This window comes from Diadema antillarum, unplaced genomic scaffold, assembly GCF_040938485.1.
Source record: "Diadema antillarum isolate AM-2024a unplaced genomic scaffold, OU_Dant_1.0 seq00001792_RagTag, whole genome shotgun sequence".
In the NCBI taxonomy this organism is placed as follows: domain Eukaryota; kingdom Metazoa; phylum Echinodermata; class Echinoidea; order Diadematoida; family Diadematidae; genus Diadema; species Diadema antillarum.
The window spans coordinates 7,888-152,066 of NW_027272470.1; the positions used below are offsets into that span (position 1 = coordinate 7,888).

The following is a 144,179-nucleotide window of genomic DNA, read 5'->3' on the forward strand; positions in this document are numbered from 1 at the left end:
ATAATGTATAATATACATATGTTCATATATTCATATATATTCACATGTATGTATATATATATATATATATATGTACTCATATGTATATATATATATATATATATATATATATGTACTCATATATATATATATATATATATATATATTCATATATGTATTCATATGAATAGAGTAAAGTCACACGAAGGTGTTAGACATTACATGAAAATGGAAAAATGGCATTTTACAGTTCAAATACAATGTACACACAAATTGGAACTTCGAAGATGGGCGATGGTATCACTTCATCCTATATAGTAATTGTTCCAGCAATGCTAAATACACAAAAGCTTAATCAAAATATGTTTTGATCGATATCTTAACAACAGTTACTGTAACCTCTTTACCCCAGAAAGTCAACGTGCTGGGTTAGTGCAAAGCTACATTGATTTGATTGGGATACATCTTATCCTTATTCAGTTCATGTGATTTAAAAAAGATCAATAAAAATAAAGACCGTCTTATAGATAGGTCAGTCTGACACGTGTCGTGTGATGACTTCATTACCTCTGCGAGGACATGGAAATGTAATTGTGACCAATTTCACTGATTCACGAAAACCAATGAACTTGAAAAATTCCATACATAAAGGTAATACTAGTTATAATATCTGTCTGATATTATTGTTTATAGCAGTCAAATTAAACATGTGGAATCGCAGTTTGATGCCGATAATAACAATAATTATTTTGACAGAAAATAATTCAAAACATATTACTGTAACCAATCGAAATAGCTGCGTATCATTTTTTTTTTTTTTCTGATCCGGTCTCATCAAATCTTTCCTGGTTCAGTTCAAATTGCTATAAAAATTTGATTCCCGTATTCAAATCTTTTGATTGATAATGTAGGCCTACATTTACCAGACGTCTATCTCCTTCGTTCCTTTCTTTGACATAATTCCTACAAACAATACAATCAGCATAATTCAGAATGGATTTGACAAGTTTCATTTTCTGTTGCCTATATCATATTTGAAAATGACTTTTTTATGAATGACAAATACAAGAAATAATCCAAATGAACATGAGACTACTTTCAAGGACAATTTGATTTTTTTTTTTGCGTGTCAAACACAAAGGAAAATACTTATAATTTCTTTAAAGTTACGAAAATTACATATATTTTGATTCAGAATTCTCCATTGAAACAAATTATCATACCTGGGTGATATTAAATGCAAACCCTTAAACTTAGATTGTCATATTTTGTCATTAATTTGGTAACATTTACACTGTAGCATTTTGTGCCAGTTGAGGTTAATCTCTGATATATTGCCAAGAATACAAACAAATGGATTCTTGTTTGCTTCTATCCAAAAACAATATTTGGAAGTGATTATACCTGTGGTTTTCTCAACACTGATTTAATCACTTGTTGAAAACTATTAGATTCTTCTGTTTGTATCGGTGATGAGATCTGTGTGCTATTACCTATATTTTGTGGTCAGAGGTTAGGGAATGCATTTTTAATGCTTGGATAATTAAAGTGAAGCAAGCAGTTGTTTGATTCGACACTTATGCATCTAATATCTTTCCGCTTTCCATTTTCCGTAACCTGCTTCACTACAAAAGACCCTTTCTGTAGTCAAGTCGAAAAAATACTTTATTTCTATACTGGAATATTGCTGTTGTACCAAACAATTTCATATCTTACATCATATAAGTTAAACATTGTTACTATGTGCCCTACTTCAAACCATAAGAAAATGAGGTCAATATTAAACGCACATTTTCTTTTTCTTTTGCATATTTTTTATACATCATTTTTTCTGTACAATTTAATCTCAAACACATCAGCGCACCACCATTTTTTTTTTCAATCTGATTATGTTGAAGGTTAAGGGACTACTGTAGCTGTATACATTGTACAGTACTTCTCAATTTGACTAATGATAGTTACATTTCCTTACATAGCCGATTTTCTAATTTTCCGTCAATCAAAACTTTTTTCCGCACTTTATTTTCCGAGCTAAGGATTTCTACCACTTTATAACATTTTCAAACATAAGCGCCAAGACATTTTGTGGCATCCTCTATGAGACATGAAACACTGTGTTCCGGGCATCGATATTTAATATCTAATCTAAAAAATTTGGACTTCGACCGATTAATTTTGGGACCTGTATTTTCGCCTAAAATTTCTACTTCCTTCATGACTTGTTTTACAGAATTAACAAAATCAGCGAAATATGTATTATCATCGGCATACTGAGTTTTCTATGAGTAACCTTAAACTCTAAAATATTTAATTCAGTTTGATGTACTTGAATACCTTTAATTATCGTATTTTGTTTAATTTTGTCTGCTAAAATTTCTGCTACGATGATAAAGAAAGGGTAGGTAGTGGGTAACTTTTGCATTAATTTTGCATCCTCCTTGGTCAGTACATTGAATTGTAATGTGCCCATGCAGTCTTTGCTACGAGAGTTGATATCATGTTTTGAGTAGAATTTGCTATAAAAATCATATATTTTTTTCCAAAATGTTTTCATAGTCTTTAAGAATCTTACTATTGATATCAAGACAATCTATTTTTCTATTGCCTTTGGCATGTTCAAATTGAAAAAAAAAAATAGTAAAAAGCTACTCTCCATGATCAAGCCACCGCGCTCTTGATCTGACATGATATGCAAATTTACATTGATATCAATACCATCTGTCTTTTTTCGTGTTTCAAACGATGATCTTATCTATATTTTCAGTGCGTTTATCTTTGTTTCATCTCTTACATAGCTTTCTTAATCAATACTCTCAATATATATTTTTTCGTTTATTAGAAATCAAATATGTATTTAATGCTGAACTCTTTTATATACACTAACCATGCTCACCATTTCTCACTTGCATTGATTACCAAGATTGTTGTATTCTGTTTTAACCTTTTGATAATGTCCTTATGCCATGTTTATTTTTTCATCTTTAAGAAAGGAATAGTTCAGTTTCCAAAAGCCTTTGCCCTCCCCCCTCTCTCTTTGTCGCATGAAACTTAACATTGTCACCGCAGTATGATTGCATGTTAAAAATGGTTTGATATCTATATGTAGAGTTTGTGTCACAGAAACCAACCAGTAATCCAGTCGTGAGCATATCATATTGCGTGACATGTGCCTCAAGGTTAATTGCTTGATCTCTCGAAATTTGTTTTCTACATACTAGCTATGTTGTTAGAGTACAGAAATTTAACAAAAAGTGGGTTTTTAAAGTTTGGTACGTATGAATGTTACGTTTAATTTGTGTCCATCTTTGCATTTTCTACACAACTCCAATCTCCCCCTATCTGCCTATCCGATATCATTAATTAACAGTCAAAAGTTAATTGATAAACAAGATAACTGCTACAAAATCTTAGTGCAATGGATCCACTGACGCCTTCGGAATATGTATCAGTGACATCAATAAGAAATTCTGAATAACTGAAATAGTTACTGTTGAGCATTTCGTTCCATGATAGTACAAGTATACTCCAAAACTTTTCCATTCATTTGAAAATACCTTTTCCCTGTCTCGTGACAAAAAGATGTTTTTGTAAGAAAGATAATGTCTTTTTTTTAACAATCATGCATTAAAATACTTTTTTTATAGTTTGAATGTATCACATATCCCCTCCTTACGTCACAATTACGTTCAAATCATATGAGTGTCTCATATTTTCTAGCTTCTATATAAAATGATTTATCTCACTTCTTCTTCAATGATTTTATTTTCTTTCTCTTAGATTACATGTATTTTGCTTTCCCTGCAGCTTTAAAAGGAGGAGTCTCCGGTAATGTTAACGTGGAATCATCGTCGTTGCTGTTAGTGTATACAGACACTATGTTTCGTCACCATATTCTCCATCTGTTTGCTACGCTCCATTCTCATCATCGTGGACATGGTGGAGCATGGTTCCACTCACATTTTGTCAGTGACGGCATGCAATATACTGTGTCATATGAAGCGCTCGATGCTCCTGCGCTGTACAAGGCTGACCACGTTCTCGTATAGGCGATCGTAGATCGAAGGCCTCGGACCTTCCATGATCACTGGACTACAATACTTGTTGCCCTAGCTTCTTGATGAAATCCATGAGACGAGTTTTCCTTATGTTTGGAGACGCTGTTTCCACGTATATGACTGTCTACAGGGCCTTCAGATGTCGCATAGATTGTCGTGATGGTGAGGCGTCGGCGTTGCAACATTATCACGACATGCTAGGTAATGCTGGCGTTTGTTCATTTTGTGCCTATAGTGTATTTACAAATTTGGCATTTTACATCGATGGATACGCGATGTCTCGATTTACTCAAATAATATAGCAAAAACACATCAAAGCATATATATATATATATATATATATATATATACATATATATATATATATATATATATATATATATATATAAATATATATACCATAAGAATAATGAAGAATATCGGGAGTCTATGTTAAGGGCAAAAACGAAGAGAAAAATATGTGAAATGAATAGTATTGAAAGAGGTGTTAAAAACACTTGACTTCATTTATCGTAAGGGAACAGGGCATAACATAGGTCACAACATGATACATTCATAATGGTTGGCAAACCGAGGAAAGAATATCTTCGGTGGCGATGGTGGTTTTGAAATTGCTGTGTGGTCGAGGGTACAAATGAAATAAAAGAAAGAATGACACCTCCTTGTTGAGCACCTTTGACAGTGTGTTGACAGTAATCATTGTAACCGCCTTTTTAGTGGCCTTGCGAACAACTTAAGTACAATTATATATGTTTATTTCTTACAGGAATGCATACATACTCCTAGAAATATTTGGCCCATGGTAGCCATGGGTCTGGGCTCCAGTATATAAGGAATCTCTAGCAACTCTATTACCTTCATAAATTTACCATTCTCAAATGCCTCAACAGAAGACAACATGGTTTTGTTATGATTTTTATTTAATTCTCCTTAAAATTCAAGCTGTTTTTGTTTTACTTACGCTCTCTGTCTATGGCTTCCTGATGGCTATCTTGACAATCTAAACCATTTAATATTCCTAGCCTCTGAGATTGACTCTGGTCAAGTTAGTCCACATGCGAGCATTATTTTTTTTTTAAACTGACTTCAAAGAGAAAAGCCCAAACAAACCCCTAAACAGATGAAGACTGTATCGTCAACAGCGTGGAGATGAATGGTGAGGTCTTCCTCCTTGTCCCGGTCTCTTTGATGAAATGACTTTTGACATATCACATGAATATTAAAGTTCATTCATTGACAAAAGGGTAAATCAACAACGCTAATAACTTTGGACGGCCCTTAAAGGACAATATATTGATGCTTTCGTGGAATGAAAACTTTTTGTCCGAAGTGACTACTGCATTTGCATGATAAATGCAAAAATTAGTCACACGTCTCTATTTGATCATTCGAACCTGCGTCCAACTTACAAATGACGTCTATTACGGCTATATATACACAAATACCAGTAAGAATTCATCCTCTATTAATATATCTATTTGTGAAGACAGATCAAATGAGATCGGAATAAAACCTTTAAAGAAGGAAGTTAAATTCAGGGTGTACTGTGTAATAGTCGTTCATTTTTAGTTTCTCCCCACATCTCACAACATAGAAATTCTTCATCAGTAGAATTGATCTCAAGAAATGGAGGCTTATATCATTTACGATTAATGGCGTTCGTCCTCATGATCATTCCTTAATTCTCATGATAAGCCAATATCACAGTCAGCACAATTACCTCTTCACTGTTCATGCATGTCGTGTTTGAAATTGCCTTACCGCAAAATACAATCGCCATGATTTGGCATAATGTTCATTTGATTTAGGAGAGCTATCAGGGCATTGACTTATTGATTGTATTCACATTCAATATGTATATCAAGCATTAATCAATAATTTAACTGATACCATTATTGCGTACTAGAATGGAAAAAGGAAGTGATTTTCTTATACTCTTTCTATTGATTGGAGAATCCATTGTACTTTCGCTTCACGAAATACAAACGTACACTTCGTAATGAAAGTGGGCGTTTAGTATATGAGTATGAGACGAAACAGTTTTACATGTTCACATGATATGACACTTCAACCTTAAAGGAATGCATTTGTGTTTCTCACTCTATAACAGCCATTTTGTTAAAACTGTAAAACCCCTTTCATAGCTAACTCATTGCGTGTGTACCATTAGTAATGGCACGTCAAAACATCCATTAGGCCTATCAATGCATAGAACTTTCCCCTCGAGGAAGAAAGTAATAAATGCATTTTCTCGATCAAAATTTCGCCTTGAGAGTTATCTCGCATATCTAGCAGCGTTACATCGACTGAAATGCTACAAAGCGAGAAATATAAAATGGATTCAGTCAACTATGAAAGACGGGAATACATTTCATTTGAATTTCATTGAATCATCCCTCTGACCTGCAAGCGCTCATTGCGAAAGGAAATTTAAAGGAATTCACTGCTCAGATACTCACTATGTATTTTTATCAAGTTAATCGTGAAATTATCTCCCTGATTATGTGTATTGATATGTCTGCGTTTTCGTGCCTGACTGCACAGCGGGGTCTCTTACTTGGACCTGGATTTTTGACCGTAAAAACGCGACTCTCCGAAATGTGGAGGGGCCTTGAAAAATGTCGTTGTTTGAAACGAAATGACGATCTCTGATGCGTGAATAAGGCGTATCATTCTTTATGAAAGGTAAATTACTGCTTTCTGTAGTCATAATTGTATCACTGCAATGTATAACTCCTACACAGCCCATGCATTCACTTTATACTGGACGAACTTCACACGCGAACAACACTTGCATCCGTGTATAAATTTCATTTGATTATACATCACATAATTAACCTCCATCTTGAAATTTATAATTCAGTTTCCGAAAATATCTGATATAACGTATTTCAGGATACTGAAACATCTTTCTCATTTTCCTTTAAATTCTTGAAATTTTTCAATGTAGACGTATATCAACCTCCATCCAGAAATGTGTGATTCTGGTCCCGAAAGTAACTGAAATTAGTGCATTCCAGAATAATATCTGTCTTATTTTCCTTTAAATTCTTCATATCATTTTATAGACAGAGCATACCTTGTCTTCTTTGATGCGACTTGCTCAATTTTTATAGAGCCAGTTACTATAGCTCGGCTACATAAACCTTTTACTTCTCTCCTCGTTCATAATATATATATGTATATATATATATATATATATATATATATATATATATGTATATATATATATATATGTATATATATATATATATATATATATATATATCATATACATATTCATAAAAGAAATGGCTCTAATGTTGGTCGCTGGACATTCTTTTACCAAAGAACACGCCATTAGTGGCTACAAATTGCATTTTGATATATTCGTACGATTTCTTCGATATTCGTAGGATGATCTACAACTGACAGACAACATGGACGACAGCAAGACGTCAAAGTACAATCAAACAAAACAAGACAAGTTAAACAGACAAAAACACAAAGCGCGTTAAACACCGCATCGTTTCTAGAGATCGAACAATTTGTCTGTGCTTTATCTTCTGTTTCTCCCTCACCATCTTTTTTTCTCTTCGCGTCCCCGCAGTTTGCTGCAGGATCTAATTATGGTTCAGCTTTCCTGATTTATTAAATCTCTGAGAGTTTCCCGGGGGAAATACAGGACGGTTGCTTTCACAACGCCGTGAACCAAAGACAGACAATTTTGATAGCGTCACAGAGAGGCTTGGGGATATCAAACAATAAAAAAGGCTAACAAACGGGATGTCTTCTTCTTGTAAAAGCATGTTGAATAAGTAGCAACATATACACATAACACTGCCTTGAAAGAACTTTATACGAAATGTCCTAGTGCCATGTCTACGTTTTGATTGCGATGAAATACAATGAATTCATGGTAAAAGTAAACAAAGTGAGCATGTTTGATCAAATCCATGATATTCCATCCTCCTAACATTTACAATGTCTTTGACGGTCAAAACATTGTTCATTTTCGTAATATCATTCATGAAATAACAGGCCCTTGCCACTTTCACCTTTTCTCTCCGCCCGTTACAAAAGATTTCAGATTCCGCTTTCAATTAGGTTGACAAAGTTGTGGCTTCCACGATCAATTGCAAATATTTTGCCTTGTTTTGTTTTCTTATTCTTCAGTTTCTTACTACTTCAAAACTTTCGCTCAATTTTCTGTTTCCCTTTTTATTCTAAGAACAAACTAGCCTGTTAAGAAATGATCTGAATTCTATGACATTATCGGTAAATGGATCATTCTCCTGTGCAATTATTCTGAAATTTTAAACGATTCCCCCGGTGAGAATACTTGGCCGTATTGATAATGTCAGTATCACATGCTACTATTTATAACAGGCAAAGTTTCTTGTTTGGCAAAGTGCTACCATCTTTTTTTTATATTGGGAAAAGGAAGCGGGTGCATATGGGTCAGAAAAGACATTTGTTTTCTGGAGTCGTTTCGTTCGAAATCACTCGTCTCCAGCGGAAAACACGCATGGGACACAACTGGTGGTAATTCACATTGCAGGGTGTAGCGAGTAAAAAACGTGCATGTCGTGCCTATGAACACCACCGAAAAGCTATGTTACATGCAGAAGAAAGGCATTGTGTTTGCTCATATGGTATATGTTTCTCCTTTAAAAGTTAGATCATATATGTCCGTCGGGCATCTGGCTACTTTAGTTACAAGTGAAACTGCCCTATATCAGTATGCAGCGAGAAACAACTCTCCCTTAATGGGGTCTGTGTGGTTAATGGACACAGGGCCTATGACAAGTTTGATGCAGGTTGCTGTGTAGTAGGAAATGTATGAGCGTTAGGGCAGACATTTACTTTCTTGCCTTTCTCGATGGTCTATTTCAATACTTTCAGTAATGGAGATGACAAAGCCGGCTTATAGCTACGCAAAACAAAACGGAAAGAAAAAAGGGCAAGTAACGCACAGCTTAACGTATTAAACATTCGTAATGTTTCCAATGGATGAATAATGATGATGATAATGATATAATGATAATGATGATGATGATAATAATAATAATAATAATAATAATAATAATAATAATGATGATGATGATAATAATAAACAGCTATGGGGTATTTGTGATGCCCCTTACCATTCTGTTTTAGTGCTCAAAGATCACGAGAAATTCCTCACACAGCATAATGTAATTAAAAACAGAAAAGAGACAGGAAAGAAAGAAAGAGAAAAAGAAAATATAAGTTTTTTTTCGTGCCCTATATCTCGCTTTCGATTAAAGATCTAACAGAATGGAAATAAGAAAAAGTCATGGATGTCAAAACACGTATAGCCTACAAAATAGTGTTGTTCCAAGAGACATAATCAAAGAATTATGAAATTGATTTTGTGAAAGGAGAGTAGGATAATGGATCAAGGGATTATCATGCATCGTACACCAGTGACAGAAGACAGATATTGGCTAATGTTGAGCCAATGTTAGCTCACCGACTGCCACCATTGTTAACCATTGCCAACGTTGGCCAAACTGAGTCTGTCTGTATTGGTCAGAAATTAATTGCAACCACCCCGAGCATTGCCAACGCTGTCAACCAGGGACTTTGGTCTTTAAATCTTATATTTGCGGTGATATAAGACATGTTGTTAGCCAGTCAGGCATTACGGTACCTACTCGTAACCTTATACATGCCTCATTTTGACGTCTGAATTAAAGAACTGTTGCATGACCGCATCCTATATCTGATTTCTAGTTTCTTGTCCGTCTACCTCTTCTTCATTTTGTAAGATAGAAAACAAGAAAGGAAGGAAGAAATTTCTAAATGTTTTTCCTAAAGAGAATACAATAAACTCAAATCTAATATTCCCTGTGGCTTCTTAACTCCTGTTAAAATGAATGAAAGGTAAATGGGTAACTGTATAACTTGCACGCTGTATCAACTCACACATGTTATACAGTACCAAATATAAGAGATACAATACATATATCACCTCGCATTATACAAGTGTATATATATATATATATCATAATGTGAGAGATCGATCCTGACCGAAACGTACGCGGTGTCTCATTGTGAAGCAAGTAATTATGTGGTAGATATCATCTTGTTTAAAGAGAAAAGTATAGAGCAACATTCGCCTTAAACTTGACTTCTTACACACACACACACACACAGACACACACATGCACACATGCACACATATTATCATTATTTTTTCGTCTCGTGCAAAAAAAAAAAAAAAAAAAGAAGAAGAAAGAAATGGGCTCTTTATTAGTACGGAAGATGCCATCACCGTTTCCTCTTTTTTTTTTTTCAAAGGCGAAACAGGCCCTAAGATAAATTGCAGCTTCATTTCGTACAAGAAGAAATCTCATTTCGTCTAACATTCGTTGTTTTTACCACAAAATGCTATCTCGCCTTCAGTACTTCCGAATATAGAATAATATAATTATTTTTTCTCTATAAGGCTCAGCAAATTCATACTTGGGTTCAAAGGACGGGGGACAGGAAATGCTTCATGAATATCATGCCTCCCATTCTTGCTATAATTTCTACGAAGGGCATGCAAATTACACTAGGTACTCTACCTTTTTCACGTAAAAGAGGGAATACAAACTTTAAAAAACTCGCTCACTCTGTACCTTCGCAATTACAGACTAAAACAAGTATCTCATACATGAATCATAAACGCTCAACGACACTTACGTATGCATAGCGTACTCGAATTTTGTGTGCATTTGCGTGCGAATAATGTGACGTCTTAATGTTAAGTGTACGTCCGTCTTTTAGCCTCTACTGGCAACGCCGAAGCACGACAACGTGCCCACATTACGCCGATTATCACATTTCTATAGTAGGCCTACATGCACAAATAATTTGACGATGTCGTACTACTTAAAAATAACTGCCGAGTGTTACTAATTGATCAAGAAGGGGGATAGCCCTAACCATGTTCCGACCTCCCCTTGGTCGCTTCCCTGTCCCATGGAATCGATACCAATCGTCTCCCTGATAATAATATCTTTTTTTAATCCCACAGAAAAGAAAAGCATCCATCCATAAAAGTCAGTCATAAATAATTCCTCCCGACACAATTATGCTGTGCTATGACTGACAAAGAGTAGCAAAATCAAGCCAACAAGAATTCACATGATCAACGGATACTGAACAGTAACGTTGGTTTGTATACTAGGGTTGCTCAGACAATAAACTTTAAGTAACCGTATAGGGCCTATACCCTTTCTCATGTGCATGGTTTGTGTCATATTACCTTGGTAATGACTGTGCGGTACATTCAATCATCCCGAACTTACACCTGCGCTTCAAAACTATCAACTTCTCCCAACCATCCGACAAGAATGATCTTCAACATCAATTCATACAGAAAAATACACTCATAAACATGCGTTGTTGCATAATATAAAGTAAACCCACGCGCGCGCGCACGCACACACACACACACACAAACACACACAAACACACACAAACACACACACACACACACACACACACACACACACACAAATATAGACATTACATACAAAGCCATAACACTCTGCGTCACTGTCACCTTCCCCACGTGTCAAAAAAAAAATGATGATAAAATAAAATTACGCCACTGGTGAATGCCGCTTCTTATTGGGTTACATGACAAGCACGATAAGGCCAAAGCGCATTACAATTATTCCAATTACAGGGTACGGCGACAGAGTAGCCGAGTCCGGTGTAATACCAATGCTATAAACAAATTATTTTCGACCTTCAGGTAACCTAATCGGTGTACTTTGCAGTGGCGTCGGAACGTTTATACTGACTGGAAGGGGGTGCTAGTGGTTTGGTCAAAGGGAATCCCCCCTCCCCCCCCCCCCCCCCCCAATTCCATGGGGAAATTCTCGGGGTGGAAAGTCGATCGTGTGTTTTTTTTTTCAATCTCGAATACTTTTTCTTGTTTTACCGTACAATTTCTTTACGGGCCAAAAGTTGGTGGTGCAGTTACCTCAAGCCCCCCAACTCCCGTTCCGCGCGCGGCCCCTGCGTTACCTTGCTACTCCTGGATATTTAAAGGACCTATGCGATGCAAATGCATGTCAAATTGTGTTGTTTTATGATTCCCTGACCATCAGTTACGTCACCAAAAGAGTAACTAATAATTATGTGCCTTGCATTTTGTATTTTTTCTTACTACTCTTCAGATTGGCCGGATCCGAAAAATCGATGACAATATCATCTGTCAATCACTGTTGTATTGCTAATTTGATTAACAAGACATTGGAATGCACCTCCCTAAACTGAGCATAACTTGCGTGTTTCGTTACTCCTCATAATATTATTATGATTAACAAATGACACTATGCGTTTGCATTGTAATAGGCCCTTACAAAGATCTTCACTGTATGATCATCCATGCCATAGTAGCAGAATGACGGAACACGTCATTTGTGTGCTGTTCATGAAATCCCGAAATTATACTGGATAATACGCATCGAAAAGTGATATGCCATCCAGAATTTGTATAGAAGAAAAAAAAAATGCCCGTTTGGTTGTTTTGTTTTGTTTTGTTTGTTCTTGACGTTGATTTGGGGATCATTTAGGTTGATGTGTGTAGATCAGAACCACTCTCTGGATAATTTTCAACCAACATCAGGTTAAACTTAAGGCCCATATTGCAGTCTAAGTCGTAGCAAATTAGGCCTAAATCAATTACTTCAAAGCACTATATTTCTGTAAAACTTCACCAGCGGCCATAGCTAAGAGTCATCAGCTACATGGGCAAAATTGGCCATCAACTATAGTCGCATAATCGACATGAAGACATTGAAGCGGCTGCACCAAGAATCATTTGCCTTCACTCCACACACCAAAGGACCCGAGACCTACGAATACATAGTCAGGAGGAGTCGGGAGGCTATGGATACCTTGGAAATACCAAGGAGGTTCGAGAGATGGAGTTACAACTGACTATAATTATTCAATCAGCTGTCAGTTTTCTATGGATGGACAAAAGAATTCCACAGGCGCATTTGTGCCTTTGATGTTCGATGCTTGAAGCCTCCATCTTTCTGAGCAATCTGAAGATTCATTTTTAACGCAAACATGATATCGGATATATGCTGCTCGTTTATATATCAAATGCAATGAAATTTCACCTAATGATAAAGCATATAAAACAAAAGTCAATTCCGTTCGAAAATATGTGCAAAAGTGTAAATCTTAGCTGTATTTTGTGAGTGTTTGAAATTTTACCCTCATGGAAAGCCGGTTTTATCACTTTTCTCCATATTTCCGCCAAATGAAACTAATATGGTATCATCTTCAAGTATAGTTCTTTATAGATTAATGTCAGATTAGCGTACAGACACGTACAGTCGAGTAATTTTGATATCTATTTCAGCAATATTTGAGCAATTTCTATTCGCGCACCCCCGTGCCTTTACCATTGTCTACCGCCCATCGTTTGTAAATAGGGATAGCGAAAAGTAATTACCATCACAAAGACATGTCCTCCATAGAAAGTGGCTGGTGATTATGCAATGAGACACGAGTCAATTGTCTTCGCATCTGAGCGGCAGATCCAGTTTGACACATACTTCAAATATTTTTGAGTGGCGGCTTCGAGCATGAGATCAAAGCAAATAAGACTGTTGTGACTCCATTTCTCGAACCTCCTTGGTAGTACAGTCAACATCGGGAAAGAAGAGAGGAGATTCACCATCACACTGACGACACACAAAACCTTCGTTTGGGAGAAAGGGCTGCTCAGCCATTGTCAAGTATGCACAATAACATGATGGAACAGAAAATCACTTGGAATACATGCATTCCAGGGCTGTACAGTTGCACAGCAGCATACTTGCAGAGTTGTAAAGTGGTACAATTTTGTGCGTTCTGATTGGTTAAACTCTTACACCAATCCCATGGCTGTATAATTACACAGCTGTACTCGTTTATGGCTCCGACGGCCCGCCATAACCTTATCACATCCATCACAATGACATACCAGACAGGTTCCTGAAGTCTGCACAGCATCTGGCAGCTTATATTCCATGACCACATCTAGCTCAATCAGCATTTTACCGGTCATATCAACACGTATACATGCTTCACGTACATCAACAATCAAAACACACAAACGCGCGCGCGCACACACACACACACACACACACATATATTATATTACAGTGTTTATATACACAGTATATATACATACTGTTATACACCTACAAACACCTACATCTCTTTGACAATACAATGTTTGATAAACTCTGACTTTGGACACAAGGTACTGCAAATAGTGTTAACTGTACTAAGAAATACAGAGAGTGTAGATTTGTATGCATTTATTCAAATGATCTTGTATGGAAGTACGTAAATGAGACTTTCCTTTGGTGTGTGCATACTACCAAATTTACATGTAATATTGTCAACATGAATGAATTATTCATCTGATGATGTATCTGAGATCTTACCAAAGGATTACAAGCATCTACTAAATTGTAGTAGGTAAGTCATATTCTTGCATTACCAATGAATATACTTAGAATAGAACCAGTACAATTTCACGATAGAAAAAGAAGAGCCCCATGTAATTTGTCCAATACATCTGATGCATATTCTTATAGTTTTCATATAGATGCATAGCTTCAATGAATTAGAAATGAATAAAATACATTTCTTTCAATATTGCACTTCCATTCAATTTCTCCTTTTTCATTTTTCTCAACATAAAAAATATATTTGAATTTGTTGCTATATTCTTATAATATCATCTCAGTTTTCCTTATTACATCATTTCCTTGTCATCAGTTCGCTTTATCAAGAATGAGGCAAGTGATATTTCTCTCTTTGTTATCATGTTAGTTTTATAAAATGATTAATTTCAAGTAGGCTCACATTCAACTACCAAATAAGCATGTTGGTAAAATTCTATTGCATTTTTGGCACACCACACAAACTGGTTTCCTTGAAATGTGAAACAAACTCGTCATATTTCTACAAAGAATAATAAACTTCAAAAAACAAGCGACTTGTTTTTATACCATGATGTGACTTAGAAGATAAATCAATTAATGACATGTATGATAGGCAATAAAATGTTAACTTTCTGAACAAATTAAACAAGCTCACATATCAGATAACAATCTATAATTATTTGCTTTGGTTACCACCACGTGCAATATTTTCATCAGGAAACCTACTCTTGAATGATCACATACATTGTATATCTTAATTGCTTATGGAGTTTGATATGCAAATAATCACAGATGTTAAGGGTAACATTTCTTACATAATCTTAATCCCCACATACGATAGCTTGCAGCTTTTCAAATTCAGGTATAATTTAAGGATATGCAAAAGGTATCAGGATATTTATTAATTGGACAAATTACAGGCACATAGGCTTCTAGAACAATTATTGTTCTAGAAGCCTACGTACCTGTAATTTGTCCAATTAATACTATTACTCCCTGGACAATCACCTCAGACCCTTCCCGTAACCCTAATCCTAATCCTAATCCTGAAACTAATCCTGACCTAACCTAAAGTCTAACCCTAAACCTAACCCTAATCTTTACTCTAACCATATCACTAACCAGTATTTAGCTGTGGGTAATTGTCCTAATGCAGGCACAGAATGTAATATTAAGTTCATATGAGACAAATAATTTTTTGTTTTTACTTTGAATTCACATGTATATGATATACATGTATTTGAAATGATCAAGCATCATTTGTTCCACTCATGAAATGCAGTGCAAAGACTGCCAGAAGACTTGTTGCAGCAACAACAAATCTACTCTCCACTGCCAAAACACAAATAAAGGTAAAAAATGAACAAAAACATTCAAAGGTAAAAGACATATTTGCCTGGAACCTTGTAAGGAAGTTATTGGCTTATTTCAATCAGTACTGCTAAAGATAGACAATAACACAAAGTGAAAATTAGTACACAATCATGAACACAAAAATGCAACAGTTTTATCAGTCCACGTAATGTATGTTTCACACTAAGTCTTGAAATTGTATAAAAAGCTGTGTTCAACAGAATCTAAGGGCTGTTATTATCTTTTCTATTTAGTAAAAAGCCATTCAGTTGCAAAACAACAAATTTTCATTGAACATTAATGATTTGACCTTCATGTTGGTACATAGATGTCAGTCCAGTGTAACATACCTTCACTCAAAAAATTTCATTTCGGCAAAAAAAAACAAACAAAAACCCAAACAACAACAACAACAAACAAGAATTATGCCAAAATAAAATTTTGGCATAAATTCTAACATATTGCTTGTTTAGAGCAATTTTGGGCAAAAAGTAATCTCTCAATCAAGTGTTCTCAAAGATCATATTGTACCTGGTGGTAATGCACACTGAATACAGAAATAACCGAGCATCCCTGAAATGTACCCTTTTACCTTGAATATACCCGTATGTATGACATCTGTAACAAATGCAATGGAGACTCCAATGTTCCTTCAAATTTTGTGTTTTTGTATACATGCATATCTATGCCCATACGATGTACAGTACAATAAAACTGATAGCATGCATGACATATAGGCAAATAGTGTAAATAATTGATCAAGCATTGAATAGTGAGTGCGCCTGCATCATGTTACAAAGTTTTGAAGTTGTGTAAGTAGTAAATGAATAGGAAAATGCTGACAAGCTTGAAATGCATCGCCTGCCTGATCCAAGCCAATCCTTAGCCAGTAGGGCAAATGTATGGTACAAAGCTACAGCTGCCCAAGCCTTAGCACACATATACTATGCACAAAGATGTACACAAAAATATGGAAACTGGTGCGATGGACGGCTATCAATCTAAGTAGAAGACGCTTAAACTATTTGGTGCAGATTGGAATATTCCTTTTATCATTATTTCTAGTTGTAAGGAACTTCACACTCTCATACTTTCAGAAAACATTCACAGAACAATGCTCTACCAAGTCACAAAAAGTTGATTATCAGGGTACTGATATATTTAAAGTTATTTTTTCCCATTTTCACACAGGCATGTCTTTTCTGTCTCAAGTTGGTTTTCATTGTTTCCAAAAGACATTTTATGAAAGTGAATATGTAAACCCTAAGAAACTTTTAAACAGTCACCATTGACACTTTGGCATAATCATGCATTGAATATTGTGAGTGAGTGGTTTAAGTTTCAGGTTAATCTGATAATCCCTTCAAAGTGAATGCCTTCAACTTTTAAATCCTGTTTATGTTCCACAAACAATAAATGGCGACTTGATGCACCTGACTAAGCCCCTACCTTCAAAGCCAGTTTTCTCAAAAGTGGCATTCCTACAAGTTGGACATTTCATAATTTATTGCATGTTAGGGACATCCAACATGGAAAAATCATATATCATTTGAAAGATTAACACAAATTGAACATGAAGAGTGCGCACTCATACACAGAATTGGTTGCTATGAGAGTGCGCACCCTTTACAATGGTGTTGCCATGTAGACGCAATGTAGTCAAAGCACGCATAAGGAGGAGAGTATTGACAAGTTTATTACATAACAATGACGTTCAATTACTATGTATTCATGTTCAATTTGTGTTATGGTACCCTTCATTCCCTGTCGAGACTCCTGAAGAAGGTGGAGGCCACCGAAAATTTGAAAACAATAAACTCATTCTTATTGGCGAAATAATGCATTACTAGTTTATTTCTTGATTCTTCATTTTATTGGAGGCAATGCGTGAATTCTCAACATGTTTGGATACCAATGAAATAAAGAAATGATTTCGGTCTTTTATTTTGCCACTAAACACACAGACCTAGACTTGAAGCCCACCTTTTTTTTTTCTTTTTTTTTTCTTTTTTTTTTTGTCAGACAGTTGTTTGACTTATAGTCAAACCACTGAAGTGGCAATTCGTCTATACTGTAGTAGCCACTGCTTTATGTGGTCACAACCAATTTCCTCCTGAGATATATGATAAGACTTTGCACATAATGGCCACCACCTAAATACATACATGTGTACTGTGGCTCTGGGCAGTATTCAACAATACATAGCAGCTATCAACTCTAGACTGAACACCTCATTTACATGTGGGGACCAATTCATTCATTGACAGTAAAATCAAAGAGATATGTCACGCTATCTTTTGGCAGTCATCTGTACCTGAGATACACCAATGAGTAGTATCTTATCATGTCCCTTTGTATCTACCAGAGGTATACATGTACAATGAGGGAGGTATGAATGTAAGGCATATCACATACATTACATGATAACATCAAGTGGCTGCCCACTGGTATATAGCATCAACACTTTTCATTGAGATGCTGCTTGGTAAAAGTTTGACAGAGTACACAGATAGACAGATAGAGATTCAAAATATATAATTTTAGGGAATCCAATACTGCATGATCTAAATCCATTGGGCAGGCAAGTAAAGAGCTAAACTCTGAGCAATTTCCATTACTGTTTGACCTGATTTTCATTCAGTGCTCTGCTACAAGTGCATTTGCACCTTTTTATTTTGAAATGCCCTGGCTCCAAGTCAGAGAAAACAAGGAAAAGTAGAAATTACGCGGTGCGTAACATATGTCCCCGCCGGAAGTAGCATTTTGTAACAAAATGTGCAATATAGGTAAAAAATCAAGGTCAAAGGTCAAAGAAGACAAAGGTCAAAATTCTGTGTAGAAGTTTTGAAGCCCTCACCTAGTGCTATCACATAAAGCAAACGGAATCGAAATCGGGTTAGAAATGGCGAAGGAGTAGCATTCTGTAGCAAAATGCACAATATAGGTCAAAAATCAAGGTCGAAGGTCAAAGAAGTCAAAGGTCAAAATTCTGTGTAGAAGTTTTGAAGCCCTCAACTAGTGCCATCATATAAAGCAAACGGAATCGAAATCGGGTTAAAAATGGCGAAGGAGTAGCATTTCGTAGCAAAATGTACAATATAGGTCAAAAATCAAGGTCAAAGGTCAAAGAAGTCAAAGGTCAAAATTCTGTGTACAAGTTTTGAAGCCCTCACCTAGTGCCATCACATAAAGCAAACGGAATCGAAATCGGGTTAGAAATGGCGAAGGAGTAGCATTTTGTAGCAAAATGTACAATATAGGTAAAAAAATCAAGGTCAAAGGTCAAAGAAGTCAAAGGTCAAAAGTCTGTGTAGAAGTTTTGAAGCCCTCACCTAGTGCCATCACATAAAGCAAACGGAATCGAAATCGGGTTAGAAATGGCGAAGGAGTAGCATTTTGTAGCAAAATGTACAATATAGGTCAAAGGTCAAGGTCAAAGGTCACGACTGAAATTCTGTGTAGAAGTTTCAAACCTCCCATGTAGTGCTATTATATAAAGCAAACAGAATCAAAATTGGCTCATAAATGACAGAGAAGTAGCAAATTGAAGATTTTGATCACACACGGACGCACACACGGACACACGGACGGACGGACGGACGGACGGACGGACGGACACACGGACGGACACACGGACACACACACGTACGGAGCCCGTTTCATAGTCCCCTGCTCGAACTCGTTCGGCGGGGACAAAAAAAAGAAACGCATAAGCAAAACACTGTGCATTAATATCCTCACGCTCTCCTTAGGAAGACCTATGTTTCATTAACCACAGATGTTAGCTTTTTGATAGTTCCGCTGGTTCCATCCAGCTCCACAAGGTCACCTGGTATAGATCAGTAAAAAAGATGACAATAAATCCCCAACTTCAGGTTGGCTAAAAATGTTCAGGTTATTACTGTCACATTTTTCAAACCACAAGCCACCATCACACAGGCTGCTTCCATTTGAAAGTACTCTCAGTAACAATGACAGATCTATAGCATATCAATTCAAATTTCAACTGCACTAAATGCAGAGGTTAGGATGACTTCCAGCAAATTATTCTTTGAAAGTTTGAAATTTTTTGGGGGGCTTCTACCTCTGTTCCATTTAACACAAGACCATCAGAATGCCTTACTATCACTTTTAGAATAAAATAAGGTAACAGTTCTTGCTTGAATCCATTGCGAATAGAATGTGCCCTAGACTGCATTTGTGCATAAATTTTGTCTCGTTGGTAGCCTCACTTTGCTGTGAACAATCATGAATGCACATAGGATCAATAATTAGTTGAATCAAGAAACTGGAAAACAAACTCTTTGTTGCGACGTTTCGCCAAATATCAATTGGCTTCTTCGGGTGAATATTTCGCCTGAAGAAGCCAATTGATAATTGGCGAAACGTCGCAACAGTGAGTTTGTTTTCCAGTTTCTTGATTCAACTAATTATTGATCTTGTACTTCGACTGGATGAATGAGAAGAATTTACATCAGTTTATGAATGCACATACTACATACAAGTCTGTAGAAATAAGTGATTCAGTCATTAAAAGTTAGCAACAATTGGCTCCACACTAAGTAGTGCTACCTAGATATAATTTGATGTTGCTACACAAAGCTGTAATTTTTGTTATGATGGAGGGTAAAAGAAAAGAGAACAGATAATTTGTTACCAAAAAATGATAATCTTATCATAATGATAACTTCTAATCTTTTATCATATGTATAAATATCAAGTAATTCTAAACAGATTAAACAGGCAACATTGAGAAAGTGCATTTTGAGCACCTAGTGTAGCTGCTGTCGCTACTAGATGATAGTGCTGTGTGTACATGAATGTGTGACATGATTTTAACCAGGCATGCATGTAATCTGGATCTGAGAACATTTAATTTACATTTCTAAGAAATTCAAATTTTATTGAATGATCAAAAGGAGTACATTATTTGTGTGAATTTGAACATAAAAAATGGCGGGAAAAAGGAGGCTTTGACCTTGCATTTTCAATGCTAAAAAATGGAGTGAAATTGAAACTGGACACTCTCATGTATTTGACTCCACACTCCTAGTATCATTGGACGTAGATCTACCCCTGAACACTGCTGGCAGTGCTGCTACTACGATAGCAACCAATGCTTACATACAGTTACAGTTGACTATAGCAGACCACAGACAAGTTAACAATGAATAGAAAGTAACAGTGATTTTTAAAATTTGATCACAAATCATACTGAGGGATTATTTTTTAAACAAATAGGTTATGTTAAATGTTTAATTTATATGTAGATTCTTGTGAATTCAGTTAAACATCATCTGAACCTCTCTTTAGAGATATAAATCATATCCAAACCCATTTAAAATGAATACCATGATAATGTTAAGCAAAATAATATCTAATCCATGTTTACAGTGTTTGCAAATCAGAAATACAAACAGAATGAATTACCTTCTATATCACCCCTGCTAAAATTGCTAAACTTGCGTCTTTAAGTAAATGCTGCTGTAGTGCAAAGAATTGTGACATTACATGTGAATGTACCTCTTAAAGGGAAATTTACCTCAAATACATATGTATATACAGTGAATGCAAAAATATCAGTAGTACACATTAATGAAGTCCAGTGGCAGATCCAGGGGGTGCACTGCGTTTAATTTTCGACTGCAGTGGCACCAGAAAATTCTGTGCCCCCCCCCCCTTTCTCCTTGGATCTGCCCCTAAAGTTTGTTCTAAATTTTGGTTTAAAAAAATAATAATAAGTAAAACAAGGAAAAGTAGAAATTACGCGGAGCGTAAAATATGTCCCCGCCAGAAGTAGCATTTAGTAGCAAAATGTACAATATCGGTAAAAAATCAAGGTCAAAGGTCAAAGAAGTCAAAGGTCAATATTCTGAGTAGAAGTTTTGAAGCCCTCACCTAGTGCCATCACAAAAAACAAACGGAATCGAAATTGGGTTAGAAATGGCGAAGGAGTAGCATTTTGTAGCCAATGTACAATATAGGTCAAAAATCAAGGTCAAAGGTCAAAGAAGTCAAAGGTCAAAATTCTGTGCAGAAGTTTTGAAGCCCTCACCTAGTGCCATCACAAAAAGCAAACGGAATCGAAATCGGGTTAGAAATGGCGAAGGAGTAGCATTTTGTAGCCAACGTAAAATATAGGTAAAAAATCAAGGTCAAAGGTCAAAGAAGTCAAAGGTCAAAATTCTGTGTGGAAGTTTTGAAGCCCTCACCTAGTGCCATCACATAAAGAAAACGGAATCGAAATCAGGTTAGAAATGGCAAAGGAGGAGCATTTTGTAGCCAATGTGCAATATAGGTCAAAAATCAAGGTCAAAGGTCAAAGAAGTCAAGGGTCAAAATTCTGTGTAGAAGTTTTGAAGCCCTCACCTACAGACTGTAGTGCCCTCACATAAAGCAAACGGAAATAAAATTGGGTTAGAAATGGCAAAGGAGTAGCATTTTGTAGCAAAATGTACAATGCAGGTCAAAAATCAAGGTCAAAGTTCAAAGAAGTCAAAGGTCAAAATTCTGTGTAGGAGTTTTGAAGCCCTTACCTAGTGCCATCACATAAAGCAAACGGAATCGAAATCGGGTTAGAAATGGCGAAGGAGTAGCATTTTGTAGCAAAATGTACAATATAGGTCAAAAATCAAGGTCAAGGGTCAAAGAAGTCAAAGGTCAAAATTCTGTGTACAAGTTTTGAAGCCCTCACCTAGTGCCATCACATAAAGCAAACGGAATTGAAATCGGGTTAGAAATGGCGAAGGAGTAGCATTTTGTAGCCAATGTACAATATAGGTCAAAAATCAAGGTCAAAGGTCAAAGAAGTCAAAGGTCAAAATTCTGTGTAGAAGTTTTGAAGCCCTCACCTAGTGCCATCACATAAAGCAAACGGAATCGAAATCGGGTCAGAAATGGCGAAGGAGCAGCATTTTGAAGCAAAATGTACAATATAGGTCAAAGGTCAAGGTCAAAGGTCACAACTGAAATTCTGTGTAGAAGTTTCAAAGCTCCCATGTAGTGCTATCATATAAAGTAAACAGAATCAAAATTGGCTCATAAATGACAGAGAAGTAGCAAATTGAACATTTTGATCACACACGGACGCACAGACAGACAGACGGACGGACAGACAGACGGACGGACGGACACACGGACACACACACGTACGGAGCCCGTTTCATAGTCCCCTGCTCGAACTCGTTCGGCGGGGACAAATATCCATATTGACCTATTACTGGCATAAGTTAAGTATGGTCAGCATCAAGGTTTCAAAAGTGTGTGTGTGTGGGGGGGGGGGGCACTTTTGGGTTTCAAGAGCTAACAAGAAAAAAAAAGGCCTTCAGCACAACTGCTGGTGCCACTTCTGGGTTTCTTCAGATGACAAGTAAAAAAAAAAAAAGTCTTCAGCCCAAAAACAAAGGCCTTACCACACTCGAAGGTTTCATTCTTTTATTTTCTACTGCTACTTCCGGGGTAAAAAAGTGGTTAGAGGGGAGCCAAAGTGGTAACACCCTATGTAGTCCTTTGTATAGGTGTGAAAAAGTTGATAGTATGAAGGACAAAATAAGACGAAAACAAATGTGTATAGAATATTCACACCATCTAAACCATTCAAATTACACCTTACACCATTTACCTGTTTGAATGAATCAACACAACTACCATTATATTGTACGAGTCAGAACAAAAATGTAGCATGTATCGTCTTTCTGACAGATGATATGGAAAATTGTTGACTCCAAATGCATTCAATCTTACCTGACTGGAATGAAGAAGTAGCACCTTTTGCATTGACAACGCATGGTATACCATACTCTCTTGCAACCACAGCACCTTTAAAAAAGAGGAAAAAGTTCTGAGTCTCGGATGTTTTCTGTGACAAATTGATTGTGAGATGAAATGATAAATGTCAGGAAGGGATCATCACCAAAACACAACTGAAAAGCTAGAAATGTTCTCGGCATTAATTTTTTTTTTTTTTTTCATATTGGCGCAGACGCCCATTTTCTTTCACAAACACTTTCACAAACAGTCACTAGCATTCAATGTATAGTGTAGACATGAATATTTGTGTGCCTTTTAATTTTCACGAATTTAGGCTCTCCCAAAATTAAAATACACATGAATATTTCTGGTTTTACAGTATCACATATATCACTGTTGGCATTGACATTAAAAAAATAATCAATCTGGGCATGAGCTGAGCCAAGGTTTCTTGCTAAATCATCAAATATTTCTTTTATGGTTGCCTGATACATACAAGTAAGTCGCCAGATTATGTTTCATCCACTTGAAGTAAAGAGAATGGACATTGTAATAAATGTACAATGGAGGAAGGGAGTGTACAGGCCACTATGATGCTTGGTAATTTTAGAAACTTATTTTGCTGAATGGCTCGTAGAAAACAGTTACCTCACAGCCATGAGAGGTCTTTGCAAATATTGCTACATGACCTTATGGGTGAATGCTTTCTGAGTGACAAGAGAGCAGCCATTTGTTGATCATTTTCATAGACCCCCATCCCAAGAGATTTTTATGACAGAAACACAAATCTTAGCAGGTATCTCATGAGCATGGCTTGAGCTGTGTGTTTCCTGTCTGTACCATGTGGAATGAGAGCTTCTGCTGAGTGTGTGGGTGCAAAAGTTTGCAATTAATGTGTTCACACCCAGTCACAAGAAAGTTGTATGCTGTGCATGATGGACGACACACGAAGTCGCCAGATGATGAATCATCGCAATAGCTCGTTTGGGCCTTTAGCTTAGGTGAGCTAAAAAAAAAAAAGCATTTTGTCAAGTGCATTTCAGACCCAAGTTTGATCTCAATTGGAGAGGCAGTTGGAAAGATATTTCTGTCACGTAAATCTTTCAGGGAAACCCATGATGGGTAGTGGAGATATACTGAATGGGCAAAAGATGAGGGACAGATGCCAGGGGGATCTGCTAGTCCCACCTATATATGCCTTTGTCAGGTGATAACCCCCCCCCCCCCTAAAAAAAAAAAAAAAAAACCATTTGAACTTTTTAAGGAATTTTTCAAGCATGTGACAAAGATACTTAAAAACTAGGCAAACAAGGAAAAGTAGAAATTACGTGGTGCGTAATATATGTCCCCGCCGGAAGTAGCATTTTGTAGCAAAATGTACAATACAGGTCAAAAATCAAGGTCAAAGGTCAAAGAAGTCAAAGGTCAAAATTCTGTGTACAAGTTTTGAAGCCCTCACCTAGTGCCATCACATAGAGCAAACAGAATCGAAATCGGGTTAGAAATGGCGAAGGAGCAGCATTTTGTAGCCATGCCATGTACAATATAGGTCAAAAATCAAGGTCAAAGGTCAAAGAAGTTAAAGGTCAAAATTCTGTGTACAAGTTTTGAAGCCCTCACCTAGTGCCATCACATAAAGCAAACGGAATCGAAATCGGGTTAGAAATGGCGAAGGAGTAGCATTTTGTAACAAAATGTACAATACAGGTCAAAAATCAAGGTCAAGGGTCAAAGAAGTCAAAGGTCAAAATTCTGTGTACAAGTTTTGAAGCCCTCACCTAGTGCCATCACATAAAGCAAACGGAATCAAAATCGGGTTAGAAATGGCGAAGGAGTAGCATTTTGTAGCCATGCCATGTACAATATAGGTCAAAAATCAAGGTCAAAGGTCAAAGAAGTCAAAGATCACAATTCTGTGTAGTAGTTTTGAAGCCCTCACCTAGTGCCATCACATAAAGCAAACGGAATCGAAATCGGGTTAGAAATGGCGAAGGAGTAGCATTTTGTAGCAAAATGTACAATACAGGTCAAAAATCAAGGTCAAAGGTCAAAGAAGTCAAAGGTCAAAATTCTGTGTACAAGTTTTGAAGCCCTCACCTAGTGCCATCACATAAAGCAAACGGAATCGAAATCGGGTTAGAAATGGCGAAGGAGTAGCATTTTGTAGCAAAATGTACAATACAGGTCAAAAATCAAGGTCAAAGGTCAAAGAAGTCAAAGGTCAAAATTCTGTGTACAAGTTTTGAAGCCCTCACCTAGTGCCATCACATAAAGCAAACGGAATCAAAATCGGGTTAGAAATGGCGAAGGAGTAGCATTTTGTAGCCATGCAATGTACAATATAGGTCAAAAATCAAGGTCAAAGGTCAAAGAAGTCAAAGGTCAAAATTCTGTGTAGTAGTTTTGAAGCCCTCACCTAGTGCCATCACATAAAGCAAACAGAATCAAAATCGGCTCATAAATGACAGAGAAGTAGCAAATTGAACATTTTGATCACACACGGACGCACACACGGACACACGGACGGACACACGGACACACACACGTACGGAGCCCGTTTCATAGTCCCCTGCTCGAACTCGTACGGCGGGGACAAAAAATCAAATTTGTCCTTACCATGGGAAATGAGACCTCCACGTTCCGTCACCAATCCCCTTATAAGGGGGAAGTAAGGACTCCAGCCAACATCAGTGAACACCACAATCAGGATGTCTCCTGTCTACAGAAAATATTGGACTACAATTAAACCTCATGCTATGCAGGAGATCATGCTATTCATAGTCATTTCATGTTTGAATAACTGTATTACCTAACACTATGGATGACTCCTGTCAATTCAGAACAGAACAATTTTAATGACAGGGTTAATTTCATATATGGTTCCAAGCAAAACTCCATGAAAACTGTTACCTTTTTCCTATATATCTACAAACAATACCACAAGGGTGCCTCACTTTATCTGGAGAAGATATTAACCCGTTGAGGACGGTTTGATTTTGCTACTACATGAATTTCCCATAGACACTTGCCTGAGTATACTCAGGACTCGTCCTCAACTGGTTAACAATCAAAACCTTTGGATCTTTGGGGCATTGCCTCGTGGCTCTGCTTCTTGGTTAAAATCTAAATAAGTTTGTATATATTCTATTACCTAAAGACGAGCCATTTTAAATATCAATCACTTAATCTTTCTCTTCTTTTTTAAGATGAACATGCACATATTATATTTTTTGTTTTTTTATTTGCCCTCTCCCCACCACACTACCAGCACCACTGTAATAATACACTAGTGTACATCTTATTTTTTTATATCAGTACACAAACAACAAGTTTGGGTCCTACAGTTGTATGTAAAAAAAAAACCCAACAACAAACAAACAAACAAAATTGGATATGCAGGCTTGCAAGAGATGTTGAAATGATTATGTGGATAATATTTAGCAAAAAAAAAAATAAAGAAACAAACAAATAGATACTGTGAATACAATACCTGGATCAGACCAGCATCCTCTAGCTTGGTGACAACCTTGGCAGTCCCTTGCACTTTCCCCTGGCACACTGGAAGACCTGAGTTTAGATAAAGAAATGGATTAATAGGGGATATGGTGTCTTAAGGGTAGAAGGAATAAATGTTAGTTTTAAATGAAATGTACTTCTCCCGCAACCTGTTGATGAGATGTGCACAAAGGCATATAATTCTTCATGCTTTCTAAAGGAAGTAGATCAAGTGTGCCTTCAATATCAAAGAAGAATTAACCTTTTCTTTTTAATTCTGTTATATTTTCAGATTTTCAGAGTGTTTTACAAATCTTTTTGCATCATTAAATCAACATGTATCTTGAAAAAATAAGAACTTGCTAATAGTATGTGTTCTTCTCCATAAGGATAATACAATCCACAGCATCAACAACAACAAAATCAACATCGTATTTGTGTTAAAAATGAACATCACCGAGGAGCAAGTCTCCTTCATCTTAGGGAACAAACACTAACCTGTCAGTGTCACAAGGGCCGATGTCTTTGCTTGTACTTCAATCTAAAATGGAAACAATACAAAACCTGAGTTTTGACAAAATTTGCATGCTACTAATGAAACATGCTGCATACCTAAATTAGACTACAATCTGAAAGATCAGAGATAGCTATGATAATCAAAATCAGGGGCGGATCCAGGAATTCCGAAAAGGGGGGCCTTTACAAAATAAAAGGGGGCGCATGTGCCCCCCCACCATTTTTTCTTTTCATTTGTTTTGTTTTAACAAAAAATAAAGGGGGCGCACGCCCGGTGCGCTCCCGCCTGGATCCGCCACTGAAAATGTAGAAGTTCTGCAAACTCATGCCGTGTACTTTGACTGCAGTACATTCCCTTCTTTATCCTGCAAATGGATTTTAAATGACTGTATAAACACTGACCTATTACTCTTGCTGTCAAAGTGTAACTATCATAATTCATTAGTTTTGAGTAATGTATTATTCTTTCATGCATACCCAACCAAATAAAAATAATCTATTGTCTTACATTCAAATTGAATGCATAGCAGAAATTTTACAAGGCAGAGTTGCATAGATGTTATATTAGGAGTAAGTTGTCATGGCTCAAGTAGTGTAACACATGCAAATGTATGACACACATCTTGTTTAGCCTATTGAGGTGTGTGTATGCATCAGTTTTCACTGAGATAATGACTGTGTATTCTTCACACTCAACAAAGTGCAACACAAACTGAAAAAAAGACTAGATATATCGCTACGGCGACTGATATGCCTCCCCCATAATGCATGGTTCTCCTAACAGGTCTATAGTACAGTGTCTTGACAATGTATGACAGTTTCACACAACTGGTAAAATATTAAAATGACAGGTTTGACACAAATGTGCTGAATGTTCACTTTCCTAGAACTAGGTTCAATTGGATGAATGATTAAAATGTCAGAGTGCAGGTATTTGGGGAACTGATGATTTTTACTTGACTTTTGACCCTTTTATAAGTCTATGCATTGAGTAATTTTCAAGGTATTGAGAAAAAGTATAATTTCAGTATCAAATGGGAAAATAGCATTATCTAAACCTGGCCTTTGACCTTTGACCTCACAGTTCCAAAGAGAATCACTGTTAGGTTGAACATGCATAAATATGTAAGTTTCATGATGATACCTTGAGTTACTTTTGAGATACGGAGGAAAAAGTGCAATTCAGCACTTTCACTTGACCTTTGACCTTTTGATCTTTGACCTTTTGGCAAGAAACTTCCCACAGAATATATATTGGGTAATACATGTATACATCAAGTTTAAAAAAAAAAAAAAAAAACTTCAGGCATTGCATAAATATAAGGAAAGTAGTGATATTTTGAGGAGTTGACCGTGACCTTTGACCCCCTGACCTTTGAACCATGACCCCCAACTTCATTAGATAATCACTGCCCATTGGAACAAGCATATATACTAAGTTCCATGCAGATACCTTGAACCATTTGCGAGATATGGAGAAAAACATGAATTTTCAACCTGTTTTTTCACAAAATAACCTGTGACCTTTGACCTTTGACCCAGTGACCCTAAAATCCAAACAAAGTATTATCCCCCCAGGTTATACCCTCATTCCAAGTTTGATGTAAAACCACCACACAGTTCTTGAGATATCGACAAAAACAAAACGGGACGGACGTACGGACGGACGTACGGACAACCCGAAAACATAATGCCTCCGGCCACTTCGTTGGCGGAGGCATAAAAAGTATACAACACTGTTAGCACTAACACAGCATTTAAAAGAATTACATATCAGTACTTTCTGGGAAAATCATAAAAGGTATTTTTAGACGTGTCTGCATTCAAGACCAAAGATGTGGAAGTGAATAGCAGGCACAGGTGAGACAGATTTGAATGAGGATGAAGAGAGTGTAACTCACTGGCTGTGGACTTCCTTTGAAGATCTCTGGGAAATTGATGGCATTCTGGGATGGGAGAAGTTTCCTACGACGTATCGCTCTGTTCATGGCAGAATAAGTGGGATAACATTGAGTATCAACTTCCTTTTCTATTTCAATTCTCCTGATCAGATATCCGGGTATTAAATTTCTCTGTCAGGGAACCTTTGTTAATGTGCAACAATTTGCCTAATTTCACTACCACCATCACTTCTTACTGGTATACTGTTAAACCACAAACTTTTGCAAACGGAGCCAACAGCCTTTGTCACATCATGAAACTTTCCTAAATTGCCACACGCAATCAATGCATTGTGTAGATAAAAAATCTTGCATGCATTTCATTTTTCAAGAATTTTGACTCCTCATGAAAGTCACAAAAGTTTCATGCATGCTAATATTGGGGTTAACTGGGATAGGCCCTAATTGGGGAGATGTATACAATTTTGCAATCTAAGAATCAGAACTTAGATTTTAAAGAAGATAAGTATGTTGATTTTAAAGGACAAGTTCACCTTCATAGGCATGTGGGTTGAGTAAATGCAGCAATATTAGTAGAACACATCAGTGAGAGTTGGAGCAAAATCGGACAATCCGCTCAAAAGTTACGAATTTTTGAAGTTTCTGCTCACTCACGGCTGGATGAAAAGACTACTATAGCTTGTGATGTCACATGAGTACAACGATATAAAGGAAGAATAAAGAAAATTCAACATATTTCCATTTTTCTCGCATAACAAAAGAACACTCGACTTCTCTCTTTCAGAAGGCAGGGGGAATGATATTACCCTTAACATACGTCAGTAGGAAGTCGAAGAAATGTGCACTTTATTCAGAAAGTAAAGTTTTGTGAAATTCTTGTTTATTTTCCTTATACAGTTGTACGCATGTGACATCATACACTGTAGTAGTCTTCTCATCCAGCAGTGACTGCGCAGATACTTAAAATATTCATAACTTTTGAACGGATTATCCAATTTTCCTCAAACTTTCACTGATGTGTTTTACTAATATTGCTGCATTCTCTCAATCCTTACGTATATGAAGGTGGACTTGTCCTTTAACTACTGGTATTAGGTCATAACCACAACAATCCATCTCCTTTGCTGCCATCTCTGCAACTGTAATGAACAATTATATTCTTCACCTCAGTAAGTATTCAAAGGCAATAAATTTCTAAATATTGCAATTATAGGAAAGGCTGCAAACACTAATAAATACATTTGACCCCCTCCCCCCCCCCAAAAAAAAAAAACACACATATTCAAATCAATATATTTACGTACAAGTGTACATATACAGTACTATACAGTAATGGGCCAGCATTTGTACTTTAAAACTTCACCTTTTAATAATGATATAAGTGACCCTTTCAGAGCTGTGATATTCACTCTCTTCATTCTACTCACTTTGAAACCAATAGTGGAGATCTATGCTTCAGAAGTAGGCCTATCTCTCGATGGGTCAAAAAGAAGATTAGGTCCTTGTCTGGCAGTCTTCCCTGGAAATAAAAGCATACGAGTTTTTTTTTTTTTTAATCAATAAATACAATAAACGCAAAATAAAAAGGGAACCTAAATCACTGCATCACGGGAAATTAACTTTTAATCATTATTGAGCATGTTTGTGTAAGCATATCTACAGTATTATCATATATTGATAATAACATTATATTACGCTGTTGTCAAACAATTGGTATATCACATTAATTACTTGCAGTGTCTTTGCAAACAGTTTGGTAGTTCCTATACATATAATGAGATTTAATGATTATTTCTTGACAGAAATATATCATTCATATCAAGTGACATTATCAGTACTTAAAACCTCTGCAAAAAACAAAAAACAAAAACAAAAACAAAAACAAAAAAGACAACATACTAACATACAACATCTAATGGACACTGTCAGTGAGAGATATGATATGGGCGATGGTTTGGTTGAAAATTGGAAAATAGTACATACTAAGCACACTGAATCAAATTTTAATAAAATCACATTTTTCACCTGAAAGACACAATATTGTAACAGACAGCAGCCGGCAGTTCTGGATAAAACTAGTATCAGTCCCATGCAGTAACAATTTATCTCTTTGTTGAAATTAAGGACTGAAAACCTGCTTAAATTTCTTTCATCTGTTGTGTGCTTTCTATAGATTATGGCTTATCACAAATATAACACTTCATCTTTTTTCTAGATACATGAAGAATAAGTATGATATTACAGGTGGTATTCCTATTTCTGCAAAATAATGACAAATCTTATTTTTGAATTCTTTTCATGTGATAAGAGAAATCAAATTACAATTACCTCCTCCAGCATCAAGTGGCCAAGCTTCCAGTAACCTTCTTTCAGGTGATTGTGCATCTTGACTGCCAGAGACTGACATAAAAGACACAAATATTAGGCAAACTGATGACTGTCTGAGCATGTTGATTTCCACACATCACTCTCTACTAAGAGATAACATGTTGTATTATAGAATGGGTAGCGAGAATCCTGCGATCTGATTGGTCGAGAGCTATGCGTTGATTTTTACTGGCCGCACGCTGAGTCACAGTGGTAAACATGTTATCGTGCACTTTTCAAGAGTACGCGTACTTGTAACAAAGGTTCGCGGCACTAAGCAAGCGTTCGCGCACTCAGGTTGGCCATGCGTCCAGTAAAAACTAATTGCACGGCGGGCCGTGCGTCCAGTAAAAACTGATGCATGCTCGTTTACGGCAAGCCAAAAGTAAATGCATCCAGTCATTTTGTCATCAGGTAACATGATAGAAAAATGGGTTTTTGGCAAGAAAATTACCCATTCTATAAATCAGATGACGCACATGTCTTTTTGTGCGTCAGTCGGAATATAGTGTGCATGCGGTAACTATGGAATTAAGCCTAAATCCACTCGGCTTCGCCTCGTGGGTTAAGCATTCCATAGTTACCTTATGCACACAATTCCGACTGACGCACTCAGACCTGTGCGTCATTTGTATACTATACAACTGTTTGCTTCTGTCAGTCCTTTCCTTGCAAAGTTATCACAAAACACTTTTAACAAGGACAGCAAATTCTGTGCTCAGAAACAAGAAATAGAATTATTGCAAGTAGTTATGCAGCATCCAACATTTTGTAGCAATTTTTCCAGAGCCTATGGATTTTGCCTTTCTCTGTCTACATAGCCTTTCTCTAAAGTCCCCTTTATAGGTTTCTTCCAGCCTGTGAAACAGCAATGTGGTGGAAGTGACAGAGCTACAGTATATTCCTCTGATCAACCAAATTAAAGTTAGGCCAATTAGCATTTTTATGACAAAATGTAATCATTACACGGAAATGAGTTAATTCAAACTTGTGGTTTGCACTTTTGCTGACAAGTAATTTACATCAAGATGTCAAAGTTTTATCTTGGCAATTATCGACATATTTCTGTCCATATAAGAGTGAGTAATAGAATGGAGAAATAAAGAAGAGCTCTCTACCTTTCCCCACTCTCTGTGTCCAACAGCTTCACGTGTCTTGGGTATGAAGTACCGAAGAATCATTCTATACACACACACATAATGCATAGTACAATTATAAACTTATACCCTAAAATACATTTTCTTTGTGTCCCCCCCCCCCCCATAAGGTATGGAACATCGAGATACCCAATAAAATATACTTGTATATATTACAATTTTCATGATATCTGGTAATATATAATAAGTTATCACTCTGCCTGACAGTTGGTCAAGATTGTGAAAATGATTCTGACTGCTCACAATAATCTTTGCCAGTTGAAATTTACACACTGTCAGATCTTAGCATGATGCAAGTCAGAGAATATGAGACATCTTCCTCCACAGACCACACACTAAGTAGATATCGCAGTTTCTTCACTGGTAATATTTCAGTGCTCTCCTCTGATTTGATCGCTTTCATTGAAGGGCTCTGTGCATAGGTGGGTTACTGTAAAACCAGAAATGTTTGCACACAAGAAACTTTTATGAATTTCACAAGGACCCAAGATTTGTGAAAGTAAATTGAATGTGAAAGTGTGTATCTACACAATGTATTGAATGCAAGGGTCGAATCGCAAAAGTTCCATACCGCAAAAAACAATATCAGCTCCAATTTGCAAAAGTTTCACGACACTAATGTTACTGGTCTTACAGTACACTGGCCATTACAAAAGATGCTTAACTCCTGGAAATTGAAAAAAGTCTTCTGTGCTACCTATGCAATTTGAAACTACATAATTATTTCAATCAGGTTTATAGATAGAGTGATAAATAGATTCATCATGCTTTTCTGGTGTGACATGCTCTATCAACTTGTATCTTTCTAACTGATGAAACCATATTCTGGCCCCCACTCATGTCCAGGTCAAGTTTTAGGGTATTATAGTAAGTTAATATGGAAATGGCATTAATATTAATGGAAGCGAGAGAATATTAAGAAGAGGGTTGAAGGTTGAGGTGTGAGTTTCTTCAATTTGTCTCCTATAAATCGCACGACCATAATTACCTCTCCATCATGGTAACTGGCACCTTGAGCTGCTTCAGGGTATCCCCCACACTCAGTTCTTTCTTGGTTCGACCAACATCTCTACCTCTGAGCAGGGACTGTAGACAGGGGAGTCAAAAAATGTAGATGAAAGTGGGAATGAACACTAGCATTCATACATGACATGCACATGAATTAACACAATTTTAATTCAATTCAATTCGCGTTTATTTCATTCAAACAGATAAAAAACATTCAGACAAGGTATATAAATAAACTAAAATTGACAATACAAGTGTAACAGAATGTGGAGACAGCAAGAAAAACAAAGTTTTATGAGCAGCTGCCACCATAACAAAAGCATTTATAATAAAAGTCATATTAAGTCGAACAAATAAATGTGCACAGAAATTAAAACCAAAGTAATTAAAAATACATGTTTTACAACAGACACATAAAAAGACAAAAAACAAACAATCAACAAACAAACACAGAGTAATACTAATATCCGAATGCGTAGATTACTTTTCTTTTTCCAATAACAATAATTTAAATCTTTGTTTAAAAACATTTAAAGATGGACTCATTTTAATTGCCTGTGGCAAATTATTCCAAATTAAAGGTCCTCTATACAAAACAGAATATAAACCAACATTTGTTTTATTAAGAGGTAAATGATAATTCAGAGGATTTTTCAAACAATACGAGTCAATAACACTATTTAACTGAAACAAGGACGAAAGACTCGGGGGAATGCAATTTTTAAAACATAAATACATAAATACACAATAATATTATGATTATTCAATTCAAAAATATCTAAAACATTACATTTCATAAAAAGAGGTTTAGTGGAGGCAAGATAATTGGCGTGACATACAATTCTTACTGCTTTCTTCTGCAGACAGAAAAGTCTGACCATAGAATAATTTGATGTATTTGCCCAAGCAATGTTACCATATTGAAGTTTACTTAATATAATAGCATTATAAATCATACATAAAATATTGTGAGGAAAATATCTTAATTTGTATAAGATACCGATACATTTAGAAATCTTATTACAGACTGAATCAATATGTTTATGCCAAGATAATTCATTATCAATAATGACGCCAAGAAATGACAATGAACTCGTAATTCTTGTAAGATTGTTATTCATATAAATTGCTGAATTCTGTATATTAATTTTCTTATTAGTAAAAATCATACATTGAGTTTTCTTCACATTCAAAACTAATTTATTCATAAGAAGCCAATCATGAATTTTTTGAATCTCTTCATTAAAACGTAACAATAAAATATTAGTATCATCATCAGACATAAGCATACTGGTATCATCTGCATACAAAATGAACTGTATTTTAATCTTTAACTAATTTTGACAAATTCTTATATGATATCTCAACACTGATGATATACTGGGATTCCTGTTAAAGTGAGGTCACATACAATGAGAATCCTCTTTTCATGAGGGAAGTTGTCTCATACCTAGTAACTTCTCATGTTATCCCATCAGAATTCAAAGTTTCTTTTATTGCGAGATAAATTTCAGGCAAAAAAAAACACCAAACCACCCAAAACAAACACAAAGATTAGTGCAGATATGAGGAACATTTTTGGTGCCGAACCAAAATCAGCGAAAGCCAGATAACCTTGTCTGCACTATCTTTGCATGTTGCAGTGACTACCGCCAGCGTCAAGTGCCACATACTAGTGTGCTTCGTATTATCTGAGTTCCGATTGGCGTAGTAGATAACGATGTAACAAAAGGCACCTACGTCCCGTTGTCACATGATTATTGTCAAATCTGAAACATTTGACAAGGAATAAATTTGTTTTTTTCTCAAATTAATGATTCTTGCATTTTTCATGTATAATTTTCAGTTATACTAAAAGGCTTTTTTTTCTCTTGCTGATAATACTCCAAGCACTTTCCTGTTGTATTTCCTGTTTTCCTGTTCATTCCTGCTTTTTTGTTCATCAATATTGCGTTGTACTTTACATGCAAATCTATAACAGCAGATGTTGATACAGTGTACATTTGAAACAACATCAATATTCTGTAGTAAAATTTTGGCCTCATGTATTATCTTTTAGTGATCGTGAATTCTGTAATCTCATTGGTCAATCAACCATTGAATATATCCCGTATTCCGTGATAAGGTCATATTGTGCGCATGCGCTAAATCCACCACTGAATATATTCCGTATTACATGATATGACGTCATGATATTACACAGCTAGCTGCACGTGTACCAAAGACGCTTAGGGAAGTGCGTGCTAATCCTGTACAAAACAAATGGACAGCGTGCGGTCCTCAAGTGTATTACGCACATAACCTGAGACCACTAGACGCTTGATAAACGACAACAGCAACCTCAAAGACAGCGTGTCTCAGGTGATGTGCGTCTTTGCCTGAGCGAGCTAGCTAGACGCGCTGTCTTTGCCTTTATATCTGGATACTGCAGTATATTATGGCGTCTACGTATTTGTATGCACGCATACAATAATCAGCTCGCGAGACGTAGGCCTAAGTCAACATGGTCATGGCTGACAGCCGGCGATTTCAACATCATTCACGAGGGGAAATCAGCGAGACGAAGGTTAGCACTTACACTTAAAAAGATGAAATCGTTACCACCTGCTTGTTCTTACGAAAAACAGGAAATATCTACGGTCTGATGCCATATTCCATTCGGCCTCCGGCCTCATGGAATATGGCACCAGACCGTAGATATTTGCCCGTATTTTGTGAACAAGCAGGGGGTAACTTATAGTATTACATGATGTGAGTCATACTGCCATACTGCCATATATGCCATACTGTCATATGAGAACAAACCAAAAATGCTTTCTTATATGTGCCTTGCTTGGAAAGGGATATTCTCTTGTACCACAAATTACCACTGACCTGGATAACTGGAATGACTGTCAGAGGCTGCATCTTCCATGATGGCTCCCTAAACTCTGACTGTAGAGGGAGACAATGACAGATAATAGGAGAAATATAGACAAACACACAGACAGATAGAGAGAGAGAGAGAGAGAGAGATGGATATACACAAGACAAGCAATGAGAAAATAGTCTTTGAGGAACTGAGAGTACACTAGTATTGAAAATTATATTTCAGTTGATTTGTCCAAAATTTTGCTTGTGGCATCCCTTTTAATGTCCATTGAAGTAGTGGTATTCTCCCTGAGTTCTGAAAAAAAACCCACAATATTTCACATAATGTAAATGTTGAGTATTTCATAATGATAAGACTTTAGCAAATTTTCACTTTGAACTGGCTTGAATAATCCAAACCAGTTTCAGATCAAATCTATGAAATTGAGAAGTAAAAGTACAGTCACTTATTTCCAATGAGCAAGATAACAAAATGTGTAACTAAACATAGATATATTTGCAAAATAATATGTCTACATATGTTAACATATATCTTAGTGTGTTTACTCTCATCTGTGAAATTAGACAAGGAAGGTTCTCAAAAATTTGTCCAGTAAAAACAACTGTGATGTTTCTTTTGTACAATTCCTTGCAGCTATGCAGATGCTTTATCTTTATTCCACCCATTCATATCAGCTTCATCTTTTGCTATAAACTACTGCTTGGGAGTTAACTATCCATTTTTATCATGACGTGTTCCCTAATTATTATTTTGAACAATCTTTTCAACAAAACCACATCTAAGAAGGTGATTCTTATGCTCCATGAAGCAAGTTAAAAGATGATTGTTCCAAATAATTGTAAATATAACTGTGACTGTAATACACATACACACACACCACATACACACACACCACATACATACACACCTCCATGGACTAGCAGAACAGTTAAATTTTTACATCAACCACCTATGATCAGGAATGCCTATGGCTTGGAGGGACTATCTGGTGATTTACTGCAGCCACAAGCAACATACTGATGGATGAGCAGACTTCATATTTGTGGGTCAACAGGTTTTACCCATATATGCTGATGAAGTTGTTGTTGTTTGTTTTTTTTAACCACATGATATGTATTAGTTTGACAAGGAAACTCTCTCACCTCACGGATGCACCTGTGTCCCTGCTGCTGAATGAACTGTTTGAAGACAGCACCAGCTGTTTGACTCTCTGGTGACATGAGCCATTCTAGCGCTGACTGTGGCTCCCATGCTGGAAAGGAGTCTGCCTTTCCCTCACTGATAACTGCCTTGGCTATGTTCTGATCAAATCACAGGAATAGAAGAATGACACAGGTATAAGCTCTAAAATTTCACTCATGGAGTTTTTGTGATGAGTATTTCCTTACAAGAAAAAGAAATCTCTCTGAATAGCATTGTATTCAGAATAGCATTTTTCCCACTGTGAATGATTAAGCCGTAAAAATAGCATTTAAAAGGTTTGTTACATTGAATTTTGTTGCACAAAGTGGTTCCCAATTATTGGGTGAGCACTGTACTAAGCACACGCCAAGAGCAAGACAGTACAAGACAAGGTGCCTACGCTAATGTAAACTTGAAAACACATACACACACAAAAAAAAAAATAAATGAATAAATGTATCTGACTGAGGACTTCAAAATGTGTGATACATGATGATATGCCAGAAATAATGTGCGAGGCAAGTGAGTAAAACCCATTTTTTCTTGAATTCACCAAAATGCCTGTGATTTATGTACATGCATGAATGCACCACAATGTGTAGTCAAACCTCTTGTCTTTGCAAGCAGATGTCTCATTGGAACAGCTGTGGAGTAGGGAGTGCCCTTCAGGTGGGCATTCCAGGAGGTGTTTTGTCCAACAACTTGGTCAGATAAATTTGCTCTCAGCCAATCAGATGCAAGGATTTCAGTAGCTTTTAACAGTTTGTCAGACAAAATATCTGATAAAACGCTTCATGAAATGCCCCCCTGGAGGTACCGTAAGTTCATGAAAACACCAGTTTGTCATAATGTAATGTATTTCTATTCTTTTTCATTCTCCAATCAGGCTCCAATATGGCTTCATTCACCAGACATTTAAAACACCCTCCCTTTTTTCTATTACATGTACCTTTAGTATCAAACACATAAACAGCATAATCTCTGTTGGTCTTACCTCCAGAGCCACAGGAACATCAGCACTTTTGACATTGGGACAGCTGGAAAGCATCATAGCCACCTCTGAGTAATGCACTGTCTGCCACTCTAAAGGAAGAACACAGAATTGTCTGTATAATATATTATACAAATATACTTTGCCTTGAGAGTTTCTGGTTAAAACTATGGGTAGAGGTGACTGAAAAAAAAAAAAAAATATATATATACATATATATATATATATTTCCAAAGGAAATAGTATCATTGGAGGCACATAGACCCATAGTTTTAACTGGCAATGCAAAACAGGCAGATTATATATTTTTTATATTTGAGCAAAAAAAAATTATACAAAAGAAGGGGAAAAGTGAAGCAAGAAGTCTAGTGGTGGATGCAATGCTGTGGAGGAATCCTACAATGACAGTATGAAGCAGGGCACAATGTTACAATTGCTTAGGATTCAAATCGGACCATCCTTGTTACTGTCATGAAGAACGTATATCTTTTTTTAACCTTCAAAAGTATCTAATAAAATGTAATACCACAAGGGGGTGCTGCTTGTGAATCTGGAGACAATCTTGTTCACTAGCTTGTACCTAACTTGGGATAGCACATTGATTAGAGTTACAATATTGTGGTATTCATGTTTCAAGCAGTAATATCAAAGGAGTAAACTCATCTGACAAACAAATCTGGGACTTGGTATGTCAAGTAGAATTCTAAAGAATCCTAGTAAAATTTACCACTGTGCAAATATCAGTTTGCATGGTAACTATTTGTCAAATGTTATTACAGTAACATAGGATGTTTAATGACTTCACTGTAAGGAAGTTACTGGATATATATTCACAACAGCACCTGTGATGATCAGAAATTGTGTTATAGCATTGGCCACATACCTGACACTGTTGTATTGTCCTGTCATAAGCATTTTATGAAATGCGTTATGTATCTATTATGGTATACACTCACTATTATGTTATCTCAGTTCTTTTTTTTTTAATTATCATTGAGGCTGTTTGTTTGGTTATCAATAAAACAGTGCATGCAACCTAACTCCAGCTTCCAGTCTGATATGTGGAGAGTAAATCCTATACATTACTATGCTAATATCACACCTATTGACATACATACTTGTCAAAGGAGCTCCTGCTTTATCCTACCCCGATGAGCCAAAGAGCAAAGTGCTGCATCATTTCCTTTCGATAATTCGGTACAGATGTATGCATCAAGTATGACTTTACACAATATGGTGCGTGCGTACAGGTAATAGTATCGGTTTTCTGAAAGTAAAACACATGCACATAGAAACTCACGGGCAGACCCTTTCGTCAATACTGCCATGAGAATGTTGCTGTAGGAACCAGAGATTGAACTGAGAAACATGGATGCCCTCCAAGCCTGAAAAAAAAATTATCAATGACAAATCATCAACGGCATAACCAGGATTTGATCTTGGGGGGGGGGGGGGGGGGGGGGGGGGGGGGTGGTGGTGGTGTTAGTATGCGAGGGAGCGAAGCGACCAAGCCTGAGCGAGTGAAGCAAGCAGGGGGGGGGGGGGGAAGGGTGTGGGAGGGGGGTGTCCCCTTCCACGGAGAGAACTTTTTGCATTTTTTTTTTCCACCTTCCAAATCCCCGGTCCAAATCTTGGGGGGTGGGGGGCGACCGCCCCCATCGCCCCCCCTTGGCTATGCCAGTGCAAATCATTATATTTACTAAATACATACACATACATATGTACATAACATGTACACACTGGTCCCCAGTTTAGCATTGACAGGAATAGCTGAGAATCATAATATCTTGATCAAAATGTATATAACGGAATTTGCTTATGCTTGTCATAGCATATATGTACTGGCAATTTAAAAAATAAGCGCAACAACCAACCTTATTTAGCCTTAATTCCAGCTATCTTGCATTTAGAATGTACATATGAGTCATATCATAATTTCTCTTCTACTTTGATTTCCAAGAAGAAATGTAAATAAAATTTTACTTAGCATAGTCCAGCTATGACTACCAAAAAAAAAAAAGTGAATTAAACATTATCTTACAGTTACCTCATAGACATCTGGTATTGTGCTGGATATTTCCTGGTACATCTCAGAGGCTGTGTTGTAGTCTTTCAGCTGGTAGGTCTCCAGCTTCTTCTCCAGGCGATCCACATCTCCCTTTGCTGTCCATATGATCTGGACAAGAGATTTGGCATCAGGTTCATGTGAAAAAACCTTTAGCACTCCTTGAACATTCCATGTAGCTTCTTCATTACTTTAATTTACTGCTCATGTTGCATATAAATTGAGGTCTATATTGGTTTTGGTCAAACACAGACATACACATTGTACTACATTTTAACCAATGCATAAATGGATTCTAGTATTGTTGGGTCTTTTTCTTAGCATCAGTTTCTTTCACATTATCATACAGTCAGGCAGCTTCATTTCAATTTTAAAGAATAGCATAGTGACTGCATCACATGGCTCCACACCTTTGGATCTTTGAAGTTCCTCATATTTGAAAATAACTTCCTTACATAATGATGTCTTTTCAAACACTGCAGTCCTACCCATATTTTTGATACTTGTTTGTAACAATATTATTCTAAGCACAATCCTATATCACTGCCTATCTGCCCCATTCCACATTACAAAGAAGTGGACACTTTCGTGTCATTGAGGCTTTATTGGCATAGGGCTAGGCCTGCTTTAGTTATTGAACTTCACTCGTGTGAAGGATAGCATTAATTGTGTACATATCTGAATGCCTCCAAAAAGATATTTTTGCTATAACACAGATGTCACATAGACATCTGCCCCAATATACTTGGGGCTAGTCTTCAACAGGTTAAGAATTAAATCTTTACCTTTGACTTGAAGCTTGTGCACCTTATAGTTGGTAACAGCTTCTCCTACTCATGCATACATACAAAGTGTATGCCAAGTTTCATTTGGATACCTCAAATGGTTCTTAAGTTACGCTGTCCACAAAGTCAATTACAGACAGAAGGACGGACCGACAAACCAAAAACATAATGCCTCCAGTGGCACTTTGTGGCAGAGCCATAAAAATCTACTATCATCTGTCATTCATTACTGCTTTCTTACTAGCAAGATGGATTGCACCTAAACCAATAATACATAAAAAGATATGCAACTGCACAAACAAAATCATATATCTAGATATATACAACATAAAATTGACTGGGTTATTGGATGGAAGAGGGCATACTCCACACTTCTGAGAAATGTCACATTTAATGATTTCTACATGGTTTATTTCACATGTGTGACTTTTTTATGTTTGTTACTAGTATATTTTACTTAATTATATAACTAGAATTTGGTACATTTCCTAGTCAGACTCAGACCAAACCATACCAATACTACAACATCTTTCACAATATTTGGTTTGCAGACAGGAAAACAAGGCTGTTTATTGTGTGTGTTTCATTTTGCTAATAAGGTTTATGTGAAGAAAAAATAGAACGTAAACTTGAATATGCTTGTCCATCTTTATATCAGCAATGTATCTAGATATCAACTACCACCTGGACAAATACCCCTGCACAACCCTTTCCTGCGGTAACTGTCCTGGGGTAATTGTCTAAGGGTTGTCCGCAGGGCAATTGTCCATGGAGTAGTTGTCCAAGAAACGCAAGGTACACAGACAACGGCACTAAAAATAACTTGGCAGCTTGCACATATCTGGCATCTAAAAGCATAATTCTTAAAACATGCAAGTAGGTACAAATGTTTAGTCACCAGAATAATTGAAAAGCTGGTCAAAATATTGCTTAAGTATGCATAAATAAGCTCTTTTTACTACAACTATAATCACAGAATAATGTATCAAATTTTGACTTTGTGTACAGGATAGCAGCTGCAACACAGAGTGACTTCAACCGACTGAAAAAGTAGGAGAGGGAGAGAAAGAAGATGCAGACGTTGACAGAGCATGAAGAAAATAGATAACAGTGTGGGAGAAAGAGCATGTCATATAACAAGTAAATAATGTATGAGGTGTGCACTTACATATCATAACAAGCTACCCTTCAGGTTGGCTATGGAAACTGTATAAGATTTAGTCTACGAGATCTTTTAACAAGACTGATACATATACATATATCCATGGATGAGTATACTTGCAAACTGAAGTATTAAGTCTTGTTTAATTTTGTAGCATATCCTAAACGTTTAAAATCCATCATCCCCTGAATATGAAGACCTTCATGTCTTGATAGGGAATTCCATCCATCTCCAGGGATGCAGCGGGAAAGGTAAGTCTTTAAGTCAAAAGTCTAGTTCTAAAAACAGCATTAGTACACATGTGTATTTATAAATCATACAACATTCAGCAACAGCACTTTCATAAATGAATACTTCAACTTACAAACATTTACTCACCCGTAACATCTTCAGTGTGTCAATAATCTGCTGGGTCACTCCTTTCCACTGCCCATGGTAGGACTCAATGTCTGCTGTTGTAAATTCTTCCAGAGTCTGAAAATGAATGTGATGTCTCCAGCTACTAAGCACAATATGGCAATATGCAGAAAGAACAAATGAAACTTTTTTTTACGATAAAAGATCATTAATCTATATTCCATATGCAACAAAAATTCATAAATATAAATTTTTACAGAAAATAGGTGCATATTCAACAGTACAATATACCATACACCAACTTTTATGCAAGTAATAGGAAACATTAAAAAAAAAAAATCAAAAAAAAAAAATTTAGTAGATGAAAATATCATGACAATGGACTGAAGTGATCATAAAATTACCTTTTAGCATCACATACTACATCACCATCAACACATTGTGAAATGAGCACTAAACAAATCACTGGCACAGACTAATAGTGACTTCCAAAGAGAATTGGCTTGATCTGTATTGATTAGCTAGGAATATGTATGAAAGCTGTGAATACAAAGTTAGTTCCCAGTCAGCACGTCTCAACGTTTTAAAACATATTCTGAAAGGGGATACAAAACTCTTCTCTTTGTTCCTGATAGCAGGACGTAGCTACCACTAACCTGACCAAGAAGGGCAATCTCCATCATATCCTTCTGCCCAACCGTCATTCCAGCAACTTTCTGTAAACATGGGAAATGATATGAGTGATAAACATATACTTCAAGTCTAAATGAATAATTGAGATGTGTTATATACAGACATTAACATTTCAAAAAGGGTTAGGGTTAGGGCAAGGCTTGACATTAGCAATGACACAGTGGACAGAGTCACATGAAATAGAAACGAAGCCACCACTTTCTAAAAGTAACGCATTGGTGGCCTTATCAAGCCAAAATGTGTGAGAGTGTACATGCTTCTTTACTGGTATGTGTTCTTCTTATCCAGACAAGGGGAGAATAACTTGTGATTCAGGGCTTGATAACTACATACATTCAGCTAGCAGCCGTGACCAAGGTTGCCATATTGCTGCTAATTTTTGTGGCCAAATTCAGCCAAGTTATTTTTTTCTATACGTCAGATAAAGATTTCATGGCTAAATGTAAAAATATAAGTAGGGAAACCCCTTCAGTGTGTTATGCGATCATTTATTAATATATAGTGCTACGAGAGAGAAAAAAAAATATAAATATGTATATCATTATTATTTTTATTATTATTATTATTATTATTATTATTATTATTATTATGCCTCAATTCAATGTTGTTCAGTATTGAAAATGTTGGACTTAGTGAACTTCATCAAACTGTATGGTACCTAAAGGCCTTTATCATACTTGCCAATTTTCAAATATACTTCTAATCATCATGGTTTAACATTTGGAAGTTTTACTAAATCACCTTAATTTCTTAATGATTTTCTTTTTTACTTCTCAGTCAAAGTACATGGTATTTCAAGCACTTTATTATACCTGCTAACTTTCACATTGATAATTACAATGTACTTTGGTTTATTGTATTACTTCAATGTTTCATTAATTCTTCATGTGCAACAGTGTAAACCCCTGAGTGCCAAATTATTCTAAAACTGCAATGTACGCATGGTTGGGAAAACATTCTGCTTTTTAGATCCATGTATTGTAACTCCTTATGAATTTCTGTTACACTGGATAAGCAATTAGCAAAGTTGTACAGAAAATGCAAAGTTGTGCAGTATGATGTATGTTTTGTGATAAATGTCTGATTATTTTTCTTTCAAATGGCCAGTAGCTTAAAATAATGGCGTGAACTTCTGCACAAAAACAGTGAGGGGAAACTTTGAATTTAATTGCAAATCAAATAGGGGCCACCACTTGGCTTTCACTCAGCATAATGCAAGCTATGTGTGACTGGAATGAAATCGCCACTGAAACTTTCACTATACTGCAGTATTTGGTGATTGATAAATCGGTTTTGGCGGGTTTAAGCGTCTGACTAAAATATGGGAACTTTGCCTGCCGGTGACTGAGTCCAGCATGCAAACATGGCACATAAGGTTAAATAATTTTTTATGTTTTTTGTTATCTTTTAATGCCACTAACACAGAAAAGTTAATGTGAGGGCCTTGGTTTGGGTGTGGGTTAGGATTAATTAGGGATAGTAGAGCCCAATCACCAAGCTCACACTGGCACAAATACTAATACTGGAAAAGCAAAATGACAGAAGAAGGCCCAAGACTCGAATAAAGGATGAATGAATGCTTGAAAGATCTGACAGCATGTATGACATAATGCATCATCTAGCATCACAAACAAGTATTGATGTACAAGATTCCTTTATTTTCTGTTCATGTCGTGAATCAGGCAAATTACACGACTTCCACATGAAGGAGGTGGGAAGCAACCTACTGCATTTAGATTCTACAGACCATACACCAAACAGTTGATGGATCTATAAAGTTGTTCTAGCATGGACTTGCAACACATACCAATTCACAACCCTGAAACGAATAAGCGTTTAGTTCAACCTCTACAAATCAAAAACATACTGATGCACACGATGGTAGATAAGTAAATGAATAAATAGATATATAATAGATGAATAATTGCTTTGATGACAAAAATTATTTTTTGTTCAAATTTAGGAAGTCTGCACATACTAAGCATACAACATCATTTTTATGGAAAAAAAAAGGTAGTTTTCATTTTTGAGTATTTATTTGACTAATGATAAATACAAAACAGGGCAAATATTGTACACAACAAAATCATAAAATGAAAGCAAGATATCATTCAGAGGGGTGAAGGTTCAGGTGTGAGTTTCTTCAATTTGTCTCCCTCTACAAATGAAATTTGCTAAGATCACAACTGCTGATCTGTAAATTAACAAACATGTTGTGTCACTGCCGGCAACCAGGGACAGCCTGGTGGTAGTGTCGCTGCCCGGAAAGCAGTAGATGACAGGTTTGAGTCCCACTGCTTCCTTTTTTTCTCACATGTTTGTTAATTTACAGATCAGCAGTTGTGATCTTAGCAAATTTCATTTGTAGAGGGAGACAAATTGAAGAAACTCACACTTGAACAAAATCACTATTGGTAACTCTGCATGAAATAATCCAGATTACCTATGGTAATTGGTTGTTGTTGTTTTTTTATCAGCTTATCATTTTGATATGTGGGAGCAAACGCAAGGGTTAATTTACTATGTCCAACACCATAAATATCACTAGTGATTAGTAATTAGCATATATGCAGATCATATCAAAATTTTAAAGCACAAAAAGGACATAAAAAGTTAGAGGTGTTTTTTTTTTCCAAATACAAGAAATCAAATAAAAATTTTGACCATAGCAAACAAACTGTCAAGAAGTAATTCAATGCAGTGTCGGTGTTATAGGATTGTGTATGATGCTTCCAGGTCCCAGTAGGCTGTGGAAGAATATCAGGACAATAGCACAGTAACAAGTGAAGTGGGAGGGAAAGGAAAATGTGAATTTACACAACACAAAATTGGAAAAAGAAGTAGTCATAGCGCAAAGGTAACTCAATAGAAAAAAATACAAGTGTATACTTCCTACTTCAGAAAACAAAATATTACATAATCTAGTATGTGATAATGGCATGACATGAGAAAAACAAGGACAACAGCTGCACATCTTCAGGTCACAAAATGTGCATTCATATGCTGATTTATCATCCAGAGGGCACTTCTAAAATTGGGATCAGAAATATTTTTGTAAAGAAGTGTTTCCAGAAAGTCATTACTGCAAAATTCAAACCACATCAAATGAATGTCTTACAAAAATTGGTGTTTCATGCATGCAGCAATGCTTCAAGCCACTGCTGATACAAGTGACTGGTGCCTTTCAGCTCAGCAAACAGCAAAAGAATTGTAAAAAGAGCAGCGCTGCAAAACACACACACACACACACACACACACACACACACACACACACACACACACACACACACACATTTAAAAAAAACACACACACTTTGTAATCATTGTTATGGGGGACTCACCGTAAGGCTAATGAAGATCTTTCCACAGCATGTTGCCAAGGATTTGAAGCAAGGAAACACTGAGGGTGGGCCACCAGCCCTTTGTAGAAACAACTACCAAACAAAAAGATAAGAGAAGAAATGCATATTGTGTGTGGGAATATAAGAAATCCCTTGTTATTGTAAACCACTTTGATTTGTAAGCAGAGTGTGGACAGGTAGGCCTCATTCTTGATTCAACTCCATTACTCAAACAATGTATGCCCACATGCACTTCAATACAGGTTGAAATGCTGCAGATAACAGGCAGACACACCCCTAGCTCACTCTCCACTGTTGCTCTACCCTTTTCCTTTGTTTTGCAATTTGGCATCCTCAGCACAATGTGGTGTTGCCTCTCTTTCCTCCTTCCACTATTGCTAGTTTTGCTCTTGTTTTCCATCTTGCTGCTATTTTTGCAAATTGCAAGCCCCAGGTCATTGAAGCTTGACACATGACTAAGGCCAGACAATTTTTTTTTTTTTAAATCTTTTGACAGTTAGGGTCAATGAACTTGGGAGTTCAACCTGCACATATTTGAGGTTTGCCTATGCGCTCTAAAGCACATGCTCTGCTCTGGCAGGCACCGCGTAGCTGGAAGCTGATGATTTATATAAAAACAAAAGGCTTCTATATTAGGACATTGAGCGATTTTCAGCATGAGTGTATCATGGGTGGAAATGAGCTGATTGGTGGAGGTATGCGCTCTACCAGTTCCATTCTACTTAAACATATTTGCTCCTGTCTGGTGTTTTCATGTGAATACAAGTGCTTCTCACTGGCTGATAGCCAGTAACATCTGATTCTTGGGATCAATTTAGGTTTGAGGGGAAGACAGGAATATCGATCAGCTCCTGACTGGTGTTTGAGTATGAAAATTAGTGATTCTCACAGGCTGAATGCCAGCGACACACAATGCTTGGGATCAATTTAGGTATCAATGCAATGTGGCTGTGGATAAGATATTCTCACTGGCTCACCTGTAGACTCCAGTCGATAGCTGAGGTGAAGACACTGTTTGTCAATGGAGTCACTGAACCTGGCATCATTTCTCTGGAGAAGATAACATAAGAGAACACACTTTGATATCATCAGTGCTTGGTGAAAGTCCCCCCCCCCCCCCGCCCCAACCACCACCTACATGTCAGAAGTACAATATGTCACATTTACACTTGTAAGTAAACGCCCACTAGTCTAATATCATCTTCCCTTGACATTATTATTTATCAAAATTCTCAGGTTTACCAACAACAAAAAAGTAAAAAGGGAGAGACAAATAATTGTTACTCTTTTTAATTACCAGAAGGGCTTTCAGTGTTCAGAATGGGCCTTTCAGTATGGCAATTCATCTAGACACATCTGCAGACACATGACAATGGGCCCGGCCTTCACACACACAGACGAATGTATGTATGTATGTACGTATGTATGTATTAAATATATGAGGGCGTGAGCTAATGATAGTCAAAAAAAAATGTTTGACTTCAGTACTGCCAAAGTGGAAATTTTCACACAATTTGTACTTGTAACATGAAACTAGTGCCAAAATAAAAACTTGTCATACGTAATACAAACTTGATTCCTCAAAAAGAGAATCAAGTGAAATTCATCTTATAGGGGCAAGTGCAGAAGTTACTCGCACTAAAATTTCTGCTTCTACAGTAAGTCATCTCTGCAGTTTAACAAGCAGTGGTTGATAATTGAATGAATACTAACAGAACTCAGAGCACATATCATGACATTTTTCATGCCACTGTATCAAAATACACTCCAACCTGTCTTCAGTACTAACTACAGGGGAATATGAAATGTGCTTTTTGAAAATAGGTTTCTCGACAGAGATTTGATGCAGGAACCAGTTTTGATACATATTTTTAATATCCCATAAGATTACATGCACTCAACAATAAACACACCTACAAATCATTTACACAGGTCATCATCTACAGGTCATTTACATCGAAAGAAAAAACAACATCAAAAGATATGTAACAACCACTGTGACTTTTTGTACTGTCCTTACCAGATATCATAATATCACATTTAAATCTCAAGTATTTTCCTACCAAAGAACTCCAATATTTCATTCAACAAAAACTGCTGTACCTTCATATACCAACTGTAAGCTAGTAACTTGCTTTTTGTCATTTTTAGCTTTCATGTGGTTTACATATTGTGTGAGTGTGGGCTTTCATGTTAACTATTTTCCTTTTTGGCTGCAAGAGAGAACAAGCTACATTAGACCAATGCATTTTAATACAGGCTCCCTGGCATGATGTTATGTGGTGGAAGCCAGTATTTTGTCTTGTTTAATCATAATTTATTTTCAAATTCTTAAAAAAAAAACAAAGCACAATCTCTATCAAGCACATAATAAATACAAAATAATACGAGATTTCAGTGAAAGAGTTCACACAAAACTATTTAAAGAACAGACCAATCATGAAACAAAGATGGTATAATGTATAATGAACATACTTGCTTGGAAGCCTGTACATGTGTATACCAAAGGATTGAGATTTGAATGATGTGTACTACTAACTGAAGGAGCCCCTGCAATAACAGCAAGTCAGAAATGTGTTATTTAAATGAATGAGTGTTTCATTGATGGGGGTATCAAGAGAGATGTCTTGATGGAAGAATATCATCCTACTGACACATGTACTGAAGATTGAACTATTTGGTTAATAGACTCACTGGATGTTGCAGCTTGTTAACCATTCATTCTCAGTTGAGAGACCGGTATCAAACTCATGCATGAGGTCATAGTCAGTGAGCATATCAACAGTTGTGATTGGACGAGCCTGCACAAAGACCATGGAACACAAAGGAGCAATGATGGTTGAACTTGTTTTGGATGAGAACTTTTTCATGTTCCCGACTGCTTTATGTTCAAACACTGTATACATACCTCCACTCACGGAGTCAATACTTCTGCTTAGCAAAAAAAAATTGGCGGATTTGAAATTTGCCACGATATCACTGTGGCACTGAAACAAACCAAGTTACTTTGTGCTTGAGGCATAAAATGCAGCACTCCTGTTCACTGTGTAGCTCACACAGGTAAGGATTACAAACATGACGGATCAAATATACCTGAACATTCAACTTCACTCTTTGTTTCATACTGACATAGGCAGAGCATTTTTCTTACAGCCATAATTACTGCAAGTGATTGATACTCCAAACTGCAGTATTTCCCTCAAGTCTAGTTTTACATTCGGATAGTTTAAAAACCAAAGAAGCATTGTCGTGTACACTTTGCCCTGATTCTTTCCTGTCATAGTATATGCCATTACCATGCCAAGGAGAATCAAAGCCATAGTTCATCTACAACTAAAAGGATGGTATAGTTTTGGTTGAGATGGAGCCTCAGGTTTCTGACTTTTCTTTTTTTGAGATAATGAGAAACCTCTAATGAAATATGAAAGAGTACATAATTTTAAGAGGGATTCAAAGCTTATTTGATGAAAAATGGTTTTGAAATGGCTAAGATATCCAAAACAAAGGTATCCTATGAGATGGAGCCCACCTTATATTGTATATCAGGATCACTTTGTTTTACTTTGTTTTTGGATATCTCACCCATATCAAAACTGATTTTCATCAAATAAATTTTGAATTCCTCTTACAATGGAATGCTCTCTAACATTTCATAGAGTGGTTGGTTGCTTAGTATCTCGAATTAAGTGAAAAGCGCAATACTCATCTCAACCAATGCTATGCCAGCCCTTATTGAATAAGACAGGCTGTGAATAAATAACACATGATCAATAATTATTTGACTTCAGCAAAAACACTTAGACTTTCGAGGCATTTACCTGCAACAAGTAGATGATTCCCTTGCAGTAAGCCCACTCAATGTCCCGAGAGTCACCAAACTTCTCTTCCAGCTAGCAAGAATTTCATAGACACAGGTCAAGGGATACTGGTAAATACATGTTAAACCTTTTTGCAACATACAAGAAAGAAAGAGAGCTCCAATAGCTTTTAAGTTTAATGTATCATTTTCTCGTCAGAATCATTATCAAATACAGCAGGACATAAAACAAAGAAAATGCAAAATGGCTTCAGTTGTATTTTAATGCTATCAAAAAGAACAAGAGCTTGGGGCTTTGACCCTCATCTGAGCTCTGTGACAAATTCAAACTTGATGCAACTGCCCTGTTCTATGGAGGGAATGAGACCCATGCACTGGTATGTAATTTGATAGTGGGGTTGGGCTGGTGCCTTTTTGCCATGACTGCAAGAAGACTTGCTGGGTCACACAATGCAAGGGAGTTTTATGAGAAAATTAGCTCATGCCATCAGGATTGAATGGACAGGGCAAAAACATATAGAGGACACTGAACTTGTTTAAAAGGCAGGGCTTACCCAAATCGTCACCTGTTGTAAGTTCCCTTGTATAATTCATATTTTGTTGAATCAAATTAAATTTTAAAATTCACCCACACACAAATATATCTATTCTCGGTACTTTTTTCTTTCTTCCTTTCTTTCTTTGTTTTGTTTTGTTTTGTTTTGTTTTGTTTTGTTTTGTTTTGTTGTGTGTTTTTTTTTTTTGGGGGGGGGGGGGATTGGAGCTCCAGGGTCAATCAAATTTAGTTGTGGCAGGATCAATTTTCATTATCTCTCTATCACAGGGTGGAAGTTCTTGAGTGGAAATAACCCTCTGTGTTGGCAATGCTGTGAAATTTTCTGGCAACCCTGGTGGACTGTAATGTTAAACATTGTCATTTGGATTGTAGCAGATATCAAAGTCACTGGCATAATTTCATGACTGAAGGTACGGGGCAATAATTCACTTTAATCCTTTTTAGCCAGTGTATGTTTCTACCCATTTGTACAAATATACTATATTCAAATAAGTCCGCTACATTTTCTTGTGACCATGAAGGGACCATGATATCAAATGTCGTCACTAGGATTGTAAGTCAATACTGCTACACAATTTGTTGTGATGTTTTATAAAGTTTTAGAACAAGGTAAGAGGTGATAAATCAATTTCCTCCTTTAGTTTGTGTATACGTATCTTCTTATAAGAACTGGTTCATTGTTTTGGGTTCCCGCAATCTTGCCCTCACAATACCATTCATTTGTAGCTGGAGTATAGTGCAGATATCTTGCAAGAAAGAACATATCAAAAAGTATGTGGACCATTGTTAATGTCACTGACATACTATATATCAACCAGGAAATGTGTACAAATGTACCAAATGCTAGATCTCATGTTGTACTTTCCAACAGGACGAACCAGAAGCAACCCAGTGGACATGCTTGCCTCTGGCAAATGGTGCACCCAGTCTTCCACACACTCAAGGCGTTGACAAAGTAAACACTTCCCGACATCGAACCAATGACTTGTTGCCCGACATTGAACCAATGACTTGTTGTTTCTATCCTTACCTTCAGGGCTATTTCAGCCAGATCCAGAGCAACTTGGTCAGAGATACAAGCCTTCTTTGATTCAGGTGAAGTAATATCCGTTGTGACAGTTCCACCTGCATCTAATGAGGATCGTCAATATTAATGAAGTAGAATTGCATTGTATTACAATGACTCTTCTGCTACAATTCTGAATATGACTGCAATTAATCTCAAACAATGATCAACCTCTCAGAAGCCAAACACTTGGCCTTAATAAGTCATAGTCAAAGGCTTATTTCAACTCAACCATTACGTCAAGAAGTATAAATATCATTAAACGGAAATATATATACAATTCAATAAAATTGATACATTACCAAATAAGAAACAACAATGATCCCACATTACACAACATATATTTGTACACAACGTACACTGTTAAATCTTTATAATCTGAAGGTGATGTGTAATTTACGAAAACAATAGGAGAAGCCTCTTACAAGCTTCTAAATGTGAACTATACAGCTTTTCAACTAAGCAATGACTTCGTAAAATTACAAATCAAAGTAGAACTGGCACTGATTTTTTTTTTTTTTAATCAATTTTTAAGGTTGATAGTAATTCTATGGTAATAGAAGTGCAGAATTAGCATTCTGATTCATGTGCATATGTGCACTTTCTGCTTATATTGTTAAATAAGCGTTACTTTAAAAAAAAAAAAAAAAACTTTCTTTCTCCCTACAGCTTTCAGCCTTGTAAAAGGCCTCTTTTCATATATCATTCTTTATCACATAAATAAATTATGTGTACATACTTCCTACCAAGACATTATTTTTCAAAGCTTTTGTTTGTTTCTTTTGTCTAACACAACTCCATTCAGTGACTCAAGTAAACTACTAACCTTCCATCAGGATTGCTTTCTGCTTAGATCCAACTTCTATCTTCTCTATGGCAAAGATGTTGTCTTTCCTGCGCAGCACGATGGTGTCCGGATCAGCCATACCAGACACAACAGACTGAATCAAGTCACAAGTTTGGTACGAGTTGAAGTTTGTTGCAGTAGTAGAAGACGGAACAATAACAACAAAGTGATTGTGACAGAGAAGCAAACACATTACATTTTCGTATGAACATCATCACTGTAATGACCCAGCTACAGAGCAAACAGTGATACCCATACACACTTTGTGTGGGACAGGGTAATAGTTAATGTTTACCTAACTAACACTCAACTAACTCTGACTGTAATGAAAGAATAATTGTCAGATGTAATTGGAGGTGTCATGGTTGTCAACATAATTTCTGCTGCCCCCCCCCCCCCCCCCTCCAACAGACCAGACCTTGAGGGTACATTCTTGGTGCAAGTAAAACACTGAAACTGATAAACATAAGGTCAGCATCACATTAAGAGTTTTCCACGGTCAATGTTAGACCTACCTCTCCAAGACCATAGTTCGCATTGATGAGAACAATAGCTGGATTCCCATCCACTGGGTCTTGTCCAAAGAGTACACCTATTTTGTTTGAAAGAAGAATACATCATTTTACAATTTCACATTTTAACTGCTTCTCTCTAATTCTCATGCCGGAAGCACACACAAGGAAATAATGCAAGACTTAAACGATTGTGAGTCATTTTTGCGAATACTCTGTTTCTCTATGTTTATTCATCCATTCTTCTTTACCTGTCTAGATTCTTAATCTTCATTTCTTATCACCCTCCGTAATTTCTAAAGAGTCCAAACATTCTATGAGGTTGATAATTCTTACTAATGCTATGTAATGTGCATTATATATGTACACAATATCAGGTCTTCTTCAAAATCAACATTGCAGCAAGATGATGCAAAAACAAACAAACAAACAAACATGTAAATGAGATACAGAATAGGATGTAAGAACATCCCATTCGGACCTCCCAACCTTTCTGACTGAAAAATAGGGATGACTTCATAGCTCAAACATAGGAAAGAAAGAACAGTTTCCATAGGAGTGTGTAGTGACATCATCAATAAAAATAGGAAATTCCTTTTGAAACGAGAGCTGGGAATGGTCAAAATTCAGATTCTTTCCTCAAAATTCAGAATGGTTGGGACATTTGTCCCATTGATAGATAACAGTCTCTTTCTCTGTCATAACAATGAAATCCTGCTTCAGGGCATTTTCAGCCAACAAAAATCAGCACAGTAGTGGTTCAATGACTACAAGTCACTTAGAGGGCTCTTTTCATACCTGATGCCTCTGAGGGAACCATCTCCATGACAACAACACCCATGGTTGACTCCACCATCTGACCTCTCTGCCTGATGGAGGAAAGTATTAGAGATCTTCACATGAGGTAAACTACATCCAGAAAGCACAAATACAGAATACAAGTGTTCACCTTGTCATCCTGCAACACATGGAATGAATTTTCTTTACCATAGAATAATGTAAAACATATTGTATTAATGAAATCCTCACAAACAAATGAATCACATCAAAACATTATTACTTCTTTCATCACTGTCAAGTCCAGCAAAATAAAACAGGGGGTATGATGCTATACACCAAACCTTTTTATCTGTGCAATAGAAAACAGAAGCATTACGATCACAAGATATATATAGCATAGTTTACAAGTAAAGTTACATCACAGCGCAGTAGAGTACATTTACATAGTAGCTGCGCTATACAAATTTGTCAAATAATTATTATTATTAAAGATACTAATGTTCTGTAACTAACTGTAAGTATGGTTAAACTACTGTTTACATAACAACAATTAACAAACCAAGTGTTTAATGAGGCTTGTAGCTGGCTTACCTGCGATACTGTACAGCTTGAAAAGAAAACTGAGATGCCCAGCACTGTTGTACTGCTTCAATTATCTGCAGTGTAAATTACCAAAGTCAAAACACTTGGTTTTGTCAAATCTTTTTTTACATATTACAAATATAGATTCTACAAAGTAAACGTGGATTAAACAGAATTGTCTACATGCGACATCTTTGAAACAAGCCAAGATGTTGTCCAGCGATTGGCACATAGTCAGTGTCACCTTGATATACATGTATATCCTGTCACTCAGGACTTGGATGCACACAGCAGGCATTTGTATTGAATACCAAATTATCAAATACTTGGTCGTTATTCTAATGACAAGTTATTACATACATGATCGTAGTTTGATTGCCCTACTTCCAATTCAGCGCATAATTTAGTGTAGGACAGTGACCCATACAGAATGTTCTTCATTTGTACTTCCTATATCTGTGTTAATATAGTAAAAAAAGTCTTTTCTTCTTCTTTTTCAGGTACAAGAAAATCATAGAGGTTGTACAGAATGGCCCATATTCACGAAGGTGGTATAAATGAAACCATGGTTTAAACCATGGACAAAAACCATGGAGCGCCAAGTGTCACACGGAATATTTCATTACGAAATTGGTCATTTTGTCAACAAAATGACCGTTTTTTTACTGAAATTATCATTTCGTGGACGAAATGTTAATTTAGTTACAAAATGTTGTCATTTCGTTAAAAATAATCATTTCATCGATGAAATGACTGATTTCGTAATGCAATATTCCATGCGACACTTGGCGCTCCATAATTTTTGTCCATGGTTTAAACCATGGTTTCATTTGTACCACTTTCGTGAATTCGGGCCAATGTGGCAAGTAGGGAATTCTCAGGCCAACTAATGCAAGTGTGGTCACTGCTCCAAAGACAACTAGAAATGTCGCTACAGCGACTGGTTATACCCCCGCGAAACAACATTTCATAAGCTTTGGTCAAAAAACTGAGGAAGTAGTTAAATCCGCAAGATCTCTCCTTGATCTTCTGCCATTAATATGCCGTTACCATGGCAACGTACTTTCGGGTACTGTCGAAAAATGCGTCTTGCACATCTACAACCAAAGGCACACATCTGTACCAAGTTTCATGGAAATTGGGCAAAAACTGAGGAAGTAGTTTGCAACACAAAATTTTCCATCATTTTGGCTCATAATATGTGAGCTGTTACCATGGCAACATACTTTTTGTCACTGTCAAGAAATGTGTCATGCTGACCTATATCCTAAGACAAACATTCAATATGAATTCCATGAGAATTGGAAGAACACTGATGAAGCAGTTTTGCCATGAAGCATTTTGCCCTATATTTTACCAATAACATGCCGTTACCATGGCAACGCACTTTTTGCCACTGCGGAAATATGTGTCTTGCACATTAACATATTCAGATGAACATCTGTACCTAATTTCATAAAAATTGATCAAAAACTGTGGGAGGAGTTCGCGACGCAAGATTTGTACCCATTTTTTCCCATAATATGCCGTTACCATGGCAACGTACTTTTGGGTACTGTCAAAAAATACGTCTTGCACATCTACAACCCAAGGCACACATCTGTGCCAAGTTTTATGGGAATCGGTTGAAAACTGAGGAAGTAGTTCGCGACGCAAGATTTGCAACGGACCGACCGCCCGACCGACCGCCCGACCGACCGCCCGACCGACCGCCCGACCGACCGCCCGACCGACCGTCCGCTGATTCCTATATACCCCCTTCAAACTTCATTTGGCGGGGGTATAAAAAGGTGGATTGAGGCATGGCACACAAAGCAATCTCTACAGGATAGCAGGGTATTAAAAACCAAGGGCAGTTAACTTCCAGCCTTGCAGAGAGGAAGCATGCTGCTGATGAACTCTATACAGCACTAGCAGAGCTACAAGAGAGAGAGAGGGAGTGAGAAGTAGGTGAAGGAGGCACCAGATGTTTAGGAACACCAGCAACCTGGCTGTTCAGCAGCAGGCACAACATTACAGGCAGTGGAACTCAGGCCTGGATACCCCCAAAGAAGCTTCTACCACTGCCCTTGTGACCCAAGTAATAACATCTGAGCTGAAGAAGCTGGGTTTCAAACCCAAGCTAGCAGAGGTGAATGGTGATTACCCTGGGCACAAATGAATGTGCTAATGATGGCAGCAAGAATGCTCTGATGCCAGCCTAATCCCTGAATTCAGTGGTCCTATAAGGTCGGTTGGATGACTGTGCAAATAAAAAGGATAAAGATTGTCATCTATCACAGGATGGTCTGTAGACATCTTATTCTCAAGTGTCCATGATCTAGCACTGAACATGAAAAATGAGTGTACAAGGTGTACCTATTTTGGATAATGAACCAGCAAGTTTCCCTTAATAAACATGTATGCCTTTCCAGATTCTAATCAAATGCTCCATACCTTGTCATAACCTTTGACCCCAAGGATGGTGGTCAGCTGACCAGCTGCAGACATCTCAGAAGTGTCTTCACCTGGACAAGCAAGGAAGAACATCCATCTTACCGTTTCTTTGAATTCCATCACGTATATATGTGACCATGCATCACAACACCAACAAAGTCGAGCATCCTGATTGTACATGAGGATTCAAATAGCTGAAATGGGTTAACCTAGTCAATCTTTAGTTTTGTCTTGTTTTCTAAAAGAGCAATTCCTCTTCTCAAAAATTCTTAAGTTTGGGATCATGAAATGAATCAGAAATTGTACTTTTTGCAGTTTTTCTGGAACACTTTTAGTAGAATAGTGTGATTAGGTATGTCTTAGAGGCCCCTTCTTTTCATTTGTTTAAAAAAAAAAAAAAAATTCACACTCCTGCATTGAAAGTTGGCATCAGCCACGAATAGAATAATAAGTTTGGAAAATTTCTGCTCAATCTGATAATCCCTTCATTGTGGTTGGTACAGAGTTTTAAACCCTGTTTTTGTCCCATTCTTGCACAGAGTACAGCAAATTTGAATAGACCCATAACTTCAAAGCCTCTTCCAGAAAGTGCACACTATTTTCACTATTTAGATAGATTGGGAAAGTCCACTTGTGTGAGTTATACATCATTCTAAAGCTTAGAGTCTGCTTTTTCAGAATCTGCCCCTTGAATAAAAATACATATCTGGCAACTTTTTAGGTGGTTTTGTGATGATCTAAGGGACACATATATCGTGTATACGTCATTGTTATGTTGGGACATTCCTGACTATGGTGATGACTTCAAAGAAATTTTGCCATTTACGATTAAGTTTATCTCAGAGTTTTCTATTTCTGTTAAATGTTCAATTCATCATGGGAAGCGGGGCAGCTGTAGGCTTCCCCACCCTCATCCCCTCCCATCCACAACCAACCCATACACTCTTTTGTCTGGGAAAACCCAACAATTAGTATATGAACAAACAAACAAAATCTAATCAAATTCATGAAATTCTTCCGTCGAGAACATCTCGACGGAAGAATTTCATGAATTTGAATAACAAAGCAGTACCCGCTGCATGCTGTAAGGATTAGAACCAACACTTGCTGTCGGGCTAAAGCTCGGTGGTCTAGTGGAGATGACGCCTGTCCGGTAATCAGGTCGTAGGTTTGAATCCTGCTCGAGTATGTACGCCCATGATATTTTTATCATGGCTACTACTAAAACACTGATCAATTCAGTGCTTATTTACGTCGATGTAGGGCAACTTGTCAATCAGTTGCAATGAAAATCTAATCAATCATAGGTCTACTAAAAATTATGAGCTGATTTGAATTAAAAAGTCATTTTTCATTGGCTGTATGTAAAAAGCAATGCACTTAGGCAGAAGTTTGATAAATGAATATAACTTTCATGAATATTGGTGTAGTCATCGGTGACACAACATTTGCTCCTGCAACAATTGATCTGGTCTTACTTTGATGTGAGGATTAAGATTAGGGGTAGGGTTATGTTTGTGGGTAGAATTTACGTTTGGCTTATCGTGCACATATTTCATGAGAGCAATTGTCAACGGAGCAAATGTCACGGAACTGTATTCATCAACCTTCAATACAGAAAGACTTTGTATTATATTATCTGTTTTGTGTAAGCATATTTTCTCCTTTAAGTCATGAAAATGATGAATGCCATTAGGCTTTCTGAGGACCATGGAAACTACAGATTGCAGTAGTAATAAACACATCACAGAAGCATGTCTTATCACCTTTACAGAGTGACAAGTATTTTCTTTTTTCAATCTAACTGACTGACCTGTAGCAGAGGACCTGACTGCAAATCTTCGCTGCCCAACAGTCTGACCAAAGAGTCTGTCCAGCTCCAGCCTCAGGGCACGTCTTACCTCAGCGCATAGCGGTGTCCTCTCAAACAAATCACATACCCTAAATGAAGACGAAAAACACACCCTGAATAAAGGCAGCCACGGAAACATGCTATGCTTACTTTATATGTCTCCAAAAATTAGATGGTATGAATATACGAAATTATGAATTACAGTAGGTTTGTTTAGACAATGATAAGGATATAATACAAATGCTATATGGAGGATGAGTTACTGGATTAAAACATAAAATCTTTGCTGACGGATGGGCTTTCTCATTTGGAGCTTTGAGAAAGCAGAAACTCAATGAAAATAGCGTATTCATTGATACACATGTAATGTTTCAAGCCTTCCTTCACAGTCACCAGCTTAAAAGACCAAAGAGGCACAAAATTTAAAATAACTGTGATTGTTCACTCATTTTTGGGAAGTCATTCTAACAGACATTTAACCCTAACTGCACTGTGTGGGGGGGGGGCCTCGGAGGCCCCCCCCTCGACATTTCGCACGATTACTCTGCAACACGCAATGCTCTCGCCGCGATGCTCCATGACTTTTTTCTTTTGAGTTTCCCGCACATTTTGACACAAAATTTGTGACGCCTGGGGGTACGGTTCTGAAGTTACATGACTTTTTGTACATGCACGTGAGGCCAAAAATGGCTAAAAAATGTGATTTTCACATGGTTCATATAAATATGCTTATTTTTACTCTCAATGGCTAAAATCAGTTTGTTTTAGGAGTATTATGCTTCAAAAAGTGTCTGTGACAAATTTTGTTACAAAAAACAATAAAACAAAAGGTCAAAAAAACAAAGAAATACATAAGAAATTCATGAAACAATAAAATAAATAAGAAATAAATTGATACCGAATTTTTTTTCAAGTACATTTGCTAAGAATGCCACAAAGAATAACTATACCAAAAATGAGCACTTTTGGAGCTTTATCTACTGATTTAGATGAAAGATTCTGATTTCTCGCATAAATTATCATAATTAATAAAAATAAAATAAAAGAAGACTATTTTGGAAAATTTAAAAACACGATCTTGTAGATTACATCGCACACTACCATTGTGCAAAGTTCCACGGCGATCGCGCGATCCACGGCCGAGATCTTAAGGGGGGCCCTTGAGGCCCCCCCCCCCCCCCCCCCCCCCCCCCCCCCCCCCCCCCCGTCTTTCGAGCTACCAAAATAGCCCAGTCTTTTTAGGGTTAAGGAAACAAAATTTGCTGGTTTCATTTAAAATAGTGAGTCTAATCTTACAAATAATATTTTTTTTAAAGTAAATTCCACAGGGCATTAGTAAGAATCATTCACCTGACAGTAGCTTTTTAGTAGTTCAGTAATGTGTTTTGCACTGTGCAAGAGTTACAGCAGGCAGATAATTTTTCTAGCACCTAACCAAGTAATGTGCATTACTTGATTTTATAAAATGGTGACATGATATAAATTCTGTGGCAGACATTTTTACAAGATTCCTAGGTCCACATCAGCTTCAAGCTGTCTGAACCACACACATAAATAATCGCAACGCATTTTTAATTCACAGGCAATGCAGCTGAAAGTGGATGAGTGATCATTAGTGTAGGCGCAAACTAATGCCTGGTGAAATGTTAAGTAGGGCTTTCATATCACAGAAAAGATGATATCTCTAAACCAATCATTTGATTAGGATCTTTATCACTATTTTATGATGTGCATTATTTACCTCATTTTATGAATCCTCAATTCTGATTGGTTGAATTTGGGGTCATAAATTCAATAATTACAAAATAGTATCCAAACGGCCCAATAGTACTAGACTACCCCATAGTGCTAAACCACCCTCTCCTGGTTCAATTGCCACATGTAGTTCATATATTCTAAACACTTGGTTTCCACAGCACAAGAAGTCACCTTTGTCCATGCAATCTCAGTGCAAATTTCCATGACAACATAGCCAAAAATTTATTTAAAGTATTATCGTGTGTAAATAGGCTGACATGATCGCGATCGACGGAGTAAAATGTAATTCAAGTGTATTTTATTACCTCTGCCATGGGAGGAGGTTATGTTTTCATTACCGCTGGTTTCTTTGTTTGTTTGTCCATGTGCAAAATAACTCAAAAAGTTGTAAACGGATTTGGATGAAACTTGCAGGAAAGGTTGAGAATAACATAAGGAACAGATGTATAAATTTTGGCAGTGATCAAGAAATTTTCATGGATCTTATGAAGGATTTGAAATATTTGGGCAGGTAGATTCAATGAACTTGGGAAATTAAGCTGCACATTTTTTAGGGTTTCAAACGTGCACTGAAGTGCATGCTATAGTTTCTGCTAGGGCGAGACGTGCCGTGCAGCTAAGGGTTGATGATGTAACAAAAGGCTATATATTGGGAAATCGGGCGATTTTAAGCATGCACGTATGGGTGGAAATCACTGATCTCTATGGAAGAACAAGGTCATTGGTGAAAAGTAGCTGCTTGGTGGAGGTCTGCATTCTCAGAGTGCTTCTCTAGTTATTTTATAAAACAAATATTATATTCTATTTCAGGATCATAGCATGGAGTTGATATCACTTGGGGAAATAATATCAAACAATATCAAATTAAATTCTCGCTAAAATTGCAAATTTTATTAAAGGTAGTTAAAAACCCAGCTCTGTATCAACACTGTTACCTGTTACATGTGTCTTCTAGGTAGGCAGATTGAACTAAACTGGAGACCTCAGTCAGATCACTTATAGCCTCTTCGAGTTGAGGGTGTGACTACAAGACATAAATTTCCAGGAAAGTAAAACATCAAAATATGTCAAGAATTTGGTTATAATAAGTATACATGCAAAGCCTATTGCTTCCTTTTACATTCCTGCAATTTACAATTTTAAGGGAAAAGGAATGCACTTTAATACATTTCTAAAGAAGATTTAGATAGACTGTATAAGTCAGTTGCCCTTTACAGACATAACATATCCATGAATCACATGAGATCAAATAAAGTCAGATCTTTCTGAAGAACTGGTAATTTCACAAACACTATAACTTTGCAAAGTGGTAATGATTGCACTTGTTCCGAGTTGAATTTTCTTAAAATTACTGTAATCTGTGCAATGGCCTGTTATTCATGTACCAAGTGGTGAAATTCCTGAAAATCTTTAAAGTTCATCTGTAAACCAGGACTTTCATTACCTTTTTTATTTTTTTCCAGTTATCCCTCTACAGTGAATTGTTCTGTCATATTTCCACTCCATAAGATGCTAACTTTGTGGAGAATGAATAACTGCACAAAATACTACTAAGTATCTGGTGTATGCTCTATGTACATATCATAGACTGCAGTAAAATGGACCAAGCATTGAGCTAAGCATTCAAAGCATAATAATAAGTAGGTATTTTGACCCACACTCTCTGGGCAATAGAAAAAAAAAAAAAGAAGCTTCACAGTTGCAATTACCTTTAACTGGAGCTGGAATGCAGCACTTGTGAGACAGAATCCTGGAGGCACAACATACTCCAATAAAGAATGACAAAAACGGAAAAAAATCACAACAGAAAACAAAGAAAATTAGTGTGGTATAATTATGAATACATGAATTAACAGCTAGTTAAATCATCAAGACTAATGAGGGCATATCAATCTTTAGATTTCTTTTTTATCATGCATGGCCGTATCTACAAATGCAAAATTAGTAATAACACTCCGTCTCCCTTTTTATATGCCTGAAAAGTAGAATCTGCCACAAATCTGCATTACTACTTACAAAGCCACCTGTCTGCAGTGTAGCTCTACAGCCTTAGACCTACTGTATGTTTAAGACATAGTATAGATTAGTGGGCTATGATACTCCACATATATGTGAAATATATATACCATATTAAAGAACTCTGACAGTCACAGGGATGGTAGGAAATTACAATTAATTAGCTGCTGCAATGGCAGTCACTATTAGTGTTATCTAGGAAGTTATTTATTATCATACCAAGTCTTCCATTCATGCAAGAGGGGTCCAGTTAATCCAAAATAAGATAAAAATCTCTGTAATGTCTATAATTGTATATTGCGTTGTCGAATTAACGCTTGCATCTGTCCATATTCTCAGTGATTCCTTCTTCTTCTTTCTTTCTTTTTTCAAATTCTGTAAACCTCCCTTGCTCATCATTGCAAATGTTCTCAAAAAGAAAACCATAATAGGTAGATTAGAAAATTGCCCAATTGTCATACCAGGTAGTTGTGGTCTCAATTTAAATTTGGCTTTTATTTTTCCAACTGATGTACACTGTCATCCTACCTTGGGCTGTGAGCTCTCACTCAGGTGGGTGAGTATAGCTAGCTGACTCCCTTTGCCCCCTACAAGTTTGGGGGACTGGCAGCCAACTGAGTCAAATGGAAGCACCAACTGATCTGCGTCTTCCTTGCTAGGTTCTGATATTACGCAGACAACAAGAAGAGTGCAAGAAAAAAAGACGAGAGAATTAAAGCAAACATGCAGTCTGTAAAAAACAGTATATATATCACATGAATTTTTCTCACTCATTTTGGACACAGATAGGTAAAGATGACATGATGTAAGTTATATGAGAGATAAGGTTTGGAATAAAATGAAATAGTTTCAACCCATTGTGGGAAGTTTAACAGCCAAATGCTATTTAACGGTTGAAGACTAGTCCCGAGTATACTCAGGCGGGTGTCTGTGGGAAACGTTTGTTAGGAAAAATCAGCTTGTATTCAACAGGTTAATACCAGACTGACTTTTTCATGGACAATTTATTGCTTTTAATTGGTTATAGGCATTAAAAACCAGTTAATTACAAATAAAATAACCCTTCCACGATTTAAGTTTTTGTGGAATTTAATCTCACATTTTTCCAAATGGCACCTGCATGCACACAAACACATGCTACACTGTTCACCCACATGCCAGGATGGCTGTAGGCACAGTGATTTCAAGAGGGGCAGCTGCATGCAGTTTCTATATTAGGGGCCAAGGGACAGATATGAGAACATATGAAATTTCTTTGAATATTCATACCACATGCTATGGTGCAAATTCTAAATAGTTCTACCAAACACTTTGGCCAGTAAAGGGAGGACCATTTTTTGAATGGTAAGAATAATGGAAAAAAAAAGGAAAATGATGAAATTTGAAATTAAACTAGCAGTGCAGGATTTGATGCATCCAGGTCGAGTTCTCTGCCTTTGTATATCATATCAGGCTCCATAATATGAGTGACTGTACACATAAATTATTGAACCCGTAGTGTCAGGATTCGAAACCTCCTAGCCAAAATTATTTTCACTACATTTTGGCAAACATACACATGTATTGTTCTGTAAAACAACAATAACACATCAACTTTGATGAAATTAAATTAAAATATATTCACTTTTCCTCATTTCATTTTATGATTTCCAATATCAAATTATTATTTTTTTAATGAAAGACCCAGTAGGAATATATTTAGATTTGCTTGTAATATCTCTATCAATGTTGAAATTTTAGATTTGATCAGTATCACCTGACTGCTTCATAAAATCTTCAGAATACTGTTTAGTGGAACTTCTGCAATGAGTTATTTCATCTTTCTCTGAGGGGGATATTACAACAAGCATGTATCCTGAGGAAACATATCTGGTGATTTCTGTCGATTTCCACAAGAAATACAACATCCCACCTGGCTCCTTGAAAAGAGACATGGTTCTGTTGCCATACTCCTCTGGTCTACCACCATCATACCTGTACAAAATTAAAGAAGTGCATATATGTGCACTATATATCAAAATCTTATGCTGACAAAATCTCATTTCTCACGATTCATGTCATCCATTCAAACAGTTCAGATTCATACTGAATTATTCAAATAAATCCATACAGTGAAATCAATGTTGTATTCTCAGAATGCATTGCAAGTGATGAATTTTTCAACATGTAACCAAAATGGAAAAGCACATTTGTACCCCCATAGAACTTTCATATCAAAGTATAATACACGATGTAATTACATACATTCATAGTTGAATACTTACAGCAGAGGAACCCGTATATGCGTCATACAAGTCTATATGAGGATTCAACAAGTTGTTCCCCCAAAAAGTGGAATAGATCTATCAAAATCATGTTTTCTGCATTACTTCCATCTTGCGAGCAATTTGACCTGCTGAATGGTGTAAAATACAAGCAACACTTCATAACTCATCACTTCCAAAAAGGGTCAAACGGGTACATGGCAAGAGCTAGAAAATAATGAAAGATTTGCTATTCCAAAACATTAACTTGTAATTACTGACCTTATCATTGATATTTTGTACATTTCCTAAAAGCATGCCAGCAATAGTGAAAATAAAACATCTTCCTTTAATAAACAAGCTTCCTTTCACCTGTGCAGAATCTCAGAGATCCCCCAGCCTTTGATGCCATTCACTGTGAATTTAGCCTTCCGCTCATGAATCTTCACTTCCCAGCGTGGTCCCATGTAGAAGACAGGGTTTGACTCTGCCTCCACCCTCACCCAAAAGGTTCTGCCATCTGCACGGTGTATTAATGGATGGATGCAAGACTTGCATGGTCACACACGTAGCTGGCACAATTCTAATGATACAAATTCACAATGCAATCTAACCCGTTGAGGACAAGTTGCTTTTGCCATAAGATGCATTCCCCATAGACGTGCCTAGGATAAGCAATACTTCTATGTTTGAACACATTTCATTCTCACAACTGAAACTCCAAAACTCATTTGGTCATAAAAATTTTTTGATCTTGGACTTTTGTCCACGAGACACATACTTAATCTGAAGTACAGGGAATTTAAAGGAAAAAAAACAAGGAAAAGTAGAAATTACGTGGTGCGTAATATATGTCCCCGCCGGAAGTAGCATTTAGTAGCAAAATGTACAATATAGGTAAAAAGATGAAGGTCAAAGGTCAAAGAAGTCAAAGGTCAAAATTCTATACAGATGTAGAAGTTTTGAAGCCCTCACCTAGTGCCATCACATAAAGCAAACGGAATCGAAATCGGGTTAGAAATGGCGAAGGAGTAGCATTTTGTAGTCAATGTACAATATAGGTAAAAAAATCAAGGTCAAAGGTCAAAGAAGTCAAAGGTCAAAATTCTGTGTAGAAGTTTTGAAGCCCTCACCTAGTGCCATCACATAAAGCAAACGGAATCGAAATCGGGTTAGAAATGGCGAAGGAGTAGCATTTGGTAGCAAAATGTACAATACAGGTCAAAAATCAAGGTCAAAGGTCAAAGAAGTCAAAGGTCAAAATTCTGTGTAGAAGTTTTGAAGCCCCCACCTAGTGCCATCACTTAAAGCAAACGGAATTGAAATCGGGTTACAAATGGCGAAGGAGTAGCATTTTGTAGCAAAACGTAGAATATAGGTAAAAAATCAAGGTCAAAGGTCAAAGAAGTCAAAGGTCAAAATTCTGTGTAGAAGTTTTGAAGCCCTCACCTAGTGCCATCATATAAAGCAAACGGAATCAAAATCGGGTTACAAATGGCGAAGGAGTAGCATTTTGTAGGCAATGTACAATATAGGTCAAAAATCAAGGTCAAAGGTCAAAGAAGTCAAAGGTCAAAATTCTGTGTAGAAGTTTTGAAGCCCTCACCTAGTGCCATCATATAAAGCAAACGGAATCAAAATCGGGTTAGAAATGGCGAAGGAGTAGCATTTTGAAGCAAAATGTACAATATAGGTCAAAGGTCAAGGTCAAAGGTCACAACTGAAATTCTGTATAGAAGTTTCAAAGCTCCCATGTAGTGCTATCATATAAAGCAAACAGAATCAAAATCGGGTTAGAAATGGCGAAGGAGTAGCATTTTGAACATTTTGATCACACACGGACGCACACACGGACGGACGGACGGACGGACGGACGGACGGACGGACGGACGGACGGACACACGGACACACACACGTACGGAGCCCGTTTCATAGTCCCCTGCTCGAACTCGTTCGGCGGGGACAAAAAAAGAAATCAAGCTATATTTGCTGTTGACAAATCTGCAAACATTTAGATGCATTTAGATTTAATAATTAGTTAGTAGAATTACACCATTTCCCAAGCAAGAGTTTAAAAAAAAAAAAAAAAACTTCGTTATACAATCTGCACTGCAATATATTAAAGTTCTCTTGCACTTGTTGGGAGCCTACGCAGAATAAATTCTATTGAATTAACCAATTTTGTAGCTTTTTAATGAAGTTGGAATGATTGGTATTATGCGTTCTCAAGCATGACAAAGAAATGAGTACATTAAATTTGAATAATTCCTAGAACTACATGTCTCATCAGTTCTTATTCATACTTTGTATTTTCTAACTTCATACTGCTCATGTGGATGAAGATGAACAATTCAGTATTCACTTGTACTACACACATACCTTGTAAAACTAGCCAGTCTCATTACAATATCACACCAAGAATAAATTGTTTGTTTGTTTGCTTGTTTTCATTCTTTTGGCCATATTTGAAAACGCAATAAATGCTATGCAAAGTGTGTGATGTACTGAATGCATATCAAATGCACAATAAATGCTATACATGGTATATGACTATTTAAAGTCCCAGTACACAATAAATGCCATGCATGGCATGTTATATATTAAAATGTTACAGGATGTGTAACCTCCCTTTGTGGTGGCACTTGCCACAGAAACAAAGATAGATTTTTTTTTTTCTTGTTTCGTGTATGAATAATGTCATGTGTTATGTGATGCTCATGTAACAATACACCATACTTGAACAAAATATTAATGTAAATATAAAGTATCAGATGATGGTCTAATGAAAATTTTCACTCTCACCTTCAACTTTGAATGTAAAGCTGTATTTGTCAGGAGGCTGGTTACCAGGCATCAGCTTGGGTAATGAGATGTCCACTGACTTGAGAGGGCATTTCACTCCATTTGGCATGAACAAATAACCAACTGACAAGCTAAGAGAGGAATACCGATATACAGAAGTGTTACATGCATGAAATAATTCACTAATATGTGCTTCACTAATGAAATGAAATCAATAAATGTGAAGACCCTCTCGAACAAAGAATACAACCCTGATAATCACTTGTATGCTTATTTCTTGATCAATATTAGATACACGCTGTACATGCATGAAAACATTTTTTTCTGTTTGAAAAAAATCAACAAAAAGCAATATCAAAGACAGAATATGCATAGTGTGTCTCCCAAAACAGTTGCAATCAAGTTACTACTGCATTCACAGTCATACTTGTTTCTGGGTCTAATGCTGTATTTTGAGCTGTTCTTTGTGTCTACTTTAGTTAATGGATTCTGTTAATGTAAAAGGTAGCTGCTGCTATGTCGGGTAAGCCCAGTGAAAGCTAAGATTTAGTCCCTGATGACCTTCATACGCTCACAAATGTAAGTGTTGCTGACAAAGAATGGTTTAAATCTAAGAATAACTGAGATGATTGAGAGGATGGTTCTAAAACTCACTGTGATAGATAGCCTGGGATAGAAAATACACCAACTTGAAGCGAACATCCATCCTACAATGGGAAGAATTCATGGAAATGGTGTCAGAAACTGGTTCCAGTCATCAAGTTTGACAACATTTAAAGATGATTGCATCATCTAGTAACTGTTTTATGTACGATACCACTAACTCAACAAAAATAACATTTAACTGTGACATTCATTAATGTTGCAATGGTAACTGCAATAACTTTGATTTCCAAAAAATTGAAATTTTCTTTGTGCTTAGCCCTAGCAGCACTTAAGTAAGTTGTAACCAAGATTGCTTGTTACATTGTCACTATCATGAAAGCTTAAGATGGACAATGATCACTCTGATCGAGGCTAGAAATGGTCTTTTATCTATTAAAAAAAAAAAAAAAAATCATCAGAATGACAAGAGATCTTCATGACCATAAAGTCATTACCTTCATTATTCAAGTGTTCTAACTGTATACAGTAAGCAAAAGTTTGATAACATTGTATACATCTTGGTGTAAGGACAATACTGTGTTACACACTACTAAATGTATTTCAATCAAACAAATACAGACATTTAAAAAAAAAAATGTTCAGTGGTGTGAAAACACAGTAACGCAATTTAGGTAATAAAATTCATTATACATCTGCAGCTTGTAGTTAAATACAAGGATCAGAGCTAACCTCTAAAACAGCAAAGTGAAGCACATAGCAGTAGAAGGCAGCCCAGTCACGAACACCTATGAGGGTGATGAAAAAAGGAACAAATGTTTTAGAGTCTGTTTGAGGTGTATTCAGAAAGTTTATCATAAAAGTAAATGAATTTGTGAAGACATGTAGGGAAACATAACAAAATATTGCAAAATAATGGAAAGTCATTCAGTGTGAACATGGGCATAAAAAGAACATTTTGAAAATTGAAAGTGATCACAAGCAAATTCCCCACACAAACCTTATCTAAAGCGAGATGTGAAGTACACTATACATGATGGTCAAACTCAAACAAAATGCACACAATGCATGCAACTGAATTAATTAATTATAATCTTGTGGACTGCTTTAACTGATGTACCCGTGATTAGTTTCTGCATAAAACATCTTTGCAAGTTCATCTGTTTAGCTTGTTTACCTTGTGGTATTTACAAATTCTGACTACAGGAAAAGCAAGGGAAGCTGTTGTTTGAAACATTCATCACTGGGCATTTGGGCCAGAGACATAAATTCAGAATCAGCAAACAATTGTGCATTTTGCATTCAGCATCAATCACCTGCTTTAAAGGCTGCAATGACAGTGTACCAGCATGCCAAGTGCAATCTTCACTGAATATGAACTGTATGTCTCACATTTTCACACATGGTGGAAAGGGTTGGCTTTCCGTGGTTTTTTTTTTTCCCTATTCATTTTATATTTTTAAACATTGCATTGCCTTGTTGTAGAAAAGCAGTCATTGGCACTAATGACTGACAGAGTCCAGACTAATCATATCGTAAAACATGCCACTTTGTATAAGAGACAATGTAAAGCCAACAATCATATTTGCAAGTATGCGAAAAGTGTCATGCTCCAACCAATATATTCAATGCCACTAAAATATATAGATGGGCAATTCCACGGTAACTAGGACACAGGTGCCAAAAATTCAAAATGATATTTGTTTCAAACACCATAAATTTTCAGACAGTACTTGAGTTGAAGTTTTAAGAATCATTATGTTTTTCAATAAAAGCGGCCATTTTGATTTTCAAAATGGCTGCCAAAATATGCCTTTAACTCAATGGTGAAAAGAGTGTATTGTCGCATAACTTACTCTCTGTATATCTACTTTATTAGTACTCTAAACAACAATCTTTCATATGTATGCAGTTACCAGAGAAGTCTTTTACCACACGATAGAAAAAAAAGCTGGTAGCTTTAAAGAATTTGATAAAAACTGTTAATTACTTTGATAATGATGGATGTAACGTCAGTTACCAAAAACAAGGAATTTTTAAGTTTATTCATCAAAGGAAGTGAGCTGTATGATGTAACTTGGGATTTCTAATGTATGCCCATATGCCTTTATTTTAATACCAGAAATAAGGATACTTGGCATACTGGAGAGTCAAAATGAACACTACAAAATGTGTAACGTCAGTTACCGAAACGTCATACACGAGTATGTAACGTCAGTTACCATGACAGTAATTATAACTGAGGCAAATTTTTTGATTTTTGGCCATTTCAATACATCTGGGAAGTCAACTTACAACAAAGAGCAGCAATCCCTTTCATAGGAAATGATGTCATTACCATGGTATGTCCATGGATATATATATATATTTTTTTATTTCTAAATTCATTTATTCATTCATTTACCATGATTATCTTTTTTTTTGGGGGGGGGGGAGCTTGAGCTTTCGATTTTTGATTCAGCACAAGTTTAAGGTTAAATCATCTGGAAGTTTAGTTTGCCACATGCAATATATATGCACTCAAATTAGTACATTCCCAGTCCTACAGGATGATAAAGCTACCAAAGTTTGTAGGCCTAATCAGTGACATGATTGCATGTTAACCACATTTTCTACAAAAAAAAAACCCCAAACAAACTTCTGCACAGCTGTATACCAACAGTTTAACAATCTTCACCAATGTTTGCTTTTGCTGGCATTTTTTTTTTCAGGAAGCTTAGTCAAGTTTCTACCTCAAGGCAAATGCACAAACAGATATTTCTTCTCTTGCACTTAAATGTGTGGTGTAGTTAACATGGCTCATCTTGTATTATGGTACGTAAGGCATGTACTCATTATTGTTTGAAACTTAACACTGATGTTGCTCAAAGTGAGAGAGGATTCAGGGTTTTTTTAAAAAAAAATGTTCATACAGTGAGTATTTGTTGATTACTTTATTCTATTCATGCAGGGACATTTTGTAATACAACACATGATAATTATGAACAGGAAGAGTTTTTTATATTGATTTTAGTATTCTTTCGTTGCAAAGTCCGATTTTTTGGTATCTCGAATGGATTTGCAAGCCGTGATATATCAGTGAAAAGGAAAAAAAAAACAGTTGAATTACTTCAAGCTAGGAATAAAACAATAATGCTCTTTTGACCAAAAAAGCATTTATTGTGTCTGTGCGTCCGTGCGTCCGTCCGTGTGTGCGTCCGTGTGTGATCAAAATGTTCAATTTGCTACTTCTCTGTCATTTATGAGCCAATTTTGATTCTGTTTGCTTTATATGATAGCACTACATGGGAGCTTTAAAACTTCTACACAGAATTTCAGTTGTGACCTTTGACCTTGACCTTTGACCTATATTGTACATTTGCTACAAAATGCTACTCCTTCGCCATTTCTAACCCGATTTCGATTCCGTTTGCTTTAAGTGATGGCACTAGGTGAGGGCTTCAAAACTTCTACACAGAATTTTGACCTTTGACTTCTTTGACCTTTGACCTTGATTTTTGACCTATATTGTACATTTTGCTACAAAATGCTACTCCTTCGCCATTTCTAACCCGATTTCGATTCCGTTTGCTTTATATGATGGCACTAGTTGAGGGCTTCAAAACTTCTACACAGAATTTTGACCTTTGACTTCTTTGACCTTTGACCTTGATTTTTGACCTATATTCTGCATTTTGCTACAAAATGCTACTCCTTCGCCATTTCTAACCCGATTTCGATTCCGTTTACTTTATGTGATAGCACTAGGTGAGGGCTTCAAAACTTCTACACAGAATTTTGACCTTTGTCTTCTTTGACCTTTGACCTTGATTTTTGACCTATATTGTACATTGGCTACAAAATGCTACTCCTTCGCCATTTCTAACTCAATTTCGATTCCATTTGCTTTATGTGATGGCACTAGGTGAGGGCTTCAAAACTTCTACACAGAATTTTGACCTTTGACTTCTTTGACCTTTGACCTTGATTTTTTACCTATATTGCACATTTTGTTACAAAATGTGACCGTGCACCTCAAAACGAACATAAAGTCGCACACACTGATTTTGCGTGACTGAAAATAAGTGAAATGGGTCAACCTAGCCGAACTAAACTTTTTCATATTTTCTGAAAGAGCGGGTCTTCTTTTACATTATGCTAAAAATTGGTATCATAAAACGGGCAGGAAAGTGTGTTTTTTAAGCAGTTTATCTCGAACATTTTTGGTAGAATAGTGTGATTAGGAGTGTCTTTAGCATCCCTTTTTCATTTCGGAAAAACCTTGAAAGGATAGTGCTACTGCTTTGAAAGTTGGCATTAATTATGGACAGAATGTGTTAATGAGGCATTTTAATTTCAGATTAATCTGATAATCCCTTCATTGTTGTTACTCTGGTGGTTTACTTCCTGTTTTTTGTCCCATTCATTGCACAGCCAGCACGGTTTAGTAAAGATTAAGCGCTTGAATAGACACTGTACTTCAGAGCCTCTTTTCTCAGTTCACACTTTTCCGGAGTTTGTGCTTTCTTTCCAATATTTAGATAGGTTAGGTGAGTCCATTTGATTTGAGTTATACATCATTTTAAAGCTTAAAGTCTGCTCTTTCAGAATATGGTCTTAACTAAAAATTCATGTCTGGCGACTTTTTGTTTGTTTTGAGGTGCAGGGTCACAAATGCTACTTCCGGCGGGGACATATATTACGCACCGCGTAATTTCTACTTTTCCTTGTTTTTCTTCTTCACAGAGAAATATTAAAAGTGCGACACTTTTCATTTAAATCAATTGATGATGGAGATCATCAGGAGTAAAATAAAGAAAAGAAGGAGAAATATATCACAATAGATTTCATACGTATTTGTGCATATTTATGAGTTGATACATGTTTTTTTCCCCATAACCTGGAAGATATTTTGATATTTTTTTCAAGCACAAAAATATCCATGTTTTGTGTAGTACTACAAGGTATTATGGGTGGAGCACTCTATGTAGATAAAAACTTTCCTGTTCATTAAAAAACAAACAAACAAACAAACAAACAAAAAAGCCCTTAGCCATGTCAATATATTCATACTTGGAACTGCTTAATCTATTAATGGCTCTGTGCAATCATAAATGTTGAATGAAAATTAAATCTTCAGACAAATGTCAAGAAATATCCTCTTGTGCATTTACATTATTTTTGCCCAACTGTGCTATGGCATTGGGGGGTGCCCCCTAAGGGCCCACCCAATATTATTTGTGTCTTTAGATTTTGTTTTAATTTGTTGCTGTAGTTGCCTGGGATTGTCACTGGTACATTGCAGCAGTGTAATAACCTGTTAAATAAATTAGCTCTCTGTAAACCCCACGGCAAAGTATGTGTAACGTCAGTTACGTAACGTCAGTTACTGACATGTTTACCTTTAAGTTTTCATAGAACACAAAGAAAATGGACTACTGTTTCATTTCATTGTGTATAGATGTTATGACTGATGAACCAAGGTATGACTCCATATCAACCAAATCATTCTGAATGGTCAGAATTATGAAATATCACATAGCTATTCCCAATCATGATTTTGCATGTGTAAACCCAATGGCAAATGTAAGCGTAACGTCAGTTACGTAACGTCAGTTACCGTCATGCCTTCACTGAAATTGGCATGGTGGTAAAAGGAGACAACTAAAGTACACATTATTTGGCACACCTGTTCCTAAGAACCTAGGTGTATTGCCACATTAAACACATAAAGGCTAAAAGTCAGGGACATGAGATATTTCCATTTACATCTACACCATAATTTCCCATGTCCTTTTTCCGTAACGTCAGTTACCGACACATTTTCACTTGCTATGTGATAAGAAATGCAGTTTGAGAGAAAAACTTTCCACCTATTTCTTCATTCTCATGAACTTATTCATCAATGCTAATTGCAAGCCCAAGGTGCTTTCATTCACAAAACTACAAGGCAAACAATTTCATGAAAATCCTTACGTGTAACGTCAGTTACCGTGGAATTGCCCAGATGTGTACTTTAACAGGCATTAGTTGTATTCACAAATACATTGTATGCTGACAGGGAGTCCCCCAATCAACAGATGAGAAAAACAATTACCAACTGTCACCTTCAATGATTTACCATCTGCTATGATAACATAGCAGAAATATTACCAGTGCACAATATTCATATCTGTCTCCTAATATTTTTTTTTCAAAACACCTAATAAAGATAATAAGCAATGATTTCATTTTAACAAGCTTACCAAATGAGTGGTCTCGTAACCCCCGCATGGTGATAAGTTTTTCCTCCTGACCTTCAACCTTCACCATACCCCTGAACACGCCATACTGCTCATAGTGTGTTTGATGCATGCTGGGAATGACATGACCAAATAAACATAGGTAAAATCATGACATTTGAGACAGGACCTGCTCTGATTATTCAGGTAAATGTTACCATTTGTGATACCGCACATCATCGGGTACATGGGTACACACAAACCACAAAGTCTCTTAAATATGAACTGGAAGGAGTAAAACATTTTTTTTTTTCTTTTCTCTTCTTGAGGTGGGCTGTCAAGTGTACTCTTGAAGGGATAACATGGTTGATAATTTTTAGTTGTAATTACAAACATACATATATCTCTGCAAGATTATTCAATTTGATGCTTCTTTTGAAACCATCTTTTAAGAAGTCACGGTCAAGGTCACAAGGTTTTCTGGTTTCTTCATACCTCACTGGAAATTTTGTCAATTCAAAATAATGGCAGAGCAGCTTTGAAGTTGTTTCAGTACTGTATTGTCTTTATAACCTGACCCTCTCAGTTACATACTGAGAAGTGAAGGAATGATATTGCTAGGATGTCCCTGCAATGTTTCCCAATGTTTGAGTTATCTTCTAGCTGTCTTTGGATCAAGGGTCTAAATGTTGTCAGTACAATATGACCAAAACCTACATACATTACGTATTTACAGCATGAGTTGCCAGGTTTTAAGCCACACTGAATCTATTTCCTGAGTCAGAAAATCTCTCTCATGACGCACTTTAGCAGAATGCTGATACCTGTACTTATAGAGACTTCTATAAGGAGGAATGAGGACAGCATTACTGAAAGGTATCAGCGCAAAATCTTGCTTGCTTACCCTTTCAACTTGTGAAAGAACTCTCTGCTCCATATTTCCCTTGCAACATTTGCACCATTCTGCCAGGCACTTAGGTCAGTATCAAAGTTGAAGATAGGAGTAAAAGCTGCCCACCTACCAATTCACATACGAAAAAAAGATAATGATCTGTAATAGATGAGTACCACAACAAAAACTTAAAACAGGCTACTTCAATGACCAAAGTAATCTGAAGCAAAATGTGCATAGAACAGGCACCTACATGTACATGGAAACTGGTGTACAAGCCTGAAACTGTATGCAAAAAATGAGAGAGATTAGGTGTTCTGCTTTCACCATAATTTGTCACTGCTTGAATGACTATAGTGTGTACCATATGTTTTTATAATAGGTTTTCCCAGAGAATTCCATTGTCTGTCATTCATTTTCACATATCGTTACTCAAAACTGTCTTTAACAAATTTATGAGATTGGAGTCAAAAGGGGCCTGAGCTTTCGATCCGAGAAGAATCTTTGTCAGAGGCAAAATGACAAACAGGCACGGAAAGCAATCACATTTATTTATTTATTTATTTATTTATTTATTAATTTATTCATTTATTTATTTATAATCTTTTGTCAGGGTAGTCCATTCACCATGATGAACATACAGTTGAACCTCTCGTATCCGGACAAGTCGGGACCCGGGCTCATCCGGATAAGGGATTTGGCCGGATACGGGAGACTCAATGCTTTATACATGTACATAATATACATACACATGTACTGATGTAGCCCATTGTAGTACCACATGTAGTAATGCGTATACTGCAACCTTTTCATTGCTACACTCAGTAACAGACCCCAAAATAGAGGTTCGTGTTTGCAAGAATGAAATCATTTTCTTTTATAAATTCTTGGGATGATTTATACCTAAATAATCATTAAGAAATGTATCAAGTACATGTAATTCATGTGTGTTTGTGTAGGAGTTCTCTAGGAGTTGGGAATCCCCCTTTCCTCCCATAATTATATATTTTTTTTAAATCACGGCGAGATTGCATCCGTATAATAGAGAGATCCGGATAAAGGGAGGCCGGATAAGAGAGGTTCAACTGTACATATGTACATTAAATAGCAAAACGTATATGTGACCGTGCACCTCAAAACAAACAAGAAGTCGCCAGACATGAATTTTTAGTTAAGACCATATTCTGAAAGAGCAGACTTTAAGCTTTAGAATGATGTATAACTCAAATCAAACGGACTCTCCTTACCTATCTAAATATTGGAAAGAATGCACAAACTCAGGAAAAGTGTGAACTGAAAAAAGAGGCTCTGAAGTACAGTGTCTATTCAAGCGCTTAATCTTTACCAACCCGTGCTGGCTGTGCGATGAATGGGACAAAAAATAGGAAGTAAACCACCAGAGTAACAACAATGAAGGGATTATCAGATTAAACTGAAATTGAGCATGCCTCATTAACACATTCTGTCCATAATTAACGCCAACTTTCAAAGCAGTAGCACTATCCTTTAAAAAGTTATTAGAGTTGAAAGTGAAGACTGTGGACAAAGGTTTTTCAGAAATGTAAAAGGGACTCTATAGACACATCTAATCACACTATTCTACCAAAAATGTTTGAGATAAACTGCTAAAAAACACACTTTCCTGCCCGTTTTATGATACCAAATTTTAACATATCGTAAAAGAAGACCCGCTCTTTCAGAAAATATGAAAAAGTCAAATTCGGCTGGATTGATCCATTTCACTTATTTTCACTCTTCACGCAAAATCAGTGTGTGCGACTTTATGTTTGTTTTGAGGTGCACGGTCACATACAGAAGATGACATAATACAGTGTAGATACATACCAGCATACTGTACATTGCAAAGTAACATAAAAGAGTACATGCCACAGCAAGAGTTCATCAGAATGCCGAAATAACAATTAAAAACGCTATTATACAGGAATGATAAAGCCCAGAATGAATTTCGTGTGTTACTTACAAATAGCAACTTTGCTTAAACAATCTCTTTAATAAATGAATATATGGAAGAAGCTGATCTAGTTGAATGATCTAGCCTGTTCCATTCAAGTACAGAGGATACGATTGGGCTGCACTTGTGACAATCAGAGCGAAATCTTGGCACACATAGATTTCCACTGTCTATTAGCCTTGTATGATGTTCATGTACATCACTAGGCTTAACTAAGTGCACCTGAAGGTACGAAGGTGCTAAGTTATGGACGCATTTATATATCATCATAACGCGGCTGAAATCAAAACGTTTGTCTAGTGTCATCCATTTAAGACTTTTGAATAAATCAGCCGACGGTGTGTCATATGTTTTGTCCAAAATTATTCTTGCTGCCCTCTCTTGAATTTTTTCTAGCTTAGTTGTATGGGATTGAAATCTGTTTGACCAAACAACAGGACAGTAATCAAATTGTGGTAACACTAGACTATTATAAAGTAATTTTAGGGATTGTTGGGGCAAAAAGGCCTTCGCTATCTTTATCATGCAGACACTTTTTTGGGTACGTTTACATACATTTTCGATTTGTTTAGACCATTTCAGTTCTTCATCTATTAAAACACCTAAACATTTAGTGAACTGAACTCTTTTAATCCGACTACCATCTAATGAAATACTGAAATTTTCAATTTTCCCGAGATTAGCACGGGAGCCGATAATCATGACAGAAGTTTTGTCAGTGTTAAGGACGAGCCGATTTTTCTTAATCCACCCCATTACTTTATTTAGTGCAACAGTTATCTTTTCTTCTAAAACTGTTGCGTCATTAGCACTGACAGTGAGAGTCGTATCGTCAGCGTACATATCACCTTCTGAAGTACACTCAGGTAGACTGTTGACATATATTGAAAATAAAAGGGGACCAAGAATTGACCCTTGAGGTACACCCAATTTAATAGTTGAAGGGTGGGACTTGGCTCCTTTGAATTTCATCACTTGCTGTCTGTCACTTAAATAGGATTTGAACCAATCTAGTCGTCTTGCTACACCCTATACACTTTAATTTACGTAAAAGTAGGTCATGATCTACAGTGTCAAATGCCTTCCGAAGATCTATGAAGGCAACTCCAGAAATTTGATTATTATCTATATTCAAAGACCACTGATTCACAAGTTTTGCAAGAGCAGTTGATGTGGAATGAAATGGTCTAAAACCAGATTGATTAGGGTGTAGTAAATCATTCGCATTTATGAATTCGCTCAGTTGTTGATGTACGGTCCTTTCGATAATTTTACTCACTGTTGGTAAGATTGAGATGGGGCGGTAGTTATTCATCGAAGAAATATCTCCTGCTTTAAATATTGGTACTACCCGAGCCTTTTTCCATTCACGTGGAACAACTCCCGTAGACAGGGATTTGTTGATAATATCGCAAAGAGATTCTGCAATAGCATTCTTTGTCATCTTTAAAAGTTTGCAGCCGATGTGATCTTCTCCGGTTGCTTTATCTATGCCAAGAAGCTCGATCTGTCTCAATACAAAATCTCTCGTTATCATACTTGAATTAAATTGAGAATGAGATGGAACAAAGCCTTTGTCTTCATCTAATATCATTTGAGAAGTATTCCTCTGCAGGTCTTTTGTAATTTTAGTAGCATTAGATATGAAAAAATTGTTGAATGCTTCAGCAATACTTGCATTGTCGGATACTTCTGCATCATCAACCTTTATGGTATTGGGAGAAATGGGTGATGATTTAGGCGTAAGTTCCCCCAAGCTCTTCCACATTTTCTTACTGTTGTTACGATTTTGTAAAATTTGGTCAGTGTTATACTGTTTTTTTCTTATTCTCATGAGATGAGTAACTTTGTTTTCACATAATCATAACAGTCTCTGGATCATTCATGACCCTCCTCTGCCTTTTGTCTGTCCACCCTCTTTTAATCCCCCTCCCTTTACCTGTTGGGCTCCTTGCCCATGACCTCCAACTCTCCCCTTTTGTTTTCTTAAATGGTCTGTGTCCCTAGCCCTCCCCTGACTGTTCTTGTCGTGTGTAGTCCTTATGTGATTGCTTTCCCTGCCTGTTTGTCATTTTGCCTCTGACAAAGATTCTGCCAGGATCGAAAGCTCAGGCCCCTTTTGACTCCATTTTACTCCATTCGCTTGCCACTATTGGATAAGCAGTTTTCAGCAGCTTTTTTGCTACAAATTGTGAGATAGTGACAACCAATTCATATTGACATATTCTTATTTATTGAATGTGCACACATTTTTGTAAATGGCTATTCAACTTTGTCTCCAAGCATCTGTCACCATTCTATATAAATATTCACATACAACTGTATGGGGAAACAAGTTCATGATAGAAGCATTCAAATCAAGTCTGTAAGATGTCCATTTGAAAAATAACATTACTTATACCACATTTTAGATTTAATGTTATCGGTAAACACATCTCATTGATTACCAGATAGATATATAAAAGAGAGTCTTTTCAATCTAATCTAGTCATGTGAACAACATCAATCAAAGAATCATGATGCATTAGCAATGAGGACAGGGCCTTCCTAGTCACTGCTTTCAGATCCCAGAGAGACTACAAATGCAGTTCTAAGATAACCTGGGCATTAATTACTATCAGGTGTATCATTGCTCCCTATTTGTGGGAGGGCAGAAGAAACAATCTACAGAAAGGCAGGGTTCGAAATACAAAAATGATAGTCAAAATGAAGGCCTCTTTACTCTTGTCCCTGTATCTGTGTGTCCAAGTCCAAGTTATTTTTTTTTCTTCCCATTATTCAATCCCGTATTCTGTTTTAAATACATTTTTTTTTCTTTTAACATCCGTTAGTGTGCTTTCTCCCCTCCCCCCCCCCCCACAATTATCATTTCATTTTCGCATATTGTATGTATATATTGTACATAGTTTTCAGGCTGAATTTTCCAGTCTTGTGTATCTGGTGGTTTTTTTGTTTTTTTTTTTGTATCTGTAAATAGGAGTTTCTGCAATTTTTAAGCTTTGCTTCTCAGCAGGACTCCTATCTTTTCCACCTCATGTACTAGCATATGTTAACTCTTTTTAGCTATCTGTCATGTTTGTGTAATCATTGATTTCTTGTCTTCACCCAATACTGAGGTATTACAATTTCTGTACTTTGTTTTCTTGGTGGAATTGAACAAATAAATTGAATTGAATTGAATTGAATTGAATTGAATTGAATTGAATTGAATTGAATTAAGACTGGAAATGCAAATCCACCAATTATGCTGCTGGAGATGAAGGATGATCTGGCTGAATCTCTCCAAGAGAAACCCACAGTGAGCACATCAACCATTGTCAGGACACTAAATGACATGTTCACAACTTATAAGTTATTTTGGATGTAAAACGCTCCCTGTGTCTTGAAAAAACAAGCAGATTATCCAGGATTCGTTTCTGCAGGCTAGAGTTTTTGCCCGCTGCATCTGTGCAGATGAGTGCAGGGTTGTAACACCTGGACCCAAAGATTGAACGGGAGAGCACCACATGGCGAACCAGGAAGGAGAGTAGTACATGGGCAACAGGGACAAAACCACAACCTTACATTTGCAGTCTCAACTGTGGTGAGTTTGGTGCACCATACCACGATATGTCAAACAGTCACAGGGGAATTTTCAGGCGTTTCCTCTGGAAACTGCCAGGCATGCAGTGTATCAAGTTCTTCCCTCCTGTCACTGATGTCTTCATCACCTACAATGCCTATCAACATAAGAGCACAGCTACCTGAATATGCCGAAGAAACATACCCCAGGATTATCAATCCTACTGAGATGGCACACAATGTGTTCAAAGCAGCAGTTGAAATTTGGCAACTGTGAATATATATACATTGTTAGTGACAGGTGGCTGCTCTGAACAGAGTTTCTCACATGGCTTTCCTCGGGGGGGGGGGGGGGGGGGGGGGGGGGTAAATAGCTGCATGCAGTAGGTGGCCGCTGAAGACAGATGGCCACTAAGGCCAGTTTGATTGTTAATTGCAAAAGTAACTTTTAGAAAAATAATGTCGGTAACTTTGCCAAAAGATTTATGGCTATCGTGAGCCATCCAAATAATGGGCATACACTTATTAGTTGACATACAAAAACAAAGCAATTCTCACTCACATGAAGGAGAAACGAACATGAATCAGAGGTCTGTCACTTTTTGACTTGGTGTTCTCCTGGAAGCCAACCCTGACAAATTAAATGAAATAATAAAAAGATATGTGGAAAATGTGAACAGTAAACTACCAACAAATACAGGCAGCATATCATTAGTAAGTGGTCAGGAGCTACACTTGACTCATATTATGTGTACACAACAATTAGGATAAATAAAATGTAAGTTATATTTGGGGTTATCACTGTATTTTCATAAAATCTTAGCTGGGCCAACTGTGAGGTGGAAATTTGAGTATTCAAATACCCTCTACATTTTGGCTGTTTAAATATTTAATACTGATAACTAAGTTTGTTGAAAGTTTGAGTCTTTACGATCACTTCACTTTTAAAAGTGAAACTATTCAATAAAATTATAGTTTGTTTTCTGACAATTGTTTCTCATTTTTTGAAGTTTTGAAAGATCATTTGGAATCCTCTCATTCACATCTATGCAGTTTCCCAATTCTTTATGAAAGAAGTGGTATAGAAATCAGAATGAAGACAAAAGTTAAGGAAAAAGATTTTAACCTCTTATACTAACAAGTGATGGTAGAGTTCTATTGTTATCATTCCTCTACTCTTCAAAATCCAGTTATCCTATTTCCAGCTCATCAGCTCATTACTTGCATATCAAATAGTGACTTAGTTTTATTTCCCTTTCATACAAAATTATGAAATAGACCACATTATACATAGCAGATTATAAATTCTTTTGAAACAGAATTTGTCATGGCTTAGCAGTACTTAGTTAGAATTTCATTGTTTTAGTTCTAACAGTAATCATAGTCAGCAGGTCAAGACATAATTTTCTATTAGTTATAAAATTTTTACCTTTAGAGTGACCTTCTCAAGTTCTGAACTCTACAGAATTAGTCTGCTCTTTGCCCCAACCCCACCCCCACATCCCCAAAAAACCCAAACAAACAAACATATAAACAACAATTTAAGGCAAGAGTAGAGATAAAAATCTTGTGTTGACGACATTCACTACAGTGTACACCACTCACTTGCACAGTCCATTGAAAGAAATCCTCCACAGTCTCATAGGTTCAACAACCTCCATGTGGAGACCGCCAGCCCGAAATCCTGACCCTTTATCTCCCTTCAGGACCACACAGTCTGGGTACTGAGGCAGGACCAGGTTCCCGATGCCTGGAAGGCCAAGAATAAACCAGCAGCTTCTGCATCCCCTTGGATGGAGCTCCACCTTTGTGACCAACCATTCCCCTGTAGGACTGATGCCCCATGCATATACAGAATTGAAACCCTGGAGAATCAGATTGATAGAAATATAAAATATTATTACCTATGTACCAACAGTTGCAAGTACATCCTATTTTCTAATGAAATACATTGGAGTGTGGCGTGCAGAGGTAAATCGGTACAACAATGTTAATGATGAATACAATGAAATATATCTACTAATTCTAACAACTGGAAACTTCTGCAAAAAGAGACCCAGTGGGTCTAGTGCTCACCTTAGTATCACAAGTTCATCTTCCTTGCATTCTTGCAGACTATTACCTAATATACAGGCTTAGGGGGCTTTGGGGAGCCTAGGGGTGAGGGTATGGAGTCCATTTATAAATTCTGGCTCACTGACAATAATACCTGCCAATTTCATAGAAAAATTGACCATACACATGCATCTTTAAAAAGAAGATTAAAAAGTGAAATTGGGACTTAATTTGGTACTAATCCCAAGAGGGCTACTCATAGATCGGCCATAAACCAGCTTGAAAGTACACTCATTAATGTATTCACTCAAAGCAATTCTGGCATAATAGAAGATTCTTTAAGAATTCTACAATCTTGGGGCGCTGGAGCTAAATCTGGAAACTTTTACACAATTATTTTCTGATTTTGGGGTGGGGGCACCAGGCTACTTTCAATGGACTTGATTATACATGGAGGAGAGTATCGTCCTTTTTTGTTTTTAAATGTCTCCAAGAATTCTTTGCAAGTTATCCTTTGCACTATAGCTCCATTGAGCACTTATTAAAATACCGGGTATCCACATTGCAAAATATTCAACACTAACAGCACTGCTAAAAGCCCTACAAGATTACAACCCGAGTTGCTACTGATATAAATTGTTTTTATTTGTATACTACTTGTAAAATATTTCCACCTGCTTACATACCATTACCTAGAAAACTACACTTTCTAGGAATTGCCTTCAAATTTAATGCTACTGAGAAAATAGGATGGTGGTGAAATAGCTTCATTCAGGTTGCTCATGCTACATTTTCTGGTGAGTGTCACGTTTGTCACTGCAAATTTACACTCTCTTCCACATCGCATGACTGTCTCAACAAACTCTCAATTTTTAGTCATGTTGTGATGTGATGACAGACATACATTTATGATACAATATATCAAGACATAGTGTGCCTCAATGCCTTTGTGTGTGAATACTTTAAAACTTCTATAGAATATCAATCCAATTTCATGATGTGTTACAGTGGAAACTCGATATAACGAGATGTTCGGGACCGAGTCATTTTCCTCGTTATAGCCGATATCTCGTTATATCAGTAGACATAAAAGAAGGCATAAAATAATGACATTAATTTGCACATGTGGGACTACCCATCATATTTCAATCAATACTGATAACTTGATATTGTGTGTGAGGGAATTACTCACCTTTATGGGTAAGAAGATGTTTTTCGCCAAGGAAATCCAATATCAAGAATATGTTTCTTATTAATTGTAGGTGTTTGAATTTGTAAATATATATAGCTTGCGATTGTATCAAGATCGTCTGTGGATTGGTATGTGGTTATCGTATGGGTGTGTGTTGTGTGGAAAGCTTGAATATGGTCTGCACAATGCTGTGTGTGTATGTGACACATTCTGTATGTACATTATGACTGCGTGTGTGTGAAGACGGGGAATTCCCTAAGTAGAAGGCCAATCACAGCATCAGATTGCCTCACACCTGCTAAACGTCATGATGATGTCATGTATACATATGGCCGTCCCACCACATTTTCTGCATGTATCAGTGTGCGTGCACACACACTTTACACGTACAACATGCAGTGCTAGCTGGAGTGCACTGAAGAAAATGATTATGTGTGTACAAGACAGTTTTTGGCGCATCAAGCTTTACAATCTCGGAAGATGATAGCACAGGCGAAGTAAAGCTTTACCGAAGGCATTTTGCTTTACCTCGCTATAGCAGGTTTGATTTACTGTTTTTCTTTGTTTGGAAGTCACAAAATTTATCTCGTTATAGCAGTTATTTCGTTATAGCCGATCTCGCTATAAGAGTAGCATTTTACATAGACTTGTGTGGAAGGAAATTTGGGACCGAGAAAATTTCCTCGTTATAACCGATATCTCGTTATAGCAGTGTTCGTTATGGGCAAGTCCAAGATAACGCGCACGTTACGTATGGGACATTCAGAGACTTTTATGACCTGAAAAATAGTGTTAATGGCCTTTGATCATATTGAACTTCATCATGGTGATTGATATCTAGAAGAAGTATAATCATGTAAAAAATTGAGAAAAATGACCTTGACAATTACATTCTAGAAGAGAAAATATGTGCCGTTACGTATGGGACCAGAAAAATTTTGTTTTTTTGAACATTTTTTTCAACCTCAAAACTCTCTGAAAGTATATCATTCTACAACTTGTAACTCACTGTGATGAAAGTCACAACACTCAAGATTATCACACTTAAGTTTCATGTCATTAGGCAAAAAGCTCTAATTACAGGTTCTAATTAAAGACAGACATGACGTGTTACGTATGGGACAGTTACGTATGGGACAGTTTGTCCCCCATTCATTTAGTGTGTGGAGAACCATGTTTATGGGTATTTTGCATAATTATTGAAGTAAAATCAGTTGAAACTACTCAAATACTGATCCAGATTGTCAAGGAAACAATATTCCCCAAATATTCACCATCATAATCATTATTCAATCATATTTTTATATTTTTATGACCAACCTGGGTATGCATGCCGTTTGTCCCCCATTCGTTTAGTGTTTGGAGAACCATGTTTATGGGTATTTTGCAAAATAATCTTGCAAAATACCCATTTAAACAAATTTTTGCATAATCATTGAGGTGGAATCAGTTGAAATTACTCAAATACTGATCCAGATTGACAAGGGAACAATATTCCCCAGATATTTACCATCATAATCACATTCAATCATATTCTATATTTTTTATGACCAACCTGAGTATGTATGCCTATTTTTATCAGGATAGTTACTACTGAAAAATTGAATAGTTTAAAGTGTTTACTTGCATTGATGAAGGGCAGTTTGCCATTTAGTTTCAATAAAGAACAACTTGACACAAAAAATATTAAGTTTAATAAATAAGCAATACCTGCTGCATGGAACCCCAGTGATCAAGTAGATATATGATGTCTGTCTAGCAGTCAGGTCATTGATTCAAGTCACAACTCAGTATGTATACCCATGAATTTTGTTGTGGCTACTACTGAAAACTGAATAAGGACAATTTGTGTATCACTTGCAATTAAAAAAAATCATTTTACTTTTCATTTTTTTTCTATATATATCACAACCATTTCAAATTGGATCTCCATCACATAAACTTTGAATTCTTCTAGTCTTAGGATTTTATGCTCTTAAGTAATTCATATAATTGGTTTCCAATCATCTCTTAAAATGTTGAAAACTGAATCCCCATTTCTACAAAAAAACTATACCATCCCTTTAATGCTGATTTTTCATTGTGTATTTTGCCATTTTCCCCTCCCCCTTTCTGAAAATTGTACAGTCAAGTTCATGTATTGTTTCAAGTGTCTATAACTCAAAAAGGAGATACAATGTTGGGATGCCTTCTTCAGGATGATTGACCATTTGTGTACTGAGAGACCTTCCCAGCTAGCTACATGCATTCCTAGTATACAATGTGTATGAGGATGTCCCATACGTAACGCATTTGTCCCATACGTAACATTATTTCAATGCCTAACAAAGAATATTTCTTTTACTTCTTTTTCTTTTTTCTCTGGTATTTAATTTCTCTAAACAATAAATTAGAACTTTCCAAAAGGGCATTAAAATAACCTTAGCAATTTCAGAAAAAACCTAAAAAAATGACCTCATTTTGTTACGTATGGGACATCTCTTGATAGGACACGAGCTAATTTGCATAATCATTTGCATAATCCCTAAATTTTCATACCAAGTTGAACTATGTGATGAACTTCTTATGTCCACATATTAATCAAATATCATTTGCTTTCCTTTGAATTAATATGAATTTTTATAAATGTCCCATACGTAACGCTGTGTTTCACATTTATGCAAATGAAGCCCTTGAAATTTGCATAAATTTACATAATATCATTTTTTCCTCCACGGAAATCAAAACTTCAACTCATAAGCTTCAAAATGGTACCAAACATGTCAATATTGAGCAAAGATGAAATTTTGCCTTCTGAGGGGACCTTATCTTGGACTTGCCCTTATACCGAGTTTCCCTGTATAAGCAATCAAGTTCTAGAATTTTCCCTGCCTTTTGAATGGTTTGCACTACAATACACCGATTGCTTTAATTTCATTTTCTTTCTTTTTTTCATGGATGTGGAGGGCATGCAAGGTCAGCCACATATTCAAACTTGTTGATCACCAGTCCAGGTTGTATCATGTTTTGATCTAGGTAGTGTAAGTCAAAGACAACTGCAACTAAGAATCTGACTACACATGAGTACAGTACAACAAGGACTTGAGCAGGATTATATGGACAGATTGACCCTCCTTGACACAGCTAATCATGCAGCATTGACAAAGAGCAAACATAGACTTTGATCATAAAACTAATTGTTAGAGGTCACATAAATGGCTGTAGTCTCTCAAGTTAATTAGCGATAAGTAGGGTATCTTCAAGGGCTGATTACATACAAAACATTGTAACATTTCTGATATTAAAAAAAAAAGGAATGCAAAGGAATAAAACACTGCACTTACATGGGGTTTATCTGGAACATCTGTAATAAACTCCATGTCCTCCTCTGTAGCCGTAGCAGCCTGTCCATAACCCACACTGGCTGCTTCCACCTTTCCTCCGTGTGCCTTCTGCCTGTGGCTCCTCCATTTTCTCAGTAAGATTGAGAGGTATATGAACACTCTCTTTGAGGTAAACCATCTGCCCGGCTGGGAGTATATGCCTTCTAAGGGAGGTGGGGTGATGTTGAAAGCATCAAAGAAGAAGAGGGCCAGGAAAGATGCAAAGCCTACACAAATTGTTATGAATGGAACTGATACAGTCCCATCATAACCCTGTATCAGCTCCATATGTCCAATGGCAGTCAACAGTATCTGTCATATGCCTGTAATAACAAGGACAGAGAATATGAATGAGCTCAATTGATGGAAATTTACCATCTCATTTAAAGGACAAGTCCACCTTCATATACATAAGGATTGAGAGAATGCAGCAATATTAGTAGAACACATCAGTGAAAGTTTGAGGAAAATTGGACAATCCGTTCAAAAGTTACAAATATTTTAAGTATCTGCGCAATCACTGCTGGAAGAGAAGACTACTACAGTGTATGATGTCACATGCGTACAACTATATAAGGAAAATAAAAAGAGAATTTCACAAAACTTTACTTTTAGAATAAAGTGCACAGTTCTTCGACTTGCTACTGACGTATGTTAAGGGTAATATTATTTCCCCTGCCTTCTGAAAGAGAGAAGTCAAGTGTTCTTTTGTTATGGGAGAAAAATGGAAATATGTTGAATTTTCTTTATTCTTTCTTTTTATCGTTGTACTCATGTGACATCACAAGCTATAGTAGTCTTTTCATCCAGCCGTGACTGAGCTGAAACTTCAAAAATTCATAACTTTTTAACGGATTGCCCGATTTTGCTCAAACTCTCACTGATGTGTTCTACTAATATTGCTGCATTCACTCAACCCACATGGCTATGAAGGTGAACTTGTCCTTTAAGAGAAATATTTGTTCACAATTCTGTGACCCTCTTTACCCATTCCCCCGCAATTCTCTGAGAGCCTTTAATGCCCCCAAATGAGATTGTTTTTGTAGTTCACGGAGGACGGACAGGTCGGTAGGCCACCTGTGCGAAAGCAGTCAAGAGGTAGGTCCTACATGTACTGTAAAAGTGGTTATTTTCGCGCAACTAATTTTTTGCGCTTGGCACTGTCAGAAGAGAATCACATTTTTTTAATTCCGCAGAATCAAGACAGTAAGTTTGGGAACATATGGCAAGCAAAAAATATTTGCATGCTTTTATTTTCGCGCTAGTTTCTGGTTGCGCGGAATGCACGAAAATTTCAACACCGCAAAAATGTCTACTTTTACAGTACTCCCTTTCCATGGTCAACTACATGAGCCATCGAACAATGGAAATATCCATTGGGCGCAAGGAATAAATAGAGCATGCTCTGATGGCCTCATAAACTCTTTCGTTGTACACAAAAGATGCACGTGAATGGGGTCAGTAAAATTAAATACTTACTGAGCTCAACCTTGAAGCTCCGTACATCTTTATACGAGTTTTACAGCAAAATAAGTGCACACTACATTGGAGAAAAGGCTAATAATACTGTGATAAATGCAGTTTTCATACTAAGAAGAAAACAGATATTGTTAGAAGAAACTCTAATCTTTCTATTAAAGCCATGATTGCAACTAAACACACATGTTCAAATTCTCACTTTTGTAAATCTGCATCCTAGTTCATTAAACTCTTGAAGTCAAACTGAATTTTGAGCAGCAGTACACACAGTTGCATAAACGAAGGAAAAAGATCACTAGATACCAACTTGCAAGTACAGTACTCTCCGCATAATCGGTTAGGCTCGGGCAGAGCGTTTCTTACCCGATTAAGCGGAGTACCCGATTAACAGAAGAACACGTCTCATTCACAATTGACACTCACAATGTGTATGTACACACATTGTACACTGCACCAAACACCTACACTGTATGCTTAACACGCGTACTTGCACGGCACATCATTCATACCTTACACTAACTCAGTCACAAGTAATAATTTACACTCTTTTTATGGACAAATATGTCTTCTATGTTGTCGTTTGACTATGGACTCCTCGCTAACACGCAGGCGTTTTCTGAAATGAACACGTTTCTTTGCGTGCACTAGTCACGTAGAACATTGGGATGCTTTTTGAGAAGTGACTGGGGAAAAGCAAAATTATGGAGCTGGTGCATGGCCTCAATTTCGTTGCAAACTTAGCTCGTAATTGTGAATGTTGTTGCGGAGTATAAAGTAAGGGAGGAGCGCAAGTATGTTCAACTTCTACTGTCTGTCTATGCAATTGTGAGTGCCAGCTACATGTGTAATGTTCGTTTACGTGTGGCAAATCGGACTGGCACATGTGTTTTCATGTTTAACCACTCCCCAAATGATCGGTCTTCTTTGCAAATGAAGCAGAGAATGCGATTAGCAGTGGAAATTTTGACATTTATGATTTCTTAAAGTGTTATATCTGCGACAAAATGTGCTTAGAAATTAGGTTAGAAGAGAATTTTTACCCATTTATGCGGAGAGGCAACCTGATTATCAGGTAATTTTAATGTGCATTGGAACTGATTTTGACATTACTACCCAATTAAACGGAGTACCCGATTAAGCGATACCCGATTACACGGAGAGTACTGTACTACTGGATATATTCAAAAATATCACTGAAGGCCAGATTACTGATGCTTGGGGTCTACATGTACTTGCTGTTAGAAATGACCCCCCCCCCCCAAAAAAAAAAAGGCCTTATTAAGTGCTGAAGAATTTTCAAAAGGGTCTAATATGTAAAAAATCAAATAAGAGCTAATTTGTTACATGAATAGCCACAGGATTTACTATTTAAAAAAAAAAAAATTGTGTCTCTCTTTTCATCCAATTTTCAACTTTACTGTTTAGGCCGAAGTGTTATAAAACAAACCTGATCACTTCAGTCCAAGAACTTGCCAGGGAGTTCTTCTAATCTACTTCTCAAACTCTCCCAATGGATTCTTAAACGAGATATTCCAGGAGTTTCACCAATCAAAATTTGCTTGTGTTTTATGAATCCATACCAAAACATCTAGAAACAGGCCATAGACAAGATCCCTACAGAACTTAAGTACATGTAGTTCCTCTCCATTCTAAAGTAAAGTCAACTGAGTGTTAAGTGTCTTCCTTTGTCTTGAGTAAGGGTCGATATGATTTTGTACATTGTATAGATCTAACGTTAGTCTAACACTAGTAACAGTTAGCTATTTCGTAATAAATGACTGCCTCGATTGACTGCCGTACAGCAAGCTACAGTCAAATCATCGTTGAAAGTTTACATATATGCAAAGAACAGCGACATCTTTCTCTCTCTTTCCAAACCAAGTTACGTTTACAATAACTAGTTTGTAATGTTACCATCTAATAATAAAAACTAAATCTTATTCTACAGCTAACGTCAGGTTGCGCGATCGCGGAGCCATGCTTTGCACGGCGTCAGGTCAGGCTACGCTTTAAACAGAAGTGGCCAGCAAATGCCTTCACCAGCCCGACCAGATGTCGTGAGACCTCTGTGCAGCGACAGGCCTGTGAGGCTGTGGCCTGTGTATCATAGAACTGGGGGCATTTCATCTTCTTCTTCCAAAATTAGTGCATCCCTCTAGCTCTGGCAGAGTATTGTCGCACTTGATGAAGCACTTTGTCCGACAAAGTCGTTGGACAAATCAGTTATTGTCGGACAAATCAGTTTGATTGGATCTCAGCCAATCAGATGCAAGAATTTCAATAGCTTGTAACAATTTGTCAGAAAAATATCCACCAATATGCTTCATGAAATGCCCCCTTGGGCTGAAGTTCAGAACTGAACCGGAGAAGACACAATTATCAACGTATCGGACTAACCCGAGTGTCACAGTTCCAGCATGAATACAGTTCATTGTAGAATGCATTCAAATCAGGGCTTTTACTTTGAACAGCTTACTACTTGTCGTGGTCTTCAATAATTGTCAAATAAAGACTAAAAACAGACACATGATCTTACAATTAACTACAGTTTATAGACCATACCATATAACCTGCAAAGAGTCCAGATGACAGTTTCGAGCCTCGTAACATCCTATCAATCATGAGTGATCGATCGTCATCCGAGCTTGTCGCGCCAATCTCGCTCCTTTACGTTAGCTAGCCCGCGTGCAAAATTTGAAGACCGATGCAAGATTCATAGGATAAGTCAGAAAATAATTTTCAGCAAACATTCAGTGGCGGATCCAGAGGGGGGCGCAAGAGGCGCACGCATCCCCCTTTTGGTAATATTTATCGTTAAAAACAAAAGAAATATAAAAGAAAAAAGGTGAAATGAAACCCGGAAGTGGCACCAGAAATGTTAGTTGCCCCCCCCCCCCCTTTTTTTTTTTTACAGAATTCCTGGGTCCGCCCCTGATAAGTGGATGCTGAAAGACCGGCTGATAAAACTAAACAGGGAATCCACTGGCTTGATCTATGCCTATATTCTAGTCCACCGTGGATAGCTTCTTGTGAAACACCCCAAGTGATCTGTCCAAACTTTACACAATTTGAACAAATGATAAACGAGACGAAGTGACAATGTGTGATGACCCTTCTATTTTGATTTTTTTTTCTTGTTTGTTTGGTTGGTTTTTTTTTTTTTTTTTGGGGGGGGGGGGGGAGTTATCCCTTCAAGGACAGATCTTGCCCAAGCGAATTATATAACTCATAGTCTAGGCTGCTAGGAATTCATGCAAGCAAGGGTAATATTTTCAAATGCTATGTCTTTGATCTTGTTCAGTGTTGTCTGCGATAACAAAACTATAAACGGCTTTATTGTAAACAGAAGTATTATAACATGCAAAACCACACAGTCATATTTCCCAGCAAAAGATGATCGAAGGAATTTTGCTGTCACTGTAACTTTCCACACAATTTCGCGTCTTTGAGCCCGATAGGGCCTAACAATATTCCTGCGATAACGAGGAATGTGGTCTACATGCATGGTCCTCTTGACAACGGGTAGGCTAAAAGTAATCACTATACCTCTTTTTTTTTAACAGCTAGGAAATAACGCTCATGGAGAGGCAGAAATAAACTCAGTCAAAGGCACTAAAAAATGGTATTGTGGAAGGCATAGCCAAACACTGCATTTTGTGATAAAAGTACAGTATGTACCAAATTTCGTACACTGAAACTTTCAACCAATCAGCGTGCGTAGCTGCAGCTGCAACATCGGATGGTGCACTCATCACACGTGGTATCGCAGCTCTATGTGGTAGGTCAGTGGGTAGACATCAGTGGGTAGGGGTCAAAGAGATTTGGTAGGGGTTATGACAGCGCGCGCGCGGCTTCGCACACCGAAGGCTCTGGGTCGCATTCAACCTCTTTCTTTGGTCGCATTCAAAGAGATTCTCACCAGTGCCGTACATATAATATACTGTATATATATATGTACATGTATATATATACGGCACTGGTTCTCACCAGTGCCGTAGTACAATGTATCACTTTTCACAGACAGACTCGGCATTCTTGGTGAAAGGACGTCATCTCTCAACCCATCAGCCGCCTTCTTCACGTAGTACAACAAACATGACCCAGACATGACCTTCTAACGGGCGACCTCTTCGGTGACAGCCAGTCGATTAAATCCTCCGTGCACCTAGCTCTTAGACAACAAAAGTTTTGAGAATCAGATCATTGAACTCTTTCCTCTGCGACACCACAAACCCACCGTTAATAATAAAGGGGAGAAATGTGTTTGTCACTGTGGTATCAGAAATGTATTGCAGTTTACGTATTTTGATATGCTTATTCGTTTCAACATCATCTTCTGTCCTACAGACAACTTGATTTCCGCCCTGATCGCTTACGTAAAATAACATTCCCATGCACTAATGATGCCTTCATTTACACTGGACAAAAGTAGTACAAGTCTGTATGTGCACATAAGGATTCAAACATTAGTACGTATAATGAAAACAAATTCACATGACAGAAATGATCATTAAAAGGGGTGTGTTTCATGCTCATATTGCAGGCCATATAGATACATTTCTACATATAGGGATGGCCTGTAAGTCTTAAGGTGTGTATTGATATTGCATGTTCGACACTACGGCAAAGTTTTTAAAGTGAAAGTCGATGTATAGACTACCCGAATTTTACTCTTGAATTCTTCTCTTGAATCCTGGTCGATGCGAAACAAACTAGTCATCAATGATGATAAGACAGAACTTCTGCATCTATCCTCTAAGTTCCTCGAAAGGCCCCCAGGAGTCGAACTGACCGTAGGCGACACATGCAGTCATTGAGGAGAAACGTGGAGGTTAGGAACCTGGGAGTCTTCATTGATAACACCTTATATCACGAGAATCACAGATGAACAGTACTTGCCGATCCGCCATGGCAGCTATCAGGAAGATCTCTCCAATACGCACTGTCCTAGATCGTGGCACCACCCTCAGACTTATTCATGCTTTTGTCACGTCAAGACTGGACGCATGTAATGCACTTCTCGGTAACGCACATGCAAAAACCATCACTAAGCTCCAACGGGTACAAAACATAGCAGCAAGAATCACAGAAAGGGCGACCACACACACCAGTACCAAACTTCTCCTCAGAAACCTCCACTGGCTCCCTGTCTGCAAGCGTGTAGAATACAAAATACTTCTTCTCACATACAAAGCACTCACTGGTGAAGCTCCATCCTACATTTCTGACCTCATCCACGTCTACACACCTCCTCGTGCTCTCCGGTCACAACACCAACTACTTCTTCAAGCCCCCCGCTTCAACACTCAATACTATGGCTCAAGTTCCTTTTCTGTCATGGCACCCACCCTATGGAACACCTTACCCAACTCTGTTCGCACCGCACCAACAAAAGAGACTTTCAAAACTAAACTAAAGACGTATTTATTTAATCAATACTTTGATCATTTTTCTTAATTTCTTTATTGTTGTTGTAGTCAGTTGTATTGTATTACATAATATGTATTTTCTAATTGTATTGTTATTATAGAAAATTTTGTAAAGCGCATAGAGACTTCAGTGTAACATGCGCTATATAAGCAGAATGTATTATTATTATTATTATTATTATTATTAGGCATGTGTGTACATTTTAGAGCAAAAATCGACGGTCACAGACAAAATGAGAACTCTCGAATACTAGTATACGTACTGGTGGCCCCAAGCTTATTGGTGGAAAGTCCATTCATGACGTGAACAATAATACGCGCGCAGGGGATGCGCATGAATGTACTGGCACTTACCCGCGTAGCTAGGGAAACGATTCATTATGTGTCTGCACTTTCAGCGCATAGCATTGTTTTGAAGATTTCACAGTGAAGCTTCGAAATTCTGTTTGTTTAGCTATATTTGTGGCTTACATCGATCCTTTCAAAACTGGTGAGCGAATTCTTCTTGATAAATTTGACAACGTTGAAAATAATATCCATTTGAAATATTAACACTAATAATCAGGTAAGAAGCTTCGACACCGAAGAAGATAGTGCATGTGGTGCATGCGGATGTTCACTTCCGCGTATACTAACGACAACTAACCTTGTGCGATTGTCAACCTGCAAACCAAAGGGCCTCATTCGCTTTTCAAATTTACAGTCCATCAGTTATTGAAAACATTATTTAGCATTTGCAGATGAAACAAAAACCTAGCTTTAGTGCTTCAAACTACTTATAAAATGTGAATTAGGGATAGAAACAACCAATGTCAAAATGTTAATCAGTTAATGTAATGTATTGTTAAATATAAAATTGGAATGAGAGTTGTAATGAAATTGTTTCCAGAATAAACCGTCCACAGCTATGGTTTATTGAGAAAAAATAGTGACATTTCCTCACATCTTAGGCTTTATTGCGAAATTTTCTTTTGGTATGAGAGGATGTTTTGTGATACAACTGATATATAGGCCTACACACATTTGCATCAAATGTGATAACTCGAACATTTCTTAAATCACTTCTCCCAATGGCAATGGTATACACAGTACCTTTGTCAACACCAAAGGCTGCTCTGGTCCTGTCTGTGTCTCGAGTACGTATGTGAGCAGTAAAACATTGAGAATATACAGATCAAATCAGACTTTAGTACGCACATCTATGAATGCTGAAAGATTTCTGAAAATACTGAAAAAAATAATTGGTTTCTTATTTTCGGCCTGGAACAGAGTAACTTAGTTCAAAGTATTAAACTGATAGCCAGTTGCAATCCTTGTGTAAGCATCGACTATAGAAATTGTTTGATGGAATTTTCATTCTCATATCAGAACAAAGTGATATTGTATCATATAGGAGTGTCTTCCTTCTAGTTCCTCTTGAGGGTGTACACAGACATTTTATCATGATGTAATGTGTGGTTAAATTCTTATATCCACATATCAAAAGACACTCAGATATTGTATTATATACATATATATATATATATATATATATATATACATATATGTATATATATACATGTTGCGAATTCACGTATTGGCTCCAATATAACGAAGAATCAAGAATTAAACTAGCAAGGCATTATTTCGCCAATAAGAATGAGTTTATTAACTGATTAATGTTTAATAAACTCATTCTTATTGGCGAAATAATGCATTACTAGTTTATTTCTTGATTCTTCGTTATATATATATATATATATATATATATAGAGAGAGAGAGAGAGAGAGAGAGAGATTAGCTAGCAAATACATATTTTAGACGACAGTTCTTCGTTCGTTGGTGTCCATCTCGGATGATGAACATAACATAGTATCATTCACATTTGAAAAGCTATACTATCGTCTAATTCGTGAATCAGGAGTCTCCCAATTGCATAAGTTGTCATATTGGTTCAACTTTGCACGGTTTATCAAAAGGGAATGATGGCTAGTGTTCATCCACTTGTCGAAACCCCAGAGGCTAAGCGACAACGTCGCGCCAACAGGTTGGTCAAGCGTAGAACCTTGGCAGGGGACGAGACTCGGGGAAATCTTCCCGCCGGTGGAGGGAAAGTTTCAACTCCTGCCCTGACAGGTAATATCGCAAAGCCCACCGCTGGACTTCACCACAGTTCGGCTGGAGGAGAGCATCAAGCCCAAACTTCAGCTGTCGATGCTCGTGAGACTACCGATACAGACGTACGTATTTACATTTTTAGGAGAGACAGACAAAATGGAGACGAGAGTTATTCGATTAATGGCCGTAACGAAGGTAGGAGAGGAAAAGTATAATAAAATCATAAAAATACGAAAAGTTGGAAAAAATAAGAACAAGAGAATATAAGAATGACATGGCAGAAGATTAAAGCAGAAGAAACAAAAGAACGAACAACGAGAATGAGAGACAGGAGGAAGATAGCGAAATACTAGTTCCGACAAAGATGTTGATTTTTCTGTTACTTTTTACCAAGAATATGCGCTCTAAAATGTGAATGACGTATTACACATAGTATACTGATACTTAATCAGCCAGTGGGAGCAGTCGCTTGTCGAAATAGAGGAGCAAGGGACTGAGGAGAGAGGGAGGAGGAAGTGATGAGTAGCATCCTCGACAACTGAGAATTAGTTATGTATATTGTGACCAATACCCGTGTCGCACTACTGGTAATCTGTAATGAAGTCTAGCATTATGTTCTAATACCACTTAGCCATCCTTTGTTTTTCAATGCTACCAAGTCACTACTATCGTCTTTGAGACAAAAGCTTCAGGAAGCTGAAAACAAGCTCCTGAATCAGGCCAAGCAACATGAGGTGAGTGATAGTGTAACACGTTTATTTGACGAAATCATATAAATGGTATATAACTGAAGACTTTGTGTAATGTAAACCTTATTAACAATGCAATTATGGAAATCGTATACAAAAGAAATCTTACCATGATCCCCAGAAACTACACTCTTCCTGCATTATTTCCCTTATACTGTATCATATTTGTAAATCATTATCACCACTGCGGCCCCTGCGTCATATGTAAATATTAGCCACTAAAAGGAAAAAAAATCGCCATTTCGACATTAGAGGGGGAGTTAGGGACAAATTAATGAACACATTATATTGGAACATAACGTTGTTCAAAATCATATTTCCGGCAACATGATGTGCCTAGAATGTTATAGTACATTCGTGTGCTTGCATGTCTCAATTATCATTTGTTATATTTTATACAGTATACATTTTGTCAAATTCACAACACAGTAATTGCTCTGTACAATTGTCAATGCATCTTTTGAACTTCAATGCTGCAATCATTACTTTAAGGTTCTGCGACAAGTGTGCCTAGTTGTTACTGGCGAATCAGAAAGCATCTCTACTGACGGATTGGCAGAGAGACTTCTTGGCTGGAAGGAGCAGCAAAATACCGCCACGAAGGACCTTGAAAATCGCCTTGATGTTACAAGCTCAAAGTTACAGGCGAGATGTTATATTTTACATCGAGCTTATGCTACCATTGATGTATATATTCCTCAGTTCTCTAGAAAGCACCTTCGGTTATTGAAATAGTCAACCACGAAAGTTCGTAATATCAAATACCAATGCTTCATCCTGCAGGGGGTGACTATCAAAGTACATGTTTGTAGTTACAATTAGTAAATTATGCTTCTTATTTTGCAAGTTGTCAAGCTGCTTTGATTATTGCATATATTATGTATATAGATACATATACACTCAACCAAAAAAGTAAGTTCCCCCTAGCATTTTTGGATATATCTCAAAAAGTATTTTACCGATTTTCATCATTCAAACGGGAATGGATAGGGAATTTTATTACTCATAACAGGAATGGCATATCATTGCCACCAGATATCATTATTGGTGTGAAAAATGCATTTTATGTCAAAATGCATGGGGAAAAAAGTTGCACTTTAGTGATTTGCATTGAATTTTACATAAGTAATCAAACAATCACTCATGATTCTGAACTTTGAAGCATGGTTTATTGCATATTTCTCTATCTCTTTCTTTTAATGAGCATACAGTGAAATATCTAATAATTGATAATATTATTTCCACCATCCGCTTCAATGACCAGCCGGCATCTCTTCCTCATACAACTGTACTGTTAACTAAAGTTTGTACTTGGCGCTGCTCAATGTTGGCCCATGCTCTCTGCAAGATGCGCTGAAATTCTTGTAGTGAAGTGCCATCTTTCACCTTCTTGCTCGCTTTCCGCTTAATGGTATCCCAAAGATTCTCTACAGTGTACTGGATTGCAGTCAGGGATACGTTCGATGCCATTTCCCTCAACAAACTGATCTACAACTTGAGCGCATAGTGCAAAATGGCCATAAGCACATTAATGTGATTGACCCAAATTGGAATTAAAAAGCACATGGCTTCGACCAACATTTTCATATTGAAAATGCCTAATGTTTAAAGAGTATGCATAACATCTGTTGAATAGGGAAGTACATTGTACCTGAATAAATTCCTGAGAATTCCTTAACAATTTGAAAAGGTCATTTGCTAACTTGCAAAGGAAATGTACACAATATGCTTCATATAACCTTGGTAGTGCAAGTTTTTTTCACATGCATTTTGACATAAAATGCTTTTTTTTCACTCCAATGACGATATTTTGTGACAATGATATGCCATTCATATCATGAGTAATAAAATTCCCTATCCATTCCCGTTTGAATTATGAAAATCAGTAAAATACTTTTTGAGATACATGTATATCCAAAAATGCTAGCGGGGAACTTACTGTGTGCTTATTATGATTTATAAAACGTGATAAATTTCTTTCTTCGGTCATGATAATAGGACTTTGTAGCTTTCGCTAAGGAAGTTTGCGGTGATTCAGATTACTGCGCCGATGATGCAGCCAGCCAGCTACGAGAGGCGTGGCTCACGCTGCAGACCCGCTGCACTGAAATGAGGACTAAATGCAAGGCCAAGGGGAAGCGGCTTTTGAAGGCTGCCAAAGCAAAAACAAAGGTACAGAACAATGTGTTTTATTATTGATTATCGTTCCCATGCCGTTCGAAAATTGAACTCCAGACATTTTGTATACAAATTCAGAGACTGATTCGATAAGTTGCTATAGCCGAAGAAAATCTTCATTTCTAGCTGTCAGAGAGAACATGCATATGGCAAGAAGCACAAACTTTGCTGCTGTTTGTTAATTGAATACGGTTATAAAATTGACTCATTCTTGAATTTGGGTATAAAATTGACTCATTGTATTGCTTGTTTACATTTGCCCAGATAAGGAAGCTTTTCATGAATTCTGTTGAATAGCTAGGGGAAAATATGAAGGATGTCTTCGAATATCTCCGACATTGCTGTTGCTGCCACAATGAATATTATTATACAAAAAGATAATTATAAAATATATCCCAAAGTACATAAAGATAACATTGAAGTCCGTCCTATTAAAGCACGTTTCAACCATCATCATTTTGATACCTTCTCTAATATAGTTGCTGACCAGCTGCGTGAAAAACATTCTTGGGATAGAGTCAGAGGTGGAGACTGTTGAAGACTTAGTCGGCCAACTCAAGTCTAAGTGGACAGAGATGGAGGCTGACAACAGAGAACTTAAGTTAACGGCCAAGGTGGGCCTTGTTATGGAAATTTATGTGATCTGAGCCCTGTTTTATGAAGAGATATAATCAATAGATGTATATTATATAGTTGATTTCTGTCATAAGTCTATGGCAGCCTGTGTGCATGGTAAGGACATTCATAATCGATTATGTCTTTTGATTAAACGGGACCCTGGAATGAAATTCAATATGAAGATAATGCTTTCGCAGTGGATTTGTTTGTTTGGTTGTTTGTGTGTGCATGTATGTGCGCGCACTAGTGTGTGTGTGTGTATGTGTGCGTGTGTGGTAGACAAATTTCACATCCATCGTTCCTTCCTTCTTTTCAAGGAAACATTTAAATATCTGTCGCTTAGATCACACACTGCATTAGATTTATCTATTTATTTTGAAATGAGACCATAACTCAATGTAATCGTTTTCAGACACTGGGATATTTTGCCAGTGACAAAGTAATTACCAAAAGATTGAGAGTATAAACGAGTGAGTCATAGTGCTGTATGTGAGAAGGTGCTAACGTTACATCGAGTCAGATGTGAAGAGATGCTTGCGTGATGTTTTAAACGTGGATCCGCTCTGTGTAGGATTTCAACTCTGTCGACCTTTCTCTTAATTTAGGATGCCGAAAGAGAATATAGCCGTACTGACAAGAAAGTCACCAGAATTGATAAAAAGATAAAGGTAAGTTTGCACCCTCTTTGCTATTTTTCAATGGCAGTAAATGAAGTCTTCGACGACCATATATCAAAACGCATAGAGGTGAAAATCGGAGTCAATGTCCATCACATAATAAGAACAAAGCAATTGGACAATTAAAAAAATAGGTGTATAAACCCTGAAAACGGGACTAGACGTACTATGTGTAATATATGTTCCCTTCTAATATTGCTATATTTCATTCTTCGCACTTTAGTCATGAAATGGCGTCCCCTACATCAATTGACATGTCAATGAACATATCAATATTCTTCGGACAATTTTCAAAGTCTTCTTCCTAATGGCCGTTGAGTTTGAAAGGTGAATTGCTAAACTTACTTTTCATTGGCATTTGATTTGAGAAATTGTATGATAATGTAATTGAAATGAGAATTGTACATCTCCCCTTTTTCATAATCATTGAGGGACAATCTCAAAGACAAGCCTACACCATTTCAAGTGAATTTCTCGAGTTTGAACACTTCTGATGCACTTTCAAGGCCAAGGATACATAAAGGCTGAAGGCAATCAATTTCAATTTCAATTTCGATTTATTTTCAGATTTATCGGTGAAGAAATACATCAAATATAACAGAATGAAATAAAACATGGTATCCAGATAGGAGGCATAATGGAATATTGCAAACATATAGAACATAGTGGTCGATCTATGAAAGTTGTCATCTGAGAATAAATGCTGAAGACATATGATGGAACCTATACTTAGACAGTTAGAAGCAAGCTTATAAAGTCTACACCCCCAGATGCTTGCAATACTACCTATCATGATTCTATGCCCTTAGCAATGTGCAGCACAGAAAAACAAAACAACAGCAGTAAGCGGATAAAGGAAGATATTGCTTCTTTATGCCATTTCTTCTGCCCTTCAAACTAAATCACAAAATTGACGGCGTTTTTTCCTTTGCCTTTTGTTCATCAAGGACCTTGCTGAGAAGATGATCGTCCCGCGCAAAGAGACCACCCAATCTTTGGCCCTTCTCAACAGGATCGGAAAGAAGTTTGATGACATTCAGACGGAGATTGACGCAAAAGAGAAGGAAAATGATAATCTGACCTTGCTGCTGAAATCCAAAGATCAGGAGATGGAGGTAAGAGTAAGAACAATTGGTATTCGTATTACTTTTTTTGTTTTGTTTTGTTTTTTTGCGATATCTGAAATTCAGTGACTGCGTAAGTTCTACATCTCAATTTACATCTCCCTTTCGATGTTCATGCCAGGGCTGAAGATATGCTTTGATATGGGTGCCTAGTATTCAATTCACAAGAATGTATGGTGATATTGTTGTGATGCGTCATGTATACTTGTATTGTTTTCTTCTTGTACGTATCAGGGACGTATATATTCTGTATTCCATGGTTTATTTATCACGGTGTCATCAGACAAAATGACGAATACACAGCATCGAATCGGAGTCTCTTTCTTGGGAAAACGAGGTCGATATTCGGAGCGAACAGATTTTTCGTCACAGTAACTGCTGTCAATTATCGATTTGGAGAAAAAAAAGAAGCCACGCGGGGATTAGTGCAAGTAAACAACATTATCGCTTAAGAACTCCTTTATAAAAGTGCTTTACAGTTAACAAAACGATGAAAATAATAGTAATGGGATGTAAATTGACCCCGAAACTCTGATAGGACCTTCATGCCGAGCTGCTCCCTTTGCGAGATGTCCTCGAGTCCACAAAGACCAGGGCAAGCAAAACCAAGAGGAGAGCGTTTCTCGACAGACTAATGGGTGGGAACTCCACTAAGGTGAGAATCATACAACCCTTTGAATCCGGTGGTACACCGGTTGATACTCATCTATAATTTTATCATAATTTTAACACAAGCCAGGAAACCAGCAACAATCTAAACAGTGGCGTATCTAGGGAAAACGGCGCCCGGGGCAAGCGCGAAAATTTCTGAAAAAGTGTTCAACCCCAACCCATCCCCATGCCCATGATATAATTTTTCAAGCACTTAAAATGTGTCTTTTGAGGGTGATTTAAATGTGATAAGTTTTGATAAATTTTGGCGAGCGAGCGCAGCAAGTGAGCCGAGAATTTGTGTATTTCAGTTTACAAAACATGGAATTCTTGTCATTTTTTGGTTATTAAATCTTACAATTCTAATCAAGATATAGTGACGGCCTTATAGATAACGATTTATACCAACAAACTGAGGACTTGAAAAAATACTCTAAATTAGAACAAGCCAGTGAGCCGAAATTTGTATATTTCCGCGTCATCATTACGTTTTGTTCTGATCTTGCTTGATTTGGTGTTTCTGCGCCCCCCCCCCCCCCATGTTCGAAACCGTCAAGCGCCCTCTTTTGATCCAATTGGCGATCGCTTCAGAACGAAAGAAATTGCAGCCGCTGCTACGTGTAATATTTTGCCTGCTAAATATAAAATGACATGTGTGAACTCAATAGACATTGCCATTTTGTCCGCGTCATGATCATGGTTTGTTTTTATCTTGTTTGATTTGGTTTTCTGCCTCCCCCCCCCCCTTCTCCCTCCTTCCCTCCGGGGGATGGCTTTTTTTTTTTTCTTCTTCTTCTTCTTCGTTTTTTTTCCCGTTTTTCTCATTTTTTGGCGCCCCAAGGAGTGGCGCCCGGGGCACGTGCCCCCCTTGCCCCCTCCCCCCCCCCCCCCTAGATACGCCACTGAATCTAAACAACGACAAAAGAACTGAAACTTACAGTGCCCCAACTCCATTATGCAAGGAGATGGATCAATGGATTGGTTTTACTTTTTTGGAATAGAATTATTCATCCAGTCAAAAAAATCGTTTGAACTTCCCTAAAAAGGATACAAAACAACAGATTTAAGGGTGTAATCATCGATGAGAATTTGTCTGAGAGACTGCAAGTGAACAATCCATGTTGTTTCATGATAAAAGAGGTAGAATAATCAACAGATTAGAAAATGTTTCAATCCCTTTAAAATTTGTATTAAATCATGATATGTTATAAAAATCCTTCTGTTTGTTTTTGGTACATCAGTGAAGGAAATGCAAGCAAGATTATAATCCCTGATTATAATGAACAGAACATTTCTACTTCAGAAACTGAAGGAAACAAAAGTGATTAATAATAATAATAGTATTAACGATGATACTGCTTGATTCTTTTAGCACTGTGGCAGAGGATAGGAGTCTTGACTTTCAATCGAAGGTAGTCAGTTCGAATCCCGTCAAGTGCCTATGAGTCCTTCGACAAGATATATCTATACTCGTATGTACCATGTCGCTTAAAAATAAACTTTTTTTAAAGATAATGTTATGGATATAATTTACTCTTTGAAAAACGGTAATCATTCCACGATTGGCATTATGTGCGGTGAGAATTATTGAAACATTTATCGAGCAGAAGTCATTGTCTTCGACGTACAATGTGATCACTGTGACAAAGAACGGGAGGAGAATAGTGATGATTTAATTCCAAAACATCAAAGAATTATACAGTTTAGGATGGTATTAAACCTTTATGCAATGGTTCATAATGAAAGTCACTGAGAATGTGCAGAATATTGACTATGTATTTCACGGGGGAAATACATTTTTCGACTTAAGACTGGTTTGCTAGTTGTATCTTATCTAATGTGCGTAATCACTGGAAAAAAAAAAACTTTTCACATATCCTGTTTACATGTTGCATCACATTTCGTCACAAGCAACTTCCACCCGATTTCCAGCAATAGACAGACAAGTTGACTTCCGTAGTTTTGTATTCTACTGACAGGTCATCGATGGGTGGCAAAGAGAGATGGCTTTTCGGAAGAAGATTAAGGAACAGAGCATCACCATAAGGTAATACCGAGAGTCAAAACCTTAACACATTACGTTTGTACATTACATACATGCATATTCACATTTTAGAGGCAGGAAAGTCTGTGCATGTATTCATCCACTTCAGATATCTGAATCCCAGAAATTATGTAACCTAACATGGTTTGTGCGACTTTAGTGCAACTGTCTACATGCAGTAGCATATACCCATGTGTCATGACATGACAATTGCCTAATACGCAAATATAACTATCCAGTGTATATACATTTCATTTTTCTCTACTCATAACCAAAAAAAAAAAAAAAAAAAAATAGAGATCTCGAGAAGAAGACGGAGAATCTCGAGTCCCAGATTGAATCACTGTCAGCGAAGAGAACCAGGGCCAAGGAGTTCATTATTCGTCTCAAGGATACCAGGGCAAGGCTTCGGCAGAAGCTAGAACAGCTCAAGGCTGACAAAATCCAGCAGGAGAAAGCCATCGGGGACTATCAGCTCCAGCAGGAGAAAACCATCGGGGACTATCAGCTCCAGAAACAGGAGCTTGGCAATGAAGTCAAGGCTCTCCAGGATAAACTAGAGAGAAGGAGCAGACTTGACAAGCAGATTGAAGAGGAGAAGGGTCATCTTCAAACTAAGGTCAAGGAACTGGAAAATTTCAAGGTTCTGTCTGAGAAAAGGGTTGTCGAGCTGGAGAACACCTGTAGCAGCCTCAGGTCGAAAGTGGCCTACCTTGAATTTGACAACTCGCAGAAGCGTAGGATGAGCTGTGATCTACTGAGAGTTATTACCAAGTGAGTACATTCCTGAAGAGCTGACCTTGAAATTTTTGCTATTTTTTTATATAATTTCAAATTGTGTGCAGGGGTTTCTCTTTTGCAGGTTGTGTAATGAAATGCATTTTATACATTTTCTTGAGAGTCTATCTGAGGACACAAAATCATTCGTGACATGATGGCTTTGACAATATATATATATATATATATATATATATATATATATCTTTTTCAGTTCTTGAATAAAAACCACTGACATGACAAACCTAAACCATGTGCTTTAGTCATAGCGCTGAGAAACCGGTTTCAAAAGCAGCAACCTGGTGTATCCAATAACAGCATAAATAGCCAGGTTGACGCAATATCCAGTAATTTCAATTATTTTTTATACAGTGTGAGGACACCTTGTGACAGACACTAAGTGACGAATGAATCTAACTTTCATGCATTCTTTAGACTTGAAAACCGGCATCCCATGAGCCCAACCGCGGCGCCTCGAGATGAAGAGTTCCTCAGAGACTTTTTGGTGATTGAGAGTACGGCTTCGACCAGCTACAAGACACTCAACACAGATCACCTTGAACCATTTGGTTGTAGCCATGGAGTGCGTAACAAATCTATTTTGAAGACCTTTGATTGCGGCAGCTACGGTCAGATCTCGATCTCTCGCATTCGCTCAAATTCATCCGCTGTTGTTGTGAAGCAACCCATCATTCCGAAGTACTTCATGCCGTCAGTGGTCTCGAGGGAGAAAAACCTGAGTAAGGTCCGCACCAAGAAAGAGGCACGTGTACACCAGCTCCTGTCAGGGAACCCTTATTTCCCAAAGATGCATGGCGTCATAAACATCAGAGACGACATGTGCCTGGTACTCCAGTTTATAGGAGACCCACGTGATGGCAAGGTATACCCTCTTCATAATCTCTTCAAACCACCTAAGATGGTTGTTACTCCGGTAAACATGGTAGAAATCGCAATTGATATGCTCCGTGGACTGAGAGAAATGCACGGAAGAGGGTTACTCCATAACGATATAAAGGGTAACAACATCCTATTGGAGTATCACGCGTGTCGCTGGCATGCCGTCCTCATCGATTTTGGACTTGTCTCGACGATTGGATTCCCATTTAGTATCAGCGTTAGTGTGAAAAGCAAGGATGCCTACCGACGGAAGCAGCTGTATCAATTTCTCGCGCCTGAGTTGGTTCTCCATGAACGTCTTGCTTCCCCACAAACGGATATCTTCTCGATGGGATTGCTTCTTTCCGAAATGGGACGTGAAGCTAATATAAGTGATCTGAAAGCCCTCGGAGTGCAATGCACTCAGGAAGAGCCTCAGCTTAGGCCGTCGTCGGCGGATGTGATCCTTTCAAGAATGGATGCAATCAAAGTTGCAGTGATGACTGCGGTGAAGAAGGCAGCACAACCTAAGGAGCCAATGAGGAAGCTCATGTAAAGATTCTTCCTTCGAGAAATAGAGGGAAAAGAGAGAAAAGGGAGATAATGGTCACTTGCCGCATCATGGAACTCAGAGCCGGCCAATAATGATAGGAAGAGACAGTACTTTTGACGAACACCCAAAGGTCCAGGGTAAGAAAATATACATCTTTGTTCCTCCTAGCGAAAGAATCTGGTAACAAAGATATATGAAATGTAATTTCTTTAGAAGTAAAGAGTAGGGTAATGGCCCTATTATGTTTTATTCAAATCACCAGTGCATGCAATACTACGGTATCACAGTTTTATATCCGCAACTATAAATCCTGCATGCATGTTGAATGATACGCTGTTTAATCCCCTGTTTTTGCCAAAGGCTATACAACGTTAGCAGATAAAAAAACTTTACTACTCGATCTATAACAATGATGTAAGTTCTGATTCATCCAGGTAACGTTCGAAAAAGATACAAAATTAAATCATTGCATCTGGCCTTGCTATCTTAATTCCGACAACGGTTTCACGTCCGACCATGGACGCTTCATCAGCTCGTCTGATTTGGTAGCGGGAAGACATCGTAGCCGATTGGTGCAGACGCACTGCCGACGTTATTGTTCGGAGTCAGTATAGTCGTCGAGTAATTCTCCGGATGACAGAGCTCTATACACCCGGGAGAGGTTTTATCGCAGTCCCCCCACACTCATTAAGGGTTGGATTCTCGGAGTTGTAGTGGACGATTTTCTGGACACCCGCCCCCCTCCATCCTCTCCCTCAAACCACTGAGGTTCCTTGTCTAGGATGAGCACATCTTTATTTTTGAAGTTGGCCCTGGTCTTTGATGCCACCAAAGCTGATGAAGTGTCCAGGATCGGACGTGAAAGCGCTCACGGAATTAAAACGATAAGTCTAGATGCAATGATTTGATTTGTACCTTTATTAAATCTGACTATAGTTATTTTCGTTGGTAGCAAAAATCAAACTTTTCAATCCTTTACTTATTCAATTGTCGTATGGTAATTTTGTGAAATCAATGTATCAATCTATACTTATACTAAAAAACTTTTCATGAATTTGCATCGAGACTCTCACGTTTCTTCTTTTTTATATGTAGTCTCAACTGGATTTGTGGAAAGCAAAAGAATGCGCTGTCTCAGTGGCTAAAATGAATGGCGAAAGAGCACCCATTCGTGCGACGACAGAAGAGCTAAATTAGGATTATACTGCATCAGCGATCGCCAACGGGAAGCGAAGTCCATGGCGGAGAAAAGAGAACTCAGTCAGGACTTGACGTTGTGATGCCTGTCGACAGTAAACGCATTAGATGACACTACTTTATACGTCATCCACCATGTAAGATAGTATATATGGAAAACGAAAACTTATGTCAAAGGGAAACAATGGGACATGGAGATTTTCGTGGTGAAATGAGAACGGGTTAGATCTGCAGTGCAAGTCGGAAGAACATTCGGAACTATATACTGAAGTACTCGAAAATCCCCGTTGTGACATGAACTTGCTTACAAGGAAAACTTGAACTCTGAACTGTCGGAAGATACTAGTTGGCAAAAACATGGTCTTTGACAGGAAAAGCAAAAGCAGATCAAATACCACGAAAAACCATTATCTATGGGACCCAGATCATATTTCTCTATAGCAGGGAAACATGCAGAGAGACACAAAAGCCAACATCCAATTGGTTATCAAGACGTATTATCTTGGATTTTAAAAAAAAAAATGTTATTGAGGAAGACGCAGTATATACAGTCCTTTCCCAGGTTTTGATACTCGCTGTCATGATAAACAGCCTAACGTTACAGATCAGTATGATAAAAGTTACAAAGAACAATAAGGAGCAATTAGTTAACCAATGACAATAACACGCATGTCATCTTGATATTTTGCAGAACAGAACAAGAGAAGAAAAAAAGGTCATCTGTCAAAATACCTCAGTAGCAAGGCCTTCGCGAAGAGGATGGTGTCTGATACTTCTCCGACTAATGCTGGCTCTACACTCTCCCGACATTTTAATTGTTCCCGAATTCGACTCTGTTAACGAGCCGTTAACGATCGCCCCGTCACTGTACAGGCATGCTAACCTGGAAACATTAAACTGCACATTACTTGAATATGAGACCATTCTGAAGCAAATAATTTTCACACAACAATATACTCTTAAATGAATCCCACAAGGATTGGAACAGATCATCCCCCAGCATTCCCACTGATTCCCACTGATCAGTTACTAGCCATCCCCTTTAAAGGTATATTTTCACATGATATTTAAGTATAATATCTCAATATTTCTTGGTAGTGAAGACTTGGGCCACTTGGCTTTCTTTAAGAAACTCTGAGCGGATTTGTCACCAACCTTCATATATCCCTATATATACTTGTATATCTTAGGAAGTGAAATAAGTTGATTTATGTGGACGCCAACGACGATTTTGTTTTAAAACACGTGTTTTTTTTTTATCTAGAAAACATCGTGACACCGGCATTTAGAATGATGGTGACGTAAATGCGTGAAACTAATAAGCACGTTAACGGATGATTTTTATAGAAAAAAAGGCAACTCATCATGTATTTGTGTGAAGAGGAGGAAAAGAGAGAGTAAGATAAATAATCTATTAAAGACTAATGTCTTTTACTTGTGAGAACAGAGAAGTCTTGATATGACGCTGCTGATTCAAGGAACATATTTAGCACAGCACTTAGAGTATCTTATGCAATGCAAATGCGTGTTCATTAAATTGTGTTGATATGTCATCATGGTTATCACTCTTTATGTGTCCAAAAGAATATCTATGAACGTGTTATACATTTTACATGATAAAACTTTCTAGCATTTTTCTTAAGATTACTCGGATCCGTCCACACACACACACAAAAAAAAATCCAGACCAAGATTCTGTCTATGCATTCTGTCAATATCACTGCTATATAACATTACTAATTTGATTGACAAAAGACATTGGAGTGCACCCTACCCTAAATATCACAGACCATATTTAACTTGCCTGTTTCCGTACAATAGCATGATTACCAAAAGACATACAAAACAGATCAATGGTTGTTGCTCCAAATAAAGTCGATAAAGGGTACTTCGAAGTAATACGTGAGTCAGATTGCAATGTCGTGATATCTTTGTTTTGAAACTTTTGAGATGGACAGAAATAGGTAAAAAGGTCTCCACAATTATTCCGTTATCGAAATGATATATATATACCTGTATTGCATCATAAGGGGGATCAACATATTATTTTTGTCATTATATCCACATAATCAATATCAATATTTTTCACAGCGTGATGTCACGTCGCATTATAGAATATTGAGTATTGTTATGAGAAAATTAAATGATTAGATTACACCGGATATACAGCCTAATAGCTAGGGGTTTTTTTTTCTGTTACTCTCTGTGAATAAGATCGTAGAGCACCTATACCGGTTTTTGAATGCCAAGTGGAAAGGAACTATAGCCTGGGGTTTGAATCCGCGTCACCTATATGGCAGCGGCACTATTCCTGTGCTATTTAAACCAATTCAATAAGGTAGCGGTGGCAGTACCAATGCCTCACCTTTCTCAAGTTCAAACCAAATTCCCTTTATTCTTCTAACTCGGCTGAATGGAGGCAACGAATTATGAGTGAAGAGAGAATGAAAGAGAGGTGAACTCGGTATCATATACATATTTTACAAAATAATGTGAGAACAAAAAGTACAAAGTATAAGCCTCTAGAGTGTCAACGAATGTTGCACATCTCGTGACTCCACTCTTTCGCACTTGCCCATATATGCAACGGATATCCGCCAGTTGTACCCAAACCTTTATTTATAGTCCTAGGCCCTACGTTTGATTCTGTTTTCTTGTCCCCGTGCTATCAAAGTATGTCTAATTAATTTATCAATTTGTTCTTTATCTTATTTATCAGTTAACAATTTCAGAGGGTCGTTTAAAAAGTGCTCCCGTATAAACAGCACGTGTCTTTTCTTGATCGACGTTACATACTCCAGAGACTCCAATCCCAAGCATCTTCTGATCTGGAGATTCTCCCGCGGGCCTGAAATCCCTAGCAAACGGGAGACTCCAACTTGATGTGCGCGAAGTTCCTTGTGGCCGGGGTCCAGAGATGCCAGAGTTCTACAGTTAGATGCTCTCCCGTGCCATCTCAGGCTTATTTTTCAACATACGATGGCACTAAGTAAGAAATCATTTCAAGCGGGAGAAATTAACTCTCAAGTGGGAGAACGGGAGATTTTGCAAAAATGGGCTTTCGGCGGGAGATCTCCCGTCGAAACTGGGCGGGAGAGTTGGAGTCTCTGATACTCATTTCAGCTTTCCATGACACAGAGAAATAATCATATCCAGTGGTGAGCTGATCGATAGAATCCATTCACTTTCCATGCATCCATATAAAATATACTTAATGGCCAGTGAAAATGTGAAGGCGTCGTGCTGGCTGCATGGAACCCCACCGTTCACCCATTTGAAGCGGTCCTACTAATTGACGCAAACTAATGCAAACTAATGCAAACTGATGCAAACTAGTGCAAACTAATGCAAACTAATGCAAACTGACGCAAACTAATACAAACTCAATGTAAACTCCATGCAAACTCGATGCAAACTACTAATTAATGCAAACTAACGCAAATTACTAATTAATGCAAACTAATACAAACCGCTAGCGGTGAAAATTAGGGTGAATTACAGCACCTGGACCTGGCTCTTCCCAGGCCACTCTAGCCCTCTCGAAACAGATATCGATCAAGTAAATCCATCCTATCGAAGAATGACTAACGTCACGTTTACTTCAGTATATCACACATCTCACCTCAACAGTCAACGAAAACTCGAAAAAAAACCATTTTATTGAAAAATCATCAAATTCATATCTTTGACCAAACAGATGTCGTTTAGATTTAAGTTTGCTTTCAAAATTCAGAAAATGTGAAACAGAATGAAGCGCAGAAATACGGACTGTAATGATCGATCATTGATGGCCGACCTACTGATTAATGCAAACTCAACGCAAACTCCAAGCAGGAAGGTCTCACCCATAGCTCCCTGCTAGGATGCTCCAAGACACAACGCTATCCTAGGGTCTATTCTATGTGAAAACAAAGTAATATCGATTACAAAATGACATCCCGAAATACTAATTAATGCAAACTCGACGCAAACTGCAAGACACAGCGCTATCCTATGAGAAAACCACATAAATCGATTATAAATTTCGGAAAATGACACCCCGAAATACTAGTAGTCGAGTAGAAACTTTTTAGACCTGGAAAAGTTTTTAAGAACAAGGTTTTCTTGTTGATTCGTGTTCTAGAAGGGTATTGGAGTAAATTTAGCTTGGTTGCCACCTGGGCAACCTTGGGCAACTTGTTTTATTAGCCTAATTAGCATAATTACGTAATTACCATATATAAAATATGTAATATATTACTAATTCTGATACAGAGAACCAGAAAATATGGGAAATAAAACTTTTTAAGGGTTTTCTATATCGAGGAATCCATTCATAACATTAATTTTCAATTTCAAATTATGTAAGTGCCTTAAATACCGTAATTAGCACAATGAGCTTATTTGCATACGCATAATATAGTGAAGTATATGGTATTATATACCATTGATATGACCTCAAAATGCTGTTAAGCCCAGGTTTTGTTGGTGCTGTGGTTGATTCATTCTTAAGATGGGTACTGAAATTATCTGAGCTTGCTTGGTATCTTGGCAGCCTTGGCAATCATTTTTATTAGTCTCAATAGCATATTCAGCTAATTAGCGCAATCTGTCATAATCTATGTTCTTAATTTCACTGCAGAAAGCCCGAAAACACACGTATAATACGATTTTCAAGGGTTTTTTTAAGACCAGGAATTCATCTGTAACACTGGTTTGTACTTCCAAACTATGTAACTGTCTTAAATATCATGATTAGCATGATTACATAATTAACACAATTATGTATGTACAATGTACAATAGTCCAGCAAATGGTGTCATATGCCATATACTGTATATAACCTGGAAAAGTTGGTATGTACAAGGTCTTTGTAGACTGGGGTTTTAGATTTGTTAGATGGGAACTAACAATGCAGTAAACTAGTTAAACTTGGTTGCCACTCTCTCAACCTTGGGTAATTATCTTTGATTACGCTAATAAGCATGATGTTAGCTAATCAGAATATGCATTGAGCATGTTGCTAATCTTAATCCAGGAATCTGAATACTCGTAAGATATGACTTTTTGAGGTTTTGAGATTCGGCTATGTCTTGTCTGCGTCCTTGTTGTTTCTCGTGTCTTGTCTGTGTCTCATGTCTGTGCTTCATGTGTGTGTTTCTTGTATGTGTTTCATGTTTGTGTATACGCGTTTCTCTTTCTCTTCTTCCAGGTCTGTACATTCCTACATAACTACAATCTCCAGGTCTAGGTCTAAGTGGAACTTTTGTCGATTCCGGTGTGATTTTCTTTATACTTATGGCTAATCCAACATTTGTTTTCAACTCTGTGAACGATGATGAATTTTATGATACAGTTGGGCGCTCTTTTACGTCCGCGCAGGAAAACAAAACTTCCACCTTATATGAAGCATACATATCGAACAAACTTAATGCTTCAGCACAAGAATTTGAATATAATTTTGATCCTGAAGATCCTGTGCAAAGTTCATCATGTGTTTATCTGACTGTAAATCAGTATGAACAATATGTTATGAATAGTGATGATGACAATCTTTTGTTAGCTCATTTGAATATACGAAGCATAAGTAGAAATTTTGATAAGTTGCGATTATTTTTAGAAAACTCTGGTAATAACTGTTCTGTTATAGGTCTGACCGAAACATGGTTGACTCCCAATATAAGTCATTTATTTTCTATATCCGGCTTTGATTTCGTGTACAGAAATAGAAAAGAAAGAATGGATGGTGGCGTGGGTTTATACATCCCCAACAAATTTGAATATTCTATCCACGAAGAATTGAATGTCATGACTGATGTAGTTGAATCTCTTTTTGTTGAAATGGTAAACCCGAATGGGAAAAAATACTGATTGGAGTTGTTTACAGACCCCCTGGATCGAATCCGAATGATTTTTTGTTGTATGTACAAAATTTAATGCAGAACTCTATCTTTACAAATAAACATGTATATTTAATGGGTGATTTCAATATTGATCTTATGAAATGTAACTCCCAACATATTTCGCAAGAATTTGTAGAAACCTTAATGTCTGTTTCTTTATTACCGTTAATTTCTAAGCCGACCCGTGTTACTGACCGATCTGCCACTTTGATTGATAATATTTTTTGTAATATTCTCCCAATTCCCGAGTCTGGTATTGTTTTATCTGACATCTCTGATCATTATCCAATCTTTACACAAGTGCCAATTAAGTTATCTCCTAGGCAAAATAATTATCAGAGACGTCGTAAGATTACGGCCAATAATCTTATTAATTTGCAAAATAGTTTAAAAGATATTGATTGGTTTTTTGTATACAATAATACCGATCTTGATTTGTGTTATGATTATTTTATGAAAACTATCACTTCTAAAATTGATGAACATATTCCGTTTTGCACAAGGAAAAGTTCTTATAAAAGAACTCCAAGACTCCCGTGGATAACCCAATCACTTTTAAGATTGATTAATAGAAAAAATAATTTGTTTTATAAATACAGGAGTAACCCTACGGATAAAAACAGACAAAAATATGTGACTTATAAAAACACGCTTACTAATTTATTGCGTTTATAAAAGAGAAAATTTTATGTCAACCAGATAATGAAATATAAAAATGATATTAAGAATACTTGGAAAACAATAAAAGATGTTATGAATACATCTAATGATGCATCTAGTATTTCAGAAGTACGATGGGGTAATACCTCAAGCAATGTACCTGCTGGTATGGCCGAAATTTTTAATGATTTTTTTGCATCGATTGGGAAAAATTTATCACAAAGTATCCCTTCATCTAATGAAGTGTTTTCTGATTTTTTAGATATACCTAATCCTAAAACTATATTTTTTGACCCTACGTGTAATGAAGAAGTTATTGATATTATTAATAATTTGAAAGAAGGGAAAAGCCCAGGTTGTGATGGAATCGATAATTATTTGTTGAAAAATATAATTCTTCAAATAATAGATCCTTTAGTATATATTATTAATCTATCACTTAGTACTGGGCTTGTACCAAGTCAAATGAAGACTGCCAAAGTTATACCTATATATAAGAAAGGGGAGAAAAATGATGTCAATAATTACAGACCAATATCGTTATTAACTTTAATTTCTAAAATTTTGGAAAGAATAGTATATATCCGAACTGTAAAATTTTTCAATATGAGTAATATATTTACGAATTTTCAATTTGGATTCAGAGAAAATCACAACACCACCCACGCTTTACTTACCTTTGTGGAAAAGATTACACATGCACTTGATACATTTTCGCATACAATAGGCATCTTCCTGGACTTCTCAAAGGCTTTTGATACGATTAATCACGGTATACTTCTTTCTAAGTTATCCCATTATGGTATTCGCGGAAAAGCCTTGCAATGGTTTACGAGTTATTTATCTGACAGATTTCAATATGTACATGTGAACAGTTTTGATTCTTCTATGAAGAAAATAGAATGTGGTGTTCCGCAAGGAAGTTTGTTAGGCCCACTGATATTTATAGTTTACATTGATGATTTTTATAGATCTTCAGATAAACTCTCTTTCATATTATTCGCGGATGATTCCAATCTTTTTTATTCCCACCCTGACCCTAATACTTTGATTAGTACAGTGAATGATGAATTGAAGAATGTCTCACAATGGATATATGCAAATGAATTGTCACTGAATATTGAGAAGACAAAGTATATGTTTTTCAGTAATTCTTTAGATAGATTACCAGGTAATGTTATATTTGACACTACTCCCCTAGAAGAGGTTTCGTCTATTAAATTCTTAGGTGTTTGTGTTGATAATAAGTTATCATGGAAGTGTCACATAAACAATATATGTAAAGTAATTGCACGTAACATAGGCATAATGAATAGATTGAAATATTATCTTCCTTCTTCGGCTTTGATTACGCTTTATTCAAGTTTGGTATTGCCGTACTTGAATTACGGAATTCTTGCTTGGGGGAATACATATTCGACATTGTTAGATAAACTTTTTCTTCTGCAAAAGATGGCGCTCAGAATTGTTTTTAACCTTTCATATCCGAGCACATACTGACAAGCTTTTCCTTGAGCACAAAATTCTGAAAATAAAAGAGTTGTATTTGTTTCAACTTGGTCAATTTATGTTTAATTACAACTGCAATCATCTACCCAAAATATTTTATTCTTTATTTCACCGTAACAGCCACGTACATAACTATCCCACTAGACAATCTAAAGAATTTCATCTTCCCTTAGTTAGAACTGTACACACTCAAAATACATTTGTTTATACCGGACCCAGATTTTGGAATAGCTTAGATAATGATCTAAAAGAATCTGTGAAGTTAATTACATTTAAGTATAAACTCAAAAAATATTTGTTTTCTAAATATACCAGTTAATTCTGTTCAATGAAAAAACCCGTCATGTTTCACTTTTCCTTGAGATTTTGTAGTGTGTCCACAGACCTTTTTCATCCCTCTCCTTTTCCTTCTCTATTCTTCCCTGCTCCTTTTCCTCGTTCTTCGTTGTCCAGTATCTGTCTGAGTGCATTTCCTCAAATTCTGTTGTTTCTGTGTATTGTGTTATTGTTGTTGTTGTTGTCGTCGTTATGTTTTTTTTGTGGCCGATTGCATATCTTCCTTTCCGTTCAATTTTCCTGGCACACCTGGCCCCATAGTGTCTGTGCCACAAATGTGATATGTTATATAGTTTATACGTTTGCATCCTAAAATCCTAGTAAGTATTGTTCATAGTATCAACATCATTATATCAATGAGTAAAATGTACAATAGTATATAGAAGAATTTAAAATGAATATGTCTTATTGGTATAACAAATTGGTGCTGTTGTTGTTTTGTTCCAGTGTTCCACGTTTTACAAGCGTGGCTTTTTTAGTGGAACACTGTTTTCCATCATTGTGATTATTTACTATTTTTGTTGCCATGACAAAGTGCATTGTTTCTTTTTTATGACATCATTCGTGTATAATTTATATTGTATTAAAAAAAATCCTTTATCGGAGGAGTGTAAGAGAAATGAAAAAAAAATTGTATCACTTTGGATTATGTCAACTTTTTCTTTTCTTTTCTTTGTGATGATGGAAATAAATAAACTATTGAATTGAATTGAATTGAATTTGTATTTAAGGATAAATAATACTTCGTTGCCACTTTGGCAACATCAGGCAATTACAGTTTAGTAGCCTAATAGCATAAAGATTTAATTAGGTTGACAATAGAATATGTTGTTTACGCTTTATAATAGAGAAAGCCTGAAAAAAATGACACATTTTCAAAGGTTTTCTATGAAAAGGAATCCATTTGTGACGCCAGTTTTTATGGGCGATGGCTGGGATGGGAGGGCAAGGACATCCCCCTATAAAACAAAATATAGTTTTTCATTGTTGTATGATGAAAATATATACATATTATTATTACCGAAGGGAGGGAAATACTGGTGGCACAACAACATGTCACACATTCTGACAACAAAACAAATCACCACCTGCTACCAATGATATCAGACTTAAAGAAACAAAGACTTTATTCTTCCCTCGCCTCAAGCGGCATCGTCCCAGTCTCGATCTATCTTTTTTCATACGTGGGCCGAACAGGCTACACTCACTTTGTGCAAATGCATATTCATGACAACATATATATACATATCTAACAACATCTCAAGGTCACATAAAACGGTATCCAGTATCATAAAATGGACGATCGGAAATATGCAAATAATTATCGCAATTACGATATTTAAGACACTTTAGCCATTTGCAAATATGTGAAAACCGATGTTATAATGAATTCCTCTTCATTTAAAACCTTGAAAAACATTTTTTTTTCTTTTAGACTTCCTGGATTGAATTTAACTACATATTAAACATTGTACTATTTTGCTGAATATGCTAATTAGGCTAATAGATAATAATCGCACTAGTTGCCAAGGCATGGTAACCAAGCTAATTAGCTTACTTCCATACTTGTCTAAAACAAATAAAGCAATAAAAAGCCTTGTACTAAGCAACTTTTCGATAACATTTACATATGGTGTATTTATTTATCTACCTTACTTCTAATTTACTTTTGTACACATGCAAATTAGGTTAATATGCTAATTATAATATTTAAGACACTTGGATCATCTGAAATTGGGCACTGGTGTTACAATTGGATTCCTAGTAACAAGCTATAATATGCGTGTTTTCAGGCTTCCTGTATTAAAGTTCAATATCCAGGCGTCCTGGATTAAGATTAGCAGGATACATATTCCGCTAATTAGGTATAAATTATTATGCTTATTAGGCTAATCAAAGATATTTACCCAAGGCTGAAAGGATGGCAACCAGCTTAATTAGTTTACTGCGTTGTTAGTAGCCATCTAAAACACCAATCTACAAAGACCTTGTACATACCAACTTTTCCAGGTCATATAAAGTACATGGCATATGACACCATTTGCTGGACTGTACACTGTATATAATATATGCTAATTATGTAATTATGCTAATTATGATATTTACGACAGTTACATAGTTTGGAAGTACAAACCAATGTTACAGTTGAATTCCTGGTCTTAAAAAAACCCTTGAAAATCGTATTATACGTGTGTTTTCGGGCTTTCTGCAGTGAAATTATTAAAGAACATATGACATATTGCGCTAATTAGCTGAATATGCTAATGAGACTAATAAAAATGATTGTTCAAGGTTGCCAAGATACCAAGCAAGCTCAGATAATTTCAGTACCCATCTTAAGACTGAATCAACCACAACACCAACAAAAACTGGGCTTTACAGCATTTTCAGGTCATATCAATGGTATATACATTTGTATTACCATATACTTTTATGCGTATGCAAATACGCTCATTATGCTAATTACGGTATTTAAGACACTTACATAATTTGAAATTGAAAATGAATGTTATGAATGGATTCCTCGATATAAAAAACCCTTAAAAAGTTTTATTTTCCATGTTTTCTGGTTCCCTGTATCAAAACTAGTAATATATTACATATTTTATATATGCTAATTACGTAATTATGCTAATTAGGCTACTAAAAAAAGTTGCCCAAGGTTGCCCAGGTGGCAACCAAGCTAAATTTACTCCAAAACCCTTCTAGAACACGAATCAACAAAAAAAAAAACTTATACTTAAAAACTTTTCCAGGTCATGTACATGGTCTATGACATCGTCTACTGGACTATAGCGTAATTAATTCAAGCCCCAACATCCAACGTTATCCTATGTGAAACTGACCTAAATCGATTACAAATATCGGAAAATGACACCCTGAAATCTTAATTAGTGCAAACTCAAAGACAAAGCGTTACCCTATGTAAAAACGACCTAATTTGATTACAAATACACATATCAGAAAATAACACCCAAAAATATAAAACAAATGTAGATTATTAACAACCTAGGTCTCACGGAAAGTTGGAACAATCAAGCATCAAAGCTCACTCTAGCAGAAGCAAATGTTTACGTTAGCGGCATATTAAATTACATTTATTAGGAAGAGTGGCGCATAGATGTAGAAAAAATTTTAATCCCCAATGTTTGCACTATCGAATTTTCAACCAGGAGCTTCATTTTAATACCTCAAACACTTGAATATTTTGCAAGGAAATTGTCATGCAAATTCCGTTGTGCTAATCACAAATCCCAACTGTTTCTTGAAGATATAATCAATTCACTTCAATTCAATTCATTTCATTTTAATCGTTCAATAATAATAATAAAAAAGAATTACAGTAAATTCAGCGATACGAAGCATAACAAATACAATATATATATATATATATATATATATATATATATATACACTGTTGGTCAAAAAGGTGGAATAATTTTGTTTTGAATAAAAGTCAACCGTTTTGTTCGCATTGAAAAGGCTGTCTGTAGACAATCTGGTATGTTATTGATTACATAGTGTCACCCCATTATTCAGGTGATATTTCAACATGAGGAATGTGTTATTACGTAACGAAGTTACCTTGTGCAGACTATGAAGCCCTGTGCAGTTGAAATATTGCCTTTTTTGCTGATTTTGCACCGCGTAGAGAAGGTTTATTTTTTCCACGTTCCCTGTACTGCGTGCATTAAAAATCGGTACAGAATCCCCCTAGACTATGCCTGGTCCAATGCCGACGGCAATGCGCGAGAGAGTGATAGCGCTTAGGCATGAGGGCTACAAGCAGTCTCGTATAGGAGGATTCCTATGGATTTCACAGGGCACAGTCTCCAAAATTCTTAAACGTCATTGTGAGAGAGGAAATGTACTGCCACGGAAATCACCAGGACGTCCCAGACTGATAACAAGGATGATCGCCAGCTGTTGAATATCGTTATTAACCCAATATTAACCCAATATTAACCCAATATCGTTATTAACCCAATATCGTTATTAACCCAATATCGTTATTAACTTCAATTTCTAAAATTTTGGAAAGAATAGTATATATCCGAATTGTAAAATTTTTCAATATGAGTAATATATTTACGAATTTTCAATTTGGATTCAGAGAAAATCACAACACCACCCACGCTTTACTTACCTTTGTGGAAAAGATTACACATGCACTTGATACATTTTCGCATACAATCGGCATCTTCCTGGACTTTTCAAAGGCTTTTGATACGATTAATCACGGTATACTTCTCTCTAAGTTATCCCATTATGGTATTCGCGGAAAAGCCTTGCAATGGTTTACGAGTTATTTATCTGACAGATTTCAATATGTACATGTGAACAGTTTTGATTCTTCTATGAAGAAAATAGAATGTGGTGTTCCGCAAGGAAGTTTGTTAGGCCCACTGTTATTTATAGTTTACATTAATGATTTTTATAGATCTTCAGATAAACTCTCTTTCATATTATTCGCGGATGATTCCAATCTTTTTTATTCCCACCCTGACCCTAATACTTTAATTAGTACAGTGAATTATGAATTGAAGAACGTCTCACAATGGATATATGCAAATGAATTGTCACTGAATATTGAGAAGACAAAGTATATGTTTTTCAGTAATTCTTTAGATAGATTACCAGGTAATGTTATATTTGACACTACTCCCCTAGAAGAGGTTTCGTCTATTAAATTCTTAGGTGTTTGTGTTGATAACAAGTTATCATGGAAGTGTCACATAAACAATATTTGTAGAGTAATTGCACGTAACATAGGCATAATGAATAGATTGAAATATTATCTTGCTTCTTCGGCTTTGATTACGCTTTATTCAAGTTTGGTATTGCCGTACTTGAATTACGGAATTCTTGCTTGGGGGAATACATATTCGACATTGTTAGACAAACTTTTTCTTCTGCAAAAGATGGCGCTCAGAATCGTTTTTAACCTTCATATCCGAGCACATACTGACAAGCTTTTCCTTGAGCACAAAATTCTGAAAATAAAAGAGTTGTATTTGTTTCAACTTGGTCAATTTATGTTTAATTACAACTGCAATCATCTACCCAAAATATTTTATTCTTTATTTCACCGTAACAGCCACGTACACAATTATCCCACGAGACAATCTAAAGAATTTCATCTTCCCTTAGTTAGAACTGTACACACTCAAAATACATTTGTTTATACCGGACCCAGATTTTGGAATAGCTTAGATAATGATCTAAAAGAATCTGTGAAGTTAATTACATTTAAGTATAAACTCAAAAAATGTTTATTTTCTAAATATACCAGTTAATTCTGTTCAGTGAAAAAACCCGTCATGTTTCACTTTTCCTTGAGATTTTGTAGTGTGTCCACAGACCTTTTCCATCCCTCTCCTTTTCCTTCTCTATTCTTCCCTGCTCCTTTTTCCTCGTTCTTCGTTGTCCAGTATCTGTCTGAGTGCATTTCCTCAAATTCTGTTATTTCTGTGTATTGTGTTGTTGTTGTTGTCGTCGTCGTTATGTTTTTTTTTTTTGTGGCCGATTGCATATCTTCCTTTCCGTTCAATTTTCCTGGCACACCTGGCCCCATAGTGTCTGTGCTACAAATGTGATATGTTATATAGTTTATACGTTTGCATCCTAAAATCCTAGTAAGTATTGTTCATTATAGTATCAACATCATTATATCAATGAGTAAAATGTACAATAGTATATAGAAGAATTTAAAATGAATATGTCTTATTGGTATAACAAATTGGTGCTGTTGTTGTTTTGTTCCAGTGTTCCACGTTTTACAAACGTGGCTTTTTTAGTGGAACACTGTTTTCCATCATTGTGATTATTTACTATTTTTGTTGCCATGACAAAGTGTATTGTTTCTTTTTTACGACATCATTCGTGTATAATATACTTTATATTGTATTGAAAAAATTCTTTATCAGACGAGTGTAAGAGAAATGAAAAAAAAAATTGTATCACTTTGGATTATGTCAACTTTTTCTTTTCTTTTCTTTGTGATGATGGAAATAAATAAACTATTGAATTGAATTGAATTGAATCTTAGCCGTAAAAACCGGAAGTTACCCTCGAGTCGTCTTCAACACTTGTGGTGGAGACATCATGGAATCAACGTCTCAAGATCAACAGTCAATCTCAGATTGATACAACATGGCTCCCGAGCACGGTGATTGGTTAGATGTCCACGCCTGCGGTTCGCCAAGGGGTAGCTCGTCTCCTTTTAGGGCAGGCAGCTCAGGACGCTTCCACTGGGACATTGGCAACACGTTATCTTCATGAACGAGAGCCAGTTCATCCTTGACCGTAGAGATGGGAGACAGCGAGTTCGTCGGTTAGCTGGGGAAAGCCTTCGGGATGACTGTGTCTACGAGACAACCCAAGATGGAAGAGGCCCAGCGATGGTCTGGGCCGGAATCCATTACGGAGGAAAAACGCCACTAGTGGTACCGGGTGGCACCACTAGTGGCGTTTACTTATCAGGTGAACGCCGCTGTCTGCAGGGAGATATTGGAGTTCCACTGCCTTCCATATGAAAGACATGTGTATGGATTCAATTTCCGACTGCAAAATGACAACGCTAGACAGTACGGGACAGCTGTAGTTAGAGAATTCCTAGAGGTAGAGGAGTAGTTGAGCAGTTGCCATGGCCAGATTGTTCGCCAGATATGAACCCCATAGAACATGAATGGGATGCCCTAAGGCCGAGCCATCAACGGCAGAGAGGTCATTCCTCAAAATCTGCAGGAGTTGGCAGCTGCGTTGAGGAAAGAGTGGGAAGCCATACCTGTCGACGTCATCGACAACCTGGTGGACAGCATGCCACAACGCCTACGCGCACTGATTCGTGCTAGGGGCGGATATACCCGGAGTGGACATACCCGAAATGTCCACCCCAATGTGAAATCTTAAGAATAATGACTCAATTTGATGTGAACTTGTCAATGAAATCACAAAACAAGTTTTCTGGAAAATTGAACGACGTTTAAAACAAATATTCTGTTGATAAAGTTTCTTTTGTAATAGTATCGATGTTGTTTCATGCCCATAGTTAAGAGTGATTTAGACATATACTTGTTAAAAATCACTGTGAAAGTGTGTAAGCGGCAAGATAACAAAGTTAAGTGATTGATATACATCAAACATATTATTTTCCAAGCACATTGTAATAGATATGCCGTTTAATTTTGGGGAAAAAAATATTCCACCTTTATGACCAACAGTGTATATGTATATATATATATATATATATATATATATATATATATATATATAATGAGAGAGAGAAACACGAAATAGTACATGATAAATAATAGATAATTGAACATGCATGCAAAGTCAAACTGAAAAGAACAATCGTATAAAAACGTGGCATAAAACCGACTCAATTGGCATGATGTTCAAAACTCCAGAAACCTTCCCTGTTGCTATGTTCCCAGTCTCACCCCCCCCCCCATTTCAGCCCGCGATAAACTGAAACAACTCAAACCAACTCGCCCTAAAATACGACACAACAAGCAAATTAACACATACAAAAACAATAACAGTGATCGATTATATCACCATCTACATTTCTTTCTACATTCCACCATTTGTATATTGAACATAATCACTTTACAATACTGAGAGATGCAAGATAACAAATATACTGTAATTATATGTCAATTTGCCAGAAAAAAAATATGAAGGGAGGAGTAACGGTAGAGAAAAGTAAGAAAAATAAGAATGGAAAAGGAAGCTGAGGTATAACAGCTCATAAATAACATAATCTATATCAAACATCATCAGCTATTACATCATAAATCCAAAAACTGTAAAATCCCAAGATGGTGATCCCAGGTGATGATGATAATGACCCGTCTGTGGCAATGACTGTAAAAATGACAATGATTATGATGGTGAAGCTGATAATGAAGGTGGCGATAATGTTGTCGTTGAGATGATAATGATGGTGATTAAAAACAAGCAAACGTGGGATCTTCAGTGCAGTTTCACTGTTTTACAATACCGTCCCAACCCGACAACTTTCCAAACCATAAATCACCGCAAATTTGTCCCCTATCTATCACAATTCGTCCATTTGAAAGCCCAAAACTCCACTAAAACACCCGCTCATCACAGAAACAATTCCGACAAACTCCTGCTGACCCCTAACCTAACTCAAATTACTCAATGACAGTAGTATTCCACGTGAAAACAGTGGAAACAAAATTATCAGATAACGGACAGGCAGCCTCTGGTAGCCCATTAAAGGGGGCAACCTCACGGGCGGCCTCGGGTAGTTCAGCTACTAATGAGTTAACGGGTACTATTAAAAAGTCTAATTGCAAATGGAATGAAAGAATTCAGATATCGGTTTGTTTTGCATTTTGCAGAATGCCGTCGTTTGCCAGATCTCAACCAACAAAAACATTGATGAAGGGGGTGTTAGGGGTCCCTCAATATATTCACATACTTTCCTAAGAATTTTTCCTTTAATTTCTAGGAATCAAATTCCTATAGAAATTAAAGATTTTTTCCCATTGCGATGAGAATAAAAGTGGGGAATTTCATTACCTTTTCATTGCAGCCTCCTATAGTGAACATCGAAAGAAATACTGAATAAGATGTCACAGGAAATACCCGAAATGAAGGTGGATCAATTATTTATTGTGAAAAGGGGGCAGTCATTTCTAGTTGAACCAAGTTTTGTAGTTATATAATGACACATGTTTAGATGATTATTGTCCCTTTCTTAGTTACTGCATAAGCCTTTTCCAGGCTGTGACTTCTTTATCTGTAACGTGTCTTTCACTCTCCCCCTCTTTCTCTTCACTTCTCCTCCTCTCGCTCTCATCTCCATTTTCCTTCATTCTTTGTTCACTTATCATATACATATATTTCCGTACGTCTTTGTTTGTTTTTTTTTTCGCGTTGTTTTTCTCAACTATAATATGTGACTCGTATTTCTTTCATTCTAAATTTGTACAGCTGTGCTCATGTCATCAGTTTTGGGTCCTTCTCACTATCCCCCTCCCTTATATTCCCCCCCCCCGTCATATTTTCCTCTTTTTTTATTTGGTTCCCTGTATCGTGTTTTAATAGTTCTGCATTTTTTATATTTCTGTACATTTTCTTTGTTCTTTTCATCAATCGTATTTCACTCTCATTTACTTTATTATAGTTATTATGTATAATTATTTTCAAAGTTACTTGCAACTCTGTTTGCATTATTGAATTGATAACGTGAAATATGACTTGACATTGGACTCCGATACCAAGAATATGGGCTGTTGAGTGAAGTAAAATTTTAACTTTCCACTAATCACAGCACTGCAAACACGTGAAAGGAAGGTGTCTTCGATTAACAGGTTCTGAAATGCAAACTCCTGAGCGCAGTTGGTCGTAAAATATGTCTCCCACAAAATAACTGACAATTGCTGTACCGAAACAATCAAAATCACATTAGCTATATTAATAGTTGCCTTTGTATATTAGTACTTCCATTAATGTTTCTTCACAACAACAGATAAAACTAAACAAATTTATATGCAACTTATTTGACACATCGACAGTCTATCATTTGATTTAAGAGACAATTTAGGAATAGAATATCACAACAATGATATATTTAAAATGTTAAATCCTTCTGTTCGATATCCGCTCCCCTCTTCATCTCTTCCTTTCCTTGTAATCTCAATTTGTGTCATTTATTCCTTCTCTTTCTTATCCTTCCATCACATTTTCTGTCAATCAAGCGGGGCTTTAGTTTTAGTTGTTATTGTTATTGGCTTTTTTAAAATACCATAGTGGTATCAATACTTTGTTGTAGTTGTTATTCACGTAAATAGATATGCTTTTATTTCCATATATAATGTAGTAGATATTGTGTTTCTCAATATTTTTGATTTCAGTCAATTAAAGCAATGATCCCAGGGACATCGATCCGTTTCAATGATGCTGATGGGAAAGGGAAGTAGTATTAGTATGTCTCGGGTGTCATAACTTGTGGGTATTGTTCGAGACAATATAGAATATGGAATATGAACATGAAAATGATAGATGAGTTACGAAACATGAATGTAGGATACAGAAAAAAAGAAATTACTAAAATGAATGAGGAATGAAATAAAAACAAATAATGTAATAGGACGTATTGATGAGTGAAAGGGGTAATAAATGACGTCACTAATTTTGATATTCATAATGACGCCAGGAGCTTAACTAATTTCACATAAATGACGTCATAGGTTGCATTAATGTAATATCGGGGCGTGGCACACTGTAGCTCTGAACCCCACCCCCTGGGTCTGTGCACTCTTTCCTCTGAACCCCACCCCCTGGGTCTGTGCACTCTTTCCTCTGAACCCCACCCCCTGGGTCTGTGCACTCTTTCCTCTGAACCCCACCCCCTGGGTCTGTGCACTCTTTCCTCTGAACCCCACCCCCTGGGTCTGTGCACTCTTTCCTCTGAACCCCACCCCCTGGGTCTGTGCACTCTTTCCTCTGAACCCCACCCCCTGGGTCTGTGCACTCTTTCCTCTGAACCCCACCCCCTGGGTCTGTGCACTCTTTCCTCTGAACCCCACCCCCTGGGTCTGTGCACTCTTTCCTCTGAACCCCACCCCCTGGGTCTGTGCACTCTTTCCTCTGAACCCCACCCCCTGGGTCTGTGCACTCTTTCCTCTGAACCCCACCCCCTGGGTCTGTGCACTCTTTCCTCTGAACCCCACCCCCTGGGTCTGTGCACTCTTTCCTCTGAACCCCACCCCCTGGGTCTGTGCACTCTTTCCTCTGAACCCCACCCCCTGGGTCTGTGCACTCTTTCCTCTGAACCCCACCCCCTGGGTCTGTGCACTCTTTCCTCTGAACCCCACCCCCTGGGTCTGTGCACTCTTTCCTCTGAACCCCACCCCCTGGGTCTGTGCACTCTTTCCTCTGAACCCACCCCCTGGGTCTGTGCACTCTTTCCTCTGAACCCCACCCCCTGGGTCTGTGCACTCTTTCCTCTGAACCCCACCCCCTGGGTCTGTGCACTCTTTCCTCTGAACCCCACCCCCTGGGTCTGTGCACTCTTTCCTCTGAACCCCACCCCCTGGGTCTGTGCACTCTTTCCTCTGAACCCCACCCCCTGGGTCTGTGCACTCTTTCCTCTGAACCCCACCCCCTGGGTCTGTGCACTCTTTCCTCTGAACCCCACCCCCTGGGTCTGTGCACTCTTTCCTCTGAACCCCACCCCCTGGGTCTGTGCACTCTTTCCTCTGAACCCCACCCCCTGGGTCTGTGCACTCTTTCCTCTGAACCCCACCCCCTGGGTCTGTGCACTCTTTCCTCTGAACCCCACCCCCTGGGTCTGTGCACTCTTTCCTCTGAACCCCACCCCCTGGGTCTGTGCACTCTTTCCTCTGAACCCCACCCCCTGGGTCTGTGCACTCTTTCCTCTGAACCCCACCCCCTGGGTCTGTGCACTCTTTCCTCTGAACCCCACCCCCTGGGTCTGTGCACTCTTTCCTCTGAACCCCACCCCCTGGGTCTGTGCACTCTTTCCTCTGAACCCCACCCCCTGGGTCTGTGCACTCTTTCCTCTGAACCCCACCCCCTGGGTCTGTGCACTCTTTCCCCCCTGGATGTGGCACATGGGACATGGTGTTGTCCGGTCGAGTCTTTGTGTCCTTTAAGAAATTAATATTTTTCTATATCTTTTTGTATAGTCTTGTTTACTACGTGATATGGGACACGCCACGCAAACACACCAACACACACTATATTTTGAAATCATTTTGTATACTGTGATGTATACAAAGTGAAGTGGATGTCACATTTCACACCTTCACAACTCTCCCGAAATTAGAAGCCTGAATAAATGAAGTTTATTTTCTATTTCATTTTGTATGCCAGAGTATATAAGATAGATATGTCAAAAGTGCAGAGTGTACAGACCCCAGGGGGTGTGCTGTCACAGTGCTGACTGGATAGGCACTCTGACAACACACACCCTGGGGTCTGTACACTCTGCACTTTTGACATATTTCATCTTATATACTCTGCATACAAAATGAGATGGATGTCACATTTCAATCTGGGCACTCTGAAAATAAAGACAAACAGGTTCTGAAAATATTCTTTTAAATTTTCATTTCGTAACGTTATTTCATCTTTATTGCAATGAACTGTACAAGATATCTACAAGAAGTCCATGAAGCAATCTGCATTTCCACTAAAGATTTTATGCTTGAGCAGGTCTTTGAGATTGAGCGATTTTCAAGTCTTAAGGTGAAGCTGTCGTTATTAGAGGGTAAGTCGTGTTATTCAGCCAAATGTCTCGAGGCAATGGTGAATACCGTTATAGGACATGCATCACAAAGCACGTCGACAGCTATTTTGTTGGTTTCTTGGGAAGAGAATTAAAACCAAAAGAATAGGGTCTAAATTCGTTTATTGGAGAGCCTCCATTCAGTCTTATGGTTTAAGATATTAGTAGATTTATATCGTCTGTCAGGAAATGCCAAAATGGATTGTGGATCTGATCTAAATATCTAACCTTGCTTGATGTACAAATGGTTTTAACAGCAGTTCCACCCGAAAGTATATAAAATTACAATTAAAAGCGAAGCTTATTCGCAGTCATTTGCCTTCTAAGATCATTCAGATTCTATCATAAAGGAATAAAGTTATCTGCGATGAAGCAAAGAAACAGCCAGTCCCCAAAAAGACAGCAAAGTCACTTATTAAAAACTTTAGATGCATTACCCGGGATCGTAAAAGTCGTCCCCACCGTGCTTACCAATGCGAAGTGGGAGGGGAGGCCCCGGCCGTCGAAGATGGCTCTATGGTCAGCTCTAGTAATGGGTTGTTTGAGCGTGGATTAGTCTCGTTGGTTGTATGCCCCACTAAGGCAATGGGATGCTCGGCATTCTGGGTCGTAGACTGGACAAGTAACCCGTAGAAGTATTAACTAGAGACATAAAAACATGATATCAATCATAAACTTTTCCGCAATCTACATCTCACTACACTGATCAGAATCGGTATTACTTTTCACTTGTTTTTTTAGTTTTACTTTTTCAAATAAAAAGAAAACCAAACGGAAGTCGAGGATATAGATGATACGGTGGCACATGGCATGTAGTAGCATAACAATTTTCTATGATTTCTGTCCCAAATATGGAATTCAAAAACCAAAAGGCAATGAGAGCTTACAACCAATACATTATCACCGCTTAAAACCGTATTCTGCTAAAATGATGTCCACTTGAGCTAACTGCTAGATTCTATGAATGGTTACGGAACCTGTACAAGAGATAAAAGAGATAAGTGGCATATTGGACACGCCCTATACCGTAACACAAGTGACAATATATTGCAAGCATAGATTTAAAAGACACAGACAAACTACTAATGGCCCATTCGTGGCGGGTACAGGTGGACTGGTGTTTGCTGCCGGGGATGGCTCCGTGGTCGGTCCAGCAGGTGTCCGAGCTTGGATTGGTCTCACTGGCTGCACGTCCCCCATAAAGGCTGTTGGGACACTCGGCATGGTGGGCTTGTCGACTAGCATTCACCTTTGATACGACAGGTATAAAAAGTATAAGTAACCAGTTAATACAGTTTCCACACAAACAATGTTACATAACATAACTTGTAAACATAAAAAAGCATTGGATGCACACATTGTGTGTAGTTTTTTCCTCACTAAGACCATAGATCTATATCGTCTACAGATATTTCGTGAAGCAAATAAATAGATAGATAAAGAAGAGTGTTAAATGTGTTTTACTTATATTCGCTTTGAATGCCGGTACAAAGGAGCCAAAGTAGACAGCTGCCCGACTCCTGGGAGAGATGATGTCCACGAAACGGCCGTGTGGTCCTCCCCGCTCCTCACCGGTATGATGTCGGATGCCTTGCTGCAGGGAAAAATGACTCGTTCCTCAGCATGCACGACTCCTCCATGTAGCATAGACTCCTCCAGCGGTGATACAGGCTGGTCTCTATCCACGCTGTCCCCTTTGATACTTTTCACTGACTCTACCCCCTAGCCAATGACAGGAGTAAAAACTCTCTTCAACGCCCAAATGAGAAAATCCCTCGTTTTCATTGGTGCTCACATAATCAGCAGTTTCTCAATATATCCTGTCACGCGACCCAAAGTGGGTGCGGTTAACATTCCTAGTCAAGGGATTCCAATCATAAGTCTAATTTTATTCAAATGCATGCGAATTCCCGCCAGCTGATGTTATTTGGGGCAGACTATACTAGAAACAATACAAAAGGGACAAAATGTCCATTGACAAAATACCGTGTCTTCATTGGTGCTACGAACAAAATCAGCTGTTTCTTAGGGTAGGCCTGGCCTATCACACGAACCAAACTGGGTGCGGTTAACATTCTTAGTCAAATGATTCCTTTCAAAAGCCGAAATATATTCGAATGCATGCGAATTCTCGCTAACTGATGCTGTGTGAGGCAAACTACTACGAACATCACAAAATAGGCAACCTAACCACTCGATCGATGCCTTATCGAGAAAATGCCGTGCTTTCATTGGTGCCAACAAAGTCAGCAGTTTCTCAAAGTAGGCGTAGCCTATCACACGACCCAAACTTGGTACGGTTAACGTTCTTAGTCAGTTGATTCCTTTCAAAACCTGAATCGTATTCAAATGCATGCAAACTCCCACCACCTGGTGCTATGTGAGGCAAGCAGGAGGCAACGTGACCACTCCCTGCCTCATTAACAAAATACCGTGTCTTCATTGGTGCTATCGAAATCACGCAGTTTCTAAAAAAAAAAGAGTCGCACAAGGATCCGAACTGGAGGAGGTTAACATTAATGTGCTTGCTTTCAAAACATGAACGTATTCAAATACATGCAAACTCCCGCCATCTGATGCTATGTGAGGCAGGCTCCTATCTACGGACGGTGCGAAGGGGCAACCTGATCACTCGCTGCCCTAATGACAAAAAAAAAAATACCGTGTCTTCATTAGTGCTATCGAAATCAGCACTTTCTCAAAGTCACCCAAGTATCCAAACTGGGCGAGGTTATCAATTTTTTAGTCAAGTGTTTCCTTTCAAAACCTGGATCGTATTCAAATGCATGCAAACTCCCACCACCTGGTGCTATGTGAGGCAAGCTACTACTAACATTACAAAAGGGGCAATGTGACCACTCCCTGCCTCATTAACAAAATTCCGTGTCTTCATTGGTGCTATCGAAATCACGCAGTTTCTAAAAAAAAAAAAAAAAAAGAGTCGCACAAGGATCCAAACTGGAGGAGGTTAACATTAATGTGCTTGCTTTCAAAACATGAATCGTATTCAAATACATGCAAACTCCCGCCACCTGATGCTATGTGAGGCAGGATCCTATCTACGGACGGTACGAAGGGACAACCTGATCACTCACTGCCCTAATGACAAAAATACCGTGTCTTCATTAGTGCTATCGAAATCAGCACTTTCTCAATAGGCGTTTTCACATCAGCCCGATGTTTCGAAATAGCACGCTATTTTCTGACTTGGGAAATTTTCCCGATAGCGAAATAGCGCGCTATTTGATAATGTGAACCCAAATTGGCGCGCTAATTGTATAGCTCTGATCGAGAATATTTCTCGACTCCAACTCGGGAAATTTCTGAAATAGCGGGATAGTAGCGCGCTATTTGATAATATGAAAACGACTCGAGAAATTAGCGCGATGAATCAATTATGCCTAGCGTGTGTGACCCGATCGATCGAGGCAAACTGCACACAAATCATGAGGAATTTTTGAGAGGGCACACACATTACTGATGCTGTTTGCACATACTCAGCTGTCGAATTAGCTATTTTAAAATTTTTAACTATTCGGGCTACCCCCTCTTCGGGCTGATGTGAATAAGAAATGAAATAGCGCTCTGATTCGCAATCGCGAAAAATTTCTCGAGCTTGGATTTTCATCGGGCTGATGTGAAAACGCCTAAAGTCACCCAAGTATACAAACTGGGCGAGGTTATCATTTTTAGTCAAGTGTTTCCTTTCAAAATCTGAATCGTATTTAAATGCATGCAAACTCCCGCCACCTGATGCTATGTGAGGCAAGGCACTATGAACAATACAGAAGGAACAAGATGTCCTCTGGGTGCCTTATATGGACAATTCCCCGTGTCTTCATTGGTGCGATCGAAATCGGCCGTTCTTGAAAGATGCCTATCACTACGTCCGTCTGAGAGGTGTTATTTGAACAATCTATCCTTTCTTTTTTATACCCCCAGATTGCTCCGTATCGTTCAGATGTTACACGCTCTATCGCAGGTTTTATACTGAATTGCTTTGACCATGGACATTCATCACCCGTTAATTACAGTTTCTGTCAAAAGCGTTACAATAATATTTTAAACATGCTTTCCTACTTGGATCCCATCATAACCGCCGACAGCCTACATAACTGAAGGAAAACAGGGAGGCGTTGTAGAGTGGCTTGGAACATGAAACACGAAAGCCAGAAAAATGCTACTTTTTCAATTGTCATCCTACACAATAGGCCTACGCATAAATTTGCAAAATCGCGAAGAGATGTCACTTCTTTTCTAGTAACCACCTGCCTGCGCCACCAAACTGAGTGCAGATAACATTTTCTAGTTAAGTGAATGCTTTCAAAAGCTGAATTTTATTCAAATGCATGCAAACTCTGACTGCCTGTTGTTATGTGAGGCAAGCAACGGTGAGCATTACAAAGGAGGAAAACAAGTAAACAAGTCTCTTCCTTCAAGACAAATTCCTTGTCGTCTCCAGTGCTAACAACCAGAGATTCAGCAGATTTCATACACTATGTTACGCAATCAACACAGCTTGTACTTTACATGGGGCCTGTCATATGAATCCTGCAAACTGTGAGAAATGGAATTCTATGATTACTCAAGCAATTATCGGCGCCTGTTGCCTTTGAGACCAACTTCTGTTGACATAACCAAAGGAGCAAGATGTGTAGACCTACTCCCTGCCCTCATGACGAAATCCTTTTCTTCACCAATGCAAATTGAATCAGCAGTCCCCCCCCCCCCAGCTCCTATTATATTTTTTATGTAATTAGTCGTAATACTGGTCTTAGCAGCCATATTGGAATTCAAAATGGCGGGCAAACCGTTCGTCAGACAGATCACATTATTCCATTTCCTAACCAAGCGTGTTATAATACTTATGTGCAACCAATTTCAGCGACATTCGTCATTTACAACTTAAAATAGGGATTTTCAACTTTTTGGTCGAGGCGGCATACTGAAATTCAAAATTTGAACATGTTCAAAATTTCTTTGCGAACCTTTGCGAATTTATATTTTCGCTAACAGTTGCAAACATTCGCAAAACATTCGTAAGAATTCGCAAACGGTCGTAATACGGTGTCGCTAACATTTTAATTTGATTCGCCACTGCTAGCGAACAAGTAAGCATATGGTTCCTATAAAAAGCTTCTGACACAGACAAGGTTCCACTCTAAGAAAGTTCTTGAAGCTCTTGACATCTCCATCATGTAATTGCTACAAAAGCTTTTCATATTGACCAAAGTCTGTCCTCTGCAACAATCACTCTCTGACCCAAACAGTCTTTCTTTTCTTCTTCCTTTCTTGTTTTTCTTTATCTTCCTTCTCTTATGCTGCACGATAGCTGTAGCAGCAGCCTGACAAAGCAGCTCTTCAAGGATAGCAACACGTTGAGCCTCTTCTTGGAAGAAATTTATTTCCATATAATGGAAATCCACCTTGAACGGATGTCACAAGAGATCTGAATTCAGTGGAAGGTTGTACGTTCGTTTTATGGGTCTGACTATACATAATCGCCTGGTACTTTTCTAGGTCCCAGAACACTCGCAAATTGTCTCAAAGGATTTGCAAACAGTTGCTAATATTTGCAAAACTGTCGCTAACATTTGCAAAATTGTCGCTAACATTTGCTAACAGTTGCTAATAGTCGCCACCTGCAGTTAGGTGTTTCACAAACACTTTGGCAAACATTCGCTGAAGTGTTGCTAATTGTCGCTAAACATCGCTAAAAGTCGCTAACTGTCGCTAATGGCAGAAGCGAACCTTGATTTTTCGCAAACATTCGTCAGAAAAGTTGGCGAATCTCAAATTCGCTACGTTCGCAAACGTTCGCCGCTCAGTGAAATACCAGCTTTAGCATTTCACTGGCTTTGATGTTCCATGCTCCACGCCGCTCTTCCATAGTGTTTGGATATGGAGACCAAAGAAGAGGTTCTTGATTTAGGGAATTTTTAACTGTATTTCAGAGGAAATTTTGAAATCTTGTATGCAACTTGGTGGTAATCGTGTATGGAATAATATTTTTTTCTTCTTCAAATCTCCTTGTTATTAATACCTCCGGACTGAATATTAATATCTCATAAAAAGGTAATATTCAACAATCTTGCGTATATTTAGTGCATAATATTGTTTGCCGGGTTTAACACTCAATTATCAAATCTTTCGAATTTAGTATTTGGCAATTGCGTGTTTCTGCCTGTTTAGTCGCATTTTAGAGTTAAAGAAGTACATATTTTACTACATTCCTTCGAGTGTCCTATAGAGATTTATATTCTTTGCACATTGTACAATTGCTGCTTAAAATATTGGAGGGGCAGCGCATTGCTACTGGCTAGGATGTTGTATTTTAGGAATGATGCATACTTAAACAGAAGTGCTGTCTTAGGTGAAAGCAATTTATCAACACCTGCGGTAGAGTGCATAACTTCTCGGCGGCATGGAGCATGGGAAAAAGAAAAGATTCTCGTTTCTTCTCCTCTGACACCCCCATGCTACTGTCAATGACGGGTAATCCCGGCTCGTAAAGTAATGCGTAATTTGCCAAAGCGGGTAAAGTTTGTTTATTCAAATGAAGCCTTTCGACCGTCGAATATCATGCGCATAATGCATGTAAAGCTCGGGGCTGTTGCTCTGCTGTACAGGGATTCGCAGAGATACGCCGGAGCTGACTTTTATTTTGAACATGTCAACAACAACAACAACAACAACACCTGCTCCCGCTTATCTCTGCGAAAGTAGCTACTGGAAATAAAGAGCGTCAAACTTGGTTTATTGTTACGAACCATTCTTAAGCATTAGCAACGGATCCGAACGCATCTCCATTTTTTAAATTCGTTTGGGCATTCGTTATCTCGATATGCCTTTAGAGAAGGAGCGAAATCTCTTCGCACTTTGTGCAATTTTTTCGTAGATTCATTGCATGACAATTCTTGAATGCTTACAGACATTCCACAGTCCTTGTCTTTGACTGTGCTCTAAGCCGCTCTTTTACAGAGTTTGAATATATCATGGAGACCTCCGTTCAAAAGAAATGTGGAAATCCTGTGTGGGACTTGGGGGTAATATGGCAGGGAACAAATCCCTTCAGTTTTTCTTCATAAAAAAATCGATCAACTACCTTGCGCACAAAATGGCTTCGTTTGGGAAGTTTAGAACTTGAATGTGAAATCTTTCTGATTATGAAATGTAATTGGCTAAAGCATGACCCGATTTATGTGTATACTTAAGTATCATGTTACAGTTAACAATCCGAAGTATGCCTAAATTTTTTTAACAGATTTTTGTTCACGTGTCCGGTTCTCTATCCACATTGCTGCCGAAGGTATTGAAAGGGGCTTCGAACTGCTGCTCGTCCGGTTTGCTGTGATTGAGGAACTATGCATATTTAAACAGGAACGCTGTGTTTCGTCGAAGCAAATCATCAACACCTGCGATAGATCTCATTAATTCTTCCCTGCACGGAGCGACATTCGTCAAATAAAACTTAAGATAGGGGGATTTTCAACTTTTCGTCGAGGCGGCATGCACACTGAAATTCAAGATGGCTGCCTTTCGATATGTTTGTCAGACATTTCAAATCCATCCGTCACATGAATTTGAAGTTAGCATGTCCAAAAGCCCTTGTGCATGAAATATTATTGCCACAAGTCATTTAGAAGCCAAGACAAAAATTTTTAAGCCCTAATTGTTTCTTCATAGCGGCCATGATATTGGAATTCAGGATTCTGGCCGACCCAGTGGTCATGTCTCTTGGATCCGGCAATTTTTTTTTCTTTAAATCAGCGCCCCAAAAATACCTCTAGAAACAAAATTTCATACTCTCCGCCGATGCAAGCATCTCGACCAATCTTTACAGCTACATATCTGCGCTACTACCAGTCTTATTATATACATACCAACAGCATGCATGAATTCCTGAATCTATAATGCCTAACAAACATGCTATGTTTGGTACTTTTCCAGACATAAAGAGTCTGCAATAAACATTTGAATCAAACACACCATTTCTAATTGTCCATTTTGCTATTACTCGTCCATTTATTTCCATTTGCTATTCGTCCATTTATACTACAGTGTATAAGGGTTTGGAATAAATCGTTCCACAGTTTATAAGTGACTAATTACTGTACTTGCTTTTTTCAAATAGCTAAGGAATCAGCGATTCCGCAAGATTTTCCATTACTCAGCATAAACTGCACGTATATGGTATAACCCCCTGTCAGATAAACCCTTGCAATGTCGAATGTCATAAAAGATTCTATACGGAGAATAGATTCTTTGATATCATGCGAAATCAATGCTCACTATAATTCTCGGTTGCCAGTATGTGAGGCACTTGTATAGACCAATTCGGTTTGGGTACTGTTTTTCTGGTAATTTCTAACCGGGGGCTTCAAGTATGCCTGACAAAAGATAATTCATGCACTGACATTGCAACGCACCTGACTCATCTCATAACCCATTGAAAGTGCTTTTGTTCTTCTTTGGAAGCCCCCAGTTACGGCTGTCATTTAAGCTACAGTGCTCTGAAGTCAGATTTATCTATACTATTACCATGTGATGCGGCTTGCCCTCGGGAGTGCTAACATCGCTATAAACTATCTGTTACGAATAATGTGGTATTGTTAGGCAGAACAGTAAGGCCAAACAAGCAGATATTGGTAGAAGTTGAATCCAGAAATTAAAGAATGGAAAGCTTATGACTATCGAAGTTTATTGCATTTTCCAAAACTGCAATGGCCGTCTCAAGCACATTAGAAATATGTGACGAGGACATTGTCATTGCCTCACAATTGATATCTGACTTGTTTGTTCATAAAAAAAATCTAATAAAAGTGTGGGTTTTTTTTTTTCAATATGGACAGGGAGGTATCACCTCCCTGTCCATATTCACAAACAACATTGTAAAGCCGAATGCCCCGTCCTACTAATTGACGCAGACTAATGGAAACTGAGGCAAACTGATGCAAACTAAGGCAAACTCAATGCAAACTACTAGTTAATGCAAACTAACGCAAATTACTAATATTTTAATGCAAACTAATACAAACCGTTAGCGGTGAAAATTAGGGAGAATTACCGCACCTGGACCTGGCTCTTTGTAGGCCACTTAGTCGTCTCGAAACAGATATCGATCAAGTAAATCCATCCTATCTACGAATGACTAACGTCACGTTTACTTCAGTTCTTCAAGCATCTCATCTCAACAGTCAACTAAAATGCGGAAAATCATTTGTATTGAAATATTAAGATATTTTTTTACCAAATAGATGTCACGTAGATTCTATTTTGCTTTTAAAATGTGGAAAATGTAGAACAGAATGATTAATGATTACTTTGAAGGTCGAAATACTAATTAAAGCAAACTCAACACAAATTCCCAAGACACAACGCTATCCTATGTGAAAACCACGTAATATCGATTACAAATATCGAAAAATGACACCCCGAAATACTAATTAATGCAAACTCAACACAAACTCCAAAACACAACGCTATCCTATTGAAAACCACCTAAATCGATTCTAAATATCGCAAAATGACACCCCGAGGCCAATAGACAACGTTATCCTATGTGAAACTGACCTAAATCGATTACAAATATCGGAAAATGACACCCCGAAATCCTAATTAATGCAAACTCCAAGACACAACGTTACCCTATGTAAAAACGACCTGATTCGATTACAAATATCGGAAAATAACACCCCAAAATATTTTAAAAATCTAGATATTTGACAACCTAGGTTTCACGGAAAGTTGGTACAATCAAGCATCAAATCTCACTCTAGCAGAAGCAAAAATTTAGTTAGCGCCAGATTAAATGAAAATTATAAGGAAGAGTGGCTCAGTGATGTATAGAAGACATTTTAATCCCCAATGTTTGCACTATCGAATTTTCAAGCAGGAGCTTCATTTTAAGAAATACCTCCAACACTGGAATAATTCGCAGGGAAATTTTCATGCAAATTCCGTTGTGCTAATCACAAATTCCCAGCAGTTTCTGGAAGATATTCAAATACTTTAAAATCAAAGATTGTGTGAATAAAAGTGGTTATGAATTCTATTACCTTTTCATTGCAGCCTCTGAATGAACAGCGAAAGAAATAGACCTGCTTAATAAGATAACACAGAAAAATACCCAAAACGAAGGTGGATCATTTAATTGTGAAAAGTATGAAAAGAGGGCAGTTCTTTCTAGTTAAACTAAGTTTTGTAGTTATAGATGACACATGTTAAGATGACTATATTTCGTCCTTTTCTTAATTACTGCATAAGCCTTTTTTTTTTTTAACAGATTGTGACTTCTTTATCTGTAACGTGTCTTTTCACTCTCCCCCTCTTTCTCTTCATTTTTCTTCCTCTCGCTCTCATCTCCATTTTCCTTCATTCTCTGTTCACTTATCATATGCATATATTTCCGTACGTCTTTGGGTTTGTTATTTTCCCTTTATGTTTTTCTTAACTATACGTGACTCGTATTTCTTTCATTCTAAATTTGTACAGCTGTGCTTATGTCATCAGTTTTGGGTCCTTCTCACTCTTAGGAATTCCCTTTCCCCTCTTTTTCTCTCCCACCGCCTCTCTCTCTCTCTCTCTCCATATTTTCCTTCTTTTTTTTTGTTCACGGGGTCGTGTATCATAATAGGCCTATACATATTACTGTACATTTTCTTGGTTCTTTTCACCAATCGTGATTCACTCTGATTTACTTATATACTTATTTTTTATATTTTCAAAGTTACTTGCAACTCTGTTTGTATTATTGAATTGAAATATGACTTTGCATTGGACTCCGATACCAAGAATATGGGTTATATAGTGAAGGAAATAAAATTTAAACTTTCCACTAATCACAGTACTGCAAACTTGTGAAAGGAAAGTGTCTATCGATTAACAGGTTCTGAAATGCAAACTCCTTAGCGCAGTTGGTCTTAAAAGGAATCTGTTTCCCCACAAATTACTGACAATTACTGTACCAAAACAATCAAAATCACATTGGCTATATTAATAGTTGCCTTTGTATGTTAGTACTTTTATCAATGTTTGTTCACAACATCAGGTTAAACAAAACCCCACATACAAAGAATATTTATATACTAACCAATTTATATTCAACTTTGACACATCGACAGTCTATCATTTATTTTAAGAGACAATTTAGGAACCAAATATCACAACAATGTTATGTTTGAAATGTTAAATCCTTCTGTTCGATATCAGCTCCCCTCTCCATCTCTTCTTTCCCTTCTAATCTTAAGTTGTCTCATCTACTCCTTCTGTTTCGTATCCTTCCATCTCATTTTCTGTAATCATTGCGGGGCCTTAGTTTCAGTTGTTATAGTTATTGGCTTGTTTCTAAAGGTATGAATACTTTGCTGTTGTTGTTGTTGTTGTTCGTGTAAATTACGGTTCTGTTATGATGGAATTTTTTCGGGGGCCTATCTAATATACTGGCTGTGCTTTTGATTTAGACTCCTCTACTTAGGTTCTTAAACTAGTTATTTACGGTTTGTTGCAAGCGTCTATAATTTGAACATGTTTTGAGATTATTATGGTTTTTACATAAAAGATAGATTTTTCCTTTTTTTCATAATCATTGTAACTCATTTTTTCCTGTTCTTGTGAACACAAAGTAGAAATGACTTCAGATCAATTCAATCAAAAAAGTATTAACACACAAATATAAGTCAATTATCAGTATTGATATTACCTATTATTCCATCGTTTCGGCACAGTAATTGGCAGCAATTTGGAGGAATCAGATACAGTATTCTAAAGAAAATCGATCTAATGCGCTCGGGAGTTTGCGTTGCGCGATCTGTTAATCGATCGACACCTTCCTTTCATGACGTGTTTGCGGGACTGTAGTCGAAAGTTGAAAGTTCATTTTACTCAACAACCCATATTCTGGCTATCGGAGTCCAATTTAAAATCATATTTCATGTTATTACTTCACTAATACAGAGTTGCACGTAACTTTAAGTCTATACAAACGACTATGATAAAGTAAATAAGAGTGAAATACAATTGATGAAAAGAAACAAAGAAGAATGTACAGAAACACATGCTTTATATAAACGATATAGTGAACAAAAAGGAAGGAAAATATGACGACAGATGAGAGAGCGGGAGAGAGAGAGGATAAACAAAGAGTAAGAGGAAACTGTAAGAAGGACACAAAGCTGATGACAAATTCCTTGGACAAATTAACGAAAGAAATATGAGTAACATAATAATAAAAAAAACAACAACAAAGAAAATTAAAAAACGTAAAAACGTACAGAAATATATTCATACGATGAATAAAGAATGTTAAATGTTTCTTAGGGGCAACATGTGTGGGTTCACATGTCTACGGGCAACAGTAAATAACTTAACTGTGTCCCCTGACCCTCATTTTGGCTCCATTTATTTCATTTTTATTTTGTGTGATATATACAGTAGGTCTACAGTGCATTCCTTTGTAATGTTCATTCTGGTTTTGTTTCAAGTTTGAAATGTTTACGATATGTATCCTATATTCTTTACTTGGTCGAATAATTACATGAAATATGGACTCAAGAGCGAGAAGAGAAAGGAAGAGAATGAGGGGAGAGTGGGATACATGTTGCAGATAAGGCACAGGCTGTAAAAAGGGTTATGTAGGAATTAAGAATAGGTCGAGTAAAACGTGGAACACTGGAACAAAACAACAACAGCACCAATTTGTTATACCAATAAGACATATTCATTTTAAATTCTTCTATATACTATTGTACATTTTACTCATTGATATAATGATGTTGATACTATAAACAATACTTACTAGGATTTTAGGATGCAAACGTATAAACTATATAACATATCACATTTGTGGCACAGACACTATGGGGCCAGGTGTGCCAGGAAAATTGAACGGAAAGGAAGATATGCAATCGGCCACAAAAAAACATAACGACGACAACAACAACAATAACACAATACACAGAAATAACAGAATTTGAGGAAATGCACTCAGACAGATACTGGACAACGAAGAACGAGGAAAAAGGAGCAGGGAAGAATAGAGAAGGAAAAGGAGAGGGATGGAAAAGGTCTGTGGACACACTACAAAATCTCAAGGAAAAGTGAAACATGACGGGTTTTTTCATTGAACAGAATTAACTGGTATATTTAGAAAACAAATATTTTTTGAGTTTATACTTAAATGTAATTAACTTCACAGATTCTTTTAGATCATTATCTAAGCTATTCCAAAATCTGGGTCCGGTATAAACAAATGTATTTTGAGTGTGTACAGTTCTAACTAAGGGAAGATGAAATTCTTTAGATTGTCTAGTGGGATAATTATGTACGTGGCTGTTACGGTGAAATAAAGAATAACATATTTTGGGTAGATGATTGCAGTTATAATTAAACATAAATTGACCAAGTTGAAACAAATACAACTCTTTTATTTTCAGAATTTTGTGCTCAAGGAAAAGCTTGTCAGTATGTGCTCGGATATGAAGGTTAAAAACGATTCTGAGCGCCATCTTTTGCAGAAGAAAAAGTTTATCTAACAATGTCGAATATGTATTCCCCCAAGCAAGAATTCCGTAATTCAAGTACGGCAATACCAAACTTGAATAAAGCGTAATCAAAGCCGAAGAAGGAAGATAATATTTCAATCTATTCATTATGCCTATGTTACGTGCAATTACTTTACAAATATTGTTTATGTGACACTTCCATGATAACTTATTATCAACACAAACACCTAAGAATTTAATAGACGAAACCTCTTCTAGGGGAGTAGTGTCAAATATAACATTACCTGGTAATCTCTCTAAAGAATTACTGAAAAACATATACTTTGTCTTCTCAATATTCAGTGACAATTTATTTGCATATATCCATTGTGAGACATTCTTCAATTCATCATTCACTGTACTAATCAAAGTATTAGGGTCAGGGTGGGAATAAAAAAGATTGGAATCATCCGCGAATAATATGAAAGAGAGTTTATCTGAAGATCTATAAAAATCATTAATGTAAACTATAAATAACAGTGGGCCTAACAAACTTCCTTGCGGAACACCACATTCTATTTTCTTCATAGAAGAATCAAAACTGTTCACATGTACATATTGAAATCTGTCAGATAAATAACTCGTAAACCATTGCAAGGCTTTTCCGCGAATACCATAATGGGATAACTTAGAAAGAAGTATACCGTGATTAATCGTATCAAAAGCCTTTGAGAAGTCCAGGAAGATGCCTATTGTATGCGAAAATGTATCAAGTGCATGTGTAATCTTTTCCACAAAGGTAAGTAAAGCGTGGGTGGTGTTGTGATTTTCTCTGAATCCAAATTGAAAATTCGTAAATATATTACTCATATTGAAAAATTTTACAGTTCGGATATATACTATTCTTTCCAAAATTTTAGAAATTGAAGTTAATAACGATATTGGTCTGTAATTAT

At 37.2% G+C, this 144,179-nt stretch overlaps 1 protein-coding gene across 1 annotated transcript; it reads right to left on the reverse strand.

Annotated features, from left to right (window-relative positions):
* Window positions 1-19,578: 19,578 nt before the first annotated feature.
* Window positions 19,579-92,733, reverse strand: LOC139712322 (rifampicin phosphotransferase-like). Its single transcript, XM_071624161.1, has 42 exons — window positions 92,652-92,733; window positions 88,572-88,933; window positions 83,607-83,866; window positions 82,564-82,632; window positions 76,481-76,594; window positions 75,601-75,710; window positions 70,109-70,164; window positions 69,428-69,480; window positions 68,774-68,904; window positions 66,344-66,491; window positions 65,641-65,702; window positions 64,257-64,390; window positions 63,422-63,478; window positions 62,648-62,736; window positions 59,916-60,043; window positions 58,103-58,173; window positions 55,676-55,740; window positions 55,103-55,173; window positions 54,308-54,384; window positions 53,772-53,886; window positions 52,910-53,010; window positions 51,325-51,396; window positions 50,201-50,307; window positions 48,484-48,556; window positions 47,486-47,578; window positions 44,108-44,167; window positions 43,473-43,568; window positions 41,130-41,258; window positions 40,383-40,467; window positions 39,086-39,174; window positions 38,052-38,210; window positions 36,912-36,971; window positions 34,018-34,115; window positions 32,991-33,054; window positions 31,834-31,905; window positions 30,933-31,024; window positions 29,506-29,584; window positions 27,587-27,629; window positions 27,084-27,160; window positions 26,210-26,312; window positions 23,588-23,662; window positions 19,579-19,673 (listed from the first exon to the last, which is right to left on the reverse strand). Exons 2-42 carry the CDS (start codon window positions 88,896-88,898, stop codon window positions 19,603-19,605), a joined length of 4,035 nt encoding a protein of 1,344 aa, XP_071480262.1. The 5' UTR covers window positions 88,899-88,933; window positions 92,652-92,733; the 3' UTR covers window positions 19,579-19,602.
* Between the last annotated feature and the right edge of the window lie 51,446 nt (window positions 92,734-144,179).

What these genes read in the sequence shown, in the direction of transcription:
- LOC139712322 (XM_071624161.1), bottom strand. Translation starts at nt 88,898, where the DNA reads ATGGAGCTGATACAGGGTTATGATGGGACTGTATCAGTTCCATTCATA. An exon ending in ATCTCTGAGATTCTGCACAG is followed by an intron (nt 65,703 to 66,343) that starts GTGAAAGGAAGC and finishes AATTTTGTACAG; the next exon opens with GTATGATGGTGGTAGACCAG. An exon ending in ATGTTCCTGTGGCTCTGGAG is followed by an intron (nt 38,211 to 39,085) that starts GTAAGACCAACA and finishes TGATTTGATCAG; the next exon opens with AACATAGCCAAGGCAGTTAT.